The 143536-nt window shown below is 43.2% G+C and overlaps 1 protein-coding gene across 3 annotated transcripts; it reads left to right on the top strand.

Annotated features, from left to right (window-relative positions):
* The first annotated feature begins 22609 nt into the window (after positions 1 to 22609).
* On the top strand, positions 22610 to 127833 carry EPHA4 (EPH receptor A4). 3 transcript variants are annotated; one of them, XM_071437473.1, is made up of 18 exons: positions 22610 to 22769; positions 23702 to 23769; positions 28082 to 28745; positions 63663 to 63818; positions 78914 to 79252; positions 99338 to 99462; positions 100631 to 100790; positions 102616 to 102727; positions 107932 to 107990; positions 108755 to 108868; positions 109049 to 109234; positions 113112 to 113173; positions 113696 to 113905; positions 116421 to 116570; positions 118946 to 119139; positions 121997 to 122152; positions 122437 to 123312; positions 125518 to 127833. In XM_071437473.1, exons 1-17 carry the CDS (start codon positions 22679 to 22681, stop codon positions 122549 to 122551), a joined length of 2961 nt encoding a protein of 986 aa, XP_071293574.1. In that variant the 5' UTR covers positions 22610 to 22678; the 3' UTR covers positions 122552 to 123312; positions 125518 to 127833. The 3 variants fall into 3 exon arrangements, with proteins under 3 accessions (XP_071293574.1, XP_071293575.1, XP_071293577.1); XM_071437474.1 differs by lacking the exons at positions 121997 to 122152; positions 122437 to 123312; positions 125518 to 127833 and adding an exon at positions 119310 to 119468 and having other exon boundaries at positions 118946 to 119215; XM_071437476.1 differs by lacking the exons at positions 121997 to 122152; positions 122437 to 123312; positions 125518 to 127833 and adding an exon at positions 119328 to 119463 and having other exon boundaries at positions 118946 to 119215.
* The last annotated feature ends 15703 nt before the right edge of the window (positions 127834 to 143536 follow it).

Genomic DNA, 143536 nt, shown 5'->3' with positions numbered 1-143536 from the left:
AGCTGTCAAGGAGCTCAGGGACTTGCTGGGATGCCTTCAACATTTTAATCACTCCAGCAAAGGCACGGAAAAACTGTTTGTGTTTGGAGCACTGTTATTGTCATATGATGTTTAAAAAGAATGGATAATTATTATTTACCTGAAAATGAAAAGGGGCTTTTAATTGTTGCAATACAGCTCTTGTTTCTGTAAACAGAAAGGACAGGTCCTCTCTCATTTTAATTTTGAGCAGTTAATTGGTTAAATACATAGCCCCTTTTACTGTCACACTCTCTATCTTTGGATGATGAACTATTTTTCCCTGTGAAGCTCAACTGACAGATTTTAATATTCCATTAACTTTACAGTTTTACTATAACATCGCATCTTGAGACACTGGGGCACTTTGATTCAAACTGCAGGAAATTAATTTTCTCTCTTTTATTATACCACCAGTAACTACCTTAAAAAAAGAAACTTTAAAACTCCTGCTGACATGAGTATAATACGTAAAAATGACAGGAAGAATTATGAATTTTATTTCCATAAGAGAAGGAAAAAAGGGGGGGGGTTGTAATTATAGTGCTGAACCATTGTATTCAATGTGAAATTAAGATACTTTTCTAAGACATGAAATTCACATAGTCAAGAAATGATCATGATGGAAATCTTTGCAGTTGAAAGGTATTAACAGTTGTTAACCCCTTTCCTTGCAGCCAAAATGTTTTGACTGAATATCTCTGCAAAAGAGGGGAACAAAAAAAAAATCACAAAATTTGGTGTTGGGAGGACTGAACCTTTAGGTCTTATCTAAAATGACCACAGTTCTTCCTGGGAAGGAAAAAATATATATCTTCTCAACTTGAATTTTAACTCCCATCTGAATGAGAGTTCAGTTTCTTGGTAATAGTCTATTGTGGCAAAAGTTTGAAAATATGTTGAAACATTGGTATTTCTGGCTGTGTCTTAGCTTTTGTTTTATAGGCAAATATAGAATATATATATGAATATAAAATATTGCTTCATCTATATTAAACAGGAATATATATTTCAATGTAAGATTGTTTATATATTCCTTGAACACAGGCAGAAAATGGTTAAAATTAAAATACTTTCAACTGGAATAGTGCATTGTTCTTCACATATCAAAAAAAAGTAACAATAAAAATTAAAATTAAAATGTGCTTTATGCAATTTCCCCAGACAGCAGAAATGCTATGAAGTCAAGAGGCTTCCTGGCAGTTTTCCATGCTGCTGGCCACACTTATCTCTGCTGCCACACTCCAATCCCTGTCCCCTGCCAAGCCACCCCCATCCCCTGTCCCCGTGCTGGGAATTCCAGTGGCAATGCCCAGGCACGGCTGCAGTGGGTGCTGCCCCCCACAGCTGGACACACAATTTATTTTTAACAATTCAGTGATTAAAATGGCACAAGGTGTTTGGGTTTAGGGAACCAGTCTGGCCGAGCAATGGATGAGAAAAGGAAAGTTTCTGAAATGCAGTAGTAACCCATATTACTGGGATCATGGAAGAACACATATGGGAGGATTTAAAATGACTTGGTTCTGTTTGCTTTTTAATTTCAGCTCAAATGGGGATTTCCAGGCTCCCATGCCATAGAATTATTTTTAAAATGGGATTACACACATGAAGGTTTCATTCAATTTACCTTAAATTTACCCAGAAAGGACTTTCCCATGGAGTGTTGTGTTGGGTTGCACAAGGCTGGGATGTCTGCACATCATCAAAGACAAGTGCCATAATTGCTGCACAATTTGTGGCTCAGGTTGAGAAGGCATTTCAATTGCAGGGGGAGGGATCCTGCCAGCAGAGAGGTTTTGGTTGCAGAGTATTTACTGGTTCTGCTTTAGAATGAGAGTAGCTTGGGGAAGCTTTATTATTCCACAATAAGGAAGTGAGATTTCTGCTATGTTTTTGGAAGGCAGGAGAAAATATGAGCATAGCTCCTGAGGAGATTCCAAAGCAACACTTGCTCTGTCTTGTTGGAATTAAGGCAAATAGAAACTAAATAATTTGAAGGTTCTGTCTTTTTCTCAAAATAGTAATATCCTAATAATATTGTGTCCTTTTAGCTCTATCCTAATGAAAAGATTATTCACTGTCTTAATTGTTTAATTAATGTTTATACATAGTTTTAAAAACTGAAGAACATATTTTGCTCATACTTTCTGTGACACCTAATCCATTGGATTTGGGATGACCTGGGAGTTGTAGCTTCTGTCTGCTATTTTCACACAGCTTTTAGCAACCAATCCCTGCACCTTTATATCCATGGGTGAAGGATTAGTCATGTGGAGAGGAACCTGTGCAAAGTAAGCAATGTGACACTAATATTCCCTGCTGAGATAACAGCTCCACTTTCACAACAGGATGAGTGGAGAGGTAATTGAGATCTCAGAGAAATTAGTTCCACACACATTGCAGGCAGTGACTCTGGCACTGGTACCTCTATGTTACCATAACATGGGAGCTTTAGCACAGCTTCCATGTGTTTCATAGGAAGGAAAACAGGGATTTACTGCAGTGCTACAACATAGGAGGATCATACTGGCTGCTTGAGAATTCCACTGAGATCTGACAGATAAGCAGAAGCATTTAGAAACAACTTGCCCAATGAAGCCTTCTGCCCCTAATCTACACGCTTCCCATATCTTGAGAGATTCTAGCATGAAAGTGTTGATTAATCTATATAAATTCTCAGATAGAAGCTGTCATTCACCCTTAACCAGCCTAGCAGCCTTCTGTGATGGCTTTGTATTTATTACTGGTATGAAATGTTGTCTGTGAGGAGATAAAGGAGGGGAGCAGAGGATTCTTCCATGCCTGTGTCACAACATGGATCTGCTGTCAGGTCTCTGCTATTCCAGCCAAGCCAGCACAGTGGAGGGGAATGATAAATGCAACTGTTTCACAGCAAAGAGTTGGTTGTAAGTTTGGGCTGAATTTGGGGGTTGTGACAGTTGTTTTAAGTAGCTCTGAACTATCCATGAGTTTTCTTTCATAATTGGAGATTCAGCTACTCTTTCAGCTTAATCCCCATGAAATGCTGCAGTAAATTCAGGTATCTTACTATGGTAATTCAGAGCCCGGGAAATGTTACTCTGTTCTGCTTTGATAACTAGTGAAGAACCAGCCTTAGTGAAAGAGTATTGCATTTTTACTCTGAACCTTAAGTCCAGATTGTGCTGACTTTAAGTGCTAGAGCTGTCACAAGCTTGTGTGCCCCCTGAGGAGCTCCTTGCTCAGCACCAGAGCCACCACTGTGCAGGATGCTAGCAGGACAGCCTTGCTTTCACTATTTTAGTATTAACAGTACAAGCACCTGAAAAGATACAAAACTATTTATTGCTTCCTTTGATTTATTTGTAAATGCCTGTTGTGAGGCAGGCCTGCTGCAGAGGTACTTTGGGGCACCGCAGCTGCAGAGCCTGGCCAGGGCAGTGGGGCTGTGGGACAGCGTGTCCCTGCTCCTCCTGGGGCTCCTGCCAGCCTGTCCCCTGCCAGCCTGTCCCCTGTCACCTGCCTGTTGCCATGGAGAGCAGGTTTGGTCCTGCACACTCGTGACTCCCGTGTGGCTCTTCTCTGCCAGGGTAATCTGCTGTCACTGTGGTCATCACAATAACTAGCTTTTCTTTTTTTTTAATATACTTTTCTCTGTACCACATCTTGTTTTCAGCTGCCTAGATACACTCTTGGTGTCAGCAGCATGATGTGATACTGCTCATTTAAACCGGGAAGCAAAACCCTGATGTGATACTGCTCACAACATTGCTCAGTGCTCCTGTATATTCTGCAAGGTTACTTAGGATACATACAGCACTGCTTCACCTTTTGTCTTTAAAGTGATGTAGGAAGAATATCTTTCAAATGGAAAGACAGGCAACTGGAAAAAAGGGGGAAAAACAAGTAACAAGATCAAAGACATAAATAGAACAAAATATGCACAAGAGATCTCATCTGAGATCAAAGATGTGAACGTAATTACCATGAATAAGACGTGCAGAGCTCACCAGAACAGAATGGTTTGTGCCTGGAGAATTCTGCAGAAATAAACCATTCTGTGGGAAATTGAGTGCTCCACAGAGTGACAAAAGGACATTTATTCTGCACTGGAGGGGGAATAGCAGAAACCCACCATTACAGCAGGGTTGCTTATTGCTGCCTGACCCTGTGCAGGGCTGCAGCCATCGAAGTAACTCAAAAGAAATCTCTGAACCTTTTATGCTAAAAGATTCTGATCTGGGGCAAAAAAAAAACCCCAAACCCCAGCTCTTTAACCCTGGGAGGTGTGTTGTTCTTGGGCAGACATTTTCAAGGGCAAATGTAATGATTGTGTTATGAGTGCAGTTGGAAGAAAAACAATTGCTTCAGTTAAGCTTAACACATAGAGGAATTGTGCAGAGCATAAATCATTTCTTTTCACTAACCCTGTTTGGTCAGGGATTGTGATTGTATTTTTGATTTTTATGGCTGTTATGTACACATGTCCACAGGCCCTAACAGAAAATCCTTAGAAATGCAATAAATAAATAAGAGAAGTCTAGAAGGAAAGTAAGGAAAGTTACAGTGACTGAGCTAAAATTGCAAACTGCTGATTCTTCTTTATGAGCTATATGCTGCTCATAGATACAAGAACATTGTTTGATTTTTAAATAAATGCCACTAAAAATAGAAAAGAAAAATAAACCTTTCTTTTTCTGATACTATAGATCTGGACACTGATCAGTCCATTCTGTATTTCCAGATAAGATGTGCCTTTGCCATGAATATCTCAAACCTGATGAGAGCATGAAAACTCAGAAAGTTTTAGGAGTGAATTTTGGTTTGGTTTAATTTTTACCTCTCTCTCAATAGACATGAAACAGAAATTCAGACACAGGTCTACATATCAGGCTTATTTTCACTGGGGAGAGAGGTCAAAAAGGAAATCCTGTATGCTGAGCCCACTGTCAAAGCTTATTTTCACAGAAACTTTATTAGAACAGTGTTTAGCATGTAGCTGATTTCAGCAGTAGCCTAGTCCATCTTTGCACAGAAATACCTCCTGGAGGGAACCTGGAAAGCGTGTGCAGCCTCTAGAAATGAGCATTTCTGACTGCTTTGGTTTTGGGAAGAGCCCACTGCTGTCCATAGTTTCTGCTGGCTGTGACTTTGAGTCAAACAGTGGAAGTAGAACCATTTTCTGTGTCAGATCTCACATGGATCTGTGAGCTGCACAGCCTGGGATGGAATCCTGCTTTTCCATGGCAATGGAATCCCTGTCTCCATTGCAAAATCCCCATCAGCATCATGGTGTGGTGCTGTGCCAGCTGATGCCTTCAAAGGGTCTTTCCTGCACAAGGCACATCTCCTCCCATGACAAAAACAATAAATGTAAAACTGTATCATGTTCATCAGGCAAAAATTTAGTTTTCTTAGCAAAAAATGTACAGCTTCTCCTATTTTCTTTGGAAGAATAGACTAAATTCTGCCTCCAGTTGTATCCCCAATTTCTTTACGAAACAGAGGTGTAGAGATTGAATTGAGACAATGTTGTGTCCTTTTGCAGGGGATGTTACTTCACAAAAAGAGCTCTTTCTGTCTTTAGGCCAAAATGATGTATGATGTATTATCTTAAGATCATCAGTTACTGTCAGATGATCTGGAGACTGAGGAGAGTTTATTTTGTGATGTTCATGACTGTTTCTGTTCTCCTGCAAGTCTTTGCTTTGACTTCAGTTCTCTCAGGAACCTGTAAACTTACTGATAATATGAAATCTATTTTTTCTTTTTGCTTGGAAGTGTTTCTAGAATTCACATGTTTTCAAAATAACAAGAATGCCCATGGTTGTGGGAAGCCTGTGGTAGGTAACCCTCCTTGAGAAAGGGGTTTGGATAAAATTGCCTCCACATTTCCCTGCCAGTCTCAGGCTGTGGCTCTCTATTTGTAACTCCTCAGTCTCTTCATTGGGATTCAGGTGATAGAGCAATAGAAACCTCTGTCCTGTTTTATTCTATAAATGTTATCCATTCTACAAAATGGACTTCCCACAGCAATGGTGCTCACAAAATTTGTAAGTGTTTTAGTCCAGTATATCTAGTTTTTTCTTTAGATAATACTATGGTTTTGGCTCAACTTAGTGCTTAAATGCCAAAGGCAGGCACACAAATAATCTTGAGGAAGTCAAGAGAGAGGTGCTTTTATGCTCAATACTTAAGCTTAAGTGCTTGGCTGCATTAAAGCCATCCTGATTTTTACTGAAACAGTACTGAGAAAAGCACATAGTTTGTGAGCAGAGAGATGGGTGCATGTCAGTCTGTACCTTTTACACAGCCTTTGAAAGCCTGATGCTCAACTGATGGATGCACAGTCATCTCTCAAAACACAATTCACTGCTTAGCAATGAAGTAAACTGGATTTTGGACAAACACCATCTTGCCCAATGACCAAATAGTTATTTCAGTTTTCTTTTATTTATTAATTTTTTTTGACTGAGTTGTCTAACCTATTTTCTGAGCCAATATAGACAGAAGAGAAGCTCTCCTCCCCATCACCTCACCCTGCTATGCAAGTATTCAGTCAGTTCAAATAAGTTATTCTTACCTGAGAGCTGCTGTAGCTGATGGCAGCTGTGGGCAGCCATCACAAGGCAGCTTAAAGCAGTATGGCAAAAGAAAGCCATAGATAGGCTCTCAACTCTCCAAATATATCCCTTTTTATTTTTTTTAACTCATTACACCCAGGTTGTATTGAACATATTTAAATTGTAAGATTAAGATTACTGTTCCCCAAAGCAGTAAAAGGTAAAAGTTATGGGACAGTGTGAGCTTGTCCCACCCTTACAAAGGGAACCAAGGCAGGGATCACTCACATTGTCAGGGCACATGGGCTCATCTGCCCTCTTTCAAAAACATAGTCACTGTCTTTTCTTACATTTAAAAAGTTCTACACATCCACAGCATTTAGATAAATGAAACCAATGAGGGCTGGGTTCCAGTACAGGATCAATACAGGTCAGGCCCCTGTGGGTGGCAGGGCTGTCTCTGCTGCACAGGACCTCCTGTCTGAACTGGCAGTGCCAAAATATTCTGATCTGCCCTCTCCCGAAAATCAAACCTTTCCTCGCAGCTCCAGCACTAAAAACAGTTTTACAGTGGGTGTTAAGATAATGCAAGCCTTAGTTTAAATGGGACTCAGACCTGGAGTGAGTGTATTGAAGACTATTTGAATTACATTCAGCACTGTTCATGGGTTCTCAGGAGTTGCAGAGCCTGTTAGAAATGAAATGAAGCTTATGGAAAGGGGCTTATGTTTTCTACTGTGCTGAAAAAAATGAAGAGGAAAACATATTTGTGCCTGTTCAAAGGCTGCCCAAGGACAGCTTTCATTCTTTGTGACCCAGTTACATTAAATGCTTTCACAGGAACTCCTCAGATACTTATAAAAAAAAAAAAAAGAAATAAGAAAGGAAAACACAGATCAGTGCTTCTGATCTTCACTCTGAGGACACATCCAGGCTTGGAGCCATTGACAGCTATCTTGCATCCCTTGTTACCTGTGCAAAAATTAAACATAGCAAGAGATGAGCAACACTGGATGAGAAATTAACTGTGTCCATGGAACTATTAAATGCCATAGTTTAAGATAATTTTGTTTTTAAGAAAAAGTGCAATCAGTCATGACTTTGGCCAGAACAAGATGATCTATTGCTCTTACCCTATTTCTCTGGTATTTCCCCCCCACTTTTGGCACAATGTGAATCCTTTGAGTATTTTGTCTGGTATGACCAGAGCTCCCCAGTCCAGCAGAAAGTTTTCACTGGCTTTTGACAGAAGGCAGGAAATTCTGCATTGTACATACAGTGACAGTCAGACAGGAGCCCAATTCCTTCTGAAATTGATGGGCTTCAGTGTACCTTGTGGCTTGAATCCTGACCAGGTGTATGCAGGAACTGATCCCTCTACAGATATTGTTGATAAATGAAGTGTGTTATAGGCTGTGTTACATCCTACCCAAACTCCAAATTAGCCTGTGCTTTGAGGGACAAAAAGCAAAGCTCTTTCTGCTACTTCTTGGTATTGCATCTGACTAATGGTGTTTGCTGCTATTTGAGGAACTTTAAGCTGGAAGGATTTTTTGGGAGTTGTGGTATATCCCTTTCTATGTGCAAGGGCTTCCAGAAGTGAAAGAGAGTACACAGAGCTCCAGAGAGCACTGTGGACTTGGAGTTCTTTTGGCTACCTTCTTGTCAGTGACTGAAGTAGTTGCAAATATTTTCTTTTTGGTGGTGTTGCTTTCTAATGAAGGAGAAAATACAAACTAAAGAAGTCTGTTGTAATTGCTTGCTGTGATTTGAAGAAATTGAGATATTTATCATCCACTATACTAATTCCCCTGACACTGTGCCCTATTAAATTTGCCAAATCAAAAAGATTTTTTAAAATTCAATGTTTTCGTGATACACTGGATTCTTGTGTTTTTCTGTCATGTGAATATTGAGTCATTGATATTTTGTGTGTCACACAGAATGGTTGAGATATCAGAGAAAACTAATGATTTGCATAAGCATCCCAGAGGCATTTTTGGCTTCCCGGCATGCAGAAGCTTTAGCCTGTTGTCTTTACACAGAGTCTGCTGTAATGCTGCATGCCAGAGATGATAATTCACTTTGTGAAACATGATCAGAAGAACCTTTATGGAGGTGTGACAGATGCAGCTGTAGCCATCACTTGAAGCTCTTTTCCATAACCTTAAAAATGCGTCTCCTTCTGATTTTCGTTCTTGATGACTTTTTTTAGGTATTGTTGAGTTGCAGCTGTCATGGGAAATGAAATTCCTAAGAGAGCAAGGAAATAAAAAGGTTAAAGTGCCCCCAGTCACAGTTTCAGGACTTAATTGGACACTAGCTACTGGGCTATGAGCATTCCCCCAAAGAATGGCGGAGTTCTTGCAGGCTTCAAACAATGGAGATGCGTGGGTTGATGCCATCTGCAGCCTAGGGCTGGTGGAACAAAAAGATGTTTGAAGAAGAGGGAAATTCTCAGAGATATGGTAGAATGGGACTGATCTGAAAGTAATCAATCATTAGGGTGACATAAATCACAACACACAAGAGCCCAGAGCCAGGGGATGTCAAACACCGCCCGCAGCGCATCAGTCTCTCTGGCATCATCACTTTTGTGTGTTGTGCCACTGCTCTTTTGTGGCCCATCCATTTTGTGGGGCGATGACACCCAGGAATGCTGGGCTGCCCCTGGCTGGCTAATGCAGCTTTATGCTTGCGCACCCTAACGTGCACTTGGGGCGCGCTCACGCCCTGACCCGAGCCAGCAATCGATTGTGAGCCGGGTGCCAAAGCCGCCAGATGTGGCTTGATCTCATAATTACGTTAGTTCTGTCGCTCCAGTGCAGCAGCATCAAAACAATACCAGCCAATCTGGGGCACAAAGAGAGGCTGCAGCTCTCATGTGGTCATCTGGGCCAAGCTTGACATTTTTTGCCTAAAGCTCTCAGATGTTAAACTTAATTTCTCTTCCTTGATTATAAGCAAAATGATCTGCGTGCATATATTAAAAAAACATTTATCAGCTGGAAAACAGCAAAAGGCAAAGCATAAACTCATATAAATGTTAATGAAAGGCAGACAAAATTGAGCAATAGTATTGTGTTCTTTAGGCTTTTATACACTTAAGAGACTGGGGGAGGAGGTCAGGACAGGATTGAAGGATGAGCACAAAAAATATTGTTTTGAAATTTACACCAACTCTTATTGTTTAAAACACTGGTCTGGAAGTCCTGTTAAATGGGACAAGCATAATCCTTCTTTAACTTATTCTGATATTGATCATCAGATCAATGTAAATCATAAATCCCTTTATTTCAATAGAAAGGCTCCATCTTTCTACTGTTGCCCATAAAAAAAACCATGAATTTTTGGCTGCCTAGCTCCTTCCAAGAAACTGTCCAAAGTGGTAAAACAAAGACTGTGGTAGTTGTATGATGAGGTCTATTCCTCTGAGTCAGGGTGATGCTATTTGGATGGTCTACAGGGCAGTCTGAGCACAAGGCTCCAGGTCCCAGTACAAAAATACTTGAATGCATAGAACTCAAATTATCCTTCCCTTTGTCATATTGATCTTTAATTTGCTAATGCAGAGCTGAAATACAGCAAGGGTGTTTTCATCCCATTTTTGTCAGCCCTCAGCCCCCCAGCTCACCAATTGCCCCTTTCCTTCCCCTGCTTTCCAGCCTACAGAGCTCCAAGACCTGTGCTTGAGTCGTTCAGCACTGCTGCTGTACATGGGGGCAGTAGGGCTCTGCACAGCCCATTGTAATCTTCTGCTTTTTCAAATAAAAGTAGTGAGTTCTCATCAGCAGCAACTCTTAAATTAAAGCATTTTCCTTCCTCTCAATTGTGAGCTACAACACATGTCTCAGACTAGGCACAAGGAAAACTGTAGCACAGGACAGGAACTATCAGCTAAAAAGATTTTCTAAACAATACAAGTTGGCCTCAGTGTGCCCTAGTAATATTCTCCATCTTGCAGTATTTTCATTTCAACTAAGAATATAAAATCATGCCACATATAAGAGAAATTTTATTTCCTGTACTACTGCAGTTTTTTAGCACAATGGCCTATGTAGCTCACTGGGCAAATATTACATCCTAAAGTTTCAAATAATTGCCATCTTTACCTTTCATATCTGATCTTTAATAAATGTTATTTTACACAGTGCAATTAGACTTCAGGATGTAAAACTCAGAGTAATCCAGAACCTTGTCACAGAGCTGGATATTTTCAGGGTGCACTGACATCTAGATTCTGATCTAACTAATGGCACAAATCTGAAGCAATTTCCTAGAAATCAGTACAATTACATCAGCACAATCCCCATAAAACTAGGATGAGAGTCAGACCTTTATTTCTTTTCCAGCCTGCTCCAGAGATACAGTATTTTCCATTTAGTCAACTGAAGAGAACTGTAAAGGTATAGAAAGAAATGATAGAACTAAATTTTACTATTTAACATATGGGAAACTCGGTTATTATTTTACCATAAGCTTACACAGGAAAAAGAGTGTGCTGCAGTAAAATGGAAAAAATTCACCTCAGGTGCTGTATCATGAAATCCAAGGAAGTGACATCAAAGATTAAACCTGGCCCATTTACTTTTAATCTGTTTTTGTTTAAGTATCAGTTTTATGTCTGGAGATTTTCTCTATTCTGTGAATTTTATTCCTTTTTGTAAGCATAAAACTGAATGAGGATCAAAAAGAATTGATTTTGTCGCCTCAATGCCAACATCAGACCCTCATGTTGGCCCCTGAAATTCTTTAGACAGTTTTGGGTGTTGGGTACAGAGCAGCTGCTCACTGGGGTCAGTGTGCACAGCAGTTGTGGTGCAGGGTGGGTTTAGCCAGTTGTGTGTCCATGGAGAGCTCTCCTGGCTCTCCTACTGCCAGCGTGTCACCATCACATTTTCTGAAAAATCCTCTTTGCCCAGGATTTCTCTCCTGGGAAGCTGCGAAGCCTCAGAGAAAAAGGAAAACAATATTATCTCATTTGCTTCTCCTGGGTTTTGCTGCTTTGGAATATGGTTGGAGATTGTTTATCCAATGTGTGAATTGTTTTTACTTATTGGCCAATTATGGCCAAGCTCTGTTGGACTCTGAAGAGAGAGTCACAAGTTTTTTGACTATTATCTTTTAGCCTTCTGTCTGTATCCTTTCTCTATTCTTTAGTATAGTTTAGTATAGTATTCTTTAATATAATATAGTATCATAAAATAATAAATTAGCCTTCTAAGAACATGGAGTCAGATTCATCTTTCCTTCCTGCCATGGGAGACCCAGAAAATACCACACCAGAGCAGCTTTTTTGTTCCAAGGACAATTGTCTGCACTACCTGGTCACACTGAGACAGTAATTCTGTGTGGGATAACGTTGTCTCCTGGCCATTGCTCTGTCTGGAGAGAAGTGGGAGTGCCAGTGCTGTCTGGGCAGGCAGAGGTGCCGTGCTGTCTCCTCACACCCCATGGAGCCACAGCCTGTTCCCAGCTCTGCTGCCTTCCTGGGCTCAGAATTGTTTCCTTTAATTCATCTCACTAGCTCAGAAGAGTGACAGAAGACACTTGGGAAACTATAGGAAAACTTCCAAACTCCTGTGGGAGAAAGACCTGAAGGGACACAAAAGGCCTTGTTTTGGAAAATGGGAGCCAATGGGGAGAGCACATCAGAGATAGGTGACATGGGGACAGTGGGAGAGGTGGCTCTGGGCAGACCCACTGCCTGCAGGCAGGAGGGTGCCCTGGGAGCCCTTGGTACATGGAGAGCTCTCTGCCATGGGCCAGCCCTCAGCCTGTCCTGGTGCTCTCTGGAGCATTTACCTGCACTTTCAGGAGCTGGAGAAGTTCAGAGTAGTGTGGAAAGCTTGGTACGAGTAAGATGTGTATCTGTCATACTAAATGTTGTTCCCAGTCCAAAACTGAAAACTTTTTTTTGTGGGAAGAAGTTAACTGGAACTGATGAAGTTTCTTTTCATGGATTATTTAAGCGGTACAAGATGTTAATTCTGAGTTTCTTCAATGTTATTTGGGAAAGTATGTCTGATTATGTAAATCAAAAGTTGCTGCTTAAAAATATTTTGCTTGAGAGATTGCAAAGGCAACACAGTAAATGAATTAAGATCAGAGTCTTGCTCAAGTGAGAAGATTGCATAAGTAACCACATGTGGTATTGAAAAATACATACTGTTTACAACGTATTCTTGCAAGATCCTTAAATATTTCACTTTGAGGTTTGCTTGATATAAAATATTGCATTTGTTCAAGCTGTCTCACAGGCTGGGACCTAAGCCGATTTGCAGCTACATGCAGATTAAAACCACTCTGCTGTCCCACTCCAGTTTTGGATTTAATTTGGTTGGTTTCCGTCTTTTTAAGAGAAACAAGAGAGTTTTCAAACCAACAGGCATTGACTGCTTACCTAATTAAAAATGTATCCATCTGCTGGTGGCTGACTTGTTATTCAAAGCATGCAGATCTAAGTAGGTTGATTTATTTATGAAGACCTTATGACACTGAGAGATATGCACTCAAAAACATGCAAAAATAAATGTGGTTGCAGATGGGTAGACACACACAGATCTTTACGGGGTTCTAAATAACAGATAGAGAGAATTTGGAAAATGTGCTTTAAAGGGAAGATCCTTTTATGTTGCTTTCACGTGTTTAACATTTAGAGCTCAAATAACAGAGCAGCCAGAGAACATGTTGTGAGATAACTCTAGTCTAAATATCCTATAGTGCCTTTTAAGTTGCGACAATCTTTTTTCTGAAAGCTTAGTGTGAGTGATAGACTCTGAAGCAGATGCATTTTAAGCAATGTTTTATTTAGAGAACACTTTAAAGGGAATTTTAATTAAAGGAGAAAAAATTCATTAGCACTTACAAACACCATGCATTGGAATCAGGCTAAATGCTGTCTACTTATATTTGATTTCATTGGTACGTTGGTAAATGTCTCCCAAATTAAGTTTCTATGCCCAAGCTTTGGAAACTTCAGGTTCCAATGTATTCATTCTCAATGCTGTAAATATTGTTGCAATCCTCAGGTAAATTTTATTCATCAGTTTATGAGCTCTAGGAGCTTCCCAGTGTGATGAAGCCATCAGGTATTTGCAGGTGGGGTGTGGAGGTGCTGGCGTCACACTTCGCGTCACTCCTGGTGCAATTCCGCTGCCCTGGGACTTCTGACACTGACACAGAGGGAATGGTGCCCCTTCTTGCTCAGAGCTCTCTCCATGAGGCTCTACATGTAGGTTTGCATTTGCCACCTGAGAAGTTTGAGGAGAATGGAGAATGCCATGTCTGGGGCAGCTCTGGAGTAGCTTTATGGCCCTCTGGTTCTGTTCACAGCACAGTTTCTACTGAGTCCTTTTGTTTTTTCTTTCCATCCATGTGCTTGACAGCATGTTTATTCAGGTTTTGCACATTTGCATGCCTGTTTGTGTTCATTGGTAAAAAAATGTATCAAAAATAGACTGAAAATATTTCTTTACAGACCACCTTATCATGCTACTGTACCCTTAAATTGAAGCTGTCTTGCACTAGATGATAAAGTTGCTTTCAGAAGAAATGCATTTCTTACCAAACCATGCATTGACAATTGTGCTCAGCTTCACAAAAAAGATAATTCTCTAATCCCAAGGTCAGTTTAAGCTGATTCCCCTATATATACACTTTCAGATTCCCTTTGAAATGCTTTTATTTCCATGTCAAGACAAGCATGTGAGTTTTCTAGTGCCAACAAATATAGAGACATGGTTTGTATGTAGATTAGCTAAGGAGGATATTAGACTGAGTTGCCTTTTGGTAGGAAGCCATCCTGGCATTTCTTTGAAAAACTCTAGAGATGTTTAAATAATCCTTATACTAACAGATGTCACCACTGGGAATCTGTTTTACTTTTACAGCTCTTTGTTTGAGTATCTTGCTGGCATTTTTTGATATTTTGGAATGGGGTGTGGATGTGTGTGAAACTCAAACAAATCTATATTTTCTTTTACTTGATTTCTCCCAAATATATATTTTGATTAAAGCTTCAAATAGTAATCCAGGGAAGAAAAGCCATAAATTTTGCTATGGGTGTTCCTTTTGTGCAGAAGGGAGAGGACAAAAAATGACCAAGAATCCTTTCCTTTTGTTTTCAACACACTGCAAATGACTGTTTGCTGTTTTCCTGGTCCTGTGCAAGCCCTGGAAATGGGGGACAAGGGATCACAATGGGTCAAGGCAAATAGTCAGTCACACTCTCTCTTAGAACTGAATCCATTGTTCAAGCAAGGCAAGCAAGTTTTCCACTACTAATTTTGGTCTGCATTGGAAACTGTGGCCAGTGTGGTTGTGTGAATAAGGATTAGTAATGGTGAGTGGGCACGGGAGGTAGCTGAAGGGGTGGCATTTTTGTGCCTGTAAAAGCTGTAGTGGTTGCACATTTCTCTCCAAACTTAATATTTTTACTATTTACCTCAGAATACTTTAAGGTGACTTCATTGGGAAAAAAAATATCATCAGGAATATCAACTGCATATGTGTCAGGAAAGTCTTACAATTGACTGTCTCAGTAAAACACTAATGAGTATTTTCTAATGGAAATCTGGCCTTAAGGTAGAATTCAGGGAGCTGTGTCCCTTCTATTTATTTTTGTTACTGATCTGCTTACAAGAAAATATGCTCAGGGTTTGGGTCTGACTTTCATTAAGGAAATGAGATAGTTATTGCTGCAGGAAAACTCAGAGGGAAATGGGACACACAAAGAGTGTTTGCAGCTGGAGAAAAATTATTTGTGGTGCCTTTGGTGTAGGAAATAGGAAGAACTAATTTACATGTCAGAAATTTAAAAATTCTTGAAATGAGTTTCACACCTGTGCAAAGTGTAATGCAGGTATAAGACCTGTGAACACCTTTTGTTCTAATGCAGCAGTGATGTTCAGCTCCTTGAGAGTAGATTTGAGGTCTGGTTGTGCTAAAAGCTGTACAAGAATATCTCAGTGCAGGACAAGACCCAGCAGATGGGTATAAATAAAAAGAGAACAAGGAAATACTCTGGCAGCAGTGCCCAGCACAACAAACTGCCTTATTCTCTGAACTCTTCCAATATCAGTGGCAGCACTGAGGAAAATAATGGCTGCCACTTTTCTAATATAAAAGCAAGGGATGGATTTTTTTTCCCATTGTCCTTGCAGTTTTTCATCTCTGTGCCTACTATTTTGCTTACATGAAATTAATCCAGAATTCGCAGTATTCTGCTACAAAATCAGTGCACACAGTGAACTAGAGCACACACACATACATATACTCACTTCTTCCAGTTAGTGGCTCCCTAAAACAGGACAAGTAGTTTCTTAGCTAATAAACAACCATTCTTTTGTATCTACACATAATCTGAAATCAGGACAGAGAAACACAGGAATGCTTCAGATTCTGAGTAAGTTCACCATTACTTAAAGGCCGGCCAACCTCTAGACCACAAGTTCCGCACTTCCTTACAGATGTTACCACAAGGAACTGCACATCTCCAAATTCTTGGCAATGATGGCACAACAGGCACTGGATTCCTACAGAGCTTTCTGATTTTGTTTATTTAGCATCACAGTTTTAATGTGGGCAATCACATACATCCAGCTTGCTAGTGGCTGTTTCAGAAGATCTGTGGAGAACTTGGAGCAGAGTGCTTCTCCCAGAGGTAAACTCACAAAATTCATTTTTCTCCTGTCCTGTGGATGTATCAGTCATGCCTGCATGCATAGAAAAGCTTTCCACCTTGTGGAAAAAAAGCAACGATTTTTATTTAATTGTAAAGAAGGACAAAGAGTCTGCCCTCCTATTTAAAACAGCACACATTAAAAAAGAAGGAGGAGTTGATATTTTTTCTTACTTTACAGAGTTTTCTCCTATATGGTTGCCAATATTTTGTTCATAATAATGGGTGGACCATCTCAGATAGGATGGTTTAATCTGAGTTAATTAGAATTTACACTCTATTAGAAGTGCCAGAAAGCTTCAGTGCTCTGTAGGGAACCTGTCTCTGATGCAGTTTGATTGGTACCATCATTGCATAAATAATCTCTGAAAAGATTGCTGTCTCTGAACACAGAATAAAAATGAATTAGTGCTCTGACACTCTATTCTTTTGACAGTTTTACAAAAAAGACAATTCAAAGATTTTTGCACAAAAATTATCTTTGCTTATACTGAACTTTTACTGGTGCAATTAAAGTAATGCTTTATTTTTTTTAATAATACCTGTAGTAAATTATGGCAAGAAACCTAAAATTCCAGTATGAAAAAAAATCTGGGAAACACTTTGTTTTAATTTATATTAATTTTAGATTTATTCTGTTTTCACATGAAGGGCCCAATTCTGCCTATATATTAAAGCTTAGTAGCTAAGCTGCTGGTAAAACTCAACTTTAGAACAGGCTGGTGCAGAATCTTAAAGTGCGACCCTATTCTTGACAGACAAAACCCAAGTCTGCCTGGCTGATTGTTTCTCCCGGTGCAGAAAAATGTGTGGGTGCTTTTAAGGAAGTCTGGATGCAGTTTGCAGTTTCAGTTTTACCTTTCCAATTCAGCCAAGGCTCCTCTGAAGCTGCTGCGGACGATTCCCGGCGCGCTCTGGCACAGGCTCTTGGGCTGACGTTTGTTTCCTTATTAATGGCACACCGAGCCCTTGGGAGGAGGCTGTCCCTGCATGTCCCCTCTGGCTGGTGGCCCTGGCCCTGCCAGAGCTCTCCTGCCACTGGCACTGCTCCTGTGCCAGGCTGACATCACCATCCCGCCAATTTTTCATTTCTGGAAGCTGAGCCACTCCCAGATGCTCCTGAGTAAGGAGCGCAGCTGCTGAGGACAGGCAGTACAAAAAGGGAGATATTCCAGAGCAGTTTGTAATAATTAAGGTGTCTGTTAACCTCCACAGCTTTAAATAACCTTTCAGTGAAACGTGGGCAGGCGCATTCCTCTCCAGGTTGCCAAGCATCTGTGCACTGCAAACAGCCTTACACAGTTATTTGCTCTGGTTTATTGGTCACACTTTCACAGGAAAAACCTGCAGGTCTCTGCTTGCCCCTGGCCTTGCTGAGGGTGAGAGCTGTGGTGAGCCAAACTGACACCTCTGCTGCAGAGTGGGAGCTTGCACCGCTTACATTTGATCTGCTCATTCAGTGAAAAGCAGTAATACCTGTTCTGACATTTTGCTGCATTTATTTCACTGCTTCATCCATGCTGATTTTATCTTTTGCCAGTGCCCTTTTAGGTTTATTTATTTTAGGAAACATAATCTGCATTGTAAACACTCCTGGATTTGTAAATAGCTTTGCTGATAGGATTTCTTTTCACGGACCTGGTAATGGCACATTATAAATTTTAGACTAACTATGAGATTTGAGTTGTGTTGCCAGGACCAGTGTAATAAAAGATACTCCTTCAATTGTCATTAAAATCCTGTTACATTTCACTTATGGTTCTCTAGTTTCCCTTAGCACTGCTGCTTAGAAAAGGCAAAAAATCTATGCATCTGTCTGTCTGTATATTGTCAAGTCACGCCGTGTGCCTACTCTGAATAAAGACACTGTCACAGGTCCTGTAATCAGCATCAAGGCAGTAATGAATAGGAAAATCTTGTGATGATCATCACAATTAACAAAAGGAAATGTAAATAATCTACAGTGCCTAAAGCTCACTTTTTTTGCAGAGTGGATTTGCAAGTGAGCTATAAACCTGATCCTTTTCTTATTGAGGTCAGCAGCAAAACTCCTGCTAATCCCAGCTGAAATAAAATCATTCTGCCAGCTTGATGTTTATAGAAATGCATATTACCTTCATGGAGATGTTCTCCCGCTACAGCTTTTTGTATTACAGCCTGCAACTTCATCTAAAGCAAACATGACCTGAGGAATGAAATCTTACACATATCAAATAAAAAGCTGTTATTCTGAAATAGCTAGCAATAAATTTTGTCAAGTAATCTACTGGCAAATGTTTAATACTCACAGATCCAAAAGAATCAGTGAATCCAGGGAGGGAAAGGCTGGGCACATCTGAGCACTTGTGCTGGGAAGGAGCGGCAGTGACTGGCTGGTGCCAAGCCTGATAAAGGTGCACCTTTGGGGCATTATTTCCTTTGACAATGAGACTCTGTGTGTAAGTCTTACACTTCCTGGGTTATTTTACACTCTTTTGCAAATACCCAAGTAGTGTGGAAGTTGTGTGGGAGTGGAGTAAATAGGATTGAATTTTTGTAGGAAAAGGCTTTTCAGAGGAGAGACGGGTGAATTTTTCCTGCAGGCTGTGGAATTGCATACTAAAGGAAGAGCTTCCTCCCCCCCCTGCTTTCTTATTTTTCCTTTTTTTTTTTTTTTTTTCTCTTTCCCCCTTCTAAATGTAGTGCTGGGCCTCAGGAGGCCCATGAACACACAGAGCTTTCTACTGAGGTTGTCACTTGACTGACAGCAAAAAGCTTCTGGGGAGATGGACGAGCATGAGTAGGTGGACATAGAAAAATGGAGAATGAAAAGATAAAGTAAAAATAGAACCAAACGTTCATCCAAAATCACTGCCCTTTCAGGGGCTTAATGTAACTTACAAATGTTGTGTTTGTGATTGGAAAAAGCATAAAACAACTCTGTATGTATAAGCATACATGTGTCTAAGACATTTGATATCCATTCAGTGTTCTGCTAGAAATTATATTAACTACAGTGATACATCCAAGACAACACCCTTGTGTCAGTGCCCAATTATTTATACACTAATATATTCCCTCAGTGCTTTAAAATACGAGAGGAACAAATTGTGAGTGAGTAGGAAATGCAGCAATATTTCAGTCCTTACATTTCAAGATGATTTACAGTTTCTCAGAGGGTCTGTGTTTGTGTGTTCATGTGCCTGTTTGTCTGTACCACTCGAGTCCTGATCTCTAAATAATTTGGCTGGGCTTGAGCTCTCTGAAGCAGGCAGGATCAAACATTTAACACACTGTCATAATTATTACAATGTCTGTTGCAAATGAATACAATTTCACCGAGGAACTGAGACAAATACAAGCTCTGAGACAAATACCAGAGATGCTGGCTGTGCTTTATTGAGCTGCATTAAATTGACCGTTAAATGGTGTAAACTTGATGATGGTGCAAACATGATTAGTTCCCATCAAAGCCAAATCACTCCTGATAGTGAGTTAGAATAACATAAGTTGTCAGGTTGGCAGCAGAGCAGGCTGCTCAGGTAATAGGCGTTTAAGACAAATGTAACAGCTCCAACAGCTGTAACAAAATTTTAAGGAATAAATTTTGATGTCAGATACTTTGTTGAAGGGTGGAGTTATTGGCTGAAGTTGAGAAAAGGATTTAGTCCAAGTATCAATGACATCTGTTAAAACCAAGCTGGGCTTTTAGGATTTGTTGAAATGACACAAAGTAAGGAAATTGCGATTATTTTGGCAAGACTTCTTAAAAAAAGCCCCACATACTGGAGGCAAAATATAGTAGTTTTGGTAGGATTGCAAACATTTTATTTTATGACATTTGCAGGCCTTTTTTACATTGTCTGTGTTTATTTTATGTGACTTTTTTAACAAATTAAAGTTGCATTAAATTACAGAAAAATTTTTAAGGTTTCAAAGCATTTTATATATTTTTAATGACGACTGAGTCTTCTGGCATTGCCACAAAAATAACTTTAATTAAAAAAAGAAGACGTTTTGATGCTTCACCATTCCCATAAAGTTTATCCTGACTAGTAGTAGATCTGTCAGAGGCATCAAAGATGTGAAAAGAACATGCAGATAGTTTTAATTGAGGACTGCCTATATTTCTCTGTAAATAATAAAAAAGGCACTAAACCTTTTCTTCCTTCTCATTAGGCCAAGAATTCTTGTAGATAATTAAAGTCAGGAAGTACAAGTTTTAACAGTTGTATTGACTGTGCTACACTGTTTTCTAACTCCCATTATCCAAGCAGCCGCTTAAAAGATTTATTTTCTACGGAAAGAGAAAAACGCACCAGCTATCTCTGCAGGGTTATCTTAAAGGTTCGGCCAGTGGGAGCTCCAAAAGAAATGTTCAAGGCTAAGGAAAACATTCTCAGCCTCAGGAATAGGAACCTCATTGTTAATACGGTGTTACCAAACCTTCTTAACAGCACTTTTAAGAGCCAAAAAATTGCATCCTCCCAAGATCTTGACCTGAAATTAAACCAGGTGAAAGATACTCTATGTTTTAAGCAAACAGTGTCAGTAAGGGCGTGTTTGTAAGTATTATGTTTCAGAGATATTTGGATTTGGGGAAAAGTAGAGTGATTTAAAGAGAAAACAGCAGATTCTGAGCAGGCGTGTTTCCCGATGCACAGAATTGTTAGTCAGACTTTAAGCCGCATTCAAAATATTTTTTTAGCTAATCGGGCCTGTAAAGGGCTTCTGTGCGGAAGCTACAGCTAACTCTGGCAAGGATTCGTTTTATCCCAGACGGAGGAAAAATCCTCGGAGCGTCTGGGTGCGATTCCCCGAGTGCGAGGGGCTGGGACACAGCCCGGGGAAGGAGCCGGGTCCCGCACGGAGCCAGGGGAGCGCCGGGCGGGCCGAGAGGGCGCCGCGGGACAAGGGGGCTGCCCACGGGACAGGGGGAGCTGCTACCGCCTCCGAACCTGCGGGAAACCGAGGCAGCGCCGCGGGACAAGGGAGCTGCCCCACGGGACAAGGGGGCTGCTGCTACCGCCTCCGAACCTGCGGGAAACCGAGGCAGCGCCGCGGGACAAGGGGGCTGCCCACGGGACAGGGGGCTGCTGCTACCGCCTCCGAACCTGCGGGAAACCGAGGCAGCGCCGCCGCCGGGAGCCGCGGCGGGAGCGTGGGGGCCTCGGCGGCCGAAGAGGGATGCGCTGCGGGAACGGCCGGCTCTGGAGCTTCCCGAGGCTCAGGCAGCGGTACCGATAGCGCCGGAGGGACGGAGCATCACAGGGAGGGCAGCGGGGGAGCTGCTGGGTTTCCCCCGGTCCCGCAGCGCTGTCCCGGCAGGCGGCTGGGGTGGCCGGACAGACAGACAGACAGGTCTGGGGGCTGCTCTGTGAGTGCGGACTGTTCAAGGACGGTGCTCAGCCCACTGACGCTGCCTGACCCACCCAAGGCTTAGCGGGCTTCTACAAACTACGCTTTTGTTGTCAAGGCGCGTTTAGAGAGCCTTATTGAAGAAGTCAGGTGTTCAGAGCGTTCAAAGCAAAGCGCGGCTGTGGCTGCAGAGCGCAGGATCCCGGGGACAGCCTGAGGGCATCAGCCAGCACCGGTGTCCCCGGGCACGGCTCGGGGGGACGCGTCCCGTGTACGAGGGGGATGTGCACGAGCTTGTGGGTCCCGATGGATCTTAGCGTTCAGAGGGAGCCGCTCCGAGCCCGGCTTTCCCTCCAGCCCGCCCCGCCCAGCCGCTGCCCCGGTGCATAAAAGGGTGAACGATTGGCACCTTCGCGGTGAGCGCCGGGCCCGGCCTCTGCCGCTCCCAAGGGAAGCGCTGCTGAGAGCGGCCGCCCGCACTGTCCATCCCTGCCCGTCCCTGTCCATCCCTGCCCATCTCTGTCCACCCCAGTCCGTCCCGGTCCGTCCCTGTCCGGCCCCGGGGAGCCGCTGCCGCTGGAGCCGCCGCTCCCGCCAGGTGGCGCTGTTGCTCAACGGTGGCGCCGGGCCGGGCCGGGCGGGGCGGCGGCAGCTCCCGGGACGCTCCCGGGACACTCCCGGGACGCGGGGCAGCCGCGGGCTCGGCGCGGAGCAGGTCCGTGTGCGCGCCGCGGCCGCGGCTCCTCCGCCGCTCTGCCTCTCCTAACTTTGTCTTTTCGTCTTTTCCATCATCTTTCGGAGTTCGGACACTGTTAAGGTCGCAGAGCCCCGCGGAGCGCTCACCGGCCGCTGCCGCCGGCCGCCCGGGGCAGCGCTCCCCTCACGGCCCGGCCGGAGCGCCCCGCAGCGCCCGGCCCGGCTCCCCGCGGGGCGGGACGGGGCGGGGCGCACGGCGCGGAGCGGGCGGCGATTGGCGGCTGCGCCTGACGGACGGGCCGGCCCCGCCCCCTTGGCAATGTCTAGCGCGCGCCGCGCGCCCCATGTAGGCAGTTATTCCGCTGGGATAGCGCGGCCGGAGCGCGGCGGCGGCGGCGGCATGGCCGGGGTCCCGATCTGCGCACTCCTCCCGCTCCTCGTCGGCGTCTGCGGCGCCGTCACCGGCTCTCGGGTCTATCCCGCCAACGAAGGTGAGCCTTGCCGGCGGCCGGGCTGCGCGTTCTCCCGGCGGGGCGCCGGGGCGAAGTTCGATGTCCCCGGGCAGGCAGCGGTGCTGTCCCGTCCCCTCCCCGCCCCGCCGCTCCGCTCGCCGCCGGGACGGCGCCTGCCCCGCGCTGCCCCGGCCGCTCGCTGCCCGTCTGGCGGGCGCGGACCTGTCCGAGCGGCGCTGCCGGGGCTGCCCGCGGTGCCGGCACAGGTGTCGCGGGGCGGAGCGGAGCGGCCGCCGCCTGCCCCGCGCGTCCCCCCCGCGCCGCCGCTGCCCCGGCCGGGCCGGGCCGCCGAGGCTCAGCGCTCCCGCCAGCCGCGCTGGGGCGGCCCCGGATCGGAGGGCGGCTCATGGAACCGGTTCTGCCGGGAGCGCTCGGCGGCTCCGCGCCGTTCCCCGGGGCCCCGGTTCAGCCCGTTCTGCGGGACGGTCCGGCGGCGGCTCCGCGGGACAAACCCGCGGCCGTCCCGCGCTGTGGGCGTGCGGCGCCGGTCCCTCGGGAGCCCCTGCCCGGTCTCTCGGTGCCCAGCCGCGCTCCCGGGTGTCTCGGGATGTACCCGCTTTGAGCCCATCGCTGGCTGCGGGCGCGCTGTCCCGGGCGGCGGGAGGTGCGGTGCCCGGCGGCGGGGAGCGCTCCGAGAGGCGCTCCGGTGTCTCCCGCAGGTGTGCCGGGACTCCGCCGCTCCCCTCCGCGCCCCTGAGCGGCTCCAGGGCGCCGGGAAACCAACATGCTATTCCTCTGTGAGAGTTTCGAAGTGTTTTTGATATTGACGCGTTCGGAAATAACATTTTGTTTCAAGTGGAAGGTGGATGCGATGTGCTCCGCACATATGGAAACGTTCAGGTAAACCATTTATTTTAGTATTGCCTTTTGGCAGCTGGAATTTAATCTCTTTTATTTATACCTTTCTGCAGTTACCTTGCTGGATTCCAGATCAGTTCAGGGAGAACTGGGGTGGATAGCAAGTCCCCTGGAAGGAGGGGTAAGTTTTAAACCGCTATCTGATCAAAAGGGTAAAGGGGGTGATTAGTAACTTTCAGAGAGTCCTAATGGCTCGATTATTGTTGATTGTGGTGAGGAGGTCAGATTTCTTCCCTGGCTTACCAAGTGAATTACTCTTTGTTGGAGAAACTCTATACTCCCTTTGGATAGTTCTGTCATGGAATAAGTGGAAACCAAAAGGGCAGAAAAGAGGTTTCAGAATTAAGAGATTGGTTGAGGCATGGGCTTAGATGCCTATTTAAAACTGAAATACCAACAAGAAATGTGATCTGCCGACTGAATTGGCATTCTTGACTGCTATTATTTTATCTGTGGACTGTCTCGGCTGGGAGATGTTCAGGGCAATTGCTGTTCTATTTCTGGGTGAAGGAGTAGGGATCAATATACACAACAGACCTTTTGTTGTGATGGGACAGTTGTCCTGTTTCAGGGTGTAAACATCGTGTGTTTTGGTTTCTGAACAGATAAATTGCAGCACCCAGTGCTTGACTGTGATTCTTTGGAGTTTCTTTTTATGTACTTTTACAATTATCTTATTGAACAGAAGGCTGCTCGAATGCACTGCCCAGTGCTGATGTGATGACATTAAGAGGTTCATTGCTGGGCTTAGAGTCCCTTTGCTAAGAGAGCTTTAATTTTTGGTTTAGCTTTATATTATTAGATGCTCCTTGCTGCTCCCTCATCTGTGCCCTGACCTACAGGGTGCCCAGTGCCTCTCTGGGAAACTCCTTCGAATGTTGGACTCTGGAATTGCTGGGATCTGGAGGAGACTGTACTTCATGGGACTTGCTTTTAATAAGCAATTAGAAAGGCTTTTTCTTTCTTCATATGAACAATTTAAGCAAAAATGCCAGCAATGTGCACTAAACACTAATGTAAAAAAAATCCCAAATCCTTTTAATATTAAAGCAGTAAAAGCAGCTTGGAATCCTTAAGCAGAAGTAACTAAGTCAAAGTGCTTGAAAAAGGAAAATGCTGAAAGATCAGGACCTGTGCACAACAAAGCACTGGATTCTTCAGGAACCTACAAATTTACTTTTTTTTTTTTGTGTGTGTGTGCGTTCCCGCTCGTAATTAGAAGAAGCAGAGCTAAGGAAACAGCAGTGAGCGGAAGGAATCCGAGGCTGCGTTGGCTGCTGATGCATTATGCATAAGCTCTGAATAACCATAACACGGGAGAATGGGGGATTGTTTTGCTCCCCCATTGTCGTTCTGGGTGAACTTGACTACAGTCGTGGCTTGTGCTGCGCCTGAGCACGCTGTGCTGTCCCCGAAACTCGCTTTTTCAGAGAGTGGGGATGTGATTGGCAGGCCTCTGGCAGCGCCCACGGTGCACATTCAGCGCTGATTGCAGGCAATTGCCCTCATCTTTTGACAGCGTGGAAAGGTACAGCTCTATCTCGGGCAGGGCCGGGCTTCCCTGTTCATCCCACACCCTGGAAGTGTCGTTTAACGAGACGGGGTCTTTGGACGCCTCTCCAAGGGATATCTACGCTGTGTGTTCAAACAGAACCTAAAATACAAGTTTTAATAAGTCAGCAGTGGAATCAATGGTCAGAGGACAGCTGTGTATTATTAATGGCTGTTGGATTCCCCCTTTCTCCACATGCTTTTTCTGAAAGCGCCATGCAAGCTTGAGAAGGAAAAATGTGTGCTCTTATTGTGGACGTGACTCGTTTCACTAAACCTACATATGTGTGTTCTATTTTTAAGCCTGTAGTGAAAAATTTAAGAGTACATGGTCTGTTTCTGAGATATAGTGCTTGGAAAGCATTTACTTTACTTCATATGCTGCAGATTTATTTCAAGCAGCAGAAACAAACTCCTTTTTCTTCCTGGGAAGAATTTGTCTTTCAGCGTTTTTCTTTACCTGTGTATACTTTATTTTCTATTTAAAAAAAAGTATTTTTCTAGATCTGAACCACACTGTTCCTGGGTTGTGTGGACAAGAAGGGCTGGAGATAAAGATTTAGTCATTTAGCTAGCTATATAGTAGCTATATAGTAGCCCTGGAGGAATTATTGAATTGCATTATAAATGTAATTAATGATTTACTCCTGCAATTCACAGTTGAAAAGCAGGTTTTGTGCCCAGAAAGTTTTAATCTGCATCATTAAACTGTGGGAAGAGCTGAATTATAAAATTTAATTTCAGCTTGAAAGCAAAATGTTACAGCTTTGACCACATACTTAGAGTCACAAGTAATTTACATTTTGGGCTGGACGTTTTGGGCTGTCGTTATTTTCAGCTCTGTCAGAAAGATGCACTTGGGTTTGTTTCGTATTTGTGTAAATGGAATGAGAAGCCCAGCTCTGTACATTTGTGTGTTGGTCAGCAGATGGGTGTGTTGAGAACAGGATCCAAAAACTTGCTGCATTCAGTTGCTGTGTCTGTGACCTCAGCGGTCTCGCCATTGAATCCTCCAGCAGCATCCTCCATTGTGTTAATGCACTAAAGGAAATCCCATCAACAAGTATTATTTCCCTCTGCTTCTTCCTTTTTCTTGTACCACACACAATATTGGTAGCATAGGCAATCTGAAGATAAGCAGGATGGAAAGTGATGGATCATAAAGACAACATTGTAACAGTGCACTAGCTCTGTGGTGCTCTAAATTAAACAAGTCTGTCTTCTTACTAGCAACATGTTACACTTTACATTGATAGATGGGTTTTTAAGATTTATTTCTTCCTTTTCTCTGGAAAGGAGTGACATGCTGAGTATTGATTTCCCCCCTCCTTCATTTTAATTTGCAGTTATCTCTAGGCAGCAAATAAAATATTATTCTTTCTGCTCCTAGTGACTCATGGTGCTAACTGCTGTCATTCTATAAACGGATTCAGCTAAGCTGGAATCTTTTTAAGTAAAAATCACTTGCATAAGAGCAATCCTTGTGAGAAGAATGCAGGATATTATACAAGAAGCCCCTTCATCTTAAGAAGGCCTCTGTTTATCAAAGCTATGGCTTCAGTAGTTTTGAAATGCACTTCTGAGAAGTCTCTTTAAAGTTATTACTGTTTTCTAAGGATAATTTTATATGCTTCATTGTATTGCTTGCAAACCTAGTCAGCATATCATTATCTAATATTGTTATAGGGAAGGATAAATTGAATGATGTGAATTGAAGTGCTATGGTTCTGCTGGTTTTATTTCCTGAAGAGATTTCTTTTCCTAATGCCTCTACTTTCCCTTCTCTCCCTGCCAGTAGAGCACTCTGATAAAGTTTCTTCTGTCTATGATAATACTTTGACCAATTTTTTTCAGAACTGTTGAGTATGTGCTTTCCTTCTCTGAATTCATTATGCTAAACTGTTGTATCTCCTCCTTCCAAACCCACTTTGGATTACACATATTGTTGTTGTTTCATAATCATGTTGCCTGGTTGGCACTTCTGAAGATGCCTCAACTTGATCTGAGGGGTGTAACAATTCTGAAGAATGCTGCTATCCTGATCTTTCAGCAATTTCCCTCTCTGCTAAATCTTTGGGGATTTTGATAGTATGAATTTAGCTGTTCCCTGACATTTCCTCCAGAAAAAATGTGTAGAGTTTCTTCTTTTTTTACCTTCCTACTGGTAAGAAACTCTGTTTGGATAACGAAGTTATGGTGATGTTGCTGGTGGACTGATGATACTGTCTTTTTAACTGTTTTTCCTTTCTAAGAGCTACCCAAGTTCTTTGTAGACAGCTATTTCTGCCCAGCTCCAAAGCAGAATTTACTGAGTCTGTCTGGGACATTGGTAACCCAGGAAAGTAGTTGGCAGCTTAGAGAAAGAATAAGAGAGTGGCTTGTGAGTTTTGAAAATAAGTGGTAGTGATGCCTGAAATGTGGATGTCACCCTCTCTGTGTGACTAAGTTGCACTGTGTCACCTGCTGGATATTTCCAGGTGTGAGGCAGGGTCCATGAGATATCTGCTGCAGAGAAAACACTGCAGGGCAGTGCTGCTCTGTGAAGTTCTGTGTGTAGCCCTGCTCCAGGCAGTGTTCTGTAGACTGAACTGTACTGAAATAAACCTGGTCAGTCGAGGTAGCATTCTTGGATAGGTTCAGAGGGCCCTTAAAGCACATGCTTGCTCCTCGAGGCATGAGGGATTTGGAATTTGTTTCTTCTGAACAGATGCTTCCTTTAATGTCCAAGCAGTTGAAGTCCTGGCTATGGCTTGGTCTGCTGAGCTGTTTTTTGGTCTGTTTGTTTGTTTCCCCGTAATGGAACGAGTGCCTATTTTTTGTTGTGAAGCTCTGTTGTTCCTTTTAACACTGATGTGTTTTTCTCCCCCTTTTCCTCCCTGCAGTGGGAGGAAGTGAGCATCATGGATGAGAAGAACACTCCTATCCGCACCTACCAAGTCTGCAACGTGATGGAGCCCAGTCAGAATAATTGGTTACGAACTGATTGGATTCCCCGAGAGGGGGCTCAGAGGGTTTATATTGAAATCAAGTTCACGCTCAGAGACTGCAACAGCCTGCCAGGTGTCATGGGAACTTGCAAGGAGACTTTCAACCTTTATTACTACGAATCGAACAACGACAAAGAGCGTTTTATTCGCGAGAGCCAGTTTGCCAAGATCGACACCATTGCTGCTGATGAGAGCTTCACCCAGGTGGACATTGGTGACAGGATCATGAAGCTGAATACAGAGATCAGGGACGTGGGACCACTCAGCAAGAAGGGTTTTTATTTGGCTTTCCAGGACGTCGGTGCCTGCATTGCTTTGGTCTCTGTCCGCGTGTTCTACAAGAAGTGCCCGCTGACGGTTCGGAACCTGGCGCAGTTTCCAGACACCATTACTGGGGCTGACACCTCCTCTCTGGTGGAGGTTCGTGGCTCCTGTGTCAACAACTCGGAAGAGAAGGATGTGCCAAAAATGTACTGTGGGGCAGATGGCGAATGGCTGGTGCCCATTGGCAACTGCTTGTGCAATGCTGGCTATGAGGAGCGCAATGGAGAATGCCAAGGTAGGATGAGCCATATTGTACTGTTCATTAGGACATAGTGGAATGCATAATTCAATCAGAGATGAGAGTAAATGGACTAAAGCCAGCAATTAGCAGCCCTCTGGGATGTGGTGGGACAGAGGGGTTTAATGAAGAAGCCCAACAGCTCCAGGTGGCAAGGCTAAGAATTATATAATGCAAAACAAATTATACTGCTGTAATAGGCAGAAGGTGAAACACATTTTCTAGCAGACGCCTAAATTTGATTTGGCTCGAGATAGTCACCAAAATGTGGATGACTGCAAAGCAGTGCAGTTGAGCTACCATTGTTTGAAGAGAGAAATCTTTCAAGGGAACTCTGTTAAACACGGGAAATTCTGGCAAAGTTGACTTTGGATAATGCAGTAGGTTAAGAACCAGTCTGGGAGGCAGCACAGGAGTTTTAGCTGGATTACTTTCCCACTTTAGGAAGTGGAAATCTTTGGTGTTTTACTTGTCGCAAATTTTTAGCACTAAATACCCTTTGATATTTGACACTGCTGCCTTTGTTAAATATTTTCATTTCTCAGAGAGTCTCTATTGTCAGTTAAATAATAGAGGTGCTAGGATACTCTTAGAAATGCTAGAAGTCTCCACCCCACCCTCCCACACACACACACTATCCTGTGTGCTGCAGAATTAGGGATTAAAGTTTGTATAAAAGAGAGATTCGCCTAAAAGAAAAACCTTCAATACCGATATTCTCTTCGCCTTCCTTTTCTGGATAAAGAAGCTGTAGAAAGTTAGGGAAGAAGAGAAGACAGTTTATAAATAAAATATCTTTAGCCTCTGCTTTGAAAGTCTTGCTCATGTAAGCATAAATTAAGATCAAACTTAAATGGTTTTTTGCACAGGTCAGTGAGCTTAATTTTGCTGGGTGCTGAATTGAAGGTGCTTAGCTCCTTCAGGGATTTGAAGCCATGTTTTAGAAAATGTTCTTTGGAGTCAGTTGCCTCATCTTCTTGGTATTTTTTACTAGAGCATTTTTATCATCTTGAGACTGAGAACAAGTTAGCAAAGCAAGTAATGGCTGCTTTTGTGATGGATTCCTGAGAGAATGGTGTCTTTTGAATGTCCTACTTGATTTCTTTTAAATGGTAATTTACAGTCAATATGAAGTTCGTTATTATGCCTTGAAATTATATTTTGGTAGGAAAGAACTGCTATGTGTGACCTTCAGCTTTAATTTCCCGAGTTTTTGCTCTATGAGAGAAGCCTAATGTGGCATAGTGGCAACAAAACTGCCATGGGCTGAAATTACAGAGGACTGAAAGATGAGCTGCACAATGACAGGCCATCCTGTCTGGGGTAAAATGCTGTTTTTTCTTGTTGGTTTTTCCATCCTGTGAGATGGAAACTCAAAAGCCTGTTTGTCACCAAGTGTGTGAACCTGTGGCACTGCCTGGGTGCTGCTGGGGGAGCCATTGGTGGCTGGGGAGATGCTGTTAATCTCTCACAGCTCAATAGCTTCTGAGCAAAGCTTCCTGACACCTCACCAGCCTGGGCTGTGAGAGGAGGAAGTGAAGTGGGGAAGCATTTATTGGTTTATTGCACAGAGATGATTCCACCTTCTCCCAAAGCCTATTAGGTCAGTACTGGGTCGTTCTGACTGACACAGATCATCCATTTCTCAGTGTCAGTGGCCCAGATGTGGTGAGCTAATTGTCCAACAAATCTTGTGTTGTTTGGGGGAAATCTCTTGAGGTTTTGCTGATGGGCAGTGGTTATAGTGGCATGCTTTTTAGGTTCATTTTTGTAGTGTTGGAGCAGACCTTGGGGATGACTGCCAGCTTACCTAAAGGCTTTCAGCTGCATCTGGGGACGTTTGGGCTCAGGAAACCCAATTCTCCATTTCCCAATTAAAAAGGAGCTCAGGTGATGCCATATTGACAAAGGTGTTAGAAATGTTCTGTCTCTTGGGCTCTCCAGAGTGAAGTTGGCCTGTGCTCATCATTTTCAGAGCGCTCCAGCCAGCACATAATTGAAAGTGCTAAACTCATTTCATCAGCTGTTACTTGTGGTTTCCTTTTCTCACACTTGCCATTCTCCAGCCAGAACAGTTAACTGGGAAGCTCCTCCTGATGAATTCATGAAGCTCACCAGAACTGTGCAGCTTCTCTCCAGTTTCCAGTGAGGCTGTTAAAGCAGTTTGGCCTTTGACACTACTGAATGAGGTTTCCCCTTTTCTTTCCACTCTTAACTTAATCGTTTAGCTAATGTTCTGCTCTGACAGGTTTTTGGAGGGGAGGAGGAGGATGAAGTGAGGAGGATTCCTGTGGTTTTGATACAGAGGACTGGGGGCAGGGGAAGAGACTTTGAGTTTGGGAAAGGCTGTGAAAGGGCGCTGGTCTGGGACGGGAGCTGGTGAGCAGGTTCCACCTCAATTGTTTTTCAATAGGTTGACTGTGGCAGGACAAATACAAGGAAAGGTCAGAGGTTGTCCGTTTCCTCATCCATCTTCCCCTGTGATCCTAGGGTCAGAGTGAGGATTGATTAAGATCTTAAATGTTTAACAAAAGCTCAGTGGGCAGGAATAGTTTGGGCCAGTGGACTGGGGCTTTGCACTTGTTGGGAGATCCCCAGTCTGTGCTGGAGCTCCTCGTCCTCTCCTGGGAGCTGCTCCCTGCACACAGGGCTGGGACAGACCAGCTGGCCCTTGGGTTGTCCTGCAAGCTGCTTCAAGTTCACTCGCCCTCCCAATTTTTAAATAAAAAAAAATATCTGTTTTCCTTGAGATTCTTTTGCCTGATTTCTGATATGTGTGTGTGTGTGTAGGAAGCATAATGGAAAGCCTTTTCGCATCTAAAGTTCTTGTAGTGGGAGTTAATGACTTTCTGACCTCAAATGGGATTTTTAAAAATTTGTGTCGGTGGTATGGAGGTGTTTGAATATGATGACAAAAAGCTGCCCTTTCTCTGACTGCTTTTTTATCCCAGTTAATTTTATTGATGATGATTTTCTTATTGAACATCCATAAGTGTGTGTTTATGTATATATGCAAAAACCTGGGACAGGAAGGAAAAGGAGCTAAGTACTAAATCCATATTTAGTTGGGAAGCTTCACAAGTGTGTCATGGCAGTAGTTCTGCAAAATTGGTCCTGATGTGTAAAAGTTTTAGTTGAGCTCTGATTCTTTGCTTGCAAATGAACTTGTAGCTGGGAATTAGATGCCAAAGAAAATTCCAATTTGCTATTTGTACTACTGTTTATTCTCCCTCAAATGTTCTGTGTTAGTGGCTATACATTTAGGAGAATATGAACGTGGAATATTGTTGATGGAAGACGACTATCCCAAATAGTGGCACATCTCAAGACTAAGGCAATTAGTGCTTTAGGGCAAAGCTGAGACATAAAGTAATTTTAAACTTCACTTGTAGACATCATTGTTATGTAAATTGTTTTGTTACACATTAATAAAATGTGGTTTGGATTTAGTTACGATTTCCTTATGATAAAACACGTATCTTTCTAACTCAAAGGAGGAGGGGGGAAAACAAGCAGGAAGGGAGAAAAGACAGATTAAAGAAGCAATAGACTGTAGCCATCTGTGATGATTTTGATGCTGTGAAATTACAAATCTCAATTTTAGACCTGCCATTTAGTATAAATATGTGAGACAGTTGAGATTTTTACTGTGATATTGTAAAGGTTATGAGAGCCAACAGCTTTGTCTTCATCTACACTTGCTTTTTCTGAGTTGTGAATTGGCCAATTGGCAGAAAATCCAGTGTCATTTAAAATATGGCTCAGTCCTGGTTTCTTATCAGGGCTGTTTTTAGAATTTTCCTTCGAACTTTGATAAGAGCATCCCTAAGAAGTAATAATTTGAATGATAAGATTCTTTTAATCTTGGAGGCTTTGAAGAGTGGCTGTGATCATTGAAAGCAGCAGTTCAGTTTGCATCAGAAGTGTACAGTCTAATTATATGTTTTTCTGTGATAAGATTCTTGGATGGTGGGTTTTTTAAGGGTGGGGAAGCAATGTAATTTGTGTGTACTTTCCCATTTTAGTCATAGATAACTCTTTTTGTCAAAATAGCACTGATGTAGAGTCTGTCTGCACAAAAGGGTGATCAGAAGGGTGACTAAGACTGTGCAGATTTGAGATTTCAGGAGGATTTTTTTTTCAGGTTGATTATTTTTGGCAGGGGAGAAAATGCACAGACTCAACATGTTAGGTTTTAAAAGGAGCTGAGAAGACGGAAGCTACAGGCGGGGCCTGGGAGCGATACTGAAACACAGTCTGTCTGAACCAAATTTAGTTGGTTCTCTCCTCTGCTGATTTGGTTATGGTATGTTCTCATGTAGCTCAATAGATCTTCCAAGGGTTACTCCCTCTGTGATTTTCTTGTACCACCTGGTGCATTTCAAAATCAGCATTTAAATGTTATTGCAGGAGCTCTGCTGCTTTTCTCCTGCCTGGCCTCCTCCCGAAGTCAAGTTACAGTTGTCAAACAATTGTCCCTTCGTGTATTGCTTGGAGAAAGGCTGTGATTGCTTCCTTTTGAATTTCTGACAAGATCTCTGCTAGTGTTGCACAGGGAAGCAATATCTGGTCCTTATTCTGTGTGTTACTGGTGAAAAGCTCAATCCTCACAACCAAAGCCAGATGAGCTTTGTGGTGGTAATGAATTTCATGGTAGGTCTGGGTAGTCTTTTGTGGGACTTCAAGCCCATCTTCTGGTTTGTGTGTTCTTTTAGGATAAAAAAAAAAGGCAACCCAAAACTTTCCAGACAACTCATCCAGTGTGTGATGAGTTCAGTATTTAGGTCTTGGCTGGGTAAGGGTTATTATCTGTCTAATAATATGCTCCACTGAGCTTGGTCTTTATTGTGCTTGTGAGTAGTGATTAAAGAAATGCTCAGCAGTACTCTAAGGTCTTTTGAGACTGCATCAAAAAGCCCCCCAAACTTGTGAGATAAATATCTTATCTGGTTTCCTCCCATTATGTGACATCCTTTTCATATGTTGCAGGGAGCAGGTGAGGTCACAGAGTTTTGTGAATCAGAGACAATTAACACTCCCATGACTAAACGGCCATTTTATGAATATTCAGAGCCTGCTTCACCTCCCTGGGAAGCAAACATGTTGGTTCCCTTCTCCTTCCTCTTGCTGGAGACTAAGGAAGCTCTCCCTGTGAATGGGGATTGGCAGCTGTCGGCCCCTTTGCCTTTTGCATGCAGCAAATTCCTCATTTCCATCATTTGTATACACCCTCATGCAAAGCAGCACACCCATTTCCCCATTTCACAAAGGAGATAAGAGCTTCCTTTGGAAACGCCAGCCAGAATCTTCTTCTGTTTATGCAGAGCTCAAAAGATTTGGATTTTATGCAAATGAATTCTGGTTTGATTTTTTTTTTTTGATCTCTTTGTTCAAGAGACAGTGTGGTATTTTCTCAGTGTGCTCCTCATGTCTTGACCATGGCTGGTTGTCCCTCTCACCTCCTGAGCAGCTCCCTTGCAGCTGGTGTGTGTGACAGTGCTGTGCTCACACCCTGACCACCTCCAAAACCATGGCTGGGTGTGGAAGAGCCACTCCCTGTGCCTGGAGGGGCTGCAGGCCCTTGGGTGTCCTCTCTCTCCTCCAGATGTTCACCAGTGGTCACCAAGCTCTCCTGTAGCTGCAGCTGGGGGGGGGGATGAGGTTCTGGAGGTGGGATCCCCTCTGGGCTGTAAGTGAGCACTTGGGGCATTAAAAAAACAGCATCACATTTGACATTTCCTGTGCTTTGGGCCAAGTGCCTGCTCAGGCCTGGGCTAGTGCTCCTGCCTTTGTGGGCTGGCCTTGGCCCATGGTTATAGCGTGGTGAAAAGGGGCTCCCAGCACTCGGGTAAGTAAACATGCAGAAATGCTCTGCTGTCTTTATTTATTGAATGAAAATAATCTGTGAGAAAAGTTCTGCTTTCTTAAGCCTCATGATTATACGAGAACCCATATTTTATTTTATTTTTGGTTTTAGTGGCTTTCTTTTCTTTTTAACTTTTCTTTATTTCAACTTTACTTAAAATTGCCTTTGGCTTGAAATAAAGCTGAGGCTCATTAAATGCTCCCAAAACACAGGCTTGTTCAGAATGGATTTGTTGAAAGGTTTATTGATATAACTTAGAACACATGCTGCATGAATGTACTGTATTTCTTTAAAGGACTGGTATTCATTTTGTGTCTTTATAAATCAGTGGTATGAAATTGGGACCCCGATCGTGTTGGAGCTACATCCTATAAGAAACCAGAAGGAAAAACATGGTTGTGGGGGGTTTTCATTTTTGTTGGATGTCCAATTAGTGTTTAACTTGAAGGTAATTTCACAGGGGTAGTAAACTGCGCAGTGTGAAACCTGGTGGCATAATTAAATGGAGGAAAGGCTCTTTAAAACAACAAAGGAACGTGCAAAAACTTTGCTTTTGTCCTAACAGTCACCCAGAAGGGGAGGTCATGCTGTTCAAAGTACAATATGGATGGGCTATTAAGGTTTGGAGGGAAAAAAAAGAAAAAAAAAGCTATACTATACAGTTGGTATTTGCTTTGGCTCATTTAATCATGGATGCCTAGAAAAAAAACCCATTTGCTGGTCTGCTTTTTATACTTCCCTTAGATGGGTGTGTGTAAACCTCACTAACGTTGAGTGGATCTGTACAAACCCGGTGCAAGAGGTGTGCTGGGAAACAGGCTTTGTATTCACTGGGGGCCAGCTCAGGCTGGGAGAGGCTGCAGGTTCAGCAGCCTGGGCAAAGGCAGGTCCTGGGCAGCAGGAGGAGGAGGATGAAGGATGCTCCCATGCTGCAGCAGCCAGAGGATGGAGGGATAAAGCCTGGATAACTTTCCCAGAGGCACACAGGATGTCTGTGACTGAGATAAGACCAGTGTGAAGGCTGAATGTAGATGAATGTGCTGATAGCTTCTGCCCCTCCTCACTTGTCAAAAGTTTTTGCTCACCTTTTTCTAATGAGGGACCCATCTAACACATCCTTAAAACATCATTTGAGCTAAGGCAATCAATACCTATCGCTTCTGCTTGTATATGTGAAAGCTTTGTACAGCCACACTACAAAGCTGCAGTACAGTGTCTTAATTACCCAGATAATCCTGTTTGCTTGTATTTTTAAACTATGGAGCGCTGGGTAATTATTCAATTCTTAATAGAAGGCAAATGGCAATGTAAACAATAATTAGGATGTTAGACTAATGTGCTTCAAAGCAAATTGGATTTTTTTTTCATACTGTTCAGCATGAAGTCCCATAAAGCTGACAATTTAGTGGCAAGGAAACAAGTTCCATTTTGCTTGTATTTTCTGGTGTTATCTCCTCACGCCTTGTTTCTGTGAATGAGTTTGCTGTGATGCTGCTGCCTGCTCCAGAGCAAAGGTCAGGCTGATAGTCAGTTCTCCCCATTCGGCTGTTCTCTCTGCAGCTTTTTGTCTCCTGCAGCCAGGGGTTAGAGGTCAGCAGCATCCTGAATTCCCTCCTTTGCCAGGGCGTGTGAGTGTGGAGGGGCACAGCTGGTGCTGCTGGTGTAGCTGGCACTGGGCTCCTGGGCTGGGGCTGTCCTGGGCAGGGTCCAGAGGAGAGGGAGCACGCTGAGCTTGGTGACTTAAGCTCTTCCTGCATTTGGAAATTAAGACATATTTCAAGGGAAAATCAAGTTTTTGGCTCTTCAATCTCTGCAAACAGAGTAATACACTGTGTGTCAGAACTACAGCTCGTTATCTCCCTTAGCTTGGAGAACACTCCTGTTTTTCATAGCTCATATCAGGTTTTCCTAGGAGCATGATGCAAGCCACAAACACTGATGCAAAACACTGAATTGATTTCTGTTCTGCCTGCAAAACTTGTGCAATGTAACATGTTTCAGTACTTGCCCAGATCTTTAATTAAACCCTGCTATTTTATCCATTCCTCACTTTGTATTTAGCCCATGATTGAAAGGCCAGTGTTGGTAGCAAAGGCGTCAGTCAATAACGCTGCTGCTTCCCGAAATACTTCAATAATGTCTCTGGCACACCGAGGGTTTTGTCTGGCCTTCCCTGTGTGTTCTGGGCAGCCTGAAGGGATTGAACAATTGCCTTTATTCTCCCCATTATCAATGCTAAGAAAGGCCAAAATGTTCTCCAGTGTTGATGCTGAATTACAGAAATTGAATTACAGAAATTTAATTTTAAATACATTTTATTCTTCTTCTAAGAAGTGCATGTGTGGGGGAATCAATGGAACACTTTCAGAGGTTATGGCTGAATATTTTTGATACAAAATACAGGCTATCTTTATATTAAAGTGTGCACTTAGAGGGCGTGGATTTTCTTATTTTAAATCCCAGAGGGTTTTTGCCAGGCCACATTTTAATAACCCTAATTAACAAGTCTGTCTTTCCATACATCAAACATCTCTGTCTGGGGAGCTGAAGAATACCTGCAAGTGCTTCTGTGAATTTGGGGCTTGAATTCATTTGTTTTCAGTTTAAGTTTTTCTGCTGCTGAAAAAGACATCGCTGCTTTAAAAACAGTTTCCTTTTGAAGTGTCCAGCCTGGCAATGACTGAGCAGCCACTGGGCAAATTAGCATGTTAAAAGGAGCTGATCAATACTTCTCCTGGTCTCTGCTGGGGCTGGGTCTTGGCAGCCCCTGCTCGGGGTCCGGCGAGCTGCACCCCGGCATTTCAGGGGAGCCGTCAATAGCGGCGTGGGTTGTGTCAGGCTGAGACTGCTTGATCTGGTGCCCAGGCTCTTTCAAGGATGGTGATTTGAAAATGGATTTGAGGCAATTGATAGCTTTGGGAAGATCAGACAGCTTGTATAATTATAAACAGGATTAGAAGGAAAGTGGAGGGAGAAATAGGAGATCAATCGTAGGGCACAAGTTGTCTGAACTCCTCTTCTGATGCTTGAGTTTTGTTGTACTTAGCTGCTGTGTGTAGAAGATTTCTTTGGGCTTTTTGAAGAGACAAGTAAACACCAATTAAAAAGAGGGAGTGTGGGCAGTCCCTACTGTTTCACAGCGAGGCTTGGAGGCAGTGGCTGCTGGAGAAGCGTAGCAGGAGATGCTCAGATGCAGCTGTGTTTGCCAACAAGCTGCAGAAGGTGGTTCTGGCTTCCCCGTGTGAGCCCCAGCCCTCACACCTTCAGGGCACCCTCTGGAGCTGGTGTGGGCTGCTCCCTCCTGTCCCTGGCTCTCTCTGCCAGACTCCTGCTCACCTCCCTCCCTGGGCCTTGGCAGAGCCCAGGTCTGCTCCCTGCGGAGACACAGCCCCTGCCTTGGGAGTGGGGCAGCGCTAGGGGCTCCTCCTCTGCCCACCACTGTTAAAACAACAAACAGATGATTGCAGTAATCAGAATGGCTCTGGACTGTTCTGAAATGGAGACTGTTTCTTGAGAGGCATCATGTGGTCTCACTCACCAGAGATACCAGAAGATAGCAGAGTTCTCTTGCTGTTTCTTTTTAGTGGCTTCAGTATTTGCATCTTGCACATCTGCCAGCCTTCCCTTAATCTTTGAAGTACCCTAACACAGTTATTAGGTTGACACATTTTGTCCACTCGTAATTAGTTCTTGGATGTCCTCATTTATTTTTGTGGTGATCAGTAGTGTCCAGGGTAGAGCTAATAAGACAGCTGAAATCAGGACCAGGTCCCTGTGTGCACTCCACCTGCTCATTAATCAAGGGCTCTGCAGTTAATGAGTGTAATTTCCAGGTAATATTTAATCTTAGAGTAGCAATAGTTACACTTAATGTGAAAGAACTTTTTTTGTGGTTTGTTGCTGAAGTCATTCCCATGGCACGTTCCCATTCCCTCTGCTACTCCCAGGTGCTGTTCTGCCAGGCTGGCCCAAATTTGGACTACTTCCAAAAATTCATACAAGGTGAAAATACTGGATCCAAGTATTTAGGCTGGACATGACATTTCAGTGGGTGCTAGTGCAGCACACATGCCTACAGACATGGCTGATAATGTAGAGTTTTGTCATGCTTTGAGGTTCAAAGGCCTCTCTATGTGGGGAAGAAAGTTGAAAGCAATCAGCTAAAGGGGTGAAGTCAGCGTATATAACTGAAGGTGCATCACTAATTACCTGCAAGACTGTTTCCATCCTTTTCATCTGAATCTACCCCAGTGCAGATCCTTTATCCATTTAGTTGATTCACCCTAAAGTTCTCAGTGGCTCTTTGAAGACGTGCTCTTGGTGCCCAGTTTTAATGTGCCCAGAATTAATGCACTTGGTAACCTTGAATTCAACACACCCAATAGCTTGGGAAAGTGAGCTCAAAGGGTTGTGGGCACTGTGAAAGCACCCATTTGTAGATTTAGGATTCTTTAATTTGGGAGAGAAGAGAGAGCAAAATCCACCTCCAGTCCCAGCAGCAGAAGGGAAAGGAGCACGGTCACAGCTCTGCCAAGGAGGGCGGCTGGCCAGCTCAGAGAGGGGCAGGAGCCCTTGTCCACCTTGCAGGAGCAGCCCTGGCTGTGACAGAGGCTGGTGGGGATGCACTGTGGGCTGGTCCAGCACTGCAGGGACCTGCCCTTGTCTTAACAGGAGTGGAGCAGTCCCAAGAGCAGTATGTGGCCTTATTATCTCATCTCCTTCCCATTAGGCTGAGCTGAGGTGGTGACTGTGCAGTGTTTTTATTCAAGATGATCTGCAACTGGGGTATGAGAGCGTGCAAAAGGAGATCTCCACCCTCTTTCCTGTTTGGTTGGGCATTGGTTTGTCTGTTTGTGCAATCAGAGGACCCTGCTGCTATAACTTGTGCTGAGCTTTTGGCAGCTCCCAGCTCACTGTGGGGATATGGGGGAAAGAGTTCTGCCTACTATATTCCTCTGCTTCTTTAAAGGTTGCCACTAACTCCTCTTTCTTGTGGCTGTGTGTTTAGCTAGCCTTTTGCAGTAATGCTAATTTGACCTCTCTATACACCTGTATTAAAGTTTGAGTCAAAAATGTAGTGTAGCAAAGGAGAGACATTTTTCCGTGGGATTGTTGAGCTCTTTGAGAATGCCGAATGACAAAGTTAACTCTTGTGCAAACATTGCCTTTTATTTGACTTTGTAGTTTGCCCTTTGAAATACAAACATATTTGTGTCAATCAGCAAGTCTCCTTTCCGGAGTTCTGGTTGACCCTGTGGAAAGAAATGTGACTGTGCAATTATTAAAGGTGAGGCCTTCCCTTTAACAAATGCTGAGTAATTGCTATTCACTCCTTTCTGTGCCTGTGCCATAAATGACAGTGAACTGCCCTTCAGCCTGGCTAAATAACAAGGAAGATACTTGTTTGGAAGGAATAATGCTTCAGAAATTTGCAATGTGTCAGAAGTATTGTGTCACAGGGAGTTGTGGGGAGGAAAAAAGTTGTCTGTCTCAGCTTAGAGTGCAAGAACCTTAGTTGGGCTTTAAAATGCAATTAGGTCAAATACTATATCTATGTCACTCAGAGCTAGTAGGGGTTGTCAGAGTATAGAAGAGGGCAGAATTTGCCCATTATAAAAAAATATGAAGTGTATATGGAGGTGTGATGCTCTGACAATTTATAACTCTTTATGATTAAAAGGATCAAAGCTCCTCCTCTCCCCTGCCAGAGTGTTGGCAGGAATTGGAAAAAGGCTCCTAATGTTTCCAAGGAGTATTTCCACAGTCTGGGGACTTGGCCCTGCTTGGTGCCACTGCTCTGATTGATTTTGTCCAGGGAAGTTGTCAGCCAGAGAGTGAGGCTATGGATCAGTTGTGCCAATGAAATAGAAAGTTAGACCTCATTACTATTTTTGGAAAATAGCCCCTGTCCTCTGCCAGGTATTTTCTTCTTGCTGTTTTTTTTTTAATGTAAAAACCTTCAGAAAAGCCACAATTATGGCATAAATTCAAGTTTAATAATCATTACTGATGCTTTATAGAGGTCCTTTTGAGATGGCCCAGTGCTGATTTGACATGTACCTTCTTTCTGTATTAGGTTCTAATTTCTATATCTTCACTCACTCTGTGATTTCTCAAAATAAAATGTTTATTGCTCTGAGTTCAGCAGCATGAGGCTTACAGGCAGGCTTTCAATAACAAATAAGTCCTCCTGGTAAGGTAAGGGGAGATAAATTTTTGAGAGCACTTCTCAAAGAGATTTTTCAGAAAGTAATAGATTCTGTTTTACCTATTCACATCAACAAGCTTATTTTGGCCTTACTCCAGGAGGAAATAATTGAAACACTACGCATTGGCTTTCTAAGTAGTCCAGAGCTTGATTGATGGATTTGTAGCCCTTAAGCAGGCTTAAGAGACTAAGGCATCCCTTCTGCCTATGGTAGGGCTTACTGTCCAGTTCACTTTTAGTAGTTCAAAGGTTGGAATTGCTTAAAATTGAAGATATCTTGAAATGTCTCTCACCTTTATTCTTTAACCAGAGGTGCACAGAATTTGGCTGTAAAGAGCTGATAAACAGGGCAAGAAAAAATGGGCTTAAATTGCAAAACCAAAAGATTAGGCTAGACCCAAGGGGGAAAAAAAAATAAATTACTGAGATCTGTAGTTCCAGTGCAGATTGCCCAGGAATGTGAGGGAATCTCAGTGTCAGAAGATTTTCAAAGTTAGACATCCAGTAGCATGGTTTAACTACATCTTATCCTCTGTGGGGCTGGGAGCAGGCTGACTGGGATCATCTCTACCTGTGTCTCTTGTGGAAACTGCTTCTGTACAGTTGTTATGGGATCACCATTGCCTTACAGGTGAAAAGCAGCTCTTGAGGTCTGACCTAGAAAGAGAGATTTGATCATACTGTCTCCTGGCTCCTTTCCCTCAAGAGAAAGGTTTTCAGTCTGAAGAGGTCTCTTGGCTACTAGAGCTCTTGCTGGGCTGTTCTGCTTTCCAGTTTAACCAGCTCCTTCCAGCTGAACAGAACCTTCTTGAGGTGTCTTGGATAACCCTCTGTGTGTGTTCCAGTCCTTCATGGAGCCAGAGGGATCCTGGACAGGCCCTGGCTTTTCCAGTGAATCATGGCCCTACATAAGAGATTCACAGCTTCATTTTCCTGGCCTTACTATCCCCTCTAAGCATCTGAGCTGTGGTCATGATAGAGAATGTCAGGGATGCTGTGGAGTAGCCTGAAGAGCTCTGCCTGGCTCACCTGGAAAGAGGAGCAGAAGTGCCGCTGCTGCCTGGCTCCTTGCTCTGCTCTCCTCACTCTGGAGCCTCCTGGGCACTCAGAAGAGCCCAGAGTAGATGTGTGCAGCAGAAATGCTGCTGCACTCTTTGCTTTGTGGCTCTGTGCTGGATTTTGGCTTAATTTTGCATTCCCTCCTGTGGGATACTTGGCAGGTGTATCTCAGCCTGTTGAAGGATGCTCCCCTTCTGGCAAAGGAAGCCTTCTCTTTGCATCCAGGTTGGTTTTAATGTGGAGCACATGTGCTCACTTACAAGTTGAATAAACAAGTAACTCCTGAGGAGATATTGTCTGTTCAGGTGCAGTCCTATATCTGTTAGGATGTGGAGAAGGGATATTAAAATTGTTTATGAGGTCAGAGCTATAGTGAGCCTTGCACCACCTCTGAGTTATGATATCATTACCTGAGCTGCAGGGACCAAGAAATAAAACCCTTTACAGTGAAATGTGAGGAGTGCTTATGATTTTGAAGCATAGAGAGGCAGAAAAATGTGCATTATGTCCTAGTACTTTTCTTTGTTTGGGTTTTTTGGTGGTTGTTTTGGTTTTGTTTGTTTTGTTTTATTGTAGGGGTTTGTTTTTGCTTACTGGTGACACACATAGACTAGATACAGCATTTGCTAATGTTTGTGGTAGAGAAATGCTCTTTTTACTAGTTAATTTCTTTTTTGGGTCATGCTAGGAAAAAATGTTTCTTCCTAAAAGGAATAAATCATTCAAGTTTATGTAAATAAACATGCTGTTATTTATCTGCCTGGTACCCGCACTGTTGCAAGTCCAATCACTTGTTTTCATTTTCCACGCTGTGTTTCCTGTCCTTTCTGTGAACAGGTTTTTTCCTGCCCTGGAGTAGGAGCCATTATGACATTCATGCCATATGAAAAGTTGCACCTAAAACATTGATGGGATAGAGCAGAGGTTGCTGAAGCAACATTGATTAAGCTGATTATCCCCAAAGAGATGAGAGCAGCTAGCAGCTTGCCTCTTTTATGAGACCCACTAGCTGTTTTTCAAGGACTGAAAGCAGTTGATGCTCTATAGGTAGTGATCTATCACAACATATTTTGACAGCTTTTGTATTGTCCTGCCTAGGTATTTGTCTCCTAAGTCACTTTTGTGGAATTAAATAACACTATTATGAAGTTATGTATCTACAGAGCAAGAAAGAAATAAAAAGCCACGAACAAGAGAGAAGAAAGTGTAGGTGTAAAAGCTGAATGAAAGTGCTATCAAACAAAGGTGTGCTGTGGACAGCAGGAGAGGCAGCAGAAATTGTCCTGGGAGAAGCTGAGTGACAGCTGCCACACACTAAACCAGTATTTAGCAGAGTTAGCTTTCGGTTTCTTTAGAAAGTGGATTTTGTGGTCCTGCTGGTCTGCTCTTATGTCAGTGACTTGCATCAAAACTTCCTCAAGTCAGAACATCTGTTGCGGCCAATGGAAAGATTCCTCTTGACTTTTATGTGCTTTGGATCAGGCCCAAAATGCAAATAGTTTTTCTCTCATCCTTTGAAGTCTTTAACATTTCATGGGCTCCCTTATGTTATTGGTAATTTGCACCAGAGGTATTTTGCATGCAAATGAAATTTTGGCAGTAACAATGAATGCATTGGTGAATATGCATGTAGGTGTATCAGTAAAGCAAATTTTACTTTTCTGTGTATCAAACGAAAAATTTCTTTGTAACAGTGAGTTGTTCACAGTATCTACAGCTGCAATCAAGTGTATTGACAAATGCATGTAAAAGACTGTATAAAACTGTCAAAGTACATTTTGATACATCTGTGTAGAGCCAATTGATTTTTTCTTTTTTTGTGGCTTGTGCACGTTAATACATGTTTTCTGTATGAAACTGGCATTTGTCACTAACTTCACAAAGCACTGTGGATGTCATAAATTTGAATACTGTAATTGAACCTGAATTTACTATGGATTTATTTAGCAGATCAAAGAGTAGCTTCAACCTACAACACTAATTTTGTTTGCTAGTACAAACTCCTGAGCTTAGGAAGTGCCAGAGAAGGCCTGTTCCTTTGAATTATGTGAATGTGAGCAAATCACTGGGTTTCTAGTTTTTAATAAAATTGGAAGTGTATTTTTTAGCTGAGGGCTCATGCTGATTTTAGTGTAAACATTCTGAAGTTTCTTAGAGTCATAAAGACCATTGTAGTGCTCTCATGGGTGAGTGCAATACCAATGCAATAAAATATGACAAGTTTACAGTGCCCCTGTTTACCTTCTGTTGGAGCTCACATTCTCATCCTAGGTGGATGCTTTGCTGTCCAGTGAGCCTTGTCTGAAAAACACTGAGCCCTAATGAGGGCAGCATCTTCTCACCGTGGCCTGTCACCTGCCCTGGCCACTGGGATGCTCTTCCCCATTTAAAAGTCATCCTTTCCTGCTTGGTTTGATCTGATCCTGAGCCCTGCTTTGCAGAGCAGTCCTGCCAAGCCCAGCAGGCTGAGCTGAGCCCTGGCCCTGGGGCTCAGCCCCTCCTGCTCCCTGCAGCAGCTGGCCCTACCTGTCCTGGCTGCTCGTCAAGGGCACCGCCAGCCAGGGCCTGCCAGGAGAAAGGGCAAAAACAATTTGTGTTTCTAATTGCTCTAAGATATGATTACCAGCATCTTTCCACAGAAAAAAAAAAATGTCTGCTAAATAGGGTATTGCAGGAAGGGCTTGTCAGTGCTGTTGCTGTTGGGAGATTACCGTGTGTGACTGGAAATGTAGAGAGTTAGTCACTTGCCTTGTACCCCAGGCTGTTATTTAAAGCTCTTGCTGGGAATGCCATTGCAACAGGGAGGGAGTAGCAGGAAATTAAGGGCTGGGGTCAACAGTGCTGTTTGCCTAGCAGAGAGAAAGGATGTGTCAGCTGAGCAGGGGTGGCAGTGCCCAGAGCCCTCACCTGGGCTGCAGGGATGGTGCTCACAGCAGGGCTTGGCTGGGGGAGCTTCTGTCTGCTTCAGTGCATCTTTTTGTGTAAGAAAGAAGCACATAAATAACCAAAACCTGAACGGGGTCTTTTGTAGAATTGTAAGTGATTACCCAGCTCATAAAAAACAGCAGTTGCCAAAAATACTTCTCAGTGGAATGTCTTTAAAGGAAAGAAGGGTCTTTCTGGCCCTCTGTGTTTAATTTTGCGTGCATTTAGACAAGTTTTGTTTTGAGAAAGAGGAAAGGCCATGTAAGGGTGCCCTAAGGAAGCATAAAGGGAGGCAGCATTACAAGTCACAGTATGTCACTGGTGGCTTTGCTGGGACAAAGTACCTGTGGCAAACTGATGTACTGAAACTGCTGAGGACAGCAAGGGTTTGACTAACACTGCTTCTGGGGCAGTAATACTGATGGGAAGGGAAGGAAAGGAGTTGGGGCTATGCAGCAGGCTTGCTAAAGAGTAAATCTGGAGGTGCTTTAAGCCAAGCCTTTCCCACGGGCTGCTCTCAGCCTGAAGCACCCAAGCCTTGCTGAGCCAGCCCCTGCAGTCCCCAGGGCAGGCACAGAGGGCTCAGCAGCTCTGTGGCCCTGGGGAGCCAGGAGCAGCCTGCACACTGCAGAAGCAGCCTGGGGCTGCCCCATTCCATCCTGGAGCTCCTTGAGCAATCCCAGCTTCAGAGGGCACCGCTCTGATGCCTCCAGTTCCCTGTGCTGCAGGGTGGTGCCCCAGCCAGGCTCCACTTTCCCTCCTCAGCCTTCCTCAGGGCACAGCCTCAGGAATGGCTTCAGGAGAGCAGGAGGGAGGGGTGCAGGGGCATCTATGCAAATCCTCACTGCTTTGAGCTCCTCTGCTCCAACCCAGGCCGGGGAGGTTTGTGCTTCATGGGCTGTTCCATTTGTTTAAACATGCTGCTTGTGTTTTCTGCAGGCAGGTGGTGCCCCAAATTATTATGTAGCAGGGACTCTTTAATATCATGAATTTGAGTGTTAACTTTGATATGAGCTGCATAAGCAGGGACTAAGAGTTGCTTCATTCCTGGCAGAGCCTTGGTGATAGACACTGGCAGGGGCTATCTAGTTAATTTTTGAACTCTCTTACTCCATCCAAAGTTAAAAGTTGATCCTAAACTGCTGATGACATCTACCACCTAAAACTGGGTGGTTAAATCTCAACCCATCAGCTTTGGTGGTTCAGGGGCACTGCTCAAGCCATGCTGTGATGCCAAAGAATGCTTGAAATTCACCTCACAAATGTGCTGTTGTGTTCCCAGTTCACTGCCACCCCTCTACAGAGTCAGCAAGTGACAGTGGGTGCAGTGAGAGCTGGGCTCTGTCCGAATTAGCATTCCAAAATAAGTGTGAGGTATTGCCCAATTAATGTATTCTGCATTACCTAAGACCATGAACAGCCTCTTTTGTGAGGACCAGAGTTGTCTTTATAAAGAAATAATACAAAGATGTGTTTAAATATGCATGGAATGTGTATTGGTTATTTGAAACACTAAAAAAGCCTTGTTATCTGGGAGAACAAGGACAGTTGTTTTATTGTATTGAATCTTACAACATCTTTGAAACTTTTCAGCTGGGTGCAAGTCTAGAATGAGAATGTTCTCTTAAGGCTGAATCACATTGAGTTGTAAGCAGTATTCTATTGGCAGTGCAGAGGGCAGGATGCAAAGAGGAGGGTTGTCCACTCAGTAATGAGACAGGTTTAAAATGCAGAAATTAGGGGTTTACATGGTGTTTGTTTCCTTCTGCACTTTGGGGCAGGGATTGCTTGGTTAGTTTAATTTTTTTGTTTTTTAAACCCACTGAAGATTCAATTCCAGGCTTTTTTTCACTGCCAGGAGGGATGTGCTTTGCCTCCAGGATGTGAGTGACAGTGCCCACTTAATAGTCTGTGGAGGGTGGGATTGATAAAGCAGCACACAGTGTGCAGGGAGTGCAGTGCTGATAGCTGGCCTCTGGCAAGCCAAACTCAGGCATCCTGTGGTGCACAGATCTGGTTTCTTGTGAGGCTTCTCAGTGCATGGCCCTTGGCCCTGCTTCTCCTGCCTTACAACTTTTCTATCCACTGACTCCACTGACAGAGGAAGAGAATTTCAATTTGCTGTTTAATTTTATGGTGATATCAGGGTGAGGAGACACAGGCCATGCATTATGAGGGCGGTTTTATGAGAGCAGTGATCAGGCTGTTGAGTCATTACATCTACTTTACACTTTGGATTTTAATTGCTTTATGGAGCTTGTTAATTTTTGTTTAGTTTGCTTGTAGTTTATGAGAGGTAGTTGTCTTTATCAAAAACTTCTACCAGCTCTTTCATCACTAATTCTCTATGGTACCACGGTTCTTAGAAACATACAGGCAGGATTTTATCCCACGTGGCTATTACATTGTGGCTTCAAAAATACCATTGTGTTTTATTTTGGCTTGTTTTCCTTTCTCAGTTGCTAGGAACAGATATAACACTCAGAACAGTGTGAGTAATAATCAGAACTTCTTAAATATCAACTAATGTGGGAGATAAAACTACCCAGGTGACATATTTCTAAGTGCAAGCTGTAGTAAAGCCATATGAGAAGTCATTACCTTCACATTTTTTAAATCATTTGTTGAGATGTATGTTGCTGTTTATTTAAAATACCCTTAGTACAAACCTCCTGGGAATAACAGTGAGAATGTGGTTTGCAAGTCTGTCTGTACAGGGGTTTCCATGGGCAGCTGTTCTTTGACCTTGCCCTACATGAGGAGTTTCAGGCTTTCATTTCTGGATTACCAGCCATCCTCTCTCAGTATCACACATTCACCTTAGCTTTCTCAAAATGCAATGGCAAATCAGATTGCATTAATGGAAAATGTCTGGCCTAGAAAACAGCTTTTACTGCTGACAGAATGGACTGATGAAATCTGAGCTGGTAAGGTATGCTATTTTTGACTGTGAAAAGAAGCATTTTCTGAAGGTTTGCTGAATGCAGTAATGTGATTTCATGTTCCTCTTTGTTAGTTATCTCTAGCTGCTGGTGATGGTAATGGATGTTAATGTTCAACATTTAATCAGCTAAGGTATGTGTCTGTCTGCTTTTCTTTCTCGAAATTTGCAAGGATTGTTATCAGCTCCATGTGTTTTCTAAGAATCAAAAGCAGCTCAGAGAAGATGAACAGAGGTCTGCTAAATCTATTTTAGAAGCCCATGAGTACAAATGAATGATTACGTGAAAAAAATTCATTCTCTGACTAAAGAGTTGCTTGCTGTAACTGTTGGTTTGCACTCTCTTCCTCCAACCTTTCCATGACCATTTAGTGAGGTCTGATTCAGACTAATTCCCACAATCTCTAGGTTTTATTCCCTGCTGAGGCTGGAATATTTGGATGTCTGTTCAGACACAGAGTTTGCTTTCTAATTAGCACATCAAGTGCTTTTTTTTCCCCCTCATTTTTTTCTTTTTCTTTTTTTGAAGGCCACAGCCTCTTGTCCCAATGTGGGCAGGTGAAATTTCACGAGCACTTCATCATGGCTCATACCCCAAGCATCCGGACACGCCTTTCTGATTGTCATTCATATCCGCCTGCCATTGCCTCTGGCATTTGCTGAGTTCACGTTTCCATGTGATTTACTGCAGAACAGTTTGTTTAACGAGTCTCTAACACACACTGACAGGGAAGTCCCCCTGAAGAAGCTGAACTAATGATAGCCTTCATCTTTGCTTTCTTCAGGTAGACGCTAAAAAATCAATCTGTTGGTACCCATGCTTTAGACTTTGCACTTAGGGTGAATTCCTGAAACTTGGAAACTTTGCCCTTGAATCTGTGAGTGCTCTGAGTTGCAAATGCTCTTTGTCATGGGCTCTGTGTACGTAACAAGGTGGAGGAGCTCTGAGGCAGCCCTGTGCTCCCCAGTTGCAGAATTTCCAGTGCAATTGGGTTATGAGTCAGCAGCAGCTCTCTGTGAGTGTTCAGGTAACCAGTGAGGTGTCTGGATCCTGAGGCTGCTCCTTGACAGCATTTCTGGGAAACCTTTTCATATCCCAGAGCAGCTGCTCTGTCTTTTGGCCTTGGCTTCTTTGGTGCATGCCTGAATAAAGTCACTAAGTGTTTGCAATACCAAAATCCACTTAGTGTTGGAAAAGATGATTCATATGGGTCTTATGAAAGATTGCTTATCTCCCCTGATGGGTTGGGTACAACGGCAAAAATAGCCATAAGTATCTCATTCACAAAACCTAAGCAAATGCATTAGAATAAAATATAGCAAAAGTCCTCTCTTCCCCCAGTTGGTTGCTGATCTCATGTATTTGGGGCTCTGCCTGGCACAGTGCAGATTTACTGATCCATTAGTGGCTGCTGTTTGGCTGCACCTCCACATAGGAAAATTATGTCTAGAAAATAAACTTGGCACATCAGACACGCCATAACTAAATCATTGCAGCCAGCACATTTCCTCCTGTTCTGCTTAACTGCCTCGAGTTTTGATTATGTACAAATTTAATGGTTTGGTTCTGCTAGAAAATCTGGGGTTTGTTTATTTAAATTTATATTTCTTAATGAATGCATGCAAGAGAAAGTGCTAAGTAATTACAAGTGAGGAACATGGAAAACTGCTATGCTGAGCTGAGCATTAGTTTCTGAAAGTACAGGCTCTCCTTTTTTAATAGTCTAATAAAAATTTTGGTAAACGAGTGACAAAGTGCTTGCAAATTCAAGCAGATGGTGGTCCCTGGAGGACTCCTTGCTGCAGCAGCCTAACAAATCCTCTGGGAATTTGGTTTTGGTCGTTAAAGGCAGAGTGCTAGTAACCCTTCTGTGGGGTGGGCACAGGGGAAGGCTCTGGTGTCCATAGGTGGATGCTGGGGATGCTCTAGAGGATTATCTATCTGTAGTTGTAAGGTGTCTCTCTGTATGAAACTCGACAGTCAGAGGAACACCAGGAAGACAATGAAATTTTCAAGGTATTTCTATTTTGGGAAGACCCTACTGGTAGTTGACAGAGGCAGAGAGAAAAAGGGGGAAAAAATATCCATTTCTGCCTCAGGTCTTCTGTCTTGGCTGAACGTGGGAGTGGAGGTTACTCTGTGTGGTTTTGGGATCTCTAGAAAAGTGAGAAATATATGCTGAAAACAGATTTGCATTGTCCTGCATACCCAATCAAATTTGTATAACTTCTGTAAGATCACCATGTCAAGAGCATTTTAAAACCTCGCTCTCCTAAGCTATCTTAGATACAATTGGGATGTTGGTGATAGCATTTTGTTAATTGTTGAGGCAAAATAAAGCCTTGATATGGTTTAGTGAGAGCAGATAAGGGGGTGCTCATAGGAGCTCTGAGCTGATAGCTTATCGTAGCAGGAAGAGCACGGGCTGATCGGGGCGGGTGTGAGTCACGCGCCAGCGCCAGCCTTGCCACCGCTTCTCTTGGCTGCAGTAAATTTTTGTGGCCTGGAATGAAGTCAGTGGTGCTTTTGGCCATTTCTAAATAGCTCCATGGTTACCATAATTAATTTCTTTATTATCTTGCATTAATTTAAGTATTGTGTAGATATTTGAATAAATAGCTCTATCGTGTCAACCATGGGGGCCTCCAAGACAAAATGGAATGTTATTGTTGAGTTTAATTGCCAGTAGTTTTGTTGGAGACAGATGCTTTTCCAGATTAAGAAGCAAAACTCTGTTTTGTCACTTTCTCCTAATTAGCAGCTGTATGACATGCAGCAGGAATTCAAAGGGAAGCTTTCCTTCTTGTGTGTCACCATTGCTGGAGCGAAGGCTCTGTGGGCTGGGCTGTGTCCTGACCTGGATCCCAGCCTGGGGACTGTGTGTGCCCTCTGGGTATCTGCTCTGGTGACCAGGGCTGCAGGAGGCTTGGGGTAACCTGACAAAGCCCCACTGGGGATGGGGTTGGCATCCTGGCATCTGTATGGAGAGAGGGAATAAAACTCCTCATGAGCACTAGCTGGCATTAACCCAGTCACCTGAGAAGTCTTCATTTGCTTTAGCAGTTGGCTCAGCTGTGGTCTGGTTCCTCATGCTGGAGCTGGTCTTGAAACTGTGTTCTCCTGCCATGGTTTGTGCCTCCTGCAGTGCCCAGAGTGTGAGCTCCAGCTCCCACAGGAGCAACAGGCACCTCCACCGTGCAGGCTTTCAGCCACGATGGCTTTGCTCTGGTACAGGTGGATTCACACTCCAGATGCTTCCCCTGGAGCAAGTCAGAGGGCCCTGCCATGCTCTTGTAATTCATCGTTTCTGCTGCTCACTGGTCTGCTGAGAGCCTCCCTGGAGCTGCCTGGCAAATGCTAAGCTGGGACAGGAGAGACATCACAGCTATTTTTGGTCATGCCTGACATTGGCTTCTTTCCCCCAGGACTTTATTTAATTTACCTTCTCATCAAAAGGGAGACTTTCTGCAGGACCCTTGAAGAGTTCTTAAGGCATTCATTAAATATCTGCCTCCATAAAAACCCCTACTTTAAAATTTTACCAGGTGATATGTCCATTGCAAAACTGGGCCAAATCCTGTACTCCTGGAGCAGCAGCTGTGCTTTAAATCTCTGGGTTGCCTGGACCTGGAAGATGGATGGGCAGAGCTCTGATTTAAAGACACCATGCATCTTATGAATTCAGGCTAGTAGAGGATTTAAAAGAGGAGTCCAACTCAAATTGTGATTCTTCTTGTCCAGAACCCTCAGCAGCCACTCATAAAACTGGACTTTCTTTGGCTGTTCTTTTTCTGAACCTCTTGCTTGCTGGGGCTGTGACAGCAGGTCCTCCAACCAGCCTCTGTACATCAAGTGCCTTTCCCTCACTCTGCAGGGATGTGTGAGGATGAAAAGAGGCACTCTGTGCAGGCTTGGGGGAGACATCTGCTCTCTGCAGAGCAAGTGCTGGTGAATCAGAGTGGTGGAAAGCATTCTGAATGCACCTCAATGGGGTCAGCAGTGAGTGAGAGCTGCTCTCCTCCTCCTTCTGGATTGGTGCAGTGCTGCTCCTGGGCATGTCCTTCAGAATGTCATTATACACAACTTCACAGGGCTTCTGCTGTGCTGGTGTTTCTGTTGGTGACCTAACAGACTCTGCTTCAGAGCTATTTCTCCTGAGGTAATTCCCTGTCTTGCTTTTATTTATTGGTGATAAAAGACTATCACAGATAAATAGGCATGTTCTCACTTGACTCGATAACTTACACGGCATTGCTGAAGGTGATTTACAATTTATACATGGAAAGGATTTGCTGATCTCATTAATAACTTTCCAAACATCTAGATAAACACGCTATTGCTCTGAATCAAATGAGCATGAAACAGCCAAGGTATTCACCTGCAAGGGCTTCTGGCACTCTGCTCTTTCCCAGACAACAGAAGTTTGACAAAAGAATGTGGGAACTGCCAAAACGCGTTTCTCCTCACAGCCACCCAATCACCCTAAGGTGGGAGATTTCAGCTATTCTTGCTAAATTATTCTTCTCTGTTGGAAGGCTTGTTGACAGGAGAAGATTCCCAGCTCTTTGATTTTTAAATCGGGGCTGTATTTCACATCCCTGAGACTGTAGCCCATGCAGGCATTTTGCTGCATCCTCTTGGATGTCCTACCAAAGCCTGAGATGCAAAAGAGCAGCTAAACAATCTCTACAAGCTTCCTCCATCAAGGCTGTAAAAGGAGAGCTGAGACAGCCCTGGGTATTCCCTGCTGAGTAAGGCTGTTGCCATGATTTGTTTCATCAGAAGTAATCACCTCCTCTTGTTTTATGGGCATCTTGTTATCTGGAGATCTCCAAGTGCTCTATTGCTTAATTAAACCTCACAACAGCTTTTAGGTGCATGTATTGTGAATCTTACTGCCACTTCCTAAGTGGATAAACTGAGGCAGGGATATTGAAGCATACATTCTGGGTGTCTGTGTAGTTACCCTTTTCAATTTAGGGAGCCCAAAGGAGCAGCCCTGCTTTCTCTTCCTCTGCTCCCTGCTTCTTTCATGCCAATAACTCCTGTGAGAGGGTTTTCCATAACACAGGAATCTCCCATGATCTGTAGAGAGTTGAGCTGGAAGTTAGTGAGGAGAAGGTGAGGCCAGATCTGCTGGGAGGAAAAGGAATAATTTTTCCTCTCTAAGACAATGACACACACTATTGTGTCCATGAATGCCAGAGGCAGTCCAGGCAAGCTGTTCTCAGCCCCTGGCAGAGCCAGGAGTTAAACCTGCCTTGGTCTCCCATGTAGCTGGGAGATTGCCCCTCACTGAGAAGCTTCAGGCTGTGAGGGAGAAGAAGTGTGGGTGAGTAGCTTCCAGATGGCTCCTGGCATGTTTGGGGGTTTGTAGGTTAGCCCAGTGAGGGGAAGATCTCCTGCCCTGGAGATACTCAGAAATGGTCTGGACACAATCCTGAGTAATGTGCTCTACAGAACCCTGCTTGAGCTGAGAGGTTGGAGTGGAGAACCTCCAGTGGTCCCTTCCAACCTTACCCATTCTGTGAAATTGATTTTCACATCTAGGAGAGAGTTGAGGGGAAAAGGGCATCTAGGAAATCCTGTGTGGTTTGAGACTTCCTCTTCCAGAGCCTCTTTGGTAGCAAGTGCCATGTTTAAACAAGGGTGCAGCTGCATGTGCCTCAAGTCCAACACTTCTGAAAAGGTGGCATCTGTGTAGAACAGAGAAACATGCAGCATGAGCAGATTTAGAGAGAAAAGGACAAACAATTGAGCTGCTGTTTTGCTCTTGCTGAAGTTGAGCTTTGTGCTAAATTTTGCATTGGTAATGAACTGAAAGTGCTCATGTGCTCCAAACAGCAAAGGGCAAAGAAGAGAGAAGCCAGTCATCAATGTATGACCCTCTCTAAAGTGTTGTGGGTAATCAAGTGTGAAGTACTTAATGGATCATGATTTGCATGCCACTATTTTGATTGATGTACTACTTAGTAGAGGTTTGATAGTTTTTTACAGTGGTGTTGATGGGAGTCTCTCAGAAGCAAAGGTATTTAAAAGTGTCTAGATGTGGCACCTAGGGACATGGCTTGGTGGTGGACTTGGCAGTGCAGACTTAGCAGTTGGACTCGGTTTTTTCCCTAACTAAATTACTCTGTAAGCACCTTGTCTATTTTCTTTACTGCTGGGGAGAGCCAAAGCAGTGGTTTTTTGAAGTCATTGTGTTTCCAGCATCTTTGTTAAACAGTCAAAAATAGTGCAGAGTTGTTATCTTGCATAGACCCGGATCTCACCAGAACTGTCTATATTTAGGCATCTTCCAAAACCTTTGTGTCAAGCAATTCTCTGGGGAGACCAAAATAGCTTTTTTTTTTTTTTTGTTGTTTATATATAATGTTGTACAGCCATCTAGAGAGGATGTGATGATTAAACCATATTAAGACATCTTGCTATAGCTCTGGAGATAGGAGCTTTAATTGTGTTCCAGGCTGCTCACAGTTAAAGCCAGAATAAAAAAAGCCCAGAAAAACACTGTAGGTTTTAGTTTGCTGCCATGACGTGGCTCCATCACACTCATGATATAAGTTCAAACAGTAGCAGGAAACATTGCAGCTATGCCGGGTTCTGCTGCGGAGTGAAATTCCACTTGCACAAAAGAGACAGCATTAAGGGATTGAAGGGCAGCATCAATCCTCCAATTCTTTGCAATAGACAATTTGTTAAGGGGTATTAATGTAATAATTATTTCAGCCAACTTGCAATGTCACAATAGTCTGTATAAAATACAAGCACCTTTAAAATAACGGGGAATAAGGTGTTAGGTGCTCTCTAATACATTACAAGTACAATCTTTGCAAAGTCCAGGACCCTGAGCTGATGCTTATGTTAGGAGCAAACAGACATTTTAAACAGGAATGTCAGAGCTCTGTGGTGGGCCTTTCTGTCTTATAGTGCTCAAGCTGATGCTGTGCTCTATCACAGGCTTATCTAACTTTGGAGGTTTAATTGCCTTTCTACAGAGCTGTTAAGATTTACGAGATGAGAGATAATCCCAGGCTGGCTGGACAGTGCTTTTGAGATACAGATCTCTGTTCTCATCAGTGCTTTTACACCACTGGGGAGAGAAGCTTGTAAGCAGGTCTCCTGACAAGAGGATTAGGGCTTGTTAATGTGGAGATTCAGGCCAATTAATCAGCTTTCACTGGAGTATATCATAAAGCTTCAGTAGGGATTTTTTTTTTTTCCCTGTAAAATGTAGTTGCTAAAGAACAAAAATCGTGATTTTCTGTTTTGTTTTTTTATTAAAAATAACCCCACCTTATTATCTTAGGTTTGCTTGAAAATCTGTCAGTTTTGTGATTCTCCTCATGCTGCTTCTGTTCAAGGGAATCCATCAACTTGTTTTTCTAATTGAGTAATTATTTGAAACTGATTAGTTGACTCATCCCTTAAATCTCACAGCTTGTAGAAAGGTGATTAAACTTTCAAAGTTAGATGGAGTCTGTGATAGGGCAGAGTGACAGCCTGAGTACTCTGAAGAGCAGAACATCAGAACCCTTGGCTCAGAGCAGTGTTTTAGAGATGCCCTTAGCACCTGGGTCAGTGCTGGTGCTCTCTGCTCCCAAAAGGGACATGGCTGCTCCAGTGCTGCTCCTGAGCAGAGACGCTTTATCCTGCCAGGGCATCTGTTCAGTGTTCAAATACTTTTAAAAAGTAAAAATGCAAACAGTGACCTGCCAAATCCCCAGTTCAGCAGCATGTTCCTCTTCCTTAAAGCACTTACATGTGAAGCTGTGTGTGCTCTCAGTGCTCTGCTGCCTGCAAGGAAGGCACAGGTCCCTGTGCCACTGTGCAGGCACAGCAGTGTCCCCAGTGCTTCCTGCTGGTGGCCGTCGGCCGCTTCGCTTGCGCTGCCAGTGCTAGCAAATATCTTCCTGTAGAGAGCAGAGCAGGTTGGGATTTTCACTTCTCCTGGAAAGTGCTGACTTCTCACTGAGAAAGGCTTTTTTTTTTTTTTTTATGCTTATTTCCAGTCACTTTTTTTTTCACCTAGTCCTTGAATTTTTTAGCTTTCTATTTTTAATTTTATTTCAGACAAAAGCCCAATGCAGCAAGTGTTCTGTCCAGGGGCTGATTTTCCTTGGTGAGATTTTCCAGCTGTTCTCCCCTCTGGGGCAGGGCTGGGAGCTTTGTGTGCTGGTGGGGTTGACAGCGCTGACGTGAGATCAGGGTGCTGTCAAAGACCAGGAGTGAGCAGGATGTGAGAAATGTCAAGCTTATTCCCATCTACTCCCCCAGCTACCACAGCTGTAGCAGAGAAAAGGGTTGCATAGATAAGCTATTATTATTAATGCATAGAAATGTGAGATTTTCAAATTCTTATATTTTAAAGAAGAATTTTTTTAGCAGTTGTGATCTATCAGCTATGTAGCAAAGTTTAGAATAATTCTTAATTTTTAAGAATTAAAGCTAATTTTTCTTTTTTAACTTTTCTATGTATGTGCCTATTAAACTTAATATATGGATTGCATATGTATTTAATTTATTGGTTTATGATTTTGACTATCTAGTTTCTTTAGAAAAAGGGGACCAATGAAGCAGATTTAAGCTTTTCAAATGATTGCCTTATCAGCATAATTATATTTCTTTTGCATGAGGTACAAGTTGATTTGTAACATTTCTGTAGAAGACAAGCAATATGTTTCTCTGTGTGAAACACAGGAGAAGTGATGCTGCTTAGGAGTGGCACTCCAAACCCACAAACCCTGTCCCTGCAGAGAGGATTGAGCAGTGCCCAAGTGCATGGCAAAAACATCTGGCAATTGGCTGTAAAGGCTGTGCAAAGAAAATGATACCCAGGTGAACAGGACCTCCTTGGCTGGGATTAATAGGCCATTCTGGTTCTTGTGTCACACACCTGGGAGTTTTGTTAGTGCCTGTAGCTCTCTCTTGAACAGATTGCCGTGTCAGGTGTCCAGTCCTGTTGTGCTTGTGCCCTTTGCTCAGCTGGAGACTTCATTTTTTGTGATTTGTTTCCCTGGATTTCATATATATTAAAAAAAAAAAAATAAAGCTCTGGAATTCAGGTCGTAAGATTTTGGCTTGTTGAGGAATCAGGAGGGCGGTGAAGAAGCCCACATGGGCTGGTGGGTTTTAAAGGACAAGCTGCTGCAAGCACATGTACAGCAGCTGCAGAAGGCCAAGGTGGATGGGCAGGGAGCCCTTGGCACAGCTCAGACACACAGGAGAAGCACCCAGGAGGATTCTGGAGTCCAGCCATTGCCTGAGGATGCAGAGGAGGTGTTGGGAAAGCCAAAGCTTGGCTGGAGTTTGTCTGGTGTGGGACATGAAGGACACCAAGGACACCTGCTCCTGCAGGCACAATAAGGAAGGCTGAGGAGAACACGGTCCCAGGGCACAGTGGGGGAGCAGGCCTAGTGACCAAGGACATGGCAGAGGTACTGAATGCCTTTTTGCCTTGGCTTTCACCGGCAGTGTTGGCTGCTGGCCCTGCAGGTCCACCAGAGGCTGTGACAGTGAAGTGTCACAGGAGAGGGCTGAGCACAGAGGAACTTAAGTGAGGTGGCCCTGATGGGATGTGCCTGATGGTGCAGCAGGGTTTGGCTGAGGTCAGGCACTGCGGTTCCCTGCTGTCTCTGAGGGGCTGTGGCAATGGAATGGACACCTTGCAGTTAGCAGTGAGTGCCTCATCCCTCTCCCTTCTGAGGATTCAGTGAGAGACCTTGGATGGCGATGGTGGTTTGTGTCCACACCAAAGATCACTCCAGCTCCTCACTTCTTAACTGAAGTAGGCAGCTGACTTTCTAATCTCCCATGAGCCAAATAAAAATCTGGCCACCTGTCAGTGAGGTGATCATCATGTCTCCATGGGTGCACAATCAGGCAAGGCACTCTGAGATTTGCCAAAGATGTTGAGTCCTGCTGTGACTGGCCTCATGGGATCAGTACCCAGCCTTAAATCAGCAAATCACAGCACTGGCAACAGACCTGCAGCTGAGGAAGCCATACTGGGGAAAAAATAACCCAAGAGATTTAATTTTTTTTAATGATTGCTCAGATTAGGTGCGTGAAAAGCTCCTCCACTTGGTTTATGCTGCAGCTTTGCAAAGGAGGTCTGAGTGCTTAACCTGCTAGGGTAGCTGCGTGTACAGGTCCAGTGGCTTGGATACTCAGTTTGGATTTCAAATCATACTACATTAATGTTCCAAGGTCCCTTTAGTTCTGTTTTGAACTTCCTGAGTTTTTACCCAGTCATGGAGTAAAAGTGCTCTGCAGTCAAACAGTCTAGACTCTTCCCCAGTGGGATTTTTGTGTTTCCTTGTGCCACTCAAGCATCGAAAATACATGCTTAGTGTGTAGAAATACTGGTTTTCTCATCAGAGATACCAGCTAAAGATGGGGAGCTCCTTTTTATGTGTAGCAATAGTACAGTCATTATTAACAGGAGCCAAAGATCTTACAGTGTGAACATCAAAGGAATCTGATGTTATTTGGAAAGAGCATTTGGTATATCACATCACATTCTACAACTTGACTTTTAAGAAATGCTCAAGAGAAAGCTTTTTTTTTTCCCCTCCTGCTTGGCTTCTAAGGATCTTTATTTATCACCCTCAGGGGCATTACAGTGAGTAATTAGATTGGACCAGGAGAATGACTTAATTTTACAAGAAACTCATTAATTCATCCTATTTTAAATCTTCTCATTTCACCCCAAACCCAATTATGCTTGTAGTGGCAATGATCTGGAAAGGCATTGTCTCGTAGGTATCAGGGGCCCACTGGGACTGCTGGGGTATTCATGTCGGGGAGACAAGGGTGACTCCCTTTCTTTGACTTTTAGGTCAAAAGACCTGGTTGCTGGGACAGCTTGACAATTAGAAAACCCTGATGAGCATTTGGAAGAAAAACAGCTGTACAATAACGGAAGGGTTCATGGTGCAGGGCAGAAAGCTCATCAAAAGAGACTATCCAAACAATTGAGTTCTATAATTAACACACAAAAATCTGTTCAAAAATGGTAATAACAATAAAAGTAAGCTAAGAAGATGCTGCCTTCTTATGTGGCAGATGTAGTTTTGTTACGATGAGAAAGAAAAAAAATCCATCCTCTTAAAGTCTAAGAACAACATTCAAGGGGAAAAGTAAAAGTAACTTTTTGTTCCTGAGGCTGCAGTTAAAACGTAAGCTCAAAATATTTCCAGGGAGAAGAGCTGTAGAAAAAGTAACCAGTGATGAAACACATCAAATGTGCTATCAAAGTATTTTTTCAAGTCTTTAAACACAAATTTCTTTTCTCACTGAAATGTATGAACGTGACATTGAAATATCTCTTATTAAATTATATGCCTTGTCCTTCATTTCACCAAGAGTACTATTTTGGAGTCTTTCTTTAAAGCTGGCTACAATCATTGACTTAAAAGTAGTTTTCCCTCTTCTGTTGTACGCAGAGAGAGATTTGATTCAAAATTGCTTCTCAAGGAATTTTGAAGTTTTCTTGGGTATGTAGCTAACATATTTTTCTGCATCAAGAAATGGGAACTGGAATGCATAGCTTCAGAGAACTGAGCTGATTACACAGGTTTTAGCAGCATTGCTTGCCTGTGATAGTAAATGTTCTTGGGGGTACAGAGGGTTCCTTTTGGGCAGGAGGGTGCAGCAGGAGCATGGTTTGGTTGTGGTCCTTTTGTTGTGTGGAGGGCTCAGCCCTTGGCACAGGGATGTCATGGCCATGGCTCTGCAGCCAGTGCTGCTGGCCTGTGCAGGCCTGCATCCCACGGGGCTTCTGTGATGAGCACTTCACAACATCTCTGTCACATTTGCTTCTAATATCAGTCTATTGACTTAACTAGATTTACTTGAATAAAACCACGTTTCTGTGCTTGTTTTTCTCTCTAGTCACTTTATTAGGTCCTAATCAGAAATCAGTATTTTCTTGGTTACCATCCTCCTCAGCAGAGGCTGAGGCTTCAAGCAGGGTTTCTGATTTCTGCTGCCCTTGGTCCCTGGTGTCCAGGGCTGCTGCCAGAGCTCCTGCCCAGCAGTTCTCAGCTCGGGGCTGGCCCTCTTGGGCATTCCCCATCCCATCACTGCTCAGATCCCAGCCAGGCTCAGGGGTGTCTCCCATCCCTGCCTCCAGGCACTGCCAGAGCCTCTGCCTGGAGCTCCCCGAGATGTTTTTAGGATGTGCACTGCATTTTTAATAGTTTAGGAATTTGTCAGCAAAGAGGTTGGGATTATGTCTTTATTGAGCCCTTTGCGAACATTACGCAATTTAATTTTTTTTTAAAGGACTATTAGGTGTGCCAAGCCTTTTCCTAACTCAGAAGGAATTACTGCCATTTCCACAAGGATAAAGGAACAATTTAAGAGCAAGTACTGGGGGATATTTTTTTAAACAACTCTAAATTTGAAAGAATAATTTTCTTAAATATTTCCCCTGCCCCCAGTAAAAAACCAACAACAGAGCAGAGCTTATTTAAAAATAGTTAAAACCAATTTAATCCAAGTATTTTGTTGTAGCATTGTTTAAAAAGAATGTGATTAGAGCCCCATCCACTATGAGATGAGTTTTTAAATTCTGAAATTGCTGCCTGAAATTTTCTAGTCAAAAATTGAGCATTTGGAGAAACCAAGCAAGCAGACTTTGCAGCCCACACACGTATTCTTTCTCTTTTTTTGAGGAATCTTTAAGTCTGAAAATCAGGTTTTAATGTGAAAACAGAGTTGGAAAAACAGCTTGAGAAAATTTACAGCTAGATTTGACTGAAGTTCCATAATTCTTCAGAGCAATTTTTGAAGTTTTGACATGCATCACTCTGATATATTTGGAAAAAAGAAGGAAAAAGGCATGTAATAATGATCAGCAATGTTTGCCAGATTTTGTCTTGCTTTAAGAGAAATAGAAATCAAATAGATGTTAGTATTATAACTCAAAGACATCAGCATGATTATTTCAAGCTGATGTCCATTTAAATTAATGTGATTTGTTCTGGAAAAACTGTGAGGTGAAAATATTTTTGTTTGAGAATTTCCCCTGAATGTGGTGCAGTGGATTGTAACCGTGTTACACTTGGGGGTGACTTGAATGTGAGAAAATTTTTTTTCTCCTTCAAAAAACAAAAAGAAACCTCACAGAAAGAACTAATTAAGGCAAAGCTAAGAAATTGAACTCAAAGTTTGCATTGCACATGTGAACTAATCTTTTTACAAAGGCATCTTTCGAAAACTGTGTAAGAACCCCATTCATGCTGGGTCTCACCCAGCAAATCCTTCCTAGAAAAGCAGCTGCATGAAGATTTGTCATGAGCAAGCAATAAAGACTTCCAGGGAATGAGTTCTGTACAGGCTTCTTGTTTGCCTACTAAATCATTACCCTTCAAAAAAAAGTCCATCTGTAGTTGTAATAGGTGTGTCAGCAGCACTTCATGCTAAGAACAGCTTTTACAGGATTAGGTTCGAGTTTTTAAGTGGTGCTACCATGGAGCTCGTGGGGGCAAAGAACTCCTGGTTTAATGCAGCACATTCTCTAATGCCCTTTTATGTCTGTTCTGAAATGTGGTGAATCTCTGAGCGCACAAAAATGAAGAAAACTGTCTTCAGGAGTAGTTGATTTTTGAAGCAAAATGGCTGTGTGTGCTTTAGGAGCAGCCAGTGTGTATGGAGAGCTTTCTTCAGGTCTTGAAATATTAATGATCTTGGCTTAATATAGTAGAAAAGAAAATACAGTGCATGAAACGAGGGGGAAAAAATCCTTGAGTTACAGAGTGTTGACCTTGCAGTACCCAGTGAATACATCTATTCCCTTTTGGACCATGGAGTACGAAAAGATAGGGAGGAATGGTCACAAAAATCTTTACCTGCAATATTTTCGTGTCTTTCTAGAAGCATGTTATAGCCCAAATAGGATTTTCAGCCTTGAGCTAAATTGTTGAAGTTGAATTGCTGAATTGTTGGAGTATTTTAATACCCCAAATATGCTAAAGATAGCTCACTGTTCAATGATTTCTGTGGTTCGTGATGTTCATATTAAGAGTAATATTAGTTTACGTGTTTAGTGTTAAAACTGTGAATGATAGAAAGAATTTTGTGGATAAAGGCAGTCAGATTGGTTTCCTCTTGTATTCTGTTTTTCAATGCCTTGTCTTTATATGTGGCAGCAAGATCCTTCCTGTGGGTGTCTCTCCTGGTCATACACAGACTTAGGCATATTTCTCATCTGAGCTGTGACAGTGAAAGCCAGGAGTAATCTCTAAGACCAGCATCTGCCACTTGATTGCTGCTGTTGCTAAGCCCAGAACACATAGTGATATGGCAACTTGCTCACCAGATAGTGCAAATCATATATTAAAAAAAGAAGGGTTAGTTAGTTAGTTTGTTTGTTTGTTTGTTTTGCTGGGCAATTCCCATCCCAGGCAGAATAAACTGTTTTCCAGGAGTTGCCTTTGCATTCTGATGGTGCCTGGCAGACATGGGGGCTTTGAATTTGTGTTCAGGGACCAAAATTGTTCTTGACATGGGGCAGGCTGGGTTTAACCCCTGCAGTTCTCCCTGCCAGAGCTGTAGCTGCTGATTTTAATGGAAACCCCAAGGCTGTTTGAAGCATAGCCAAAACACACCTTGCAAGTCAAACCTTATCTAATACCACGATGCATGTGAGCTCTGTAAATCTCAGTCACTTGAGCAATGTGTTTTCCCAGGCTCCTCTGGTCCTGTGGCAGCCCCAGTGAGTGTCACCAGGCTGATCTCCCAGCGCTCTCGCACACGGCATGTGGCACATCGTAAAGTCAGGACTCGTTAAGGACATTTCATAAATGGCTTTGGCTAATAGGAATGAAGTAACTTGCTCTTTTATAAACGTGTTACTAATATCCCCCTCTATTTCCTCTTGTGAAGGAGAGCTTCATAAGAGAAGCAGGGAAAGAGTGAGGGGGACTAAGGGAAGGTTGGAACAGCAAGAGTGAGCCCTAGCTGTGAGGGGACTTATGCCTTCCCAACAGGAGCCTGTGTGTAGCAGGGGAACCCTAAAGGTAGTGTAGGTGATAAATGACAAGATGTGGGAGTGAGTCACACAGTAAATACTGGGAACAGCATTTCTTTTTTACTGGTTTGCATGCCTGGGAGTTTTCTCTCTTCTCTGCAGTGCTAAAAGCCAGTGGTGGTGATGGTGGGCTTTTTTCTCTAGCCAAGGGAGAAATTTCTAGGATGACATACCTGTTAGCCACCATGAAAATGTGTTATTAATGATGCTAATGAGTTTTTTCCAAGTGATGTAAAAGTAGCTTTTATGAAGCTGAAGTCACCAAAAGCTTGCCAACTGCACGTGGGCCCGGGTGGCAGTGGTGCAGTTACTGCTGTGCTCCAGCTTTGAGCAGGGGAGAGCATTGCTGATCTCCTCCCTTGGGGAGAAAGAGCCAAATGAATTCTGCCTTGCCAGGAGGGAGATGTGCCATTTCCGGGCATGCTGGGTTCCTGTCCCACTCCCTCTTAAAAATTGGCAGTGTCTGACTGTCAGCTGCCATTCCTTAAGTGGTCATAGAATAAACCAATTGCACCCCTTTTGTCACGCTCTGTGTGTGTGGGGTGCAGGTGGACATGGGTTAAGCCACATGGGACTCCACAGTAAGCACAAAGAGGCAGCTGATTTTCTGGCAGTGTCAACAGAAGAGTACAAATTTTTTTTTTGCCATCTCTAAGCCAGCTTTTAAAATGGCTCCTTGTTGGAATTAGAAATCAGTATCCCCTGACGTAGGACTACTCATTAAGAGTGTGATGATTGTTAATTCTTCACCTGGGGCTAAGAGGACATCATTAGATCTCTTTGAAACGTCTCCTGCCTTGATTTTGAATGAGTAAGCTAGCAATTTATGATCACAGCCCGGGCCAGTAACACTCTCCCTTCCTGTTCCTCCATCTAGCTTGCAAAATCGGATACTACAAGGCTCTCTCGACTGACGCTGCCTGTGCCAAGTGCCCTCCCCACAGCTACTCCATCTGGGAAGGCTCCACGTCCTGCACCTGCGATCGCGGCTTCTTCCGAGCCGAAAGCGACGCTGCCTCCATGCCCTGCACTCGTGAGTTGGTCTTTGAGCAATCTCCTGCCCCTTTTATCACCTATTCCCTGTGTCTCTAAAATGTGCTCTGCTTCTGACAGCAGCATTCAGTAGCTCTTGTGGCCCTTTGCTGATGCAGTTTGCATTTTGGGTCACACTTCTGAGTGACAGTGTTAGTTCTCAGCCCTCAGTTCCTAATGGTGGCATGGTTGTGCTGACCCTTGTGAGGTCGTAGTATAAATAAATCAGGAGACACAGCTACAAAAGAGGGACTTGCACACCTTAGTAACACAGCTAGAAGTAAAGTACAGGCCTCAGTTCCCGTCTGAGCACCTGGCCAGTAGTGCACATCACCTTTCATATCTTTAAATATGAATATTTGTAGATATGAATATGACCTCAGGTAAACAGGCAATATTTATAATCTCATTATATTTCTAATTTGCTTGAAATATAGCTGGTGACCCTTAGGAACCCAAGTGTTCATCTGAAAGGGGTGGTAATAATAAATCTTAAACTTTAATGAAACCCCAATGCATGGTTTATTTTATCCTGTGTAGGAAAATGCATCATGTGCAGCAAATGGAATTTCCTTTAGCTCCACCAAAATGCCTTCATCAGGGAGAAGGAGAGAAGCATTGAGCACAGTCACAGCGTTGCTAGATAAACTCCTTGTCCTATGTGTTGGTTAATGGCTCATGCTGTTGAAGACCTGGGATTCCAGGCATGTCCTGGTGTTAAATTGTGATCATCAATTCCTTGGTTTTCACTTTCTTAGGAGCAGAGCAGTTTGAAACAATAAGTGAAAGGGCTGTATTTTACCAGGGGGATATCCATGTGTGGCATTCTCTGAAAACTATTGGAAGTGTTTCCAGATTTTTGGAGTTCAGCTGTATATTTATGTAGAGAGAGAGTGTGTGTGTGTCTGAGTGAAGAAAAGCTGAGATACTTCTTTTGTAACATTTTAATATATTGAGGATTAATTTTGTGAGAGATGACTCACATTTATTTAAACTTTAATTTCTCCCTTACAAGGCAGAAACAGAGCATGTCCATAACTAAGTTAGCACTCATCCCTTCCCCAACCCCCCTTGATTCCAGCTGTTCTCCAGTGATTTCCTTCTTTTCAGCAGTGAGTTCTGCTGGGTGGTGGTTGAGGAGGCCAGGGCATAGCCAAGAGCAGCTGCTTTTGCTTAGTAGGAAGCAGAGTGGTGCATGTATCCCTTGCCAAGTATTGACTGGGAATGGAGTCTAACTGTATTGTGAAACCTTGTCTAAATGGGCAAGAACATGCTTTCTATAATATAATTTACACTACTAGATCTAAAACGTGACCAGTTTGATAGAGAAAATGTCTTTCTGCAACAACAAAACTATTGTGTGAAATGTACACCCTGAATAATATTATACCAACAAAAGTTTTTCAAAGCCCTGGTCCTTGTGAAGGATATCTCGACCAAATTGAAATCAAATTAGTAATCAACTGGTTGAATTTAAATAGGCATGTGCAGTTAGGGAAGTATGAGGAGAGAGCAAAACATTTCCAGATGGGGAAATGGTAAGCAAATGATCTGTATGTTTGCTGGTATTATTGCAAAATGTACCCCTGCAAGCTTAGCCCTTTTTTGTCAAGTCTTGGGCCTGCTGCAGCCTCTCCTCCCCATTCCTGTCTTGGCAGGTCAGACAAAGCTGAAGTTCCTGATCTTGGTCTTTTACCCCAAAAATACAGAGAGGAAAGGAGAAAAGGCAAAGGCTGTGGTGGTGCTGGCCTCAGTCTTCATCTCTGCAGCAGCCTAGGAGGGCTTTGCAGGCAGAGGCAAGCCAACACCACAATCCTATGGACGCCTGCTCTTGGAAAACAGGCCTGTCTCTGGAGGTCCTGGTTCATAGCTTTGCATTTTCCTGTAGCTGAAGGGCTTGTATTTCTGTGATGCAAGGTGAAGGATGCCACAGGAGCTGTTTCTGAGCTGGCCTGTGGGCAGCTGTTGCCCCCCAGCCCTGCTGTGCCCCTCTCTGAGCCCTGCCTTAGCTGTGCTGGGAGGGTGGTGCTGTGCAGGGCTCTGGGGGCTCTGCCCTTGCCATGCTGCCCCTCTGAGTGGCTTCTGCCCATGTATCCCAGGCAAGTGACAGCATTCAGAGGGCCTCTGCTGACAGAAGGCCCTTCAGAAGAGGGTCCCTGTTTGTCTGACTTTCCTGACAAGACGTGTAGACAGAAGGGAGCATAAACATCAAAGGTGTTTTCAGGTGGATTCAGACTGTAATCAGTTCTTACCAGTTGGTTAAACCAGGTGACAAACCCAATTCCCTTGTGCTGACAGCCATAATAATCAGGCACCTTCTTTGTTCATTATGCTCTCTTTAACTCTGGTATTCTCATTCAGGCCTGCATTTAGTAATCACTCAGTGTGACGGCACACTAATGAAGAAATAAAACAGTATCTGAGATCCATTCTTCTAGCAAGAAGATAGACTCTGCTCCACTGGCTTGTAAAATCAGGTTTCTGTTCACTTGGAGAACTATTAGACCAGGTGAATAAAAGTAACATTGGATAATTTGGAAAGAACACCTGGATTGGACTGTGGATTGATCCCTTCTTTATTATTCCTAAGCACTTTTTAAGATTAAGAACTTCAGCCTTCTTAAGATGTGTTTTTGTAAAGCTTTGACCCTTGGCTATTGATTTCCTTTAGTAGTAAACTGGCTGGCCTTGTCATTTATCTTGCCTTCTAGGTTGGGGGAGGAAGGCTGTTAGGACTTTCCATTAGACTGATTGTGCTAGTAGATGAAAGGGAATTAGAGAATTTCCCTTCCTTTTCCTTTCTTGCAATTCCCATGATAAGTAACAAAAGCAGTAGCTACTTCCTGGTGTGCTGGCCAGGAGAGGTGCTCCAGAGTTTCACCCTCCCATAGCACTACTCTCTGACATTGCTGTCCCTTGCTGAGCTGTAAAAACTGTGTCTAACCTCAGGTAAGCCAGGCATCAGGCTCCTAAGCGAGTTACTCAAACTCTGGTTTTAGTATTCTGCTCTATTTCAGCTCTGCTAGAGTGAGTAACTATGTCTGGTGTAAAGTTTGTGCAAGTAAGAGCAGAATGTGGCAGTGTGGATGTAGAGAGAGCAGAGCGGACTGTGTCAAAGGCCAGGCAGAGACCCTGACACACACATGTGTACTGGTGCATCTTTCCCCTCAAACTTGCTTCCTGGGGATAATCATCAATGTGTCTGTCAGCACCGAGGGGCAGAGCCAGCCTGGATCTGCTGCTTGGGCCAAACTTGGGAATTCAGACTTTGAGCTCTGAAGCACAGTGGGCTTGTCAGCTGAGTCCTTTGGGCATGGAGATGGGATGATTGACTTGTAATACACCTGAGCCCAAACCATGGGAGACACTTTTCCCTTTTGGAAGCAAAAGTAATGTCCAGGCAACTCTACAGGCCTTCATTCTGTTTCAGTACTTGCAGAGAGGAGGGGTCTTTCATAAGGTTAGCAATGTAATGGAGAATAAATTGCCTTACCCACACATGAATCCATGAGGCAGGAAAACAAATCAGTCTCAGTCATGGCCCTTGTCCCTGAATTCCCTTCTCTGTAAGGAGATACCCTGTGAATTGCAGCCTGGTGCAGGCAGGTGCAGTTCCCACCCAAATTAATGGGCGTTGCTCCTGCGTCCCCACCATTAATGAGTTGGGTTCTCTAACTCTTAACAAACAATGCTCACATTATCAGCCAGAATGGGACGGTTTTGTATTGTTTATGTTGTCTGTTCAATTCAAATTATTAATGATTTTTAATTGGGAGCCCTTTACAAAGGAGAGATTACCATCATGGACTGTCCAGCTTGAAATCTGCCTCAGTAAATGACCCTGAATAATTTAGTCAGTTGTGTCACCCAAACAGGAACTGATGGATTGATTGATACTTTGTCATGGCCTGAAATATTTCATAAACGGTTGCATTTAAGACAGTTTGTACCAGAGAAGCTTGGAGATTATAAGAGCAGATGTAGTGAGATGCAAGAGAAGAGTGACTGCTTTAAAAGGACCTTCTCCAGTCTAGGTTATCAAGAAACTGAATAGCCTGACTTCAAACAGCAAACATCACTTACTTGTCTTTACATTCCCCTCTTCTAATTGAATTTAGTGCACTGCTGTATTTCCTTCAGAAAGTATATTGTTTTTAAATTACCATTTCAGTGCTATTACTCAAGGCTCCTGCTTCTAATGCTTTCTGACAGTTATCAGCATAATGAACCATAATGAAATGATGAGCAATCTACAGTGGAAACTCAATGTGAATTCCACTAGAGCTGTGTGACTGTGTTGTTAAAATTTGAATGCGCATTAAAATAACACTGTCCTTATTTGTTTCCAAGGTCAAGGCTTTAGAAAAGGTTTCAAAGGTCTAAACACTTCAATTTTGTTAATGTTGCAGTGTAATATATACCCTTAACTTAATCTTGTGTTACATTTAACATATCTCAGAGATAAATATTTGACCTGCATTTTCAAAAAAAGAGTGAATTTACCTACCTAATAACTGTGGCTGCAAATGAGTAATTACGTAGGACCTGATTATTTGAGCACATGTTTATAATGATTGCTTAAACTATAAACAATATAAATAGGCAAATGTGCTCTTTTTCCTTCAGCTGAACTTGTTCCTTTTCTAAGTTTCCAGTCAGATATGGATTATCACCACTGTGGCTGCTAGGAAAAAGGGAGGCAGGATACCCCACACAGTTGTGCTGGCTACTGCATTTTAGGTGGCTTTGCACTGGCTTTGCCACACTTCCACACTTGTGCTGGCACTACTTCAGTCCTCTGCTGTTGGAGCCTGTTCTCTGTAGTATGAGGTATATGCCAGTAGAGCCTCTGATCTTCAGAATTTAAATTTATGACATAATAACTCTTCCACATCTTTATATATATGTCTGCACCTTCAGTAAATGATTTTGTTCTTAAAACATCCTGTGATATTGTTCATTATGTAAATAGCACATCAGAATGCCTTTTAAGCTGTAGCACAGCAGTTACAAGAGCGGAGGGAACAGTGGGTAGGCTGTAAGGAGAGAATGATTTTTCTTCTCCACGTAGGCTGGGAAAATGGACCATCCATCCCTGCATTGCTGCCAGACTGAGAGAAAGGGATTGTGAGTGATGGGAATCTCAAAGGAGAAAGCTGTCTCCCCTTGTGTGTGGTGATGGGCTGAAGGAATTGAATAAGAAGGGGAGTGGTTATGGCTTGAGAAGAGACGGGAGTAATTTGACAGTGTGTGTTTATAATCAGTAGACTTGAAATCATCACTCCTTTAAATACAGCAACTGTTTATTAGCTGTCTTCTGATTTTCTGGCCAGAGCCTTAAATTAACAGAGACATTTACTCAATTAAATGGGGGCTTTGATTTGGTTAGTCAGGATCTAGTTCTGTAGAGTTGTTGAAGTAAATTAGAGGGCAAACAGCATAAGAAATTCAGCAGTTGGGCCAATTACAGAACAGCTTATTTTTCTGGTTGGATTTCTTTCCAGTCAGACTGTCAGATAAGTTTCTGGTTTCCGCAGTGGAATTCTTTTTATCTCGAAAGCGTGAGTGAACACAGGTGGTATTGTCTGCAGCACAGTGCATTAGAGTAGATGTGATAACATGGCTTAGCATACGTGACAATGCAAAATGTTCTTATATGGCAGCTCTTGGAAGGGAAGCCTAGAGCCCAAAGGAGTGGTACCTGCGAGCATCAGTTTCCCCACACCTCTGCCAGAGGTACCTGGAGCTCTTTGCTTAACTTTAGCCTTTTTAGGAGAGGAGCTATTAATTGGATTGTTCTCTGGGTGAAAGGAACAAAGCCTATTGTGAAGCTGGTAACTGGGTTACTCCTGGCAAGTAAATAGGAAATCGTACATTCCAGTGAAATGGGCATTTTGTCACTGGCGCTGCTCCAGCATCCCTGGCTTGGCAGGACTCCCGCTGAAGTCAAAGGAATCTTGCCCAAGTAAATAAATGAAGAATTGTTTACCAAATCATTTGCCTTATTATAACCCAGTTGTAAAGCTGACTATGCAGAGCGGAGAGAGGGTGGAAATGGAGCAGATTACTGGTATTTTAAGTGACTGCTGCATCTTGCGGCCTGTTGGCTTTGGTCTCGCCAGTTGTAAAGCACATAATCTGTGATGATAAATGGTCAGGAATAGCCAGGCAGGCAAGAAGTGAGGGCTGTCCGAGCTGCCTTTGCTTGTGTGAATTAGCCCACAACAACAGGGGACCTGTCCACAACTGCTGAAAGAAACAATTAGTGGCAGCAACATATACAACTGTCTGAGGAAAGTGTGGGCTTTATTTGCAAGCTTAAACGTACAGGACCCAGGTATTTACTCTGTGTTAGAACTTTTCTTTCAGATGGTTAGAGATCAACAACAAAGGCATATCTGAAGGGCATCACAGCTCACATGCTGAAACATCGACAGCTCCACTGCTGTACAGGTTCAATAAAGCTGTATAAGATGGAAAGAAGAGGCCAAAGTGCTTCCTCTTGAACACTGTACCTGGCATGGCTTTGCCAGACGTTTTAGTCAGTGAACTTTAAGGTGTTTAAAGACATTGATTATTTAACAATTACTTTCTTTGCACCCTCTCTACAAATAGTAGAGAAATACTCTCTCTTTCATGCTCTCTGAAATACTCTCTATTTCACGCTCAGCCCTGCCCCCGGTGAGGTGATTCTAGGATCATGATCAAATTAAAGAGCATTGATTAGAGTTGTTAGAGGCCATCCATACAGTACCGGTGGGGTGAGGCCTTGTTGAGAGAGCAGCAGTGTGACCCCATGGATGAGGCCGCCAACACAACCAGCAGTCTCAGCAGAGCCCCAGTGCTGTCTCTGTGCCTGAGCCAGCCCTTTCAAAGGCACCTGATGTACTTCCAGATATGCTCCAAAGATCTATGGAAGCGTTCATTGTATGGATCCTTTTATTTTTTGTACACCTCTTTATTTGGTCTCTTTATTCTTGCTGTGTAACACACAAAAGCTGGCTCTCAGATCTTGTACAGCAGATGTGCTAAACTTTTCCATGCTTCTGATAGAGCATTTCTAGTCAGGTTTTCTTGCCATTAGGCAGTCGGATGCTTGCTCCCAGGTGCCTGCTGCTCCTTTAACTTATCAAAGACTTTGCTGCTCCTCTGTAGTGCAGCCAAGGCCAAGCTGCCGATTCAAAACAGGCCAGTTCATCCTGGGCTCCTTTTAAACCACGGTGTGTCATAGCAACCTTCCCTGTTGTATGAATCTTGTTTATTATGTAGCGAATTAGCTCAAGATTTCTGAATGCCCCGAGTTGCCTTTGAAATCAGGGCAGATGAAGAGGGTCAGCGTCCCTGGAGCAGGCTCATAAAGAGGATCCTTTTGTCAGTCCTGGGCCAAAGCCCATTGAGGCCTGCTGGTCTGCCTGATTGACTTTGATTAGCAAACACCCATAGCTGGCACACAGCTGCATTGAACAGTGTTTTTGCAGGGCTTTCACAGTTTTAGGGTGAAGCTAGAAAGCTTCAAACTGCAGCAGATTATTGTTTTAATTTTAATACAGTATTTTAATATTTTTTGTTTGTTAAAATAATTTTGAAATGGTATCAAGCTAAAGTCTGCTTTTTCTGCCTCAAAAAAGAAGTGATATTTTCTTCAAGAAGAGTGTGGGAATGGTTAAAGAAGATTAAAGTCTTTTCTACATGCTTGAGGTTTTCTGATGTCTGGTGGGAATTGCCAATGAAGCTTCCTTCTGATTTCACACTGTCAGGCGAACGCAGGCTGAATGCAGTGTGACAACCCACTTGAAAATAATTATCCCCACTGCCCTGGCTGCAGAGACATCCGTTACCTGCTGCAGAAATGTGCTTTTACACACGTGCCCAAGCAGATGGAGTAACTTATTTTTTTAATCATTTTCTCCTTCCAGGGCTCAAAAGTTTCATCATGCTAGTTACTTAGTCACATACATACCTTTAGAAAGCATTTCTGTTTTAAAGGAGGTACATTTTAAATGCACTGATCTGGTGACTGACAGGATGCTCCTAACAAAGGCTTGCCTTCTTGAAGGTATGTGTTTGAAATATCTCCATTAGCACTTCCATGGAGAGTGTGGGTTTCAGTTTGCATTTTTAATAGATCTCCTCCCACAGCCAGATCTTTCAAGGTAATAAATCTTAACTATAACAGAGGCTAGTAGTAAATAGATGTGGTTACAGTCCTAATACTGATAATATCAGTTCAGTCCTTAATGGGTAATGTGTCTGCCAGAATAATTCACTACCACTGTTGATGGCTGAAGACTGAGCTGGCATACAAAAAGGAGCTCCTCAAGGAGCCCTCTGCCAGGCTGTGACAGAAATGTGCAGACAGGCAGCTATTTGTGGCCAAGAGAGCTTTATTTTGGGTGTCACCAGAGTGGGTTTCTTGGAAGTGCTAAATTCACTTTAAAGGAATTAATTGTCAGAAAGAACCCTGTGCTGAAGTGCCTTTTGGTTTGTTTTGTGATGTTTTTGTTTCTCAACAGAAGAAAATAGTATATAAAGGCTACTTGTGTCTGATAGAATTGGCCAAACCAAAGCCCTCCACTTTATCATCAGTCCTGTGGCCATGGGACCTCTGAGAAAAGGAAAGAAGAATTTTTTTACTCCTGTCTGTCTTTGGTGAACAAAAGTTGTTTGCCCAAAATTTGGAGCTGCTAGTTGTCTAGAGTAGGATTCTGGAGTCCTGTCACCCTGGTGCAGCAGAGAACCAAGCTGCAAGGTCTTTCTTATTTCTTCTCATGTTATGGGACAACAAGGTCACTCAGGAGCTGTTTTGCTGGGAATAATTTCTTTCTCATCTCCGTTCTCTGTGCTTTAATCCACGCCTCCTAACCATACACTGTTGCTGAACTAAATTAACTGGTTTAGTGAAGACAGTATTCTTGATGTCAAACAAGTCTGTCTGGTCTCCTTGTAGAAAACTGTAATTGAATTTACCGCATACACCCACAGAGACTTTTAGAGAAACACCTTGCTGGGCAGATCAGTAATAAAAAAGGAAGATGTAAAACCAGGGATATTAAAACCTTTGTCATAACCATTTAAATACAGTTCCCCAGCACAGTGCCCTTACAAATCTACCTTCAGATCCCAGGGTTAGTTTTCAGGGATATTTTTTGGTTGTGTGGATCTGTCGGGTTTGCAGCTGTAGGGAGGAAGGGAGGAAAGACTTGGTTGGAGTCTCCCTGCACAACCAACCAACCCTGCCTGCCTGTGTTCCTGGAGCCCCTCCAGCTTCTGGAGCCCAGCTAGAGCATGTCCTCTGCCATGGCTTTGGATGGGTTTGTGGTGTATGGCATTTGTCAGGGGAGGGGCTCTCTCCTGCCCACTTGTGCCTCTGGGGTGGTGCTGCCCCTGCAGTCCTGGCCTGCCCTGGTTAGACCCTGTCCTTGGGCACACTGCAGTCCTGGGGTCTGTGTTTTCTCCGTGGTGTGCATGAAGGGTTGGGCACACTGATCCTTCAGGGCAGCAGGAATATTCACTCAGTTGTAGCTAATCCCCTTTGTGCTATCTTTCTTTGAAATCATTCATTGCATTGGGGTAGACATTCTTTCTCCTTGGCAGAATGGCTTTGCCAGATTTGTGAGGCTGGTGAGGCTGAGCCTCCTACATTTGTGCTGCTGTCCTTTGGGGACAGGAAGAAAGGGACTTTGGGATAACGTTCTCAGCTGGATGACATCCAAACAGCAGGCAAGCAACCTGGTGATGTTTGACTCAACTATCTCTGATGCCCCTTAGTCTTTAGGGCAGCTGATTTAAATGGAAAATACTGTACTCCTTGCAAATAAACAGCTTACTGAGGTGTTATTATGCCCATGTTAGTCTGCAGCCTGGTTTGCTTCCCAGCTATGTCCCCTTGCCATCTGCACCCCACAGGTGCTGCTTCAGTCCTGGAGAGCGAGTTCATTACTGGGTCTTCACTGTGGAAGCTCTCTGTGAGTCACTGCAGATCCCTGGTGTGCATCATCAAAGCTCCTTAAGTGTGCCCACAGAGACCTGTAATCCACAGACAGCTGGCACCCAGGGATCTCCTGTGGTCTGGAAGGAAGGAAGGAGACAGTCAGGTGTTGGTATGTGCCCCTGTCATGGTTTTCACCAGGTCCTTGTCAGTTGTACAGGCGTGTGTGGGAGGCTTCTGACTGGAGAGAGACTTGAGTGTAGGAAGGGAGGGAGAGAAATGTTGATAAATGAAAAGTTAAAATACTGCCTGAAGTTGTAGAAAGAGTGCTAAAATATGTCCTTTTAATACAAGTAGTGCTTATGCTATTAATGCCTTAAAAACTCTTGTTTTGCTGAATGTTTGTTTAACATAGGGTGTGTTGTCCTTAAGACAGACAGATCTCTCTATCTGTGGATGAAAGACAGCTGGAATGGCTATAGCCTATTGCAGCAAGAGAAAGCCAAACAATCTGCATTGCCCAATATATTTAAGGAAATCGAATAGGAGGGTTGAGGAAGATGGCAAGATTAGCTTGATGAAGATTATTTGTTGCTAAACAGACTCTGCAGTGTTTCCCTCAGCCCTGACACACACAATGAACTGCTCCACCCAGGGCCTTCCCATTTGCTTCATGGCTCACTTGATTTTGATGGTTTTATTGTGAAGCAAGATTTATGGAGCCCCAGGAAGGAATAAAATTGAAAACTTCCGTTCCCTGTGTTCCCACAGAGGAGCCCCCTGTCAGTTCAGGGTGCTGGTTAAAGGGGCTGGAGAGGGATCCGGCTTTCAGGCCCCATGATCAAACTGTGTCCCCTTTGCAATCACTGGTGTGAGAAGACTGACTGGCTCTGCAGATCCACCCTCAGATTCTGTTGTCCTGTGCAGGGGAAACAACAGCACCTGCCTTCCTAACATCATAAAATGAATTTTAAAATTAATCTGTTTTCAGAATTAAAATGTTTAGATTTAATTTTGATTTCCTGTAGGAACTGTCGCATTTTCAAACTGTTCCAGGCGGTGTGGCAGTATTAGCTCCATTCTTCCACAATGCCAAATAGCCCATGCAATAGCAAGCTTCCATTGGCAGGAAATTGATGAAAAATGCTGTAGATCGTGGGACTTGTGACAAAATTACAGATGGTGGTGGTGATTCAGAAGCACAGGTCCTTGTCTCCTCTCTCATCTGCCCTGTAGCTAGATTCTTCTGCCAGAGGACACAGGTTTGTGGAGGGTGATGGTCTGGCTGTCAGGATGCTGTTCCCTGTGGAGTCCTGCTAGCTGGGCTCATCCAGGTACTATCCTGGGGGCATTTCAGCCTGCCCTGGCCCTAAAAGGGTTTGCCTCATCTATGGGCAGAGGCTCTGTTGTCAGAAACAAAGCAAATCCTGATCACCATTGAAGGAGCGGATCCGCCCTGTGTTTTAACATCTGAAACCAGGCCCATCAATCTGAAGCTATTCCTGCTCCCTGTGCCAACAGCTCCATTGATGACTATACTGCAGGAAGAAAAGAAATTGCTTTTCCTCTCACTGTAATGTCAGCCCACCATTTGGAGACTCCCCTACATCTTTCTTTTCATGCTGGAGGTGGTGCACTCATCTCTGTGACCTGCAAGCATCTGCTTCCCTGGTTTTCCACTTCACTGCATCTCTGTTTAGACACTGCAGTGCCCTGTCCCACATACTAATTACTGACTTTTTGCTTCTGAGGAGCTTGATTCATTCTGGCACATTTTCCCATGTGAAACTGGACTTAGAGCCTTGGAAAATATCTTAATGGACATCAGACTAAGTCTGAGTTTAACCCCAAACTGGCTGCTGTATCTGAGCTAAGAGGCACATCTTTCTGACTGCAGCTGTGGTAGTGTGAAGCCTCCCCCCATGGGGGTCTTTGCTTTAGGAATACCCTCATGAAACAGGGATATTCTTGGCCCTGGCAGAGCTGGTGCTGCCTGGGGAAGGAGGTGTTTGCACTGGCACCACCTCATCTCAGCTCTCCTGCCTGTGCTCTGAGTGGATGCTCTCGTGTGTGTGGCTGCAGCGAGTGAACGCTCTGTAAGAAAATGCCTTTTGCTGTTCCTCGCTATCAGGCTCTTGGTGTTTCCCTCAGAGCAGTTTCTGTTCAGGGCTTGCTGCTGCCAGGTGCTGAGCAGTCTCTGGGAGGACACACAGCCTCAGCTCCCAGAGCCTCTGGCTGCTGCTCCGTGCAGGGCAGACCTTCACCGTACGATGTGCACCTGGGCTTGCAGCCTGCTGAGGCTGCTGTTCCCCCCAGAGGCCTGTGTTGGTTTTCCCGTTCCCTTGACAGTGCAGAGGCACAGGTGTTGTTACCTTGTGCACCTGCCTGCCCTGAAGAGAGCCCAGGTGTGAGGCAGTTTGGGGAAGCCCAGGCTGGAGAGAGTTTGGTTCAGTCCCTGCTCAGCAGTTCCTGTGCTGCCGCTTGAATTCACGATTTCAGGAGTGTCTTCCACCTCATTGCACTCAGAGTTTATTTTTGAAAGGGAAGCTTGTGTATTTGCAGGCTAAGCAGAGACCACTTTCTCGTACCCAGGGGAGCTGGCAAAGCCAGCTTTTGGGGGAAGGAGAGCTGCTTATGGGACAGGCATTGGGCTGGGACATGGGACAGTTCTGACCACTGCCCAGATGTGCAAAGCATGACCTGTGTGCCCTTGTCTCACCACATCTCCCTCTGCCTCCATTTCCACATGGTGAATAGAGACTAAAACCAGTTTCTTTCCTTTTTCTTTCTCGTCTGGTTTTTGGATCAGGAAACATCTCTTACTGTGTTCAGTAACTGATCTTTTACTCAAAAGGGTTTTCTCCTTAGGAGTCCAAAATGCTGCCAGTGCATAAATAAAAGCCGTGAATGGCAGCCTGGTGGTGCAGCAGGCAAGAGGGCTCCCTGGCTCAGGGGCTGGACTCAGCTCTCTCTTCTTGCAATAATTCTATCTGTCAACCCTGATTAACTCAGAGACTTTTTCAAAGATTTGGCAAGAAGGGAGGATTTCCCTCCTTTCAAAATAAATATATTAATTTTGTATTTTTGAAATCAACAGACAAACAACGCCTGTTTAGCTACCCCTGCCACAGAGACCTTTCGTTTGGGTACCAAAGACCCATTGGAGCTCTATGTCATTTAAGACTCTTTTCTTAACCTAGCTACCTCTCAAAATAAAAGTCCTGTCTCCTGTTGAGCATGTGTTACATCAGGTGGATTCAAATACAGACCTGATGAGGTGATGCAGCCCTCAAAACCTTGTCCTATGCAGCCTGTTCAGGCCTCAGGCTTCCTTTGAGATGAACCTGATAAATTGAGGAGGGAGCCACAATTAATCTTCCCCATAGTCATCCCTTAACAGCTTAACCTTTTTGCTGTTACACTTGATGAGCCACTTTGTAATTTCAGTAGAATTTCACATTTTCAATGTATTTGGTTCCTGTCTTACCACAATGACTGTTTTTGTACCTTTGGCATATGAGAGATTATGACTTACTTATTTATACACTTAATGGAAACTGTTGGTGTTGGCTGATTCTTTTTTGCCAGGTTCATAGTTTCATAATGTTTGACAAATTTGCCAGAACTTTCTCCTTTCCTTTCTCCTTTCCTTTCTCCTTTCCTTTCTCCTTTCCTTTCTCCTTTCCTTTCTCCTTTCCTTTCTCCTTTCCTTTCTCCTTTCCTTTCTCCTTTCCTTTCTCCTGCAAGGAGATCTAGTTGAACTTCTTTAGAATTGCAACCATCAGATGTATCTTGATGAAATCTAGGAAGTTTCATGGGCTTTTCTATGTCTTGAATTTGTGACTTTACAAAATTATTTCCAGTATTCTTCTGCTAATAATATTTGTACGTAAAGCTCTGACTATCAGTAAGCAGAGCTATTTTTATTGTGTTCTGGTTTGGATTGATACATTTTGCAATCTTCATTCTCATTCTGTCTCATTTCAGTTTGATGCAGTGCTTACCTGCAGCCCTGTCCCAAAGCCCTGTGTGTGTCAGAGTCCCTGTGTGCTCTGCCCCAGAGCAGGCTGCCTGGCAATGGTCAGGGAAGCCTTTTGGGATGGATGAAATACCCGTCTCTTTCATGGCTTCACTCTGAATCATCCGCCGAAAATTTAAGGGTACAAAAAGTGTGTCTCAACTGTATTGAAATTAGATTAAGAGTTGCAGGATTAGCTCTTCTGCATTTTCAATTTGCCTGTGGGTTTGAGGCCCGTGGGGATTTAAGCACATCAATAGGATTTGTGCCCGTGCGTTGATCGGCATGGGGCAGGGCAGGGAGAGGTGCTGCAGGTGCAGGAGCGTTTCTGCCTCTGGGCTCTGCCCAGCCTGCCCAGGGAGGTCCTGCCCAGCTTGCCTTGGGCTCTGTGCTCTGATCCCATAGTCCCTGTGCTGGAACCTGCTGGGAGCTCTCTGGCAGCGTGTTTATGAAGTCTCCCATCCCTGTGGTGGAAAAGCTGACCTTGTGTCTCAAATCCAGCCTCATTGCCAAGCTTTCTGTCTGGTCTCTTGTTTCTGACCAGGTTTCTTTTATCAGCCCTTCCTTCAGATGCTTGCCATATTTTCCTCTTCAGTTCTTTCACTTTCTCCAGCACTCCCTGTTGTAAACTTTATTTTCCATCTTTCAAAGCCTTAGTTCTGTGTCTGGCTTCCTACTCAAATCTCCATCCTGCATGCTGAAGTGTCATGTTCAGGTCCCTGCTTGATGGGCTGCAGTGTTCATTGAATGTGATTTGACATCAACTTGTCTGGAAAATATTGCACTTATATTTTTCAGAAAAAGATACCTTGAGATATTTCTATAATAATTTCAATGAGAGTCTGCCTGTAGGTAATGGAGGACTTTGAAAATCTCAAGTGAAGCAGAAGTTTGTGCATTTGATGCTTTGTTTAGGAGATAATGGAGAAAAAAAGAGTGTAAGATATGTAAATTTAACATTTTTCAAAACAAGTGTAAACAGTGAAAAGGAAAAAGTCCCACTCCTGTTTAATTGCAATACTGAGCTCTCAGGCTCATTCAACATCAGAGTTGCACAGCATCTGGGATGTGCAACTCTGATGTTACTATGTAGGCTTTGGGGTTTTTTTTTCCTCTCAACTAAAAACACATGTACTTTTTTTCTTTTTAGGCCCTCCATCTGCTCCCCAGCACCTGATTTCCAATGTCAACGAGACCTCAGTGAACCTGGAGTGGAGCCCCCCGCAGAACAAGGGTGGCCGGGAGGACATCTCCTACAACGTGGTGTGCAAGCGCTGCGGGGCGGGCGAGCTGAGCCGCTGCCGCTCCTGTGGCAGTGGGGTGCACTTCAGCCCCCAGCAGAATGGCCTGAAAACCACCAAAGTCTCCATCACCGACCTCCTGGCACACACCAACTACACCTTTGAAGTCTGGGCAGTGAATGGAGTGTCCAAGCAAAACCCCAGCCAGGACCAGGCTGTGTCAGTCACTGTGACAACTAACCAAGCAGGTAGGAGCATAAACAGCAATGCCCTTCCTGTCTCTGCTGCCTGTTTTTTAGGAAAGCTGTGATTTCCATTACATTTAGCATTAGCAAATGAATGCCAGGAGCCCTAAGATGTGTAACTGGGTCAAACCCTTATTTTCTGGTGATTTATATGGATACTTTAAATGCTTCAGAGGCAGGGAGAGAGGAGGGTTTGGTGCTGTGTCTGTGCTGCAGCATGCCGGCAGGACGCTGGGAGGCATTCTGCAGAAGCACTACAGCAAAGCTGCCTTGATCCCCCCTGGCCCACCAGCAGCTCTGCTGTCACCCCCTGTACGGGGACACAAGGATGTCCTTGGTGTCTGCAGAGGGAAAAATACGTGCCTGAGGAGCACAGGCTTGTGCTCCTGCCCCCCTTGAAAAAGGGCAGTGTAAGATTCAATGAGTGGAACGAGTGGGCGCCCGCTCGCCTGCCTGCTCGCTCTCCTCTCCTGGAAAGTCAATTAGATTCTGTCCCCTTGTTAAATAAATACCTCCTTAACCTGCTGCTGACAATGTTTCGATTGATCAGAGCTGGCATTGCTGTAGAAATCCTATATGAGCTTTCAACTTCATGCTGACTGATTTTTGCCTTTCATTCATCTGGGAGAGCAAAATACTATTTCTGTGTATACTAGATTATTTCAGATACCCTGGGCAGCTCTGCTTTTTTAGTACCCCATGCTTGACCTAGTAAGGGCAAAGGCTGCAGCAGCAGATTGCCGTTTCGTTTTGATGCTAATTTGTTTGATCTTTTTCTTTAATTCCATGAAAACATTTCTTAGTTTGCAGCCAGCTCGGGTTTAACGCACAGGGTTCCAGTTGAATTTTTAATTTAATGCACAAAATTATATACATTTGAATATGACACTCTTCTAAATGCAAATGAGATCTCCAGACTGTCAGACTGGCTACAAGACCGTCAAACCTGTTATCTGATGGCTCAGAGTGCTGATTGCCTTCAGGTCCCACAGATGTTGCAGACATTCAGCACCTCGGAGTGTAGCTCACAGGGTATCATTTATTACCAGGCTTACGGTGTATGAGACAATATTAATATTGCATATTTTGATAGGATCAGACCATATAAATATTTTGAATTCTGTTTCCTAGTAGGTGTGTGTGAAAAATAGGTAGGCATAGTCTAAATCTGCAGATTTTAGCTGTAGTCAGGCCATGTCAGTATTACCAGTGAGAGATACATTCAATTTTGCAGTGACAGTTACAAGCGAAATTGTCAAGTCCGTGCTGAAGTGCCTTTGAAAATCTGGTCCAGTGTTTTTTGTTCTTCATATACAGTTGACAGCATCCCTTTTAAATTATGATTCAAAAATTCAAACCACCACTTTGCCTAGTGAAAAGAAGACTAATAGAGAGCAGGGGCTATTAGGGAGTCTTGGGAGAAAGCCGTGGGAGAGTGCTGTCATACGCTCTACGAAAAGAGAAGGTTGAGAACAGCAGCAGGGACAGTGTTTTTGTGCTGTGAATGCCTAGCAAAGAGAGTATTTCTGACTGATTTTGGCATGTCTAAGGATTAGTGGATGCATATATGCATGAATAAGTGAGCGGGATCCATCTACCGTGTGAAAATTCTACCATCTTATGCTTTTATATGCAAACCAAAATCTGATTGAATATGCAAATAAGAATTGATTTTGTTTATTATCCATGAGTAGTATTCTTCCCATCAGGAAATTTGTATTTTTGCCAACTTTTCCAATTTTGAAACATGCCCAGTTTATCAAATGCGTCAGAGGGACAGAGAAAATTATACTGGTATAAATGAAAATTAACTCCAAGGTGCACTGTTCTCTGTTCTTCATACAACTTCGTGGTTTCTGCTGCATAGAAGATCTAAATAGAAATGTGTGGCCTAAACCTACAGATCCCAGCTGAGATAAATAGCCTTACATATGCAAATTGTCTCATTGATTTTGGTGAAACTGCTTGCTTGAGTAAAGGTTTGTAAAGTTAGACCCTTGGGTTTTACAAGTACTCATCTGTTTAATCATTGTAAATGTGTGTCTGGGGTGCATTAAAATCCTTGTGCCACTAATTTTCTTTCACTATATTTCATTATAAAGAAATCATGTCATGATGGTGCACTGCCACAGGCTTGGTTTTCATCTTGCACCTTCCTTACACTAATGTAAAGCTGCCTTGGTTTCTTTAAGGCAATTCTAAATTCAGATTAGAGCCAAGCTCCTCCCTTAATAGCACTTCTTCCCTGTTTTACTAATAAAAATGAAGCCACCAACACTGAAAATTTGTAAATTACTTAATTGATTGTGTTCTCTATGCTTGTGCTTGATAGAAAAAAAAATGTTGTCAATATGGGGAGTTTTTAATAATTCTTTACATATGAGCAGTGCTTTTGGGTTGTCTTCTGAAGAATTTGCTAGAACTCTTTGCAAGAGGTGTATCTCTGAGTTAAATTCAGTAAAGATGATAAGTATACAAGAGTACAGGGAATTCTTCCTCACAACAACTTCACCTTTCAAATTTTCTTCAGTATAATCTGAAGAAAGTAGGCAGGAATTTTCCAAGCAGTTTTTGATCAGTGAGGATCAGGAATCTGGGTGTCTGTGTGTTTGCTTGCCATGGTGCCAGCCCCTGTGCAAGGTGTGCATTTGGAGACAGGCAGAAAGCAATGAGAAATCACTTGTGGTATATTCAGCACAAAATTGATGGAATGCATTGCAGGGACATAAAAGGTGCAGTTGAAAAGCACAGGTGGGTTTTTGTTTGCTTTTGTCGTTTTACTCCTGAGATAATGAAATGAGGCAGTTTGCTTTCCACTCTTCATTTAGAAGCTCTCTTTTCAGTTTCCGATACTATAGAAAAGTGTTCAAATTAGAATAAGGTTTGCTATTCACAGTAGGATCAAAAATAGTTTGAAAAAGTATTTTTCTGCTTCTTTGGAAGAGGTATTGGTTATTATAGATTGCTTATTTTTCCAAAAAAAAGCTAAATTTCAGGCTTTTAAGCAAGTAAAAAATTCAATCTCCTAATTAAATACTTCATTGTTGTGACTTTTTAAGAATTTTGAATTAATTCAGCTCATTGTTCTGCATGCTTAGTATTTTTTTTTTTTTTTTGAGTTGGGAACCATTACTCTTTTCCCCTGTGAGATTGAAAAAATAGAAAAAGCAAGGATGGAACACTGAGTGGCTGAAACTTGAAGCCAATGTCCTTAGCACAATGAGTACTGCAAGTGCTGATATTGGGGGTCTCACCACTGGCAGTGGTGGCTTTTGGGCTTTCAGTTTTCAATGAAATGAAATCAGCACTTTGCCCATCCTTAAAAATTTGTGAAATGATTTGTGGAAGAGATGCAGGCCAGCAATTCTCATGTGATGCTGCTAGGAGAAGCTAATTTCAGTGAGGAACTCTATCAGGCTGTTGACTGAGTAGCTCAGAAATCTCTGGGCTTCTTGGTTGGGTTTTTTGGTTTTTATTCTGCTGAGGTTAGTACTGCGAAGCTGCTCAAAATGAAAAGAAAAGCTCTCAATAAAGAGATCTTGTTCACAGCATGCAGGAAGCTTGTGTGGTTTCCTTTTGAAGATGCACTGAACAGTTTATATTTTTATTAAGGCTTAAGGAGCTGAGCTGTTTGTGTCTCCAGCCTGAGAGGCAGGTTCCCTGCTCAGGCCCCCTGTGGGGGCAGTGCCACAGGGACAAGGTTTTTGCATGGATGCTGAAGGCATTCATAAGGCAGGGGAGTGGTGTGGGGGGCAGAGCCTGCACAGGCTTAAATGAGATTTAAAATCCAAACTTATTTTCCTGCTTGCTTGGCTCCCTTTGTTTTGTTTGCATTTTATGAGGGATGGGTGTCCTGCTTGCTCCTTTGCTTGTAGGAGTTGAAGCAGTTGATATTTCTGAATAAACAAACTGCCTGGTGATTTGTTACCTTGTTAGGTTACCTTGGGCTCTCTGTTTCCTTAAGTGGATCAGCAGAGCTGGATGGATGCAGCATGTGCCAATTAGGATGAAAATACAGTGTGTATAAATAAACTTACTTCTTCTCCCCTTGCATCACCCTGGATGTTTTCAAGCTGCCTGTGCTCAAGATCAAGAAATGATCTTTCTGGAGACTATCTCGGGCTCTGTGTCCTGGTTTTGCTGCTGCTGTTGTCAGTGCTGTGCCTAGCCCCTGTGTGTGTGCAGTGCCCCTCTCCTGGCCTGTGCAGCTGTGTGCTCAGTGTCCCAGGGCTGCCCCATCCCTGGCAGAGCAGGGGGCTGGCAGTGCTGCAGCCCTTGCCCCTCTCCTGTGGGCTCCCCAAATCCTGCGCTGGCACTCTGAGCCCTGCAGTGCTTCCGTGCCCTTTCCAGGCAAGAGCTAAAATGGGTCACGGTGCCACCAGGATTTCAGCACCCCCGACAAGATCCATGGGAATTGGGTATTCTTCTGGGACAGGCTGCAGTTGTGGTGAGCCCAAAATACTGACTTTCCGTGCAGGGAAGGGAAATGTCAGCTGTTACTCAGTTTTATTTAGCCTTTAGGTTTGTTTGTTGTTTATGTTCTTAATTCCTTTACTAAAAGGAAAAAAAAACCCAAACCTGAAAGATCCCAATCCTTTGAGGATGATGGTATTTTCAGTCAGAAATGGCAAGGGTAAGGAGGAAAGAATTGGGAGTTATGACTCATAAGTTCCACTGGACTTTTTGGTTGGGGAATATATATTCCCATTTTACATTTTGGTGGGTCTTCTTTGAAAGCCCACGTTTCCTTTCAAATGCTGATTAGCATTCCTCATGTGTTGTACAGAGCAGCACAGAAAATGCATATAAGGTCTTACATTATGCCAGTGTGGTTTAGCCTGTGCTGAGCTGCATTTGCAGTCAGTAAAAATTCATGGACATACATTGCCCTTGGTCAGTGTGCACTCCTCATGTCAAAAAAATAATAGTTGCTCAGGCAGATCAAAAGCAATGCATGCCAAGGCCAGGAAAGCTAAGGATTTTAGTGTTTTCTTTTCAATGCACTATTTTCCTGGATATTTATAACTTACCCATAAAGAATTGCTCTATAGTGAAACATCAGAAGACATTGTTAAGTAGATTTCAGTCACAGAGCTTTCTTTAGGTGACTGCATGAACACCCTTAAACTACTACTGGAAAATAAAATTAACTGTTACTGTGAAGGTTGATCAATCCATCTGATTCTCTAAGCTCCCGTATGTTGAGTATAATCCTGGTTTCAATACAAGTAATAGTAAATAATTTCTGTTTGCTGAGAATGAACATAACATTTTTTGATTTTATGTGTGGTGATATTTATGTGCATATTAAAAATCTTATCGATAGGGAGGTGCTGAAGGAAGTTAATTTTGATTTTAAAAATTGCAAGGTCTGTAGTCATTCAGACTGCTAGTTTTATGCTCAGCTCTTGCAAGAAATGTTCCTTTTTTTAATGCAGTCCTGGTGAAGAGCTGTTTATTGTTGTGTTGAAACATAATTTTTGAAGGGCTGTATAACCCCAAGGAAGACTTCATCTCCAAATAGCCGGCAAAGGAGCTCTGTGAATGTGAAGACAGAATTCATCATGCACTCGTGTCACAGTTTCACAGACCCTATGAAATAGTGTAAGCTGGCAAAATCAGTCATTTTCTGTGCTGGCATCCCCCTTCCCTGGTGCCTGGTGAAGCTGTGGGGATGCTCGTGCACATCAGCTCAGCAGCCCAGCCCCTGCCGAGTTCCTGGATGTGGGGATGGGGCTGTGCTGTGGGGTTTTGTGGAAGGAAGGCTTAAGGTGCTGGGCCAGGCTGTTCCTCAGGAGTCTCTGGACCTTTGGAGGGTGTTGAGGTGACATCCAGCTCAATGGCCCACCTGGGAGAGGTGCAGGAGGGTGAGTGAGTTCATGGCACTGCCCAGCAGAGGAGCGAGTGGCGCTCCAGATGCTGGGCACAGCTGGTCTGCCTGTAGCCTTCACAGGCATCCAAGAGTCAATTTAGTTCTTTATTTTTATTCTAAGTACTTGCTACCAGCACAGTCCCACCCTTTCCAGTTACTTGTTCCCTGCAGCCAAAGGATACAAATAGCCTGTTCCAGTAGTCCTTTTTCAGGCACACAAACCCGTGAGGAAACTCATGCACGTATCTGGGTGTGTATAAACAGTCACAGCACCCCGGCCACCCACTTCCCAACAAACCTGATTTAAAATAATCTCTTGGCAAACATCTGGATGTGTGCCAGCTGTCCAGAGCATGGGAAGTGTGTGTGATACTACCAGCTGCATTCTTTTTTCTGTACAATGTCAGGGTAATGGGAAAAGGGAGCTGCAAAGGGGTGTTCTTACTTTGCTTTAAGGTGTTTGTACTAAGGATGATGGACCAGCAAATTATTCCCCAAATGGAGCTGTGTCAAGCCTGAATTCAGTAGGAAAGAAAATCAAAATAAGCATGGACTTGGAAAAGGGGTGATCCATGAGCATGATACTCTTGAGTGATTTCTTACAGCATCTTGCAGAATTCCAGGGTAATTATATGCATTTTTCTCATTTCCAGTCAGTGGGGTTTCTAAGGCTTCATGTTTTTCTGCTAGACATGAGCGGCGATCCCTCCTGCACATTGTTCAAGCAGGAGGGTTGGGACAAGCTGCCTGCTGTTGTTAGGTTTTATCTGTCCTGATCAGTGAGGTGACCTGCCAGCACGTGCAGGACAGCCTTTTCTTCACCTGCCTTTTCTTCCCCTGCTTTGGCTTTCAAAGGGACTGGTGTTTTGGCTTTGGATATCTGAAGATTTACATTGGATGAGTTACTGTGAAGATTTCTGCAGCAAACCCAGTGGTGTATTTTGGGAAGCCACAGATCTTTCAAATATTAATGCACTGGGAGATCTAGAAAGAAAAGTGATCCTAGTGCTAGAAATTTGGGAATTGGGTGGAACTGAACAGTGGAGGGGATACTTTTGAATGGGCAAATTTCAGCAATGAGCATGAGATTTCTCAGGGACTTAAAGATGCCATGTGTTGACTGCTTCAGGTTTCTTCTGCTGCACGTTTAATTACGTGTGTAAGTTTAAGTGTCTGAGTAAGGAGCTTCTCCAAGCTGGCAGATGCAAGTGGGAGTTTCTTCTTAACAACTTCATGTTCTTGCAGAGGCTTTAACTGATGGTCTGTAATAAATGTGTAGTTATAGGCATACGTGCTCCCGTCTTAAAAACAAAACTGGGAAAACTATTGTTGAGAAGGATTAAATTATTATTTTAAGGTAACTGCAGCATTCCACAAAGAAATAATAATTAAAATAACAACTGCCTGCTTTCTGGCAAAGCTGTCTGCACCACCCATTTCCATGAATTTGTATTCAAGGTGGGGGATACAAGTCTTGGTCGGAAGGAAAAAAAAGTGCTTTCTAAAGATCCTTAGTAAATAACCAGCTTCAGGGTTCAGTGAACAGCTTAGACAAGCTGCATGTCAGATAGAGCCAAGATGTAATTGCAGCATTTAAATAAAAGTTTAGTCACATTTTTTAAAAGATCTTGTGGTTTGCTATGGAAAATGGAAGTTAGTTACACACCCTCCTAGGGAAAGAGATGCTTAATTTCATCATTGGGTAGTGTTAATCATATTTAAGTCATAGAAATTTACTTCAAAGAGGAATAAAATTCTAGTCTCAGTGATGTTGGTACAGATGAATAGTTACCAAACTGACAGAGATGGAGACGTGGTCCTGCAGCTTTTATTTGCCCTGGACTATTTAACTGTGTGCTCACTTTCCCTGGCAGCAAACTGACATTTCCCATTCATGGAGCTTGACGATCAGTGTGAGCGCTTCCCTTAAATAACTGGCTCAGAAATATTTTCATGTGGAAGCAGAATTTGCCCAAGAATATTTGTGGCTACTAAACGTTTAGATGGGCTTCCAGATTCTCTAGTTGTTTTTGCAGCTGACTAAATAAATTGGAAAGCAGCCAGAGAGACAGCAGAGTCCAGTCGGTAGTTCAGCAACAATAAAAGGCTTCGGAGAACTTTATCAAAGCTTCCATTAACCCCCTGCTGATGTCCTCAAACAGGATTTTTTTGAGAGAGTAGAAACACAAAAACTAGGCTGCACAACTGCCCCTGTGTGTCCATTCACAGTTTTTAAATCCACACAGTTACTAATTAAAATGCCATGCAGAGTAGCACAAATAAACATTGCTAGTCCCCGAAGCCCAAAAGTTTCTGCATTGGCTCATAGTTTGGAGGGCAGGATGCTGAACTGACCCCAAAGGGTGGGTGAAGCAGCCCATTCTGGTTCAGATATTCTGTCCTTGTGAAATGTGTGTCAAGTCCATCCATATGCATGAAATCCCACTCCCAGAATGCCGTCCCAAGGCAGCCCGTTATATTTTATTTATGTGTTGCATAGCACTGTGCTAAACCGTGAGGGCTAAATAGAGCTGTGGCATGCCTGCTGGCTCCCTATAATCATGTTTGCCAGCTTCTGGTGGACATCAAAATGCTGAGCACACGAGTGAATACTGCTTCTTTCATTGAGAAATGTCACTTCAGATTTAGCCCCACGTGTGAACTGGTGTGCAGGCAGTGCTTTATTATCGTGGCAGGGCTCCAGTGGGCTTCCCCTCCCAAACAAAGTGGGAGCCTCTCTCTGCATCCACTTGAAGGATTTCATGGCATCTCCTTAGATTAAGGTAATCTGTCTTCATTACTAAATTCAAGAACTAGAGTCCCAGAACTTGGAGTGCACTCTGAGAATGGATTCAGGGTCTCTGAAAATTGTGGTTTGGAAACTGGTGATAACAAAATTGACCACGGTTTTGTATTTACTTTTTTAAATGCAGTCAAAAGAGGTGTAGAAAGCTCAAGCATTTGTATTTTATTCCTGTGGTCATTTGTATTTCAAACCATCCCTTATGGAAAAATCCTACTGTTAATTTGAAAGGAAATGATAGCTTTTGTCTCAGCCTTCTGAACTGTTCCTGCAGAGTTTATTAGGACTTTTATCCCTGCTATCGAATTCTATCACCTAGTCTTAAAAAGACAATTGACTGATGCTGATTTTTTTATTAAATTCTTCTACTGCTCCATAAAATATCTTTGGTTTTGTCTGTATTAAAATCTATTGAAAGTATCCATGGATTATTACAGTCAGAAAAACCCTTAAACTGTAATGTGCTTTGGATATAAATGTCTTCCAATTCCACAGATTACCAAAGGCTAAAAGGAAAGCACTGAAATTTTTAATGATCTTTTTATTATTTTTAATTTTCTATGTTGCTGTTAAGTGGTCTTATTGCGAGATAATAGAACAAGACAGTTTTGACTGAGCAAAATAGGAAAGTAAAGTGGGCTGGAAGAGGTGTCTGGTATATGAATTGAGTTTTGTGTGCTGTCCCATTTATTTTAGCAAACAAATCAAGGCATGATCTGGACACAACCCGCTACAAGGGCTCCCTGGGAAGATTGTGCTTGTCTTGGTAACAGACTGCGTTCTTTAAATCTGTCCTCTGAATCAGCCCCAATTTATCTTCCCAGCATAAAAGGGAATGCAGATGGAGTAGCCACAGCCTCCCTTATAGTTTATCAGGATATTGTGCATGCACATAAATAAGGCAGAAAGTGACTGGAATGTGTAAGTGGCTGGGTGTGAAATCCCATGTTTTTCAAGTTCCCTGGGCACTCAGGGATGGAGCAGCCAAGGGAAGTTCTGGAGGAGCTGCAGGGGTTTGTGGGCTCTCCAGACAGGGGGTGCAGGCTCAGTGGTGCCTTTGCAAGAGGTCAGGCAGTGTCATCCTGTCTGCTGGAATATGGGACTGGAAATGAGGGTCCAAACTCAGGATACAGACCAGTCTGTTTGACTGCTGCACAAGTTATTGTTTTCATGGGCTTTTATTTGCCCAGACTGTAGCTCAGTACTCTTCCAGGACATAAATCTGGCTGGTCTTTGTACAGGTCAACATCCTCATAACCACACAAGGTTAATTTTTTTTTCAAATTTTTATTTATTTATTTTTAGGATTGAAATTTTTCAGACTTTGTAATTGCACTTGCATTGCACAGGAAACCAATTATTCTTTGGAGTGTTTTGCACTGAGGCAACCACCTTTAATATTTAATTGCTGATTCCACTTGGGGTTTTTCCAATTGACACAATTTTAAAACAAATAATGCACTGGTTTTCAGTATCCAGAGTAAAACCAAAATAATGAAACCCCTTTATAAGTTTAATTATGTGCCACCTATGATGTAATTGGCTACTGACATCATGAACTAAGATTTTAATTTTAAGGTTTATGTGTTTCAGGAAGCTTAGGACTCTTCCCCAGTTTGTACCTCATCACTTTTTTTTTGTTTTTAATGAATAGCAAACATAGGTAATTTTGCTTTTTGTAGCAACACTGTGTGCAGAGGTTTTTCTCTCTCATTGGGTCTATTAATGATTTTTAATTTCCTGAACAAATCTGCCCGTCGTGGGTGAAGAAAAGGGGGTTTAATTCAGTTGTAGTGAAAGGACCTGGTGGGAGAGCTCCAAGTGTGAGTTAAGTGTGCTGTAGTCTGATTCTCTGTGGTACTTTCCAACAGCACAGAGTATCTTTGTTCCCTGGAGAAGAGACACTTTGATGGGGGAGCATGGCAGAGGGTTTTGCAGCATCCTGCAAGAATGAGGATCTCAAGGGCCGTCAGAGCAGTGTTCTTCACAAAGTGCTACTAACCTGAGCCCAGGAAACCCAAACCTTGATTCAATCACAAGCATTTCTCAACAGCACAGAGATGGTATCATGTCAAATCCACCTAACCTTTGTACAGAAGGTACTCCACTGGACTTCCAACTGAGCACTCTGAATATCAACTATAATTAAAATGTACAGCTTGTTCAGCTGAAATGTAAATACATAAATGCAAACCTTCTGCACCAGCCTTTTCTGTGTGATGGAGTTGAAACTAAATATGGCTGAAGTTCCTTACCTTTGGTGGCTTTGAAACAATTTATGCACTCAAGTGTTGAAGTGAGAATTGTGATTTTTATTGTTAAGTGAATCCTTGGTTTGGGTTCTGTTGGGTGCTGCAGGCTCAGGAGGGCATGGCTCAGGCCCAGCCTGCAGTGGCTGTTGGAGCTGTGGATCACAGTGGGAGTAAAATGTTTATAATTTTATTACTTTCTTCCCCCAAGAATCTTGCCATTTCTGACTTTAGATGATTGATCTGAGAAACCCAAATGGCAAAGTCTAAGTCTCTGCTATTACTGCAGCACTTCAGAAACCAGGATGAGGCAATGTGGCCAAATCTATTTATTAAAACAGCGAATGCTGCTTTAGCAGAATGAGTCATGCCATTTATTTATTTATTTATTTTGTTTAGAAGATACTTCAGTATTTCCAAGGCATCTAAGTGGCAAATAGGGCAGAGGCTTCTGCTTGTCTGGATTTTAAAAAGGCTTTTAAGCAGCACTTTTTACAAAATCTAATATTCTTAATGCTGAAGGTAAGTGACAAAGGATGTTACTTAGCACATGTATATACATCATCTAGACATCCATGTTTCAAGTAAATAAGAAGTAACTGTGTGAGAACCAGGGAGAGCAGCATTAGGAGATGCCTTGGGTGCCAAATCACACATTTGCCCCAGAATGAATTAACCTTTATGCCATAAATGTTGGGGTAACCACATGCTCAGGTGACTTGGTGGTAAGTATAAGAAAGGACCAGGGAGCAGAAATGAGGCTTTCTGTTAAGAGATACAGACATGGGGCATCAGGTGAGAGCTGTCCTATGCCCTGTGAGACAAAGGGCTGCCCCTTTGGGCTATTGCAACAGCAGGGTCACTATTTTTTGTTGTTTTATGGATTATTGAAACACTGTTGTAAGAGGTTTGAAAGCTGTGCACAACAAGTGGTTTGCAGGGCACAGATACAGTGCAGTTTGCACAGACACAGTCAGTTATTTCATTGGTTCTGTGCAATTTAGGAACAGCTCTTCCCCTCTTGCGTGTTGACTCATGATGTGTGTGCAAACGTGCCTTAACTGTGGGCAGGAGGATGGCACAATGAAGGAGGAGCAGTGGATGGTTGTTTGATTGAGGAAGGGCTTAGAGAATGAGATGGGGTCTCATTTCAGGGTGACTGGTGTTTCTTTAAGGGTAGCTTTGATTTCCTGGTGGAAGGGGCTGAGGGGGAGTGGAGTTTGTTTACAAAAGGCAGCTCAGCAGATCCTCCTCCTGTGCAAGGGTGAAAGACAGGCTATTTCTGGGCAGGAATTAACTCTGGTGGCTACTTCTGGCTTCCTGGGAGGAACAGCAGGGCATGTGGGTGAGGCAGAGCTGCCCTGAGGGAAAGATGCTAAGTGGAGCATTTTGCTTCAGACTACTTATTTTGAACTGTTGGGGAATGCTCCATTTCCAACTTTATCATCTGCTTTAATAGCTAGGGGCTATGGTCTCTAATTCCTCCTTTCAGCTCCTCCCGAGCCACTGTCCTCAGGGGTGCTGTACATTGTGTCACACCATCAGGGGTTTCTGCTGGTCTGTGCTTGCTTGGACCAGCAGCTGAGAAGTGAGAGGATTATTCCAGCACATCCTTCCCACAAGTGTCCCGCCCAAATTCAGGTCCTGGGGTCCCACCTCTAAGTATGACAGCTCTGGACCACAGCAGTCTCTCTTTGTCTGGACTCCCTGGCCCATTTTTTCTGCTTCTCTCAAGCCAATATAATGCAGTGGAGCATCAGTGTTGGCTTCTTTAGGCTACAAAATTTATTGCTGTTTATACTGGGTCAGATTCCAAGCTCAACCAGAGGGAAGAGTAAGTGCAGCGTGACTTGCTTTGTGACCAGCGGCTCCAAACCTGCTCAGGTCAGACAGCTGCTGACTAATTATCCATCTTAACAAATTACTTATAGCTCTAGAGTTTCTAGAGCAGCTCACCGCTCAAAGTATGTTCACCCTTCCATGTTAATCATTCTAGCATTTAAAATGTTTTGGTGCTGGGATTTTTAAGTGGTTGTGATGTTCAGATAGATTTTTATAGATTGCTTCCAACTGAAAGGCTTGTTTTCCTGTTTGTTTTAAACTGGCATTGGTACATACAGGAAATACACAGTATTCTGCCATGTTTCTCTTGGCAACTATTAAGTTATCCTTGTCAGAACATGCCAACAAGATTTCTTAGCAAGCTAGCAGAAAGAAAACAAGCAGTTTTCAGATGAAACAGACCCCATGCTTGAGTTGTAATACAAATCTCTTGCTAAATGCTATGTAGATTCTATAATCCTTTGGTTTAAGGCAATCTTTGAGATTGTAGGTTGCAGATTCAGATCTTTGGAGTAATTCCAGACCTGCATTGCATAATCTGACATCATTATTTCGCCTTCAAAATTGGAGGAGCCAGTACCTGAGCATAATGTATTGCTGTCAAGAGCTGGCCCTCTTTGATCCCCAGAATGAGCCATCTCCTGGGCTTGCAAAAATCTTCTTCATCCTCCCTTCATTTCTGATGTAAACCACAGGGAATTCTGATCACATCTCAATTCCTATAATAGTTTTCATCTAAATTAGAGGGGTTCTGGTATGTTGAAGTAGTCTGTGCTAAAAGTGACACAGAACTGGATGTGCAGCCCAGAAAATCCACAGGCTCTTTGTGGATGCTCAGCAGCCAGTGCTAGTCGCCAAGAAATGAAGCTGGACTTAGGTAGTAAAAGTACAGCCTCTAATAATCCTCAACTACTACTATTTGTTGCTGCTGAGAGCCTGGGTTTTCCTTCAAGCTTTTGATTTGATGCAAGTCAGAGCCAGCTTTTGTGGTTTGGCAAGTTTTGCAGCACAGGTTCTTTTGGGAGAGGCAAGAAATGAAAACTTTAAAACAGAGGAAATGTTTAAAACATAATAATACTGTGTTAACAGTCTTTAAAATCTCATTTTCTAGCCCCTTTCTTTATGAACACGTCATTACAAACAACTGATGTGAGCTGGTCCCTAGGTTTGAGAGCCTGTCACTTGTTTTCCTCGGAGGTCTGTGACTGGGTTGCAGAGCCTGGAAAGCAAGGGAAAGATCCCTTGTGCCTGTTATTTTGGGATGAAGGTGTCCTGTGAGAATATCCTGTGGCCAAGCTGGTGCTTTCCCTCAGCAGTGTAATTTCTAGCAAGAAGGAGGGAAAGTTCAGCTCAGCAGCATTAGGGCTGGTTAAAGGGATTGGGAGAAGGAGGCCAAGCTCAGCTGTCACACTGCTTCTCCCTTCACTGGCTGGGATTTTGGTGTGTTGGTGGATAACCTGGGGCACTTTACTCCACGGGTGGAGATTTAAAGTCTTTGCTTTAAACACTAAAAGCGTGAACATGCTGCCCTGGATCTTGGCTGTCTCACTCCCCAGGCTGGGAGGTGTTCCTCGCCAGTCGTCATTCCTGGGGGAAGGAGAGGCAGACGGTGGGAAGACAGAGGACTCGGGAATGTCTTGGGAAGCTTCCAGTGGCTTGGTTGAGCAATCAGGCCTCTAGATCCTTGTCCAAGTCCTAACCTGGCCCAATCATCACTAGCACAAATGTTTGCTCCACTTTTACAGAGGGAATAATGAAAAAAGCCCCAAATATGCATGTGGTTAGTTTTTAAAGCACAGAGGCAGCCCACAGACTCTGGCAGGTCCCTGGGAGAAGGCGTAGCTGTCATGCTGACAGTGAGGAATGGGAATGCCAGACTCCAGCTTGGCTCCTCAGACGTGCACAGACATCTAATCTGGGAGTGCACATCACCTCACACATGTGCAGGAGCCTTTGCTGTGCTTATCTTGATGAGCATACATGCCTTGTACATATGCTTTGCATATGTTTGGAACTGTGGTCATGCTAAAATGTTTTCTGGTCCCAGTGAGGCCACATCTGGAGTGCTGTGTCCAGTTCTGGGATCCTCAGTACAAAAACGAAAAAGAGTGACTGGAGAGAGTGCACAAAGATGATGGGGGGTCTGGAGCATCTCTCTTATGAGGAGAGACTGTGGGGTCTGGGCCTGGTTAGTCTGGAGGAGACTGAGGAGATCTCATTAATGCCTACCAATATCTCAAAGGGGTGCCAAGAGCATGGTGCCAGGCTCTTTTCAGTGGTGCCCAGTGATGGGACAAGGAGCAAAGGCCATAAACTAAAACATAAGCAGTTCCTCAGCATGAGGAAGAGCAGCACTGGAACAGCCACCCAGGGAGGTCATGGAGTCTCCCCTTCTGGAGACATTCCAAACCCATTTGGATTAATTTCTGTGTAACCTGCCCAGGTGACCCTGCCTTGGCAGGGGATTGGACTGGATGATCTCCAGAGGTCCCTTCCAACCCTAACAATGCTGTGATTCTGTGAAAGAGAACTGCCTTCTTTTTAATTTAATCTGATAAATATGTTTTAGTTTTATGTAAAACTGTGTAAATAATTTTATGTTACTAAAGAGGCTTGGACATTTCTCTCTTCCCTCGATTTGAAGTTAGTGTGACAGCTAGTCAACTAAAATGCCCTCTTACATGAATAAAAGAATCAGAATCTGGTCCAGAGCATGGGCCTTTAGAAATTATTAAAAATGTATTTGATTCTTTGTGCTGTATATAGTTTTCCTGCTGTGAGATTATTTACTAATATAATTTACAAAATCTCATGTAAACGCCCACAGTGTTACAAGGTAAATAGTCAAAGAGAAAACCTGAAATGTGCCAGGTTCCCTTAAATATGTTGTGTCCTAATCAAGAGAAGATTTTTTTAATGAAAGACCTTTTATTTTCTTGCTTTGATTTCTAAGAGGACTTTTCTTCAGTGTTAGATTCTCAGAAATATTTTCTCTTTTTTTTTTTGCTTTTTTTTTTTTTAAGTAATTAATAATGGAGCAGGCTTTTAGTATCTACCCTGGAAGGTAAAAACCCTTAATCACAGTAACATCATTAGTGCTTTCAAGCATTTAATTTTGCTGCTTGACAAAGTGCATAGCCATTGATAAGAACAAATAAGTGTTGTGTGCAATTGAGGGAATAAAGAAAAGCATGAAAACCCCTAAGCTTCAAGTAATTAAATTTAAATATGTTATTTGAATTTAGCTGAGATAATGTACAAACTGTGGGTATATTTTTCAGTCAGTGAAAGACCCCTTGAGTAAACATGATCCATTTAAATTCAAATCATGGGGAGTGGAAAGTAAACCCCGCTGTGGGTAAGAAGGCATCTTCAATAAAACACTGGGCATTGTGTATCTTTGATATCTGAGTACTCATGTGCTGTAGTTTCATAAAGGGCTGTTTTCACTCATGGATGCCTACATGCCAGAGACTTTATTGCATCTATTTATTTCCTGTTTTTTTTCCTCTTTCTATTCCCCCACCCCTCCTAATTTGAACCAGTAATGAAAAACTGACACTCTGCCTCTGCCATCCTTTAAAGTGCCTCAAAAGTGCAACAATTCAGCACTGGCTAGCCTTGGGACATGGCTTTATGGCATTTGGGTGAAGTTTTTGTAGTACATCTGTGCTCTTTCTCTCTCTGTAGGCCGCAAGCTCAGAACTGAGGTAATAAAACTACTAGTAGGTGTTTAATGGCAGGTTATTGAGGAAGTAGATGAAAGAAAATTGCAACATTCACATCAGGAGGGAGTGGGGTTTTTAAGGGAGAGGAACTGCTGAGCTTTGAACTCAGGAAAGTTACACTTGGTGCTTTTGTTCAAGGAGAGACCCCTTTTTAGACACCAAAATACCTCATTTTGTGAAATGGGCTGTTCTGGTAGAATTGGTGCTTGGTATGTGCAGTCTGTGCACGTGTGGCAGAAAGCTGGCTGTTGTAAGCAGTGATGATTGAGAAACAAGTCATTGCTTACTGCTCCTTTCCAAACATAAAGGAGCAGGGTGGAGGAAAGTGCAAAAGGTGAAGGAAGAAGTGATCTCCCACTCCTTTCCATAAGTTTCATGGGATCTTACTGTGAACACCTTAATTGTGAACATTATTGTTTTTGTTCAAGCTGTCCTCAATGTGTTTTATGTAGGAATGTATGCATCTAATGAACAGTTAGCCCACGCACATAGGAGAGAGTATTCTGTCTTTTATTCTGCTTGTGATCAAAGCATCATTTTACAACCTGTTACACGTTTATCTTCACATCATCCCTAAGAGGCAATTTAAAGGCAAAAGGCAGAAGAAAGAATGTAAATATTTTGCACAAGCTCACTCAGAAGGCTGTGTCTGCTGCCTGGAGTGCCATGTTGAGCTGGCAGTGCTGACATCCTCTTCATCCTGCACAATATTGACCAGACTCTTATGTCCTTTGGTAATACATGTGCAAGGAGAAACTGGTGTTCTTCCAGGAGTCCAGTCTTTCAGGTCAGATGGTGGATCCTGAAAAGCAAGGGTTAAAAATAAACCTGATTTGTAGGGCTATTTGCAAAAATAAAAGGGAATTGGTAAATGAGGATTATATGCAGTGGGATAACTGTAGTATCCTCTGGGTACTGGGTCCAGCTCCTCAAGGTCCTCAGAGTTTCAGCTCACCATCCTATTGCACAGACCACTGTAGGTCTGTGCTGCAGGGATGTCACTCCTGAACAGCTTCTTGCAGTTCTCTAGTTGGACTTTGGCATCCTTAGGATTTCTGTATAGCTATGGAGAGGCAGGGTGTGCAGTCAAAACAAAGGAACAAATGGCTCATCTGCAGAATCCAGGACAAAAGAAGATACTAAAAGTTAAGGAGGATGAATTTGCATATAAAGGGCAGGAAGGGAAAAATATGGCCATTCTTAAAAGTGTAAGGAGTAATGAAGGAATTGATGTACAGGTCCTTTTTGTGTTCTGGAAGCCAGGAGCATGTTGCTTATTGCAGTATGGTGCCATGCCTAAGATCAGCTATCCATTTTTTGTGAGAAGTGAGAAAGCACTTGTTAAGCTATATAAAGCTGAGAGTCTTTCACTAGAAGGCTTAGTTAATATAAATTCTTCTGCTGCAAATAGCCATTTTACAGAGAAGAAATGTGTTTTCATACAGCACTTACCTGCCCAATATTGAAGGACTCACTAAATTCCAATATAGATGCTGGCTGAAATGAAATGGCAAACCAAGGAGGTTAAAGAGAGGATAAAGGAAAGAAAGGGAACTTTCTCTCTACAGTTCTTGAGGTCAGAGCAGCATAAGTGATGGATTCTCAGTAAAAAGAATTGCTTGTCTGCCCTGCATGAGGCAGCGATTAACTAAGCAGATTTCTCTCCGCTTGGTTTATCGGTAATGGCGTGTGCGTGTGTGTTTTAGGGTAACAAATCTGATTTCTAATTTATTAGCTGAGCAGTATTCTTATTGCAGAGGGGAATTAAAAAAAGGTTTGATTCTCTCTTGAGGAAGTGTGAGGTTATTAAGCAGGTTTGCAGTCGTGCCACAGATATAATTTGATGGAGCACACCTGGATCCTCCCTGTTGGCTGTGTGTTTATAGTCTCCTCTGTCATTCAGTATTTGCCTTTGCCTGTGAGAGACAGACAAGGAAAAAAGAGATAAAGGTTTTGGAGGCATTTCTAACAGAGATGCCAAACTGTCAAATAGTAAATCGGGAAGCAGCTCCCTGATGGTTTCACATCAAGAGGAGACACCCTTTTGTGACTGCAGCATCTACCGGTTATTTTCACTTCCATCAGAACTGTCTGATATGGTCAAGTAGGTTTGAGGCTTTCAACATTCAATTTTCCTTTCATTTATAGTGACTGTTTTATTTATTTGCCTTTCTTGGTAGTTTTCAAGGATATCTCTTTCAAGGATACTTTTAACTTTATAACATTTTCATGGATCATCATTCCAAAGTTAAAGGTAGAAAAAGAAACAAAAAGAAAGGGAAGTGGGGGGGAAAAAGAGCAGCTACAGCATCAGGGGACAAAAGAAGAAATATATTCAATTTAGGAAGACCTCTAATCTCTGGTTATACAGGACAGCTTTGTTAGATAAGATTAAAAATTTCATGAATGTCCCTTTTTATCCCTGGAGACTCCACCATTTATACCAGCTATTGTCAGCATCAAAAGAGCTTGATAACAGCTGGCTAGAGATGTGACCACACAGCAACACAACAGCAAGAAAGGGGCAGCCGGGTTCATAAATCTTCAGAAAGCCCATTCCCCAGCTCAGCCATGAATCTGCTGCTATCACAGGCAAAGGGAGAAGGCATTGTCCTCCAGCCAGTCAGAAACCTGAACTTCAGCATTAGCAGGGGCTCTTTAAGCAGTGCACGGTGCACAAAGAGATGTTTTCCATTATCTTCTTCATTGCAGCCTTTATTACTGACACAGATACAGTTTAAAGGGTCTCGGAGTTTAGCTTGTTGCTAGGTAGAGTTTTTCCAAAAATGCTGCAGCCCTTACCCGTGGTGGTGCAATCCTGCTCTTTCTGTTCATGGCATCACTGCAGCACCACGTGGGACAGGGTCAGGAGATGCCATTTTGGCACACACTGGAGCAGTCTCTGGTACCTGTTGGCTGGGAAGGAGCTACCAAAGCCAGAATCTGGCCCTTGGCCATTTTCCAGGGACTGCTCACAGATTTGGGTGTAAGCAGGGCAAGTTATTAGGCACAAATTGGCTCAGATTGTTGAAATACAAGTTTCCTGGTTTTAATGGGAGGGCCCAAATTCATATGTATTCAGCTTTACTCTGGCCTTACTGAATTCAGTGGCAATATTTTCTCATCTTTAGATAAAACAAGATTGGAACTTCAGGTACTTCATAGTTCCTTTAAAGTAAATAGCTAATGGAATAACATCAGTTAATTTTAGGAGATGGAAGAAGAGAGCAAATGACACAGGACAAAAATAAGAGATCCTTTAAGTATCATGATCTCTTATGAAGATTTTTACCTGGGTCTCATGAACACTGCAGTGCTTAGACAACTGTGTTGTTACTTCAAAACCCACCTATCTAGTACTGTCCAGCATCCAAACCCAATCCTTCTTAGAGAAGATTAAATGTCATTTTGATAGAGAAAACAGGAAAAATCTTTAATGTTTCTAATTTCCCCTCACCCCCCGGGAAAAACACAATTTCTGAAAGTGCTCGTGTTGTGAAAGTTACAACTAAAAATACATGTTCCTCATTAAAACTAAATGATTGCTTATAATGTTTCTTTGTTTTTTGTTTTTTTTTTTTTTTCTCCTGGCAGCTCCGTCCCCGATTGCATTGATCCAGGCTAAGGAGATAACAAGGCACAGTGTTGCCTTGGCTTGGCTGGAACCTGACAGGCCAAATGGAGTCATCCTGGAGTATGAGGTCAAATACTATGAAAAGGTACTGCTCAAAAATGGACAAGCCAGGAGTTTCCTTTGGGCTTGGGCACAACTTTTTTACTCCATTCTACTGTGGTTTATTTCCAGATAGGATTCCATCATTTGAAACGAAATAGATTCAGTTTAATAAAATCCAATTAAGGATTTCATGCACTTGAATGGTTGCTTGAAAGAGTAAGACTCATAGGCTGTTCCTGCTGTACAGTATGAATTTATTTTGTTATTTCTTACCTGCCTAGAAATGGAGCTTTTATAGCAATCACATTTATAATGAGAGTCAATAGTGTTGGGCAGAAGTGAGACATTAGCTTTACTTCATAGACAGAAGTATAATAATGAACTATATAAGAGAGTCATAATAATAAGATCTGTTTGCCGACAGCTTCTGCTTAGAGTGATAGCGTGGACTGGCTGGCTTTTAATAGAGAATAAGGAGAGAAAATTAGATTCTTCATACTTTCCAAGTTAGAGGGAGATGTTATTCCTTCAAATAACTTCTCAAGTAGGGAATTATGAAAAGAGCCATTTTCTTTGAAGGGTCTCTGCAAAAATGAACAATTACCTGCTCTTGCTTGTGCGTGCTGTCTCTCACATGCACATGAATACTTCTAATTTTTTTATTAAAAAAAAATCACTTACTTGCTTTCCACATACATTAAAAGGCATCTGCTTTGCAGGGAAGCTAGATTATTATATTTCCTGATAGATTTTTCCAGCCAGAAATAGAATGATTTTTAATAATGGACTTTCTGGAAGATATTTTCTAAGTCTTTTCTTTTTTAAAATATTTTTATCATTTTTTTAAATGGCTTCTGGCTGGTTGGAAGAAAAGGAAAGTGCCAGCATGTGTGAGTAAAACGTGCTTGTTCATCAAGAGGATCCTATTTGAATGCTTGGCTGTTTTCCAAGGGTTTTCATTGTGTGACTTCTTAAATAATCAGTGATATATGAGCATCATACTTACTGCCTCATCCTCCTTTTTTGGCTTGCTCAGAGCCCCGTGCAGCACACAGTGCTAGGGGGATTGAGCAAGGCCAGCAGCAGGAGCCCTCAGGGTGTATTTTGAGAATTCCATTGCTGTTACTCATCTTTGATCAGACAGTTTTGGCAAGGCAGCAGGGTTCCAGGTTCACAGCTTCACTCCATCACCCCGTGCTCTGCCTTGGCAGGACCAGAACGAGCGCAGCTATCGCATCGTGAAAACGGCCTCCAGGAACACAGACATCAAAGGGCTCAACCCCCTGACCTCCTACGTGTTCCACGTGAGGGCCAGGACAGCAGCAGGCTATGGGGACTTCAGTGGGCCCTTCGAGTTCACCACCAACACAGGTAAAGGCATCCCCACCCTGTCCCTCTGCTGCTCCTCCTGCAGGGAGTGCTGATATAATGGGCTGTGTGCGGGGAGTTTCATGCTGGATGCTTGTGTGATAGATGAGTAATGCCATGATTGACTCTCACAATTAATAGACAAATATCATGTATATAGGTTAAGAAAAGTTTTATAGATTTATAGTTGTGTTGTACCCCCTGGCATGGTTATCAAGGGACAATGGGAGGGCTGGCTTGTCACTATGGAACACCTGACCTCCAATCAGGATTTGAGGAAGACATCTCCACCACTGGACAGCAAAGAAGGGGTTGATGGACAGAACTTTGGGAGGGGTTAAAAGGTTAAAAAGGGAAAACCTTCATTGTGAGGGGGCTGAGCACATGGCAGGAAAAATCTTTTGCTCCTGGCACTGTAACCTTTCTTCTTTATTCAGTTTTCTGTTGTATTTTTGAGAAGGTTTAATAAACCTTCCTAAACTATGAAAAGTGAGTAGCTGTTTCTCACACTTGGGCTGTGGTGTGTGTGCTCTGAGAAGATGTTCCTGCATGGCCACATGGCTGTTGGTGAAAGCATGATGCTGGCCCAAGACATCTATTTGGATATGCTGTACCATTGTATTTATTATTTTATGATACTATATTATATTAAAGTATACTAAACTAAACTACACTAAAGAATACAGAAAGGATACTTCCAGAAGGCTAAAAAGATAATAATGGAAAACTCGTGAGTCTCTCCAGAGTCCTGACACAGCTTGACCCTGATTGGCCAATGAGTGAAAACAACTCACACCAGAATCCAATGAAACAATCACCTGTGGGTGAACAATCTCCAAACACATTCCACATGTGAGCAGAACACAGGAGAAGCAAATGAGATAATAGTTTTCCTTTTTCTCTGAGGCTTCTCAGCATCCTAGGAGAAAAATCCTGGGCAAAGGGATTTTTCCAGAGAATGTGAATTCCACATTGTATTGTAGATTCTAGCAGTGACAGTGCTTCACTGTGGTATAGGGAAATAGGCATTCCATAAGCACTTGGAAGCCATTGATGCTTCAGAGATTTTGTTTTCTGAAAAGCAGACATTTGCACATTTCTGGAATATCTTATTTCAAGGAGAATAGAACCCTGTTACTCTCCTTTACAAGCTATTGACACAGATCAGTCAGGTGTCCTACATCAGCTTCCATACTTGCACTTTTCTTTACACAGTTATATAAAGACAAGAATGTTCAAACTATGTTGTCAGTAAGGCTTTTCACTTTGTTCAAGGAAACATGCAGATTTAGCCCCCAAAATGTTTGCTTTTCAGTGGCAGAAAGGCACTGTGACCAAACCTATTTTATTTCGGACATATAGGTCTCCTTAAATCAAGTGAAGGTCATGCCAGTTAGTGGCAATATCATTCAGGATGTTAACAACTGAAAACAATCCATCAGGAAGAGAGTAGACGTTTTAAAATTACTCTCCTACTCTGGAGTGATCATCTGGGCCCCCTGAAAGAAAAAGGAGGAGGAAAGAAGTGTGGAAAGCAATTAGAAAGGCAAAAAAATTAGTCATTATACCCTCTGAGCAGCACTGGAGGGGAGGAGTCCTTGTGCCTGGTGAACTGAAGTTCCCCAAATAATTATCAAGCATCATGTCTTCAGCTCATTAGCAGTTGGAAAAATTGTGTCAAATGACTATATAATAAAGGCCTGGAAGTAGATGTGAGTGCTACTCTAAACTGCCTTCATAAGCCAGAAAGCTCATTGAGCTCATTGAGTGCTACCTAGGTTGATTTTTTGAGGTTGTCTGACACAAATGCTCCCTTTTCTGTTTTCAGTTCCTTCCCCCATCATTGGCGATGGTACCAATCCCACAGTGCTTCTTGTCTCAGTGGCTGGCAGTGTTGTTCTTGTGGTCATTCTCATTGCAGCCTTTGTCATCAGCAGGAGGTAAGAACTTAAGCTTCTCTCTCCCTCTCTCTCTTTCATCAGGCAGCTTTTTGTCTCCTCCAAACAAAGCTAAATTCTTTGATTAGCATCATAAACAGTACATTTGCATTACAAGCCTTCTCCCGTGTAGCTTTGATCTTCTCGACGTTAGTACCAAACAGCATGTGATGTAATGGCAATAGTTCCAGCTCTATTTGCCCTTCAAATGCAAAGCTGATTCCAATAACTGGCATTGAGAAGCAAGCCAGCTAGAGATTTGTGGTTAGTGTAATTTGAAGTTAAGTTTAATGGGTATGGGTACAGTAGATTTTCTTGGACTGACTCCTGACAGACAGGGAATAAACAATGGCAGTTTTGTTAACTAAGCCATCAGACTGCTATGCTGGTGATTTTTGTGCTAGTCTGTGAGTCTGTACTAGTCCTTCCTGTGTGTGAGGGAGTATGACTGCAAAATGGAAGCCACAGTCATTCAGCATCAGATGCAGTAACACAGCAGAACTGGATCGATGGGTATTTTCATCAATGCAGCACCATAATCTTCACCAAGTGCTTGTTCATTCTCCCAAATTCAACCCAGGCATCAGGAACAATTCTGTGAGTGGGAGGACAGTGTAGCAGAAACACAGTGTGAGTGTTTCTGTCTTCATCTTTGTGTTCAATCTCATTTAAAAAGATCAGCATGATCTTGCTTCAGTGTAATTTTGAGATAAAACTGCTTGTATCATTACTGCATCTGAAGCCTGGGATCTGAGTGATGCACATTTTGTCAATCTCTGTTGGTCAGTTTAATGGCATCAGCTGTAAATGCACTCAAACTCCTCTTCATTTGCTCTCTTTAAATTGTCCTGGGGAGCAGTTAAGTGACTATGATTGTAATATCTGGAAAGTAGACATGCATTGTGATCACTTTCTGTGGGTGTTCAACTCAAAGCCTCCGTGCTGGCAAGAGCAAAGACGAGCAGAACATATGAAAATGTGGTGTGGAGAGACAGGTTTATTAAAAGCCATTGCAACAGAAAATAGCATCACTGAGCTTGATGACTTAATCTCCTCTTGCTTTTATTGATCACTTTATTATTTAAGGTAGGATTGATAGCAGGATACATTGGATTTCTAATTATGAGTCGCCACCTTGGAGAATTGAGCCTGTCGAGCTGCTTTGAGATGATTCCTTCCCCTTCTCCCCCCATAAAAAAATGTCTCTTCCCAAGGCTGATAAACACTGCTTGATGATTGGCCCTCAATGGATCACGCTTTAGAAAATGAACTGTCAACCCCTTGCCCTGGTATTGATTCTCGTTAGGATCGGCCATAAAGCTGTCAGAGGAGAGGCTGCCTGGAGCCAGGTACTGACAGACCTGCTGGGCTCAGACAGCTCTGCCCAGGGCTGTCTGCTCACTTATCTCTGCCCAGGGGTGTGCAGTCACACAAAGGCGCTTCAGAGCAGGTGGCAGCAGGGACAACAGCCACTCCAGGCACTGGTGGCAGTGGAGATAAAACATCCTGGTGGCCCTGGGCTCGGGGATGTCCCCTGGCTCTGCCTGGTCCAGGCACTGGTGGCAATGGAGATAAAACCTCCTGGTAGCTATGGGCTCGGGGATGTCCCCTGGCTCTGTGCTGGTCCCTCTCAGAGGGGCCTTGGAAGGGGAAAGACAGAGCAAGATGAATGAAATACTAGGACAGTGAAAGTACTCTGTGCATACTAATGGTGCCTTGCTAATTAATAGCCCTTAATACACAGCTCTCCAGTAGCTGGAAGTAGCTCTCAATAAACAGAATCTACTTTAACATTCCCTGTTACTCTAATGATTTTAACCACCATCACAATGTCATTTAGAGGTGTGGACTTTGGGGATATTTCACGATGTTCCTACGCCAGCAGAAGTTAATAGCAAAATAATTATACTTTGTTACAAAATTACTTCAGATGAGAATAAGCTTTTCTGTCCAGAGAGTCCCCATGAGAAGGTTTTGTAATCTAACCATGACCTGAAAGTCATATTTGTACAATCAAGCCTGTGCTTTGGCCTGCAGACATGGCCTCTGTGCATCCACGAGCCAGTGTGGGAACAGGGCATATGCTGTGGGTGCCCACTTTTGAACACTGGGCTATTACTGATAATTTAGCCTCATGCTTTTTTCAAGACATTGTTCAAATCCCAAAATTCATCTTTCCAGCAGAATTAGTCCAAGGACTTTGCCTTCAGGCAGCTCAGGCTGTTTGGCTCTGTCCTGCTATGCAAGAAGCAATCTGCCTAATGTTCCTGCAAACTTCCCGAGGTTTGGATGGGGACATCCATGGAGCAGCAGGCAGGACAGGGCGTGGGTGGTCCTAAACCCTGCTCTGAAGGAATGCTGAGGGAAATTGCAGCATCTCAAAACGAGTTGTAAAGGATTTGGGGAAGTGTAAAACAGAGAGAGACACCTTCTAAAAGGGCTTGTGTGTAGTAAGATGGTCTGACCAAATCCTCCGGTCATCTGAAAGCTTCTGTCTGAAATTCTTCCAGCTGAGAGATTGATTTATCTTTGCTCTGCTGAATATTTGCCCACCTTTTCCCGGTGGTGTTGGAGCAGGTGCTCTGCCAGCCTGGTGCCTGAGCCCCCCATCCCCTCTTGGTGCAGGAAGGAGGAGGGAGGAGTAGGGCCATGGCAACCAGGTCCTGCTGTTTCACCTCAGTGCCTGCTAATTCCCCCCGCTGTTAACTCCTCTTCATCACCAGCCCCACCTGTAGCTCTGCCTGTCTCTGACCCCTGCAGCTCCTGAAAGCTCCTGTGTTCTCCTGAATGCCGGCTACTTAATCAGCACTGCCCAAATCCCCGTAATTAGGGGGTTCGGATCTGTGACAAAGGCTCCCTTCTGCCACTCAGGTGAGCTGCCCCAGAGGCTGGGGCTCCTGGGCTGCTCTCCAGGACAATGGCACACAGCAGTGTCCTGCCCAAAGCCAGGCAGGAGAGGTCAGCAGGTGACACGGCGAGAGGTGGAAGTAGGTAGTTAGTTTAGAAGGTATTATTTAAACTTAATAAGCTACAATTACATTGCTTGAACAGTAATCCCTTTGTTTCCCTTTGCTTTTTGCTGCCTTCAAGTTTTGGTGGGGGAAGGTTATTTTTTAATCTGTTGTGAGGGTGCTTGAACTTTTTAAAAATAAAATAAAGAGAATTTTTTTCATACTTAAAATGCTTTCATGCAAAGTCTGTTTGCATTTTGTATTTCCCATCTGTGCCTGAACATTAATAAAATTAATTTGAAGGATCCTGATTAAAATGCAGAATCTTCTTTTTCCCTTTATTTTCCTTTCTTCTGAGAGAAGTTGTACAATACCTGAAACCATCTCTGCAGTCCCCTTAGCTGGCCTGGCCTTTTGTGGCCTTGGGTGAGATTTGTGCTGCCCCTTCCTTCTTACTCAGTTCAGCAGCTGGGAGCAGAACATCATCCCATTATTTCACTCAGCTCTGTTATACCAGTGCTGGGCAAATAAACTGTTAAAGTAGATGTTTGGATCCAGTGTGGGTTTCAATAATGCTCTTCTTGTGATTGGAGCCATTTGTGTTCCAAGAGAAGAAGCTCCCTCTGGTTTTTGGTTGGATGTCTAGCTGTTTTTTCTGTCTGGACACAAGTCCTGTCAATGCTGGGAGCTGTGACCCTTGGTTCAAAGATCAGGTTGTTGTCACATGTCAAACAGGACTTTTTTCCTTCTGTTTAATGGTTAATTTATATTTTTTATTCTTGGCATAGTGTGTTGTATGACCCAGCCCGAGGGCTGCACAGGGAAGGGCTGGGGATGGGCTCCCAGCTGCCAGCAGTGGGAAGCTGCCATTCCCCACAGGGCAGGTGCAGAGTGGGATGTGAGATGCTTTTTGCTGAGGGGCAGAGGGGTTTTGCTGACAGGAGAGGTATGGTAGGGCTCAGGGAGGTTTGCTGCAAGTGAGGCTCTCAGTTGTGTCTTTTCTTCCTGTTACCTGTGAGTTTTTTGACCCCTTTCAACTCACATCTTACAGGTTTTTGTTGTACCTGCTCCCATTTTCCTCTTCTCCTTATTCACCATTTTCAGCCTATTAGTTAACCCAGTGTCACCCTGGTGTCCCTGGCAGGCCTGGCTGTCCCCTGCCCCACTCCAGGCAGCAGCTGGACATTGCTGGCAGTGCCATTCTCCCCTGCTGCTCTCCAGGCTGGTTTCTCCTTCTGCCTTCCCTCTGCTCTCCACCCCAGCCTCTTGCCAGTCAGCTCTCCTGGGTCTGACTGGGAAATTTGGATTTCCTGGGAACAGGCAAACTGAGAGTAAGCAACAGTAAACCCTTCTCTCCATCAGTGTCTGCTCTGTGCTTGGTTCTGAACACTCAAGGATGGGCAGGTAAAGCCCAAATAATTTCTCTGCATCTACATACCACTGGATGCTGGGCGACTTCAAATTCCTACACATTTGGCTGAGCAGACTCCTAAATATCCTTCCTAATGGATTAACTTCTTGTATTAGCTTTTTGTAGTGCTCCTTGTCCATTGGAGCTGAAAGCTGAAGTAATTAAATGCATAACTAGACTACAGTATCACAGGTGTAGGTGTAGAAGTAGTAATCTATAGAATTAACATACTCTGCTATGCTATTGCCTCCAGCTCAGAGAGTTAGTAGAGGAGTTCTGCCATCAGGAGTTTTTCAGCCCCTTCAATTAAGCAGTGATTTAAAGAATAAGCAAAATCCTTGGGATCTTAATTTTTGATGGTCAGGGTTGGTGGTTCTTCCTTTTTTTCTGCTGAGATCCCGATTTCTGTGTTAAGAGACTTGTTTCCAGTTTTAAATTTGCAGTTAAATAAGTGTATTGATGTTGGCATTTGCCTAATGATGTTTGAAAGTCAATCTACCAAAACACCTCCGTGTAGCATTTGAATCCCTATGTGGTAGGGATAAAAAGCAATTTGGGCTCTCGATTTCAAAAGTAAGTTTGAAGAAAAAGTGGCAGAAGCACAAACTTTTTTTTTTTTTTCCCTTTCTTTAAAAGCTGAGATACAAATAGATTTGTGCTTCCTTTGATGCTCTGTTGATGCCAATATCACGCAGGGCAGTGTGAGGATCCTCCTGCCCTGGCTGTGTGTTGTGTCATGGCTGTGGCAGGTGCCAGCAGCTCGAGTCTCTGCAGGTCAGGACAGCTGAGCTGGGTGCAGAGCGAGATCCTCCTTGTGCACTCACTGCTGTGCTTTGTCCTGACAGGCGCAGTAAGTACAGCAAGGCCAAGCAAGAGGCAGATGAGGAGAAGCACTTGAACCAAGGTAAAAAGGCCCTGGGGCTTGGGGGTTTTGGTTTGGGTTGTGAAACATGGCTCATGTTCTGGTGCTCAGGAAATAAGGGATTGCATTCCTCTTGAGGAGAACAGGTTTCTGTTTTCCCCTCCTGCTTCAAAATTGATTTACTCTAGTAACAGGGAAAATAGAAGTGTCTGGGGAAAATGTTTTGAGGGTACAGAGAGGAGAAGGGTTTATCAAGTTTTTCCATTGTTCCTTCCCATTGAAAGATACCTGTTCTTAGCCACTTGATTTCTAGGCAAGGTTTTTCCCCACAACACTCTGCTAAAGCAGTTTCTGAATGGGCCAGAGGCAATCCTGCAGGAAAGGGAGTGTGAACTTTGCTGCCTTTTTTCCAGCACTGAATCCTATTGTTATTTCCATGTACCAAACCCAGGACCTGAGCTCAGAATTTCCTGGCTCCCATAGGAAAAAGGGATTTGGTGTTTTAGTCTCCCAGGTCCCTGACAGGTTATGCTAGTGATGGCTGTGATTTGTGGAGCTCATTAATTGGCAAAAGCCTGATTCCTTACATCAATAATGGGAAATATTAAATGTTTACACTTTAAAATATTGTACTGGGGGGAAAAATACTTAAGTCCTTCCTTCCTTATCAGTCATTCCTGGCTTACAGTACATTTTTATTGTACACTCTCTTTGCTGTTGTATATCATTAAGGCTTCAGTCTCATATGTTCTGTGTTCAGCAGCATGTAGATCAGTGACTTCAAATAAAACATTTCTGCCTTGCAGGTGTTAGAACATATGTGGATCCTTTTACATATGAGGATCCAAACCAAGCTGTGAGGGAATTTGCCAAAGAAATTGATGCCTCCTGCATAAAGATTGAAAAAGTTATTGGTGTGGGTAAGTGCCAGAACTTTTGCATTTTTTCCCGTAAATACACTTTTAAATTTGCTTTTAGGGAATGTGTGATCCTATGATTTTTGTATGACAGTTCTCCCAAATGTACTGACATTACAGTTTGACAACACAAGTGCATGCTTCAGACTCCTGACCATGGATTCTTGTGCCTTTTTCTTCAAGGGGAGTTTGGTGAAGTGTGCAGTGGACGTCTCAAAGTACCAGGAAAAAGAGAGATCTGTGTTGCTATCAAGACTCTAAAAGCTGGTTACACTGATAAACAAAGGAGAGACTTTCTGAGTGAGGCCAGTATCATGGGACAATTTGACCACCCCAATATCATCCACTTGGAAGGTGTAGTTACTAAATGTAAGTAGGTCATTTTCATGACAAGTCCAATTTAGAAGTCACTGAGAAATTAAGTCTGTATGGTGTGTGCTGGCTTTTTTTTTTCCTTCTTACCCTCTTTCCTGTAAAATGACAGATGGAACAGATCCACTGATAGCTAATAGGAGGAAATCAGTGCAGGACAAGTCATTAATCTTGTTGTCAGCTATAAATGGGTTTACGGTTTCAACTGATATTCTATCTGTAGGCAGCTTGTACAAGATTTTGTAGAGGGAATTAATACTGCAGGGGTTGGCTTTTTTTTTATCCCTTCTTGCTATGCCAAGCAGGCATCTTTCACATCTTTGCTAGACTGAGATGATTGTTACAGGATAGGCAAAAGCAGATGGTGAGCGAAGAATTCAAAATGATGGGGGAAAAATACCAAAACAAAACTACACAGTCATATGTTTGAAGTACAAAGCACAGATGTAAGGAGCAAGCCTTTGAAATGAAGCAGGGTATTTTAGTGTGAAACTTGCTTATTTGTTTTCTCTGATTTACAGGTGTGCTAATTTCACTGTGCAGAATTTACCTGGACAATCTTTTTGTTTGCTTTGTTTGGGGTTTTTTAAGTCTGACAGTGCTTTAGAGAGTGACAGTGCTGGCTGGGTGCTGTCTGTAGGCTAGAGCTGAAAATGCACCTGTGAGACACCAGTGCTTGGGGCTGAGCTGAAATGGTGCCACTGCCATGGTGCAGGTATTGTCTCTGCCCAGGGGACCATGGTGGCAAAGCCTGGCTCTCATTGCTAATCCTAAAACACTCTCTGGGTGTTGGGGCTCATGCTCAGGCTGCCATAGAAAGCAGGCAGGGATCTTGTGAGCTGCTGTCAGAGTGGACTTTGTGAACCTCACCTTCTGCAGCATGAGGAACATGAATGCAGGGTATTAATAGTGAGAGCAATTAAAATTTGAGATGGATGAAAAGTTTAAAAGTAAAATATCACTAGAAGAACAAAGTACCTCTCATAAAAGGTTATCAAAACCATCAGTTCCACTGTAAAACTCTGTCCCTCTTGAATGTCAGTGAGAGCTGATACTTACTCTGCCACTTTTGTTTCTGGAAATCTTACTCCTGCTCATTTGTGTTGCTGCCTCCTGGTCTGCCTTCTCTCAACAGTAGAAAATGGCTCATACAGTGTGTGGCAGTTTGTTTTTAAAGGCAAAGAGCAGTTTGGACTAATTTCGGCCATCCTTTACTGAGAGCCTCCCTCAAAACTAAAATTAAAATACAGCCCTCTGTTTAAATTTGGAAGGTCTGAGTGTCTCTCTCTGTGATTGTTATAACAAAGGGGCTGTGATCAGGCCACAGTGTTTGCCTCAGACAGTGATTCTTTCAGCACCTCAGTAAAAGAAAGACAACAGGAGAATCTTTGTGTTGCAATCCCACTGAGGCTGGAAGCCCCTGAGCTGCTACAGCTCCAGCACTTATAAATGGCCGTAGGCATTTGCATAATGCAGTTGTCAGTGAATTAAAATGATTGGGAATTTTCACCCAGGGAGGAGGTGGCAGAGTGACCTGGCAGTGCCCCGTTCCTGGCTCCCAGTAAGTGATGCTCCAGCAGCAGCACAGCTCCGTTACTGCCAGCTGCACTCCTGGGGAAACAGGGCCACTTAAGAACACATTTATCTCCATTTCTCCATAGGTTTGCTGAATGCTGTGATAAATGGATGCATTTAATAAACTGAAAATTAAAATGTGAGATAAATAGTGGTATAGATGGGGGTTGAGAGAGGCAGCAAAAAACCATGAATAAATTATTGGCTGCTAGTCAAGTACTTTAATAATTGACTCGCTGATGGTAACTTCTCCCTCCTCTCTCTATCCCCCTCCCCTGCTAAAGAAGTGTCTGAGTAATGAAATTACATGTTAATGCACTGAAAGAGTCTTCCTTTTTTCCCTTCTACGTTGACATAGTATCTTTTGATTGAAGAAGGTTAATTAATACTCATTTAGCTGTATTTGTTCAGTGGAAGAGTGGCCGTCGCAGTTGCAAAGCATAAATGAAACAGTGCCATGTGCAGATTTGGTTGAAGTTTTTTCTCTTTCTACCAAAGAATGCTTTCAAAGGTGAATTAGAGGGAGGATGATGTTTAATCACATCCTTTTACTTAGAGATGTGCTCAGCCAAGGTCACTCAGCCCTTCATCCAGAGCAGTTTGCTTTATGCAATACCATTGCTTCTCTGCAACATGCTGTAATGGCATTTCCCAGGCATGCTGGCTTGCTTGGGACCAAACCAGTAATAATTTGGATACCAGCAGGGAAGGGCTGTAAAAGCAGGAGTAGTAAAAGGCCTGTAAAGGGTAGGTTGGGACCGGAAAGGTGAAATAAGTAATGATGAGTGAAATAAGTTACGTATCGCACATAGATGTTGGCCTAAGTGAAATGTGGTAAAATGTTCCTACAGTCAGTCCCTCTAGCATATGGTTTTCTAATTAAAAAAAGGTTACTTCAGAACCAGAAATCCCTGACAAATGAAGAGAAAAGAATCTTGGTGAAAGATGCACTGAGGTAGAAACTATTAGGGGAATGTTAAATGCTGCAACATTTCACGGTAGGGTAATTTTTAGAGATGGTTGTTCTGGAGCAGATCCTTGCTGGTGACAGAAGCAAGGAAAAATTAAGTAGTTCTGATACTTCCCATGCCAAGATTCAGTTGAGCTATCCACAGTCTGGGTGACCTGGCCTTTGAAGCCTTCTATCCCTATGATGTTCCCTTATTCAGACCTGCTCCAGGAAGTAAAAGCTGAGTTTCTCTGGGACACCATCTTTTATTTAGGAAGAAAACTATAGTTCCTGCAGATAAAGCATAAGAGAGAGGAAGGTTTGCCATGCCAGATAGCACTGATTGTCAGGTGCTCACCTTAAAAGTGCTTATCTTGGGACTGGGCTTTTGCCATTCAGCCGTTGATGAGTTACTTCTGTACGTCGGGCCATTGCTCTTTTGAGACCTTATCAGACCTATTTCTACAAATACCTGCATGTCAAATCTGGAGTAGGATTTAACTCCATGAAATAATTAGTGTTTCTTGCATGCACCTAAGTGCATGTTTCAGCACTGTGTGGTCTTTATAAAACTCTGAAAGGCAACATCAGGCATTATTGGTGTATTTGCTGTTGTTTTATGCAGGAGAGTGCCTGGAAAGCATCGCCCTGTCAGTAACATGGCATTTCTCTTCAGGCTGCCCAGCTTGGCCCCTGTTGCAGCATGGGGAGCTGGGTGCTGCTGAACTCTGTGCCCCCTGTGTGACACAGGGCTCTGAATCATTTTGCCCCTGGCTGACTTCAGGAGGCAAATGGCTTTGGCTCATTTATAAATAACAAGAGAAACACAGAATACAAATTTGGACAGAGAAGGTTGAAAGGAACAGCCTGCATTTTTCATTCTTGAATCCAGTTGTCTTTGAATACCTTGTAGCTTCTGGCAGCTTCCAACTTGCCTAAAGCATTGATCTTTCAGAAAAGACAGAAAGACCAAAGCATTCACAAATTCCATTTTCTGCTCTGCAAACAATATATAATACTAAGATTTTTGTCAGGTTTGGACAGATCTTTGTTTCTCAGTTCTCAATTATCAATTCACATATTCCTTAGGGAACAGGAGCCACTTTAGTTAAAGACCTTGTCAATGAATCAACCAAAGGGTTAACCTTCCAAATGGGCCCATTAAATGTTTCTGTCCTGTAATATTTCATCTCTTGCTTCCCACAGCTGAGGCATAAGCTTGGTGCGTTTCAAATTAAATTAGATTGTGTAAGCCAGGTGTCTTGGCAGTAAAATCATGTGCAAGCCATTTTTATCCCATTAACATTGGTGTTCATCAAGGAATTGTGTTTTTCTTTCTGCACACTCTAGGTAAGCCAGTAATGATCATAACTGAGTACATGGAGAATGGCTCCTTGGATGCCTTCCTCAGGGTAGGTGATTTCTTCAAAAGCTAAGGAGATTTTATACTGGGAAACATCTTTTTCTGTTTCTGTTTCTTTTAGATACTGAAATTTGCGCAGTTTTAAAGAAATTATGTTTGTACTTGGGAAATTCTGTTTTCTGGTGTTGCTTTTATCGAAAACCAGAATTAATATAAAGTGGAAGAATATAAAATAAATTAATTTTTAAAATATCAGGATTTTAAATAATCCGTGTTTAATGTGAACAGTTCTGACTTGCTCTATTTTTGAAAGCATTGCAGTGCTGTGCACTCATTAAAATCAGATTCATTGCAAACAGAGTACTGCATCACTGAAAGCTGTGACAGAACCTCTAGGTTTTTGCTTTACTGGTGAATTATAGACCCTGCTGAGGAGAGCGAGGAAATAACATTGCATTTTATTGGAGAGAAGATGGGAATCCACAGCTCTCCTCTTTGCCAATTTCAGCAGTGGCAATAACGTGGCTTTTAGCTTAATGCTCTGTGATTTTGCTCCTTTCCCCATATGCAGAAGAACGATGGCAGGTTCACAGTCATCCAGTTGGTGGGGATGCTGCGTGGCATTGGCTCAGGGATGAAGTACCTGTCTGACATGAGCTACGTGCACCGCGATCTCGCCGCTCGCAACATCCTGGTCAACAGCAACCTGGTCTGCAAAGTGTCTGACTTCGGCATGTCCCGCGTGCTGGAGGATGACCCTGAGGCAGCTTACACCACACGGGTAAGGAGGGAAGGAAAATGGCCATGTTGTCGTGCCTGCATGTTGGTTTTGTCTGACTGTGTGGGAGGTGTCAGTGGTTTGTTTTAAAATAGTCTCAGTCACAAGTGAAAACCTAAATCACAGCCTAAAAGTAAACATTGGCCCAGGCTCCACAGCTCCTATAAATTGATGTGCTGTTGCTGCTACAGCAGTGGCCACAGCAGTATTTCTTTTCTGAGGATGTGACCCATGTATTCCTCGTTCCTTCATCATGATACAGCACATGACAGGAATCTGGTGCCAGAAATTAGAGCCTGGATTTCTGCTCCTTCTGATATCTACAAACAGGGTTTCCAAATGGCTGCTCATACTCATGTTTGATACAGAAGGTGTAGACACGCCACAAAAAATTTAAAAAGATGATTCCACTTTCGCCTGTCACAAAGCCAGTCATAAATTTGACCTAAATTATTTGGTCAAATAATTTGGACTGGGAAAAGTGTTAGGCCTGCATTCCCAATTTTTGTTTCTTTCCCATTTTATCTATATTTCAGCATCCCACTGTTAGGTAATTTTGCTAAAGCCATTTTAATATGCTGCACAAAGAATAGGGCTAATGCAAGTATTCTGGCCACAAAACAACATCCCAGCCATTACCAGCCTTTGTACCAATACCTCTGATATCAACATGCACCTAAAGAGAAAAATTCTGTTTTTAAAGTCTCCTTTTTTAATTGCTTCTTTTCTTCGTTTTTAAATATCTGCCATTCTCCATCTGTTCTCCCTAGTGCTGAGTTTGTTTGCAGCACTCAGATCTTGCTGTTTAATCCCAACACTCATCCTTTAATGGATTCTCAGCTCATTACAGGGAAGGATAGGCTCCTGTAGTATTAAATGCTGGCCAGCCTTGATTTCTCTCACTCATAAGGGTGGCAAGTGGAAGAAGCAGAAGCAGAGGTCTGAAAAGCTGCATTCCGGGAAATCAGAGTTTAGACAAGCACACAAGGGCAAGACAGAAATGACTGAAAAACTTCTCTTTGAATTTAGCAATTGAAGATATGGTATTGTTGGCTCTCAGGAGTAAACTAGAGAGAGTCAATGACATTTGCTTTACAGTCATTGTCTTCATTTGGTATCAGTAATGAAGGATCAGGGATATTTGGATTAACTCCACTGTGCTCAAGCAGCTAAATATAAAGAGCTTATTGACAATTTTTAGAGTGACAACCATGTATAAACAATGTCAGTGCATCTGTGTCTGAAAGGAGGAATAAAGCTTTTGCATAACCAGAGAGGCTGCAATAGAATGCAATTTTTAAAGCAACATTTTTTAAGAAAATGATATGTTCTGCTCCTGTTAGTAGCTCATTAAAGTGAGAGCATCTTGTAGTCACCAAGGCACATATTGCCACAACCTGATTCACAAAGGGCCTGATGCAAAGGCTGAAGCAGCCAGGGGAAGGACCCCTTTTGATTTCCCTTGGCTTGGAACCAGTCCATATTAAACACTTGAGAGATATAGTAGAACAATATACTATTAAGTATGCACACACTGCACTCGGTTATGGATAAAAGCTATCTAGGAGATGGCTGGGAAAAAAACTACCAAAATAAACTTAATCAAAGAAGCATAAAAGCAAATGAAAAAAAAAAATCCAAAAACCTTTGTTCAGCTTAAGTCATTCCCCAGATGGAACTGCAGGAAACCAAAAGCTCAATTAAAAACACCTTGCATATTAGCATAAACAAAAGGAAAAATCTCTGGCCTGGGATCACTCAGCTAAGGCAAAATCAGATAAACAGGATGGAGTGAGTTCCTTTTTAAACAGTGTAGGACCTCAGTGGCCCAAATCAAATGGCCAAGTGTTTTTATTTGTTTAAAAAAAAAAAGTATTGTAAGAAGAGGCAGATTTCTCCAACAGGTATCAAAAGCAGTCTTGTACCCTGGTTTGGTGTTGAACTCGTCCTCCAGGGTCTGGGAGAGCCCAGAGGCTTGCTTGCCTTCTCACATCTCTGGTAGGAGTTGGGATATTGCCCATGGGAAACACCACTGTATTCATAAATCTTCCCAGTTTATCCTCTCTTTATTTTACCTTTTTAAAAAGCAAAATGTTTATAATCCCATTTTTCTGAAACAGGCCAAACAGGTCAGACAGGCAAGCAAGGAAATAGTAATTAACAGTGTGTACTTATTTGTTTTGTCAACTAAATCTCTAATATATACTTTGTAAAACCCCTGGCTTGTTCTCAGGCTTCAGCATAGCCCTGAGCAGAGATCTCTTGGAGGGCTGATAAAAATACATTTAACAATTTGCTGGTTCTCCTCCTGGTGACTGAAGCAAGCAGATGGGCAGCATTGCCTCCTGGTTGGATCTGACAGCTTTATGGCGAGCAGGAGAGAAAGTGGCTGCGTTTGTCAGAAGGGTTCTGGAGCTGTACACAAAAAACCATTTTGTACTTTGAATACATAGAGCAGTGTCAGCCACACACAGCACTGCATTGACTCACCAGCCTGTGGTTCTTTCCCTGGTGGCAGGGGGGCAAGATCCCCATCAGGTGGACAGCGCCAGAGGCCATCGCCTACCGCAAGTTCACCTCGGCCAGCGACGTCTGGAGCTACGGCATCGTCATGTGGGAGGTGATGTCCTACGGGGAGAGGCCCTACTGGGACATGTCCAACCAGGATGTGAGTGTCTGCTGAGCTCCCCCTGCCTTTCCCCTCCCCATGCCTTCATCTTTGCCCTTAGATGTCTGCTCATGTGTTTCTGTGGCAGTTGCTATGGAGCTATAAGATGGTTATTCCAGGTTTTTAAAAGGAGACCATGGGTGGTAGACTCCTGTTTTCTCAGGGAACCTCTCTGGAACTAAAGTTCCTTGAGTTCTTCAAGCTTCAAGGGTCAAGTTAGGGTCTATACACAAGGGTTTATTTGGTTTGGTCTTTTAAATGTAAAAAAAAATAGCAATTATAGAAAAATGGAGAAAAGGGAAACTAATATATTTAAACTGTCAAATCATAATACTGTCAAGAGAAGGAAGATTTGAATGTTCATATTATATCTTGATTTTACTGAATATCTTTAAGAGAATAACACTTGAATTTGATTTGGCTTCCTATTGGTAGTTAATTCTTGAAGCTCCACTATGCTTATAACTCTTCTAGGTGATTTTATTCTTATAGGATATCTAAATCAACACATAGGAAATCCAGTTCTGATTATCAGTCAGAGCATCTTTGTGACAATGGCATAGCTGCCCCCTGAGGGCATTAAAAAAGCAGCTTTTGTAAATGACCATTCTTAAATTATGCATGTCCTGTTTAACCATACCATCTGGACTACTTCAGTGTGATCCAAGAGGGACTGTGCACAATGGCTGCTGTTCCACAAGAGTATTTAATAATAATGCTAATAAGAGCTTTTGCTAATAGAATTTTTATTAAATGGAAAAAAAAAATCCCACTGAAAATGAGGCCTAGATTATCCATAATTCTTTTCCCAGGGGATTTACAAGCAAGTAAGGGAGGAAGAAAACGGTAATCTGAATATACAGCCATGGGAGTGGTTAAGGCATTTTACAAGTCATCTGCTTTCTTCTGTAGAGCTGAACGTTTTCAAAGAGTGTCTAGATGTGGATGGCATTTAATCTAAATGGGAGATATAATTTTAATTTCCTTCTGATGTGAAATGTCTCTTCTGGCACCCAATCTTGCCTTCCTTTTGCTAACAGGAAGTCATCAAGACTTAGCAAGAAAATAAAACACCAGATGTGTCTTGGTTATATCAGGCATGTCTGCACAGCACAGTGGAGCTCCCTGCAACAAACAGCTGCTTTTATTAGAGCTGTTTATGTTAGGCCGGTGTTCACTGAGACTGTGCACTGCTAGACCAGGTTGAAAAGCTGGCTTGAACAAGACAGGGAAAGCCAATATTACTGTCTGTGCACACTCTTTACAGTTCATAGCATAGACATGCCTTTTTTCTTCCTTAATGATGGCAAGAGCAGTTCTTCTCACAACAAAGCAGAAGGGGATTTCAAATCATACTCAGTGTCTGTTGAATCAAGAGAAATCAAAAAGATCTTCATACTTCCTGGAGGAGTGAGAGCCACTTTATTTGTGGTCACTGAATAGCTGCTAATAATGCAAGCATATCGCTCACCTTGTCCTCCCAGTGGATTTTAGCCACTAATTGGACAAGTCCAGAAGGAGAGAATTTAGTGCAACTCAGTCTCTGAGCACTCGTGGTCTCTAGTCTCATGGTGAGTCCTGCCAGCAGTGTCATATTGATTAATTCAGATCTGAAGGCTCCTGGGTCATGTCCCTGTCATGTCAGAATTGAGTTCTGGTTGTGTCCCATTCTCCTGAGAGAGCTAAGAAGCCATTAGAGCCTCTGGAGTGCTTTTTAGAGGGTTTGAAGTGATTTCACTCTGAGTTTCTCTGGGTTCTGTTAAATATGAAATATATACTTAAGATGTGTTGGACTTTTGTAAAGCTGCACAAAAGGGTTCCCACCTCTGCATTTCTTGGCTCAGAGCATACAGCAGTGATGGAGCAGGTTCTCTGCAAGGCCTCTCTTACTGACAGAGATGAGCTAGTCCAGGAGGACAGGGGGAGGGAGTGACCTGCTGTACCTTAAAAATGATGGGGAAAATACAGTCTCAACATACTGCACCCGAAACTGACTGATAATAAAGACTTGCTGTAGAGCTGTTGCTTCTCCAGCCCTCTGTCCAACGAGGCTAGTTGCTTATTTCTAACCAGGGCTCTTCTGTCATCCCTGTATCCCATGTGCTTTTTTGTGACAAATTGCCCTGCTGTATCTGATGTCTGCTCTGGGTACACTTTCAGTTTTGAGTTGCTGAGGAGAAATGACAGTTCTGAGACCACCAGCTGTCTGAGTCCGCGTGCAATTTTCCACTTTGTATCGCTTAACTGGGGATTTGTCACCGTAGTCTGGACAGCCCTGGGATAAACGGTACTCCCTGGGATAAACGGTACTCGGCTGGTACTACCCGAGCAGGGTGTGATGGTCTCCAATGTCTCCCTGATTGTGCCGTTTGCAGGTGATCAAGGCCATCGAGGAGGGGTACCGGCTGCCCCCGCCCATGGACTGCCCCATCGCGCTGCACCAGCTGATGCTGGACTGCTGGCAGAAGGAGCGCAGCGACCGGCCCAAGTTCGGGCAGATCGTCAACATGCTGGACAAGCTGATCCGCAACCCCAACAGCCTCAAGAGGACAGGCAGCGAGAGCTCCAGGTCAGCCCTGCTCTGGGACGGACTAGGGAGCACCGGGGAGGTGACAGGCAGGGTGCAGGTGGCACACGGAGTGCAGGTGGCACACACGGGGTGCAGGTGACAGGCAGAGTAGAGGTGGCACAAGGAGTTCAGGTGGCACAAGGAGTACAGGTGAGACAGGCGGAGTGCAGGTGACAGGTGGAGTGCAGGTGGCACACGGAGTGCAGGTGGCACACACAGAGTGCAGGTGACAGGCAGAGTGGAGGTGTCACAAGGAGTTCAGGTGGCACAAGGAGTACAGGTGACACAGGTGGAGTACAGGTGACAGGTGGAGTGCAGGTGGCACACACGGAGTGCAGGTGGCACGGGCAGAGTGCAGGTGGCACACCGAGTGCAGGTGGCACATGCGGAGTGCAAGTGGCACACATGGAGTGCAGGTGGCACACATGGAGTGCAGGTGACAGGCAGAGTGCAGGTGGCACAGAGTACAGGCGGCACAAGGAGTGCAGGTGGCATACACAGAGTGCAGGTGGCACAGAGTGCAGGTGGCACCCAGCTCCCAGGGCCAGCCTGCACAGCAGCTGCTGCTCTGTGTGGGTGAGCACAGGGCTCTGCTGGCTCCATGTGGCCCCCAGGGCACCCAGGCTCAGCCCTGCCAGCAGGAAAGGGGAGTGAGCAGAGCTGTGCTGGATCACACCAACGCTGAGAGAGTTCCCAGCACAGCCTTAAGCACGTCCTGACACAGGCAAGCTCTGCTGAAAAGCAAAGTTTGCTGCTTCTTTCCCCTTGTTCCCCCGGTGAAAGGGCTTGAGTGGGTAGGGTCACCTCAATCAGTGCAGCTAACAGGAGTGATGTGGTTTTTCTGCAGGAAAAGCACATCATCAAGTTTTATAAACCCTAAGATTTGTGTAGGATTTGCAAATGAGCATTGCAGCATTACAGCCAACCCCTCGCGGGCATTGGGGAAGGTGTGGATTAATTTTTATGTGGATTTGAATTTAATTTTGTGGAAAGCCGGTTTCATGTCTCCACTGATCCTGCATTACATTTGTTTTGTTTGCTGAGCATGGTGTACCTGGTACGTGCAAGAGAAGTGCAGCAGGAAGGAAAACTCCCAGAGTTGTAGGGTAAAACCAAAATAGCTTTGTTGGGACAGATCAGCAATTTGTGTAAGCTGGTGAAACACTGCTGAAGTAATAGGAGCTTTACTGATCTCTACCAGTGTTGGTCCATTTTTTCCAAATGTCTCTGCTTTGTCAGGTAGATTTGCTTACAGCAAATATGGGAAAAAGTTTAAAAGGAACAAGGAAGATAATAGGAAAATGTTTTTTAGTAGGAGGAAAGGTCCAAAAATATTCATTAGACAATGCAAAATTAAGTTTCTTGAATCAGTGGGGGAGTAGCAGAGATTCTGTCTCAGCCTCCAAGAGAACAATGTCCTTTTTTAAGCTTGTATGTCCCTTTGTGAGTCTTGCTTACAATGTATGTCACCAGAAGAGGGATCATTAACCCTGTGAGGCCACTATCACCACCTCTTCCAGATTGCCCTAATCGCACTGGGGGCCTGGCAAAAATGTATCCTCCTTCGAGGCTTAAATAATTCATGTGGTGAGAATCACAGTATGATCTGCTGTGATAATGTGGTTGAAATCACAGTATGAACTCCTCCATTTTGCTTTCTTTTCAATTTACAGGTGGTCTTTGAAAATATATATGTTTTCCAATAGTTAATAACCTGTTCAAGGTCATTCTCTGTGTATGTAAGTTAACAGCCTATTCAAGGTCATCTCACATTCATGGCTGTTTATAAATATTTTTTTTGTCTTCAGAGTAGGAATTTCAAATATGCATATAACCTTATTAATATATGACTTTATACATAAAGCATAATTATATATAAATAGGTTATCATCATTGGTCTTGTGTTAGATAATGCAGTAAAAGAGTTGAACCAAGTATTGCCAGAGTGTACTCAATGCCTCAGGCAAGACCTAACCATGCTATTGCACACCTAGTCTTTGATGATGTGCATTTTCAAATAAATTACTAAATGATAATTGTTTTGATTAGATAGATAACACTAATTTATAGTGCTTTAATGAAACTGTGACTTATGATATACATGAAATAGTAAATGCAATATTAATAAGAGAAGAAAATGTTGTAAAAATAATTATTGGCAAAAGCGTGCAAGGCAAAATGAGAAGCACATTCCACAGTGCAAACAAAGATCAAAGCTGGTGTGATTCCCGCCACTCCTGGCACACACTCGGTCAGGAATGGATTGATTAAAGAGGGGATTAACTCCCTGCTGTCCTGAGTTTGATTGAATGCACTGAGCAGACCTGGCTAGAAACAGGAGTTATCTGAACCTGCCCAGAGTTTTACCCTCTAAACCAGTCTGGCAGGGTGTGAGCTCCCAGTTCTTTGCACATACTTCAGCAGTGTTTCTATAGCTGCTGAGCTGGTCTGACTCATGCAGGGCTGGCAAGGTCTGGCATTGCTGCCCGTGAGATACAGACCCAGCAGGCCAAATGCCTTCCAGCATTGCCATCTTCTTTGTTTTGGGGAGTAAAAGCATTTTCTGTGAGCTTGGTTATTTCTGAGATGGAAATCATAAGCTGTATTGTGGTTCAAATTAGATCTCAAACCAAAACTAGAAACCTCAGGTGAAATTCATTCTTAGCAAAAACTGGCCCATTCCTTTGCATCTTGTTCAGTTTTGATCTGAGTTGATGTGCCGAGTTTCTTTGGGCACAGCCTCTTGCCCTTGCTTTCCCTCATCATTTAGGTTAATTGTTGCAGAGACCAAACTTGGGTTTGTGGTTTGTAATCCAGCTGACACCATTTCTCTGTCCTTTCACTGTTTGGCATCCAGACCTAGCACAGCCCTGCTGGATCCCAGCTCCCCCGAGTTCTCGGCGGTTGTTTCTGTCAGCGACTGGCTCCAAGCCATGAAAATGGAGCGATACAAGGATAACTTCACAGCTGCTGGCTATACCACCCTAGAGGCTGTGGTGCATATGAACCAGGAGTAAGTACTCAGAGATATAACAAAAAAACTGGTAAATCTGGATTTAATCAGCCTCTCTTGCTTTGTGCTGCATATCATTACACTCATTAAAGGAATGGAATGCCTTTCATTTGGATGGAGGATAACTTTAAAATGCCTCCACAATGCCTCCACTTATTTAATTAAACATTTCTGTACATCTGCTTTTGCTAATGCTGCTTGTGGTTGACTCTTAATATTTTTCTCTGCATCTCAGCATCTGATCCACCACTCTGAGCCCCTTGTTGTTCTCTTGCCTTCCACAGGGACCTGGCCAGGATTGGGATCACGGCCCTGGCACACCAGAACAAGATCCTGAGCAGCGTCCAAGCGATGCGCACCCAAATGCAACAGATGCACGGCAGGATGGTTCCCGTCTGAGCCAGCACTGAATAAACTCAAAACTCTTGAAATTAGTTTACCTCATCCATGCACTTTAATTGAAGAACTGCACTTTTTTTACTTCGTCTCCTCGCCCGTGGAAATCAAGATCTGCAGCGTTGCTTGATGTACAGATTGCGGAAGCCGAGCGTGTGTGTTGGGAGGGGGCCTCCAGAAATGACGAGCCGTCGTTTGAAACCAGACCTGGAACAAATGGTTTCTTGGAACATACTTCTCTGTTGATCAATGATATGTAAAATACATGTATCTATATAAATATAAAGTCACATTCAAGTTTTGATGCTATGTTTGCTGCCAGATACTGTGCTTAAAAAACAACAGCATTACTTTCCTTCTCCCTGTGACCTGTAGGATTACAACCATAGTGTTTTATTTGTGGGTGAAACCACCGTTGTGTATCTTTCACTGGAATGAAGAATCTGCCCTAGGATATTCTTTGCAGACTTGATGCATCACTAACACCTTGCAAAAACCTCAGTGAGAATATCATGTGGCTAATCAGTGCCTGCCAATTAGTGATCTACCCGTTTATGGGCTTGAGACGTGAAGTGACCCACCTTGTGGATTACTGGGCCAAACTGGACTTCTGGGGAGGTTCTTGGCTGTTGTGCCATGCTGAAGCCTGTCACTGAAAGACTTTTGTGACCATCTTGCCAGTAGTCAGCTGTGACAATCGTGGCTGTGGAGCTTTCAGACTTCTTTTCTCTTTCAAGAACCTTACTCCCTTTGCCTCACGGAAGGTCAGTGGAAGTACTGTGTCCAACATATTCATGGTGCTTTATTTTGTAAGCTGTGTTAGGATTTCATCACTGCTGGGGGAAAATAAAAACTGCTGTGGTATGTGTTGTTTGGGGTTCCTAACTGGTTTGTAAGAATCTGTGCTGGTTTCCCAGACTAATTGCTGAGCCTTTCCCATTGTTTGCTCTATTTGATGGCAGTGAAAATTGCACTATCTCAAATTGCTCTCAAGCTGTTGCCTGGTAGGGTGTGCAGACAAGGTGTAGGAGTGTCTTGGGGCTCAGCTCAGTGCTGAAAGCTTGACCTCAATTCACACTGAGAGCCCTTATGCTGTGGTTGGAAAAGCTCAACATGAATGGATGCCACAGTGTAAAGTACAAATGGTCATAAATGCACTGAGAAGAACCAAAGTCTTTTCCTACATTCTCATGAACAGCAGTAAAAACAGTGTTTGGGTTTTAGAAAGATGTGTTTCAGTTGTGGTGTCAGTGGTTTTATGGGAAAGGGAGCAGATAAAAATGGGATAGAGCACGCAGCCTTGCAGGTTTTGTGCAGTTTGGGTGTCAGGCAGGGTAACAGCTCATGCACCACGATCCTGTTGGATCAGTTGTGGGAACCAAGCTCCACTTGAAAACCAGCCCTGTAGGGTGGGTATCTGGGATTATCAGGGCAGCTGTGGGTGTGTGAGTGCCAGGTGCAGACTGCACAGCTGGGGCCTGACCCCCCTCTGCAGGTATGGCCATCAGGAGGGAGCATGGAAAAGCTGCCCCCTCTGCCTCCTCCAGGGAATAGATGGAAGTTGGGTGACTGAAAGCATGTCCTGGCTTGCTGGGTGGAGGAGACTGCTATGGCAATGTGGTTGTCCTCAGCAGGTCACACAGGATAAAGCTTCATCCAGTAAAGCTCTGAACACACTGAGGCTTGAATTATTTGTCATGAAGCTTTTATTACTCTTTTTTGAACAGAGTATGTAAGTTAGATTCTTTAAAGTCCTTCTGAGGACCAAAGTGATGAGATGACCTTAGAAAAAAGATGGGCCACTTATTCTGTGCTGAGCAGGAGGAGGATTTTCATGACATGTCCTTTAGAACTGACATTGCATTTCAGCTGTGCCAGGCACAATGTCAGAAAGGTGAGATTTATCGTTTAATGGCACTAAGACTGGTTCTTTAGTCTATAATATTTTGGTCCTATTCCACACCTGACAGCAAATTCAGAAATGATTTAGTGGCTTTATAGGTCAAACTTTCTTAATAATTGAGTTTATCCTAAATCCAAAGCAGTTCACTCAGTTGGACAAATCACACATACTGTGTTGTCACTCACATCACTTTTTTTGTCACTTTTAACAATAACTTGCTGATTTTAACCACTAACTCTCCCTCACTCCAAACTCTCTCAGAGAACAACTTGTTCTGAATATGAGATGCTAAATTTGGATCCTGTCAAGTCATGACAGCTCAGTATAAACTGTTCTGCAGTATTACTTATAAAAGCTTTTCCATTTCAAGAAATTTAAGATTTCTTTTAAAAAATCTATTTAAACCAGCATGTTTTAATGTCACTTTGCCAGGCAACATAAGAAGTAGTTACTCATCTTAAAGACCTGACATTTGTACTTTCAGCAGGAAAAATTCTTCTGCCTCTCAAGTGCAGAGATACTTGAAGTTTCCTTGCTGTAAATCTGTTGCGTTCTGTTGAGATCATCTTTTTTATCTAAAACCAAAATACACCCAATTTTCTGGCCAGTTTGTTAAATTGCTGTCTCAGAGTCTAGTAGTGGTAATTCAAAACAGTGCAATATTTTCTACACAAAATGGAAAACTGTGTCCCTATAGAATGAAAACTGTGAAGGCAGCTCAGATGCTGGGTTTTCAGCACTGCCACTGGTGGTTGTGTTTCCTGTGAGATAAAATATGGCCAAGGAGGGGCATCCACTGGAATGTGATTTTAGCTTGAAGAGAGCAGATGGAGGGGAAAAAAAAGGTGCCCCATGTAAGTATAGATAGAAAGATAGATTGGTTGATTACATATCTGTATGTAAGGTATGCCATGAAAGCAAGACTTTGGAATAGTGTGAGGGAAGGAAGAAGGACAGGGAAGGCAAATGGTTCCCACCCTTTGAGCACTGCCATTTGGGCAGGTTTGGGTGTCTATCTTGGAGCATGTGGTTTAATACATTTTATTTGGGTTCTCTTTTCGTGCAGGGAAATGGATTTTGCTTTCACAGCCTCGTAGCCCGTCCTGTTGATCACATTGACCATGGAGGAACACAGAGCAGACATGAAGCCTTCTGAACCCACAGTTGCGTCTTCCATAGCACCGATTCTGGAAAACACATGCTGAACAGTCATCAGTCCCTGAAGAGAGTGTGACTTTTACTTACTCTTTTTTTTTCCCTGGGCCACCCACTCCGTTGTTTTTCTCCACTGAGCGATAACTGACTTGGTTAAGACTCAGCACCCAGTTGTCACTTGAGGAATGTACTGTGTCAAAGCCCTGCAGACTTCTGGATTTTGTTTTTCCTCCTCTTCTGCTTTCTCTGCTTACCTTTGGTTTTATTTATATATTTTGTTGTTGTCTCTCCTCATTCCCCTGGCTGTCACCGCTGCATCCCGGACGAATGAAGGTGACAGAGCACTACACATCTTACCATGGACGCCAGGCCAGGTGCCACAGCAAAGAACCCAGTTCCTGTGAGCTGCCTGTGTACATTGCTGAAGTGACATTTTACACTAAAGGTGCCATTGCAGTGATATAAATATATTTTTTTCCTTGAATGGATAATGGATTATTATCTCCTCCGAAAGGTGTGTACGTGTGCTTGTGTGCGTGTGTCGGCGTGCAAGTCACCTCCTGTGTAGAACTGCCTGTGACCGTGCCCCAAACACCTCTGTCCTGTGAGACCAGGCTGATAGCTCATGTCTGAAAGGATAGCAAGAACACACACATTAAGAAAGTGTTGAAATTTCTGTATCTGTAAATGTATTTTTTAGCGGCCACACTAACGTTGTTGAGTAGTTCAGCAGCCTGAAACAGGGGCAATTTCAAGTTAGTTTTGGAGTAATGGATGCAGGATCTAAAGGGTGCTAAAGGTTCTTGTTAAATGTTGTTTATTTGTACTAGTGCCCTGCTCATGACCAAGAACAACCAGATTCTCAGTGGCAAGGTGGTGGAGGCAACACCTGCATCTCCATCCACTGGCAATCCTGAACTGAATTCTTACGTAGCCTTTTTTATCTTCAAAAATAGGATTTTAAAGACTTGTTGAATGCTAGCAAATATATGCAGTTCTTCCATTCACAGAAGCACCTTGCTCTGTGTGCAACGTAATAATCAGAACACTTCCCTGGTTCCCAGCACAGATAAGGAACAAATTGCAACAAGACCTGTAAAGTTAACAGTTAGCAAGAGTTGTGCAGTGTGTCCTGTTCCTTGTGCAGTTGAAGGGCAGTTGAAGAGCAGCAGAAGACACTCCATGGCCCAGGGAGCAGTGCTGCAGCGTGCTGACACCGCCTGAGGAGAGCTTGCTGTGCTTGGGGAATTCACCCTGGTGTGCTGTGGGCAGCTGGAGTGGAGCTGAGTGCCTGCACCCAGGGACACAGGGTCAGCAGCACCGGCCAGGGACAGGTGGCCGTGCTGCCCACGTGGGCCAGGGGCTCTTGGGCACACGTGGGGCAGTCTGGGCACTCAGCCCTGCCCAGAACTGTGACCTGGTGCCCAAGGCTGCTCCTGTGCCCTCTTTCCCCCCTCGCTGACCCTCCGTGGTAATTCCTGCTCTGGAGGAGCAGGAGCAGGGCTGGCAGGGAGGTGAGGGCAGCTGGGCATGGCAGGCACCAGGACGTGCCAACTGTGCCTGCCAGAGGTGGCCACCACAGAGAGGATGGGCCACCACAGGCTGCTGCAGACACTGCTGCCCTCGGGGACAGGCCAGCTTGTCCCCCACAATGAGTGTCTTTAATTGTCCTGCTCACACACCAATGGTTGATGTTTGTCCGGGTTTCTTGCTGTGCTAATTTTGTGATGGATCTTATGTATTAAAAATATATATGTATAAAATACAAAAAAAAAAAAAAAGCTGGTAAGTAACCAGTAAACAGGACTTAAAAAGCAGTATTTTTCTTTTATGTGACATTTTCATAACCAGAAAAAAAAATCTGAAATACTAATCAGACAAATAAAAAGAGAGTGCATTTATTTTTTTGTATCACTGCAAGTATGTTGGAATATGCAAGGACTGTGTAAATTAGAATGTATGAGGCATATTATAATTTAGTTCATACTGAAAAAAATCTAACAGCATTTCTTGGTTCGTGCATTTGAACGATCTCTGGGTTAGATATATAGATTTTTCTATTTTGTTTTAATTTGTAATTTTTTTCTCCCTCCGTGAATTTTAGGTACACATAACTTATGTCATTTATTTATGGTCTTTTATACCTAGTTTGTAAAATTGTAAAATAGCAAACAATGCAAACATTTGCATTTGAAAATAATAAAGTAGTTGCTGTACAAACCTGAAATGGACTATTTCTAATTATTGCATGTTGCTTTTAATTTAGAGTTTATCCACAACAGATACAGATAGAAAATTCAGAGTAACAATCCTGGTGTTTGCCCCAAAGGGATTTATTCTCTTCAGCAGATTTCAGATTGTCTTGCTGCTGTCCTGAGCCATGGTGTTTGTGATGTGGGAGGGGTGCTGCAGCCAGGCTGCTTGGAAATAACATCAATGATCCTTCCTTGGAGACCAGGTGCTATCCATGGGAAAATGGATACAGGGCCATAATTTTTCCTGTTCATGACTGGGATTAGCTAGGGATGGTGTCTGTCCCCTGCTCCCCAGCTGGACCTTGTCTAAGGTCAGGTGTCCTTGGCAGAACTCCTGCAGTTATCCCCGTGTCCTTTGGGCCAGGCTGTCACCCCTCCTGTGCAGCCATGGCCTTGCTCTGTTACTGCCCACAGTGCTCTGCTCAGGGGCTGCCTTTGCCTGTGCCAGGGGACTCGTGTTGGACACTCATGGAAAGGTGTCAGGAGCAGCAGAAAATGCAGAGGGACGATTTCCCTGAAGAGTTTCCCTCCAAGCCAGGAGCTGAGAGCATGGATGTTGTGCAAAAGACGTTGCTGAGTGATGATGTGTGGGCTGTGGGTGCCAAGGGTGCAGTGGCCTCAGCCACCACCTCCACAGCAGGGCTGCTGCTTAGTTTGGGATACACAGGCCTTTAACTACCCAAACTACACATGCACACCGTTCATCGCAGGCAAAGAAACAGCCGTGGCTCTTGTAGAATTTTCCTTGAGATTTTGAGCTATTTGAAGAGGATTTTGAACCAAACGAATTGGGAAAGATTCCAGTGATATCAGCAGAGCAGCATTGTGCAGTACTGGTGGCCAAAAGCCCTGCTGCTAGCACGGGGTGGTTGTGATTTAAAAGAAGTTCAGTAGCTGGGTGAGGAGGGCAGCCAGCTGGGTGTCTCTGAGGTGTCTCTGAGGATTCAGCAGTTGGGTACTGAGGGAGATGTGTCATGGGTGGAGAAACAGATTCCAGTTCACACGCACAAAGATGTTTTACAAATTGTTTAGCCTCATTGTGAAATGAAAGAAGAACCTTTAAATCTTTTTTTAAGAAACTGCTGTTTCAAAATGTCCATTGAGGGTTGAACACTTGGGTCCTTCCCCTCCTTTTGCTGATTCTCTGCTCTTTTCCCCTTTTAGCTCCCAAATCTAAGAAATCATCCTCTAGAAACTTTTTACTCCAATGTTTAATTTACTTCCAAGTATATGGATTTTACTGAAAGATTCCTTGCCAAAAAGACATTTTTTTCTCTCCCTGCCACTCATTCTATCCACAAATTTATACAGTAGCATGAGGCAAGTGAATCTATTTCCACCTAAAGCCTATATATTTGCATTTCATTCATGGTGAACATCCCTGTCCTTGAGCTGAGCATGGAGTAGTGCAAAAAACAGATGTGGGGGCCACTGTAGACATGTCAGGAAAAACAAAATGTTTTTTGACAATTGCAAAAAAAAAAAAAAAGGCTTGTTATGCTCTAAATCAGCAACATGATTAAAACTAGAGCTGGGTTTGAGGCCTTGACCTCAGTTATTTTACCCTTTCCCTTGAAGGGAAGTACCCTTGGGCCATTGGCTGATCTTCTATTGAATGGGTTACAGACCCCTGACATACCTTATTTCTGGCAGTGGCTCTGAACATAATTCTTTCTTTATAGGAGCCTCCAAGAAAGTTATATGTAGACTTTTAAAAGTAAAATTAAAACCTAAAGTACTTCATTCCAACCAGTTTAGTAAAATGTATTCTCCATGGGTGGATGGAGAGAGTAGCCATAGGAATATGCTACGTTAACTTGCTTTCATACATATACATGTATTTATATATATATGGGTCAATTATATCCCAGTAATCTGCTGTGGATTACTAGCCTTTAACCAGACCAAGAAAAGATGATATAAATCCTTGTTTTTATAGTTCTCCTGAACTTACTCATTACTCTCTTCTATAAAATCTTGTAATTAATTAAACGGGCTGTGGCATTTTGAGACATTCACTTTTTGAAGACTATTTTTAAAATGAAAAATCCCACTGGTCAGCAGAACAAAGCCATCATGAGGAACCCAGCTCCCCTCCCATTTCTGACGAGGTAACCAGCCTCCCCCAGGGTCAATAAGCATTTATAGGTGTGGGTAGGTGCCTACTGCCAATTTTTAATGATGCTGCTTGGCAGAGTGGTGCAGCAGCTCAGGTAATGAGCTCCCACTTCCCACTTGGATTTTCAGCCTTGCACTAAGCATCCTGCTGATGAAATTACCTAAACTGCACTCTAATCACCTTGGGGAGGGACTTTTCAAAGCCAACCATGACAGAAAGAAGCCACATGAGTTCAGAGGGGCTCGAAAGCTGTGGGGGGCCCTGCTGTGCTGCCCTGGTGCCTCTCATGCCCTGGAGCCTGCTGCAATCCGTGCCCTGAGCCAGCCTTGGAGAGAGCTGCCTCTTCCCTCCTGCCTCCCCTGCTCTGTGCCAGCCCTTCCTCACCATGACAATGTCCCTGGGATGGTGAAACTGTGTCCTGCCTCCTCCCCACAGCACCAAGGTCTGAGAGGGCCTGAGCAGGTCCAAGGTGCCACAGGGAGGTGTCTCTGAGCTCACTGCAGGGCTGGGATGAGATCCCTCACTCAGGAACATCATCAGAGGTTGGGCTGCTCAGCACCTGAGGCTGGACCAATCTCTCATGCTCTGGAAATGCAGATAGCAGGAGGGGAGTGGGCATTGGAGGTGCCAGTTTTCAGCAGGTTTAAATCCAAAAGCCCTTTCAGGATTCTGGCCTCAAGTTTTCAGAATGCTGTGGAGGCCTGTGCCCTCTCAATGCCATGGGCCAATGGAGTCACCTGCAAACTGAACATGTGAGAATTCAGCACAGGAGTCCCCAGGGAGTGCCTGGTTCATCTGCTGAGCACATTAACCTGTGTCTGAGACCTTACCCAGCCAGCAGATTCACAATGGGTGATAGGTATAAAATATCATTTACCTCTACCTTTTTGGAAAATTGTTAAAATTATGTTCGAAAAAAGTGCTTCTAAAAAAAGGGTTAAAATTGAATGTTAATATTCTTCCACAATTACAGAGGCTGCTGGGTTGATTGAAGCAGCAGAAATGAATGGCCTAGGAAAGGTGACACTGACAATTAAGGAAATAAGGATAAATGAGTTGATCTGAGCCTGCAGGTGGTATGAACTGATTTCACTGGGAGTGCCCTGACTTGCATCATCTCAAAGATCTAGTTCTTATCTATGTGCCACATGAAACTTAGGTAATTCTGTTTGTATATTTCACCAGAAAATATATTTTCAATTGTGGTTTGGCAATGACTAAAGCAGTGATAGCACATTTAGGCTGGTATTTTGTCTGTTGATTTTTTTTTATGTTGCCATTACTCATACAAATATTTGAAGTACTTGTTGAACAATACAAAATAATGGTATCCAACAACAGACAGGAGGGTTTCCGTGGAGTCCTGCAGCTCCTGGCTTTGTCAGCTTCTGTTTTTAGGTTTGATGGCAGAGGGGTTTTATTTGCCCAAATGGTTTGGATTGAAGCACGACATCCTCAGAGACCATTTTTGCCATTTTTGCAGACTCTCCCAGTGCTCACTGTGCTCCATGTGCCTGCAGGAGCCCTGGGAATGGCAGAGCCAGGATTAGCAGCCCTCAATGAGCTGCCTGTTGTGTTCTCTGCAGCACCAGCAGGGCAGGGCTGGCTCCAGTGCTGGAGGTTCACCCACACTGATGCTGTCCCACACCGTGTCCCTGCAGGGCGGCTCTGGGGAAGGCAGGCAGGAAGAGCCTGAGCAGTGGCAGCTGCTGAGCATTTGCAGGCAGCAACTCCACTTTTCCTGTGCCCAGAGACACTGCTCTCTACAGTGTGGGTTCAAAAAGTGATGTCTGTAAGCTTTTCTTCCACAGATGCTGCTTCACATTTCACCTGCTTTTGTCTTCACACCAGGCTGCACCCTGTTAGGAGCCACTTTTGACTTAGGCAGAGTTTTGGAAATTATTAGTTTTGGAGCCAGTTTATCACCCTGAACAGGTGGAAGAGATCATCAACAATTTTTAATCAGCTTTGAAAGTGGGTGTAGTTGATCCAAGAACAAAAAAGCATTCACCAAGTACTAAATCCAATCAACCGTGGGTGACTGATTACTTTTAGCTTTCTTAATTGATTGACTGTGGCAGTTCTAAGAAGGAGCTATTCTGAAACCCAAGGAAATCCACACAAGTGTTTCAATTCCTGGAATAACTTGTAAGTGATGTGTTAAACCTGTGTTTGTCTTCAACAGCACTGTGTGTTATAAGCCAAATATACAGATGGTTGTGCAAGAGCTCTGCTGGAATAATGGGTGGGTTTTTCTTCTTGCTTAGTAACAAGTTAAATGGTGGAAGGCATAGGTTTATGGATCCTTTGAAAAAGGTTTGAGGAGTTTTTCTCAATTAAAAGCTCCTAGGAGATGCCTAGTAGCATCTAGCAATGGAATTTTCAAACAGAAACTTCTTTCACCACAGCAAAGTGGCACAAAATCTAACTGCATCTGTGTGTGTGTGAGTGTAATTGCCTTTTGCACACACATGTGCAGGAGGAGAGCTGTGTTCTGGCTGGCTGGGGTGGTGCAGCTCTGAGCACTGTGCTCAGCTCCTCTGTGTCCCTGGGGCAGAGCTGCCCTGCTGAGGGCAGGCTGGACTCTGCACTGACACACAGAGTGGGCACGCTGCTCTGGAGGATGGGGCCTGAGCTCACTGTGCATGGGCTTATCTGTCCCAGGGCTGCCTTAGGACACAGTTCAGGCAGGCTTTGTAACACCAGTGTTGGATTTTTCCTGGTATTTTACCTCACTGACAGCTACTTGTACTCACAGAACTGAGGAGGAACCTGTCAAGTTCTGAAGTGTGACTTTCCCAGCAATATGTTCTAGGGCAAATCATTAATGTCATTATTCTTTTGTTTTCAACACAGTTAGACAACTCCAGCTGGCAATGAATGTGCATAATACACAGGGATGCCTTTGGTATGATACAGAGCTGCCTGTCAGAAGGTGACTCAGACCCAAATAAAGGTACCAGCCCTCATTGAACAGGGCTCAGTCATCACCTTCAGCTCTCAGACCTGTTTGCTGATGGGTTGGGACCAAGGCTCTTGTGGGTTGATTGAGAACTTTTTTAAAAATGCTTCTGAACCTGGGAATTCTAGTCTGTAGTCTAACAATCAGAGTCCCTAGGAGCAATCACCTTCCCTGTAAAGCACAGATTTATTCCTGGGTCAACCTCATTTTACTAATTACAGGAAGAAATTCCTTGGGAGTATTTTAGTAAAAAAAATATCTTCTTGTCATAAAACAATCAAGTCACATCAATATGTTCTTGAGCTTGGCTTGAGAGTTGGGGTGGGACTGTTGATGTAGTAAATTGAAAGAAATTCAGTTGGCAAAATTCTTTCTCTGGGGTCCCTTTTTACCTGTGAATAGCAGTAGTTTGGTTAAGGAAAAAGACAAATACACTCCTGACATTGCATCTTTTTGCTACCCTGACTTTCAGCTGCATTATTTTTGCTTCCATCTGTGGATAATACAACAGGTTTTCTTCAACATGCCCTTTTCAAGGTGTATAAAATCAGCAGTGGTCAATGTGTATCCAGCCTTTGCCAGCTGTGGAAATTATCCAAGGTGTATCACAGCTGCTGGGCATCTTTTAATTGCAAGCCACAATTACACTGCTGCCCTGCTCTTAGTTCCCCAGCCAGCAGCTGCTTGGAAGGGGAGAAAGAACTCACAAGGAGCAGTTCCCTGAGGATAAAATGTGATTTTTCCCTTTTTGGACTGGGTAGCAGGTCTGGGAGCTGTTATGGTATCAGGACATGCAAATGCTCTTTCCATGTGAATTAGCAGCTGAACTGATTCAAGTTCCTGCTGGCCTCATTGTGCTCCCAAGCTCAGCCAGGGATGCACCTGAGCCCTGTGTGTCCTGGGACATCCCAAGGGATGATGTTCCTGGGCTGAGATGTGGGGGAACAGCAGTCCTGGTGCTTTTGTGGTAGGTGTGTTTTGTTTTATAGCAAACCTTTAGTTTAGCATTTGCTCGAGGAAAGCAGCAAGCAACAAACAAGTGTGGCTTAAATCAGAAACACCTGCGAAATTATGCAGGGTTTGTGTGTGTGTTTTAAATGAAAGTGGGGGCAAATATTTTCTTGGCTTAGAGTTTTGCAGTTTGTTGAAAAATTACATGGTCTCCATTCCCTCCTTGCAAAGTTAATTGTTGTCAAACCCTGAGCCAACTGAAATAAGCTTTTGTTTCTCACAGTGGAGAAGAAAAGCTGAGCAGGATCTGTTTATGTTCTGAAAGCACACACAGCCAGTTCTGGGCCTGAGCTCTGGTTTGTGTTGCCTTGATCAAAGACACCAGAGAGAGCAGCAGACAAAGCCAGGGCCTGGGCTGGCAGCAGAGGCAGGAGATGCCCTTGGCAGGTTTTACCTGACATTCTCCTCTCCCCAGAAACCTGCATGTTTTCATTGCATTAACTGTTAATGCAGTGTGCTCCCCACACTGTTACCAGCAGTGCCAGTGCTGAGTTTCTGCACCAGTGCTTGGGTCTCCATTCCCTCCATGCAGACAGCCCCAAGTCAAGCTCTGTCTGATGAAGTCCTGGTTTATTGGTTTGCTGATTGCTTCCTTACTACAATCATCCCAAATTAATCATACTTCCTCTTCTTCAGCTCCCATTTATGTCTGTTATTTTTTCTTTTCCATCATTAAACCTCCTTCATCCCTCACTCTTGAATCTCCACTGGTGAGGAGTTTCCCTTTTCCCAAAGCACTGTGAGCTCCTGGCTGCCCCCACCACAGCAGTCTCAGGGCTGGAGAGGTTTGTGCTTGTCACAATGACACGTGCAGTGGCATCACTACAGCACCCACTGCACATACAGACACATGTCAGGGAAAAAAGGGAAGCAGCTCTCCTTAAACTGCTGAGGAAATAAGGACAATGTGCTGCTGGGCACTGGAATGCTTCCTCCCTTTGCTCTCTAACAAAGCATTTGTCAAACCCAGCACGTTCTGCTGTGTGTGGTTCATGTCCTGAGGAGGAATTTGCCCCCCATGTGTGACTGAGGAGCATTATGTGGTATTGTCAACACACACAGGGCTGCCCAGGCTCTTCCAAGTGTTCACATAACCCAAACAGCTCCCCAGCACAAGAAAAGCCACCAGATGATTTTTGTAATTCTAACTCTTATTTTCTTGCTGGGATAGAAATCTTTTTGTTCACTCATCCTTTTCCTTATTGGGTCTAATTTTACTGATTGTTGAACAAACTTGTACTAATGCTAAGCCCTTTCTGCTTGTATTAAAAAAGGGATTTCCATGGGCTTATAAGATTGCCTGTTTGAATCAGAATGCCATGTTGGTTTATCTCATAATCTTTAATATCTCATTACCAGCAGGAACAGCATATGGAATCTTAAATTGAGAAACTGAAGGTCTTGGTTGTGAACAAATTGTGTTCATTGTAAAGTCTGAATCTGTGCAGAAAACCCCCCGTGCCTCTCCCATAGGTAACTGCATGAACTGCATTCATCCTGTAGGTGCAATGGCTTTCAGTGCAGTGTTTACCAAGGGCAATGTCAGACTGGTGGGATTGGAGCTGCCCTGCTTCATTTGTTTCATTTTGCAGCTTTTTCCCTCCTCTTTGGAGTCAGTGCTGTGTCCTGGGGCTTTGGTTCAAGTGGAACCCAGCTAAAGCAGCTGCCTTTCAGCAGTGCTCCCTTGTAGATGATATCTGATATCAATGGTGCTGCCCTTGCTGTTTATGTATCATATTGTAAACTAAAAGCTATTGTTTTAATGGATTTGCTGAAGAGTACAGCCAAGCATTCAGCTCATGAACTGTCCTCTTTGATTCATTGCTATTTGAAATTCAGTGTGTGACTGATCAACTGGGTTGCATAGAATTTTTTTCTTTATGTTGCCTGAATCAATCAAACTTTCTCAGTGAGAAACTGTAATTTAAAAGAAAAACACACAAAACTGAAAAACCCTATTTATATTCTAAGGCCTGGATTTTTAGAAGTGCAAAACAGCATTAAAGAAGACTTAAGAAGTCAGCTGGAGTTTTCCTGGCATGAAATAGCACAGAGTTAGTGCAGTTTGTCTTACAGCACTTTAGTTCAGTCCCAGCATTGTAAGCAGGTATAAATCTGAGCAGCCCTGATGAGTGAGGAGGTTGTCTCTGCTTCAGTCTGGTCTCCAGGCTGTGAAAAGTTGGTCTGAAATGAGGAGGCAGCTGGGACAGAGCTGCAGCCAGGCCGAGAAACAAAAGGGAGGCCAAGAAAGAGGAGGAGAAAAAAGGCAAAGGAAAAACTTCTAACACAAAAACATGGAAAAAAACATGTTACAGACTTTTTCAAAGTGGAGAATTTGCTCATTTTTAGAGCAGTCACAATGAAAAATTGAGTCACAAATGAAGAGTATTCTTTTTTCTCTGATGAATTAAAATCATATAACTGTGTTTACTAAGTGCCAAAAGAAAAGATAATCTAAGAACATAAAGTTTGTTGTGTGTTAAGGAGTTCAGAACACAGACAAGAGACCCAAGACATCTCTGGCTATGGCCTGAGGAGTGCATGTTTGTAATGCATTGCATATGTCCCTCCATGCACATCTGATCTGGGGCTGGCAGTCTGGGCTGTTATTTCACTTGATTTGTATATTTTAAAAGCCCCAGCTCCTTCCTCACTGAAGATGAGGAGATTATTTTTTTTATATTTGTTTTAATTGGACACAAGTAAAGCAGATTCCTGACAAAGCAAAAATCCAAACATTTTTATTTCTGTTGCTTTTTAGAGAACAAATGTTTTTAAGGGTTCAGAGGGCTCTGCAAGTCAAGTGTCAGAACTTGAAATGAGAAAAGGTGGGAGATAGAGGGGAAATTCTGATGAAAAAGAATGACAGAGTCTGGCTGGGGAAAACAATAATGGATATGGGTAGAATGAAAGGACTGAGCCCTTGGCTGGTGTTAATTGGTCCAACTCCTCTAAAGTTGGTAGAGGATTGATTCACAGCAGTTGTAATCCTCAAGTTAAATCCCAGCCCCACTGGGAGTTTTGTCATTGTCTTCAAAAGAAGAAAGATTGTAACCTGTGTGTTATTTTATTCAGTTACCCAGTGAATCTCTTCACAGCAAAGAACTGGGCCCAGCCAGCTCTTCCCTGGGGGGGAGTGGGGGTCAGAGTTCTTTAGGAACTAGAAATGTAGAACTAGCTCTCTGCAAAAATTGTAAAAAACCTTCCAAACAAGCCTTTGTCTCATCCTAGTAGTTGATGCTTTTTCACAGCTACTATTCAAAACTGCTGAACTGCAAAATTTTCAAATCCAAGCCAGGTGAAAACTTCAGCTCTTGGCTCATTTCCTAGGACGAGTTTGGGTCTGTGTCCAACCTCCAGCAATGAATGCTGTGTTTGCACAGGGCCAGGGCAGACAGCTGAGCTCCTGCTCACAGACACAGGAGCAAGGCACAGATCTCATTTGCACTACGTGGTGTGCATGGGAAGCAGTTGTTGATCCTGGCTTATCAGAGGGTAAATTCAAGGAATACAAACTATAAAGTGTAAACCAGGCCGGGTGATGGGGGATGATGAGATTTAATGACAAAAAGTACAGTCCTTGGCTGGGCAAATCTCTACCTGATGGACTCAATGTGGGATTGGCCTTTGGCTGTCCCTAAGCACCACTGCTGAGATTTCAGAGGTGCCAGAGGCCACACAAACCCTAAGGGACAGAAAAACAGCATAAAGCTCCTATTTTGCATATTTTGTGGGGTTTTTTCCCATGCCTTGTAACTACTGAACCATCAGAAAGCTGCTTTTAGGTTGCTATTCAGACTTGGTTTGGCAGTTTCAAGCTTAGCCTCCTAATTAACTACATGGAGTTGCAACCTGTGTATGCAGAATATTGACACATTCCTAATTATCTTACTCATGTATGAGGAATTTAAGATACTAAATTCAACTTCCCCGAGGATTAAACTTGGCTCTGTTCCTCAGGCTCTGGCTGAAACAGTGCAAGGAACATCAAAATCCCACTGTCAACACCACAGAGATCCACACAAAGCCAAGACAAACTCCCCTCAGAGCCCAGCACACATCCGCACACGACTGCATGGGAAACAGGCACAGAAAAGCAGTTTATACATGGCTCAGGGATGAGGATATTCCTGGGGAGGACTGACTTGCTTGCTCTGAGTCTTTTTCCTGAAAATTTGTTTCTTTTTCTGTTTTTGAAAAGAAATTATTGGATAAAAATGCAAACTCCCCTTTGGTATAGAAATGTGGTCTCTTAAGGTGGCATTGACAAAATATCTATAGTTTGGGGATGTTCTGGTCAAAAGTAGAATTAGAAATAGAATACAAGTTTTTTGGCAGGAATTCACTTGGTTTTTATGTGTTGAAAATAAGCTAGAGTAGTAACTGCTATGCCAGAATAGTGGTGTTTTAAGGGCTTTCTTAAGGCAAAAGATAAGAGATTATTTTTTGTCCTCTTGGTGTTTTCTTTGTATTTTTTTTCTTTTCTGGTGAACCATTCCCCTGAAATAATTTCTCAGCTTTTACTTCACACAGTTGTGGTCTTCTCAGCATTACCTTTAGTTATATTTCCCCTTTGTTCCTGTACTGACTTTGTAGTTAGATTTTCAATTCCTTCCTTGGTCAGATTGCTGCCGATCCCTGTAGTGTCTGAGAGCTGCAGTATTTCATCCCACAATTGTTTTCTGTAATTGTGTACCAAATACAGGCTGCTGTTGTGTTTGATGAGGAGTGAACAGTGGGGCACAGCCATCATTACCTGAGAGCTCACTGTAGAGTTCCTGATATTGGCAGCATTCTTGCAGAAGTGGTGTTAGCAGAGGTGAGGGTAAGGCTCTGCCTCCAGCTGTAGCTTTCCAGCTCTAGACGCCTTTGTGGGCAGGGCAAGAACAGGAAGAGGAAATAAAAAATAACCAGAGAGATCAGAATTATATATTCAGATTCCACTTTTTTTTTTTTTTTCCTTTGCATGCATGGTCACAGCAAGCCTGAGTCTGTGAATAGATGGGCTGAGACCCCAAAGGTGTTTTACTTGCAAATTGTATCTAGAAATTTCATTTGGGAGTTATTAGTGAAGGGCACTTTGGGGGGTTTGCCTGCATACCAGAACTGTCCAGGCTTCAGATTAACTTTGTATGAGGACAGGAGAGTTGAGGAGAGCAGAGGCCCCTTGTGACACCCTGCCCTTCCTCTGTCTCTTTTGTTGTTCCACCAGCTATCCCTGTGCTTGGGGCTGCCTAGAGCCTGGTGGAACAGTCTTGTAATTCAGCATGGATCAGCACCATAGCCCTGACAGTCAACCTGGGCAGCTTCAGTTCAGCAAAAAGTTCAGAATGCAGGTGTAAACTGGAAGCTAGTCACCATCAAATTGCCACAACTTTACCAAGGACAAGTAAAGAGCTGGAGTCAAGATTAGCCTGGCTCCTACTGAGCTGTCTCTGGAGAAATGGATCACCAAACTCTGGACACTGCTGCAGCTATCAATGCTGGTAAATAGCTGAAGCCCTTTAATTCTGTCCAGCTTAAGGGAGTTAAAAATTCCATCACATCACACCACAGCTTCCTCTTCGTGCTGCACAGGCACTCCATAAATCCACACAGCTCTCTCCCTCTTATCTGAATCGCAATGCAGTTATTAAACAAATTGTAAGTCTATTTCATATCCTTTTTACTACTTTGAAAACTGCACAATATAAAGCTTAATAAAAGCTGAATGCTCCAAAACTGCTCTTAGAACTGAAAATATGACTACATCAAAAGACTTTACAAGGGCAGGATTTTAATGGCTGAATAATATGCTGGAACAGAGCAGTAATTTCTTCTCGAATGCTGGGATGAATTATTTATGCTTTGACAATATTATGTGTCTCTAAAGCAGCTTTTAGTTATTCGCCTATTGGAGGACACAGCTGATCCTGCTGCCCACTCTTGTAATTACATTAACCTCTTGACACTACATGACAAGCTTTTCCTGTGAACTACAATCAATAGCCCATAACTGCTACCTATTTAATAGGGCCATGGTTACACTTCAGTTCAGATATAATTAGCTCTTTTCCCCCTTCCTCTTTTAACAGAGTGTGGAAAAAGCCCATGTTGTTTAAATTAGAAAAAAAATACACACAACAAAATAAAGGCTCTTAAGGAAAAGAAAAAAAGCCTTCAAATCACTGAATAGGCAAGTAATATGTTCCCTGAGTTTGGTTCAGAAATGTGCAGCCCCTCCATTAGTTCACATCTGCATTTAAAAGGAAGGGGAAGTCATAGCCCAGGAGGACTTTTAGGAATCACTTGCAGAAGTGTTGGTACAGGTGGGCAAGGCTGTGGCAGGATATAGCTGAAGCACAGGCTGATAATGAGATAAAACAGCTTCATGTCCTCTCTGTTTCACCTGGCTTTCACATGTAATTGCATACCATTGGAGCTGCCTTGTCTCAGGGATGTATTTAGATTGAGATAAATACTTACAGGCCTGAAATGAAAGTGTTTGACTAATTGTGTTAACACTTTCAAACAAGTAATGCTTTCTTGAAGCTAATCTTTTTGCTGTTATGGACAATTTGAACAGACTAATGGATACAATATGAAAGAGATTGATCTTCATTGTGCTGTAATAGAAATTACCTGTCATGGGGCCTTTAAAACACCTTTTCTTTCCTTGATCTGTTGGTAGGTGGCCATGCTTATGCCATTGGCCCAGACAACCCTGCCCCAATTTAAAAGTTTATTATTTTCTCTACTCCAAATAAATCTTTACATTTTCATATGCTATGTTGAAAAATGGCCTTCAGGAACTAAAGAGGTTTTGTGGCTTTTTTTGGTTTTGTTTTTTGGTTGGTAGATTGAGCACTTTAGGTTGCTGCTCATTTTAACAGAACAGGACAAACACTTGTAATCAGGTTTTATAGCTTTTTAAAAACAGGCAGTTTGCAAGAGTTTTATTCCTTCAATCAGGATCCAAAGAAATCAAGTTGATGAACTTCTTTCCAGCTCCTTCAAGGGACTTCGAACAAGGTTTGCACCAAGGTCAATTAATGCTATTGACACATGACTAATTGGTAGTGAAAGACCCTGACCAGTTTCTCTCATCAGAACCATCTTTCTCTAGATCTGTGAACCCTTTCCATTGGGTGCCTCTGTGTTTTTTAGGATCCTCACTCAAATTTCAACCCTTTTGGAGTTAGATGCTTAAACTTATGTAACATCAGGGTCTTAGGACTAGCTTGTCTTCTCTGAAATTACTGAAAAATATTTCTTTACTTGCTTGACTTCACTGGCACGAAATGTTCTTTTGTGAGTGTACCTGTTGTGACAAGTTTCCTTAAAATGCAAAAATTACAGACTCTAATTTCAGCTTGTAAGCAGTTATTCTTTAACCTTCAGCTTATAAGTAGTTATCCTCTAAAGAAAATACATTCACTTGTAGTAAAAATAATAACTTTTGTTTCTTGTGTTTGTGCACTTTACTGACTTAGGTGGGGCTTAGATGGTGGATGTGGCTGAGGCCCTGGGAGGCTTCCTGGCTCTGGCCATGCCTTGCTGTCACTAAAGCAGAGCCTAAACTGCTCTGTGACATCGGTTCTCTGGAATAAGGGTGAGGTTTGATGATTAACAATGTGTAGTCCCAGGAAGGCTTACCTTTGCTTAGTAAATATTATATTTCCTATTTCAAGACTATAAGGAAGCCATGCCCTCAGAAGCTCAGAATAGAATTATAGATATGAAACCAGATTTCTGCTATAAAAACTTCCTTATCAGTGTGTGCAGTTGCTATCTGGACACGTTTTTTTTTCAGCATAGACAGATTACCAGAATTGTTAATACTCTTCTAAATTAGAGTAATAGCCCTGTTTGAGATGATAACTAGATGCTCCTGGGAATAGCACTGGAGTAATCAACCATAAGGCAGAGATTCCAAGGAAACTCTGAAACACCTTCCCATTTCTCCCAAGAGACAAAAGACAAGAAAGAGAAGAGCTGAATAAGCAGTTAATAACATATAATGAGTTTACAGTTTATGATGATTCATAATTATTATAAGAAACCAGTTTGTCAATTCATTAATTCAAGGCAAGCTTGTTTTCCTGCATGCTGCCTATTGCCACTCTCTGTGGCTGTGAGGTGTTGTACTGCCTTTCAACAGAACTTCATTTTTGGAGACATTTTTCATTTCCTTCAGCATGTCTGTCAAGTAAGCAAAGGGTTTGGCTAGGTTTTCTGTTCCTCCTCCTTAAATTTATATAAAAAAAAAAAAAAAGGATGCCAGTCAGATTTTCTAAGATATTTTTGGTAACAGAATTTCCCTCGCACAGATTTGTTGATCCCAGTAGCTGACAAGGTGTGTTAAAGCAAGTTCTTATAAAACTGCTGTCCTAAGAAAAATGATAGATTATATGCTTCTCTGCAGAAGGCAGACATCCTCTTTTCATGATTTGAGTGTGTCAGAGGTTCTCAAAGGTGAATCTCTTGTAGCCTTGACAATCTTGAGAATAGAGTGAAGGAGACAGAAGTAAAGGACCTGAGGGGAGGGCAGGGAAAGGAGAAGGAGGAGGAAGGCTGGTTCTCAGAGCAGGGCAGAAGCAAACACCCCAGCAGCTGAATGGATGTGTCTGTCTGGGACACTGACATTTGGGAATGCACCAAATGAGAAAAGGGTCATTTAGCAGCTTACTAACTTCCACAATTAACAACCCCTCCACCCCAGATGGAAACAGTGATAATTTTCTTACTATTTTTATAGGTTAGTTCTGCTAAGATGTTGGAAGATCTCAGTCTTTCTTTGAGGCTCCCTTTGTGTTATTTAACATGTCAGTTACAGTTTGTCTACCAAAGAAACCCTCATTTCTTTAGAAAAAAGGGAATGTTTTGTTATTCCCAGTTTATAAAGTAGGAATTGAGACTCACTGAGAGGGACTTATTTTATTAAAGGTCACCCAGACAAGTATGTGACAAAGGCAGGAACAGAAGTCAGATCTTCAAGACCACAAACCTGTTCTTTAATGGCAAGGATATTTTCCTTCTGCATTTTTACTGTTTGGAATAGGCTGAGAAGCTCTTCCTGACTGTAGATTTGTTTAATGGTATTACAAGATTAACACTAGTCATCTGGCTGGAATTTTCCCTAACAAGTCATATCACTATGTGTTTATTTAATATGATGTAACCTTTCATTTTCCTGCCGGCAAATATTTCATTTCAGAGATACTAAGCTGACTGAAGTTACAACTTGCATGAGTGATATGGAATTTGAAGTTAAACAGCAGACTGTTTGTTATATTTATAACTGATAGCAAAAGGGATTTCAGTTCATAATTAAAAATAAAAAAGTCAGGAGCTTGTCAGCATTAAAGTAAGGGAAGTCCTCATTGGGAAATGCACAGCATAGCTGAAGTATTTATGCACCTATTTATTTTCTTGCACACCCATGTGATTAATCTGTGTGCTATCAGCTGCTGTCCCAAACAATGATTTCCTCAGCTCTGGATTGCACAGAGCCAGGCACGGCATGAAATGAGAGCGAGCTGCTTCAGTTTTCCTGGGCTGTTCTTTGTGCTGCAGCAGCAGGCAGAGCCTGGATTGTTATGAG

This window comes from Agelaius tricolor, unplaced genomic scaffold (assembly GCF_023055355.1).
Source record: "Agelaius tricolor isolate 1412-34295 unplaced genomic scaffold, bAgeTri1.0.p SCAF_12, whole genome shotgun sequence".
NCBI lineage: Eukaryota > Metazoa > Chordata > Aves > Passeriformes > Icteridae > Agelaius > Agelaius tricolor.
Note: the sequence above shows the minus strand (reverse complement) of the source record. Positions and strands in the feature narration are given on the sequence as shown.

Excerpts from the sequence above, each read along its gene's own strand:
- EPHA4 (XM_071437473.1), top strand. The coding sequence starts at position 22,679 with ATGGCCGGGGTCCCGATCTGCGCACTCCTCCCGCTCCTCGTCGGCGTC. Across the intron at positions 23,770-28,081 it reads CAAGTCCCCTGGAAGGAGGG|TGGGAGGAAGTGAGCATCAT; the intron begins GTAAGTTTTAAA and ends TCCTCCCTGCAG. Across the intron at positions 107,991-108,754 it reads GGAGAAGCACTTGAACCAAG|GTGTTAGAACATATGTGGAT; the intron begins GTAAAAAGGCCC and ends TCTGCCTTGCAG.